The sequence below is a fragment of the Cinclus cinclus genome, chromosome 9 (genome assembly GCF_963662255.1).
Source record: "Cinclus cinclus chromosome 9, bCinCin1.1, whole genome shotgun sequence".
In the NCBI taxonomy this organism is placed as follows: Eukaryota; Metazoa; Chordata; class Aves; order Passeriformes; family Cinclidae; genus Cinclus; species Cinclus cinclus.
Genome location: NC_085054.1, coordinates 22,773,812 through 22,917,990, shown reverse-complemented (window position 1 = coordinate 22,917,990; position 144,179 = coordinate 22,773,812). Strand labels below are relative to the sequence as shown.

The window sequence follows — 144,179 nt, the reverse complement described above, 5'->3', positions numbered from 1 at the left end:
AAGAATAAGCATTTAAAAGAACTATTTGCTATATAACAATGTAACACACCAAGTACTATAGAAAAAGTATTTGCAGCAGAATTTTAATTTTGAAGATCTCTTAAAGTATAATAGCAAGGCTAGTACTGCCTATAAAAAGCCAGCAAGCTCCCTCCCCATCCCAATATTAGCACAGACTAACTTTATACTCAGCAACCCAAAGTTCCTATGCCCTGGTCAGCAGTGTAGAAAAGAATAATTTGTGCTGAGGAGATCCACAGTAGTTCCTGTAATTTGCACAGCCAGGGAGTGGCTATGTTAGTAGTCAGGGCATCCAATTCTGCTTCCCAGAGTTGGGAAAGCAAATTTCCATCCTCAATGGGGCACAGCAACCTTGCAAGGACTTCTCCTGCCTTGACTGCAACATAAAAACCTCAATCCTTTCTTCTTTGCACCTAAATGCATGGACTCCGTAGGTAATCCAGAACAACTCTTAAGTGACTTGCTAGCTCACAGTAACTCCACAAAAAAAGGGATATCTGGCCATCAGAGCAGTACATGTAATACATTCTCAATGAACCAAGGCTATATTAACTGGCACATGCCACTCCTGTGGCTCTACAGATTGAAGATACTGTTGGGAATTCTGTGCCCTGTTCACAGATGACTCAAACTCCTGAAAGCCTGTAAAACTGTTTAACAGTAACTTATACTGAAGAAAAAACCCCATAAAATTAAGGCAACATCTATTCAGCAAGTGAACTTCCATTAGAAGCTCTGTTTGTTAACATTTCAGTGCATGTCTCATACCTAACATACATGTATATTTGTATAACCTGGCAGTTATACATGATGATAAATGTGCAAGTGGTTATTACCAGACTAAAAACATTAATCTACCAATAAAACAAGACAACACAGGCCACATGTCTTCAGCTGAAGATCTTAAGGCATTCTGACTAATGGCCAACTAATATTCTAGCCCCAGCACTCAGATTCCTTCCTGCCATGGATAAACAGCACCACGTGCACACAACAAAGAAATATTAGAGATATACTGCATGTGCTGTAGGACAGCTTATCTAGGTCTTGCCTTTGAGACTGCCAGTACCTTACTATTCCTTTCTAAGGGTTTCTTTCTTCTTGCAGAGATGAATACTGTTACATTTTTTAGCTTGCCAAGTACTCTGGAGACCTGATATTAAGTATTTATTAGAGTTCTCACTTTTGCTTTCTCTAAAGAGGACCTAATGGACGGTTGGGGAGTATTTTAGAAGTGGGTCCATTCACTGAGACCCTCCTTACCCTACAGAATTGTAAAAGGAAAATGCTCTTGCCCATCAGCACATACACAAAGCCACACTCTGGCCTTATGCTCATTAAGAATTACAAAAAGGAGTTCAGCAAGAATCAGTATTACTGAGGTACAATCTGCAGTTCACTTGCCTTTAACTTTGAACATTATTGCCTGAGAATTAATTAAACAGTACAATTCCCTCCACTTTAATAGTTGTAGTTTCCATGGCATTCTGCCCGTATACAGCTTACTCGAGAATTTTAAGATTCATAATTTAACCTAAGCCATAGTTTTCATGTAAAGAGCACTCTACATTCAAACACGACTGTGCTGCCAGTTCCAAGTGACTGTCATTTACCAGTATCCAGTGAAAACACAAACACAGCAGCCAAAGCTTCTTGCTGCCTGAATCTAGCCCAGATTACCAGCTGACAGTACAGTACAAACAGTACTCCAGCAGGTGATACAACAGTTATGGGGGTCTATTTAGAAACACAGCAGCTCTACACTGAGCCATCTCTCCACTCCAAACAGCTCTAATTTATTAAGCCTGTCAGTCATTCACAGTCCCAGAAAACTTTGGATGCTTCACCAGTTCCTCTTCCACCAGCTCCACGTAACTGCTACATGGGCAGAACAGCAGCAGGAGGGGAGGAAGAGGAACTTGTATGGATGAACACTGCAGTTTTGGTAAGCTGCTGGAAATTTGAGTTTAGCTCAGATTTTGCCTGAAAAATAATTTATATACACTTCTGAAATGTACCTACAAACAAACATATACTTCCAGCTAAACAGGCACCAAATAAGATGCCCACTTACTCAGCCAACAATAATAAATTCATGACAGAAGGAAGAGTTGGCTTTCCTTGTACTTGGCACTCTGTACCTACCCCAACTGCAGACAGTGCAAGGTTTGCAAGTCAACCCCTTGGTAGATAAAGATCTGCTCTGATCTAGACCTAACATCTGCCACAGCCTCAATCTGTTTCTTTTGTTATTAAAAGATCTAAGAAAACTCAACACTTAATGACAAACCACCACCACCACTATTAACTGTTCTTCCTTAAAACAAACAAACAAGCAAACCCCAAGAACATCTAGAATATTATATTATTATTTCTCCACCTACTGCATCCACTATTGGACATTAAATTAAAAAGTCTGACATTTACACGTTGTTATCTCCAGTTCCATATCTGTTACAATATTCCTCAATAACAGCTGGTATTTTTACTGAAAAAAATCTGTTCTAAACAACACATTCCGTGTTCAGAGTCAACATGTCCAGGTTATTAGGTAAAACAAGATTTACCTCATCAGATGTAAAAATTTTTCATGTCTAATCAGACTTAACACACCATTTAAGACTAGACTAGCTAAAAGAATTTATGCTGCTTCAGAAACAGCTACATAATCCATATGGATAAACACACACATTTTCATTGTCAGACACACCATGCCAGAACTTCCACTGACTTCACCAAGAAAAATGTGTGCTCCTATACATTAGCCTTTCAAACTTCAGCACATAAGCACCAGCCACATTTGAGACATCTAAATGTCTTCTTCACACATCTGAAATGTGCTTGCTGATGGTACCTATTTATTTCTTTTAATTTTGACAGCAGAAGATAAAATCCAGTTGTCATTAGTTAAAGTAATCCAAAGCTGAAAACAAGTATCATTATTGCTTCTAAACCACTGATAAGAAGGTAGAATTCCTAAAAACAAATCCCAGTTCACAATCCTGCACTTAACATTTCTCAGTCAGGAACAGCCAAAATTATGGGCACGTTATTACCAAACATAAAATCATACTTACGTTTCGATTAAATTTTGTGAAGGAATGATGCATATAAAACCTGTGCATGTAAACAATTGCAGTATTTATCGTAAGCTGAGATCTGGAAGATTAAATTAAGGAAACACTACATATTAAGAAAACTGTCGACAAGAACTGGAAGTGACGCGCTTTCCACATCAATCACTGCTCTCAACACACTGTCTTCAGCCGAAAATGGATTAGGGACGTGACACTTCGGAACTTAGCCGATATTAACACATCCTCAACTGATATGAACATTCCCATCTGTTTCGCAGACCATGCGGAGATTCCTACGCCAGGCTCCCTACAGTCACCCACAGAATGAAAACTCCTCAATGGGCGACCTACACTGAAACACTCTCTCAAGTGCTTTTGTTTTGTTCCAGTACAACTATTTCAGTAAAGGATTCGAGGGTTTGGCCTTGCTCTGATCGATTTTTTTTTTTCCCTTTTAAAAACCACATTAAAGAACGGCTAAAGAGGAATCGCCCGTTTCGGGGAAAACAGCTGGGATTTACTTTAGAAATGCCCCAGCCCGCATCTAGGGCCCGGAACGCGGCGGAGAGGGCAGCCGGGACCCGAGTCCCTCAGCCGCCGACAAAGAGCGCGGCGCGGGGGCTTCGCCAGGCTCCTCCTCCCATTCTGTGCCTCCAGGCCACGGCTCCATCCCGCGGGAGCGCCGGCCGGGGCCGCGGAGCAGCGGGAAGCGCCCCGGGGAGCGCTCCCACACGAGGGAAAAGGTCTCCCGCCGCTCCTCCACACGCGGCCCCCGCCACCCTCATGCCCGTCCCGCCCGGCCCCGCTCGGATACACGTTGAGGCGCTGGCCCATGTCTTGGATGAGGTTGGCCGCCTGCTGCCGGTACGAGAGCTCCTTGTCGGCCTCCACACCGCAGCGCCGCGAGGGTGTGTTCTCCAGCTGCTCGCGGCTGAAGAACCAGCGCGACGCGGCCGAAGAGCCGCCGCCGCCCCGCGCCGCGGACCCCGCGGAGCCCGCGCCCGCCGCCGCCATGACACCTCCTCCTCCTCCTCCTCCGGCGCCGCCTCCCGCCGCCTCCATCGCGGTTCTCGCGAGAGCTCCCGGGCCCGCGCGCGCCCTCCGCCATAGAGTCTCGCGGCGGGGCGGCCGCGCGCAGTGCGGGGTCACGTGGTCTGCGGGTGATGAGGGGCGGCCATGGCGGCCGCGGGATGAGGGGCGGTGAGGAGAAGGGACTGTGGAGCCCGGGAGGGACCTCCGAGGTCATCCAGTGCGACCGTCAGGCCAGTACCGCCACTGTCGCCCCTATGAACCAATAAACCAAATCGCCCAGTGCCAGGGTTGAACACCTGGATCGCCTCCAGGGACGCTGACTGCACCACCACCTATCTCATTGCCTGACCACTCTATAACTGCGAATCTGTTTTATACGATTGCTCGAACATCTAACCTCGGTCTGGATATCTTTATGCTTAATAAAGTGAAAAACAAATTAGAAGTGTTAGAAGTAAGGATTCCTTTTTTTCATGTAAGCAAATCACAGAACAGCCTACTTGGAGAAGGACGTGGAAAGGAAGGGAAGGAAGGATTTTGCACAACTAGTTCCGAGCAAATTCCCGTCTGCTGGCAATAGCAGCATGGAGACCCTTGAGAAATGCACGATAAAGCCATGGTCCTTGTGCCATTGCAGATGAGTGGCTCCAGGATGGCAGCGGGGCTCCTGCAGCGTGCGGGGTGTCCTCCCTGGGACACTGCTTAGCCGTGGATTCTCAGCGCTGGTCGACTTCATGGATTCAGGGTGCAAAGGGTGCAAAAAGGTATTTCAGGTTCTGATCAGCATGGATGAAAATGAGAGCTCTGAGTGTTCTGCTCGTGTTCTGCTCTGTACCAGTCTGCAGTGGTTTTGTTCACCTGAAGTTACATCACAATGAGTTCTTTTACAACTTTGGTGTCAATTTTTTACCAGTAGTTGTAATCTTAGAACTAGACCCAACAGAATACTGATGAAATATACAGATGTATAATGCAGCACAGATACAAATTGCCTGATCTTCCCAAATGTACATAATCTTTAACATCCTGCATGTGGAGAGGAAATTTAACCTCAAAAACTTCACGTGTAATTAGCTGATCTCCATTTCATGTTTTTGTGTCTGTAACAATCAAGGTATGATGTTTTACCTCATTGTTTGAGTCACTGTGTAAAGCTTATGGAGTTTGGGTGTTCAACTTAGAGTCTTTATTCCTGCAGTAATTGCTGGAGGAGTATTAAGAATGTTCTCATCTGACTGCAATTAGAATTTTACATTAGCTTTGTTAATGAAATGAAAAGATGAAGATTATATATATATATATCCCTGTCTTAAAAATCGTAACATATCAAGAATAGGTAGAATATCATTAAATAATGACAGTGCATAATGAATATGATTTATGCAGGGTATGCACATTAATTAACTCCCATGCAGGTTACTGTAATCAGCCATTTAGTCACAGGTTAAGGTAATTAAATACTGTTCTTGCTATTGGAGAGGTTCCAGACCTTGGTCCCCAAAGATGTGACATTGCATTTTCATTAACTTAACTGGCTTCATTCATAAAAATTTGAAGAATTAATCCAATTAAAATGTATTGGAGGAATCACAATATATTTTCCTCTTAAGTCCATTTCAACATGTGTGAGAATTATGTACACTGAAGGGAAATATGAGAATGAAATTTTCTTTTGACTTTGAGAAAGTCAAAACAATGTGGTTGAAAAATCATACATGCTGAAAACTCAATGCTTGTGTGTGGGTATTTAAATAAAAACAGTCAACAGAAGTCTTATGAACCTAGGTCAATAAATAATGTTAAAGCTATTTCCCTCTTACATAAAAACTTGATTTTCTAAACCTCTAAACCTCTGAGCTGCTGACTTTTTTTTTTTCTGTGGGGTTGACACTGTAAAGAAGGACAGAGCTTTCTTTGTAATCCAACAGAAGTTGGGATCAGCAGGAGCTGCTGATGTTCAACACCCTTCAGGTTCAGTATGTGACAGCTATGTCCAGAGCTAAAAACAACTTAATTTTATTAAAGAATACTGTTTTGCAGGAAATGTTCCAAGACTGAACAGAAGAATGGTGACACCACAGCCAGCCAATGTTCCCATGAGAACAAAGACTGTAAGTGCTAATCTGCATTTTTCTGCCTGGTACGAAATTCTCTCGGGAGGAGGATGCCTGTGCACTCAGTGGATAATAATGAAAACCTGTTTCAATCAATAGTCTGTGAAGCAAACCATCTTTCCATTCCTGTAGCAGAGCTCAAGCTAGGCAGAGCATTAGCACTTCAACATTTAAAGTACCCAGCCTTTGAGGAAGCATTTTGTAAGGAATAGAATGTCAACCCATACTGTTGCCAAACACTTTATATATTTGCCAGTATTTATTGTGACAGTGACAGAGACATACCAAGTATTACCCACACAAACACATTATTTCTGCACCTACAACCATATTGTTCAGATTGTTTCTGATTAATAAGTTCCCAGTGGTGTAGGTGGCAGCTAAAATGTAAAGTCCCCACACAGACCTTTCCCATTCTGTCACAACATTGACAAAGCACAAGTGCACCTGCAGCACTGAGCTGAGTGTGGTGTGCTGCATTTTCCACCAGCGGATAAAAGCAAATGTTGGCTTTTATTTGGCATCAGTATTGTTTAAAATCTGTTTTAATGTTCTTTCAAATTCTGGTTTTTTTTCATTATAACAAAGATGGGAATGTAGTGGGTACACCACTTTCTCAGCTCTTTCTTTCCTGAGAATCAAGTACTAATAACATGGCATTGATTATATTTCATAGATTCTTATTACAACTGCAAAAGATGAAATCTCTTCTTTATTATGAAAGCAGGGATCTCAGATTTGTTTAAAAACAGCCTAAATTCTCAGTCAATATCTGTGCATACTCATTTCCAGTACCCTTGCTTTTGTTTTGGAAATAACAGGAGACTGTCAGATAATTGTCAATTTTATTTTTTATGTGTACAATTGCACATGCCAATAGAAATATAAGGATATTATTTCTGAAGTTTAGCCATTTTGGTACTTCATAATTATTCAAATTGTTTTCTGCTAAGACCCAAAAATTCCAGAGCATTTCCAGCCTTGAGTTTATCCTGTAAAAACAAAACACATATATATATATTTGTGCTTAGCTTATATTTAACTCAAATGTTTTTACTTGTGCTTTAAAAGGAACTGCTGCAAAGAGACTGAGGGGCCTCTTCCAGTCTTTGCAGAAATCCATGTACTACACTGATTTTTCAGTGTTTGCTCTCATGTTTCAAACAGAGACTTAAAATGGAAGGAAAACCCCTCAAATGTAAAAATCCTACCTTCAGTTTATGGTCAAAATCATCCATTGAATCAATCAATTTTCCAGGTTCCAGTTCCCCAAGTGGAAAAGGGTAATCTGTACCCAAAATAACTTTGTCCTGGTAATAAAAAAAAAAAATTGTACATTTTGTAGTAACATTAAACAGTAGAGTTTAATTAATAATAATAATAATATTAATGTGATACAACATTATAGTAACATTAATATTATATTTTAAACTGCAACATTTTAATTCTTTCATATTTTTAATTTCTTTTCAATTAACATTAAACAATAGAGCACATGCTTTCTGGAATGTATAATGAAATACAAGAAATTAGATCTATATATTGAACTGATTAATTATGAAAGTGAATATGAAGATCATAACTTCCACTAGGAAAAGAACAAAGCTTGAACACAATGACTCAAGGGTTTTTTTGATTAATTTTATTTGGGAAAAAAATGCAGGTATTATTATTAATCATTATTAATAATATTAATGACTTTTGTGGTGTCTAACTGAAGGTATGGTATTTTAAATCTGATGAGCAGAAAGCTGCAAATGCAAATCCCAGGCCTGTGGCATGAGTGTCTATGGCTTGGGTGAATAAAATACAGTTAGAACTTGTTAAAATGTTTGAATTCTTTACCAGAATTCAATACTGAAATAGGGTGAAGAAAGCATAATTCAGGTTTTTTTTTCTGAAATGGTTTGTTTTTCTTACTCGTCAAATGCTTCATTTAAACAAAAAAAAAAAAAAAAAACATTTTTAGAACACATTTTCTACTTAGACTGATTTTCTGTCCTGTGGTGCTGCTTTGAAAGGTAACAGCCCCTGCAAGTGGTCTGCATGAACTGCAATGGTTAATCTTGGTTAAGTGTTGCTGTAATTAAATGGCCAATAAAGGATACTAGAATTCTTCTTTCTGAGTTTTGACTTACTCATTCCATGCTCTGCACTGGTGTGTGAAGTACAAAATGTGTGTGAGACTTTTGGATACATTTCTTTAAGAATCTCAGGAAGTCCTCCACCAAACTCAGAAAAGATGCTTGGATTTGCAGTCCCGAATTTGAAATTTTTGGCTAAATGCACCCACACAAATTTAAAATTATCAGCGGGTGAGAAGAATGTGTAATAAGAAATACAAAACAATAAAAACTGTTTTCTCTATGCTGCTTAAAAAGGTGTAATAATGGCAATGGGGTACCACTGAAAATATGATACAGTATGAAATTACTACAAATACTTAAATTAAAAACAAATAATTTAACTGGTATTCAACTTCAGATAACAAAACTTAAATCTCATTTACAAAATTTTATATATTTAAGGAAGTCTGCAGCTTTTTAAAAATGTCACTGTCTTTGGCTGGGACTGGATATTAACTGTGAATTTGAAACACGCACCTGAAAATATGGGTAACACAATATGACTTGTTTCTGAAAGTAAATCAGTGAGAAGAAAATTCAATAAGAATCTGTGTGGTACATTCCTGTTATCAGAGATGAAAATAAATGAGCAGATCCTCAATAGGACCGCATTGTTCCAGGCTCATTTTCTCTCTGGAATGATATTTCCCCATTTTATCAGCCTTGGAGAGTGCATACTGCCAACTCTCTTGATTTTATCAAAAGTCTGTTTTCCTTTACGCTTCATCTTCTGAAGACAGGAGTATTTGAAAAACCAGAGTTTTCATTAAAAATGTATGTTTTCAAACGTCTCATGGATTTGAAGTTGAAATGATGGATTTTGGACACCTGTTGTAATGTTTGAACTCTGTTGCCGGAGTTCAGTACTGCAGTAGGGTGAAGAAAACACCATTGGGTTATTTTCTGAAATGGTTTGTTTTTTCTTACTTGTCAAATGCTTTTTTTTTAAAAAAAATTAATCTCCACTAGATGTCACCCAAAAGTCTCTGAAAGAACCTACACAAACCTTACCTAAAATCTAAACAGAAGAGACACATTCTATTGTTCTCTCCTATGTTCTGTCCTGTGCTCTAATTTATTATAGAATTAACATAAGATTAACATGGGAAAATTTATACCCTCTGTCTAATAAATCCAATTCTGAGCACAGACGAAACAAAATAGATTGGGATGTGTGCACTTTGAAGCAGCTAAATATATTCTTTTATTTATAATATTCAAATAAATACCAAGATGCTTTATTCAGATAAGAAAAACAAATGTCATGTATTTTATGATAAAAAACCCAACTAAAAGACCCACCAGGTTTATATGAAAAAGTGGATTTCTAAGTAAAAGAGAAGGAAACACAGAATTTGTCCATCTCTTTACTAGGGAAAGCCATGTTAGACAGAAGGGTTTGTAAATTCTTATTTACATCTTCTATATACTAAACAAGAAAGAAATCCCACATCCTCACTGGAATAATATATTTCTTTTCCTCTCTGTGTAGATATATTTTCCCTTTATTTTAAAGTATTTCACAGCTAATCATGGGATCTATTCATTAGTAGTAAAATTAAGAGCTGTAAATCAGTAAAAACAAATTAGAAGCAGCATTCTTGCTGTGCTCCCAGTGATCTTAGGCTGTTTATTTGTACCCTTTGAGCTTCAGCTTTGTACCCATCTATAAAATGGGGGTTGCAATACCTGTCTGCAGCAACCAGCATCAGAGAAGTGGAGCCTCTGCAGGTGGATAATGCTCCTAGCATAAGGGAAGTACTGTTATATTATTCCAAACTATATCAACAAAGTCAATTTTCCCTAGAAGACTTGAAGGTCGATTCCTTAATTAGCACATCTCTCCTATTAGAGAGGTACATGGGGCTAATGATTAACCTCAGTGGACCCTGCTACTCAGCACAACTTTTTTTCACAGTAATAAGGACCCAAATCTGAAAATGAATCTTAAAAAGCTCTAAGCATTACTTCATCCTCTTACATAAGGAAAAATGGTGTTTGCCTTGAATTTTGCCTTCTTTCCTACAACCATGATACACCTGAAAAAAGTCCCGAATGCTACAGTCAGTTCAGCTCCAACCTCTGGCCAGAGAATGCTTTGTCTTTGGATGATGACTCTGGAGGAGTCACCATGGGGAAGTTTTTGGAAAGATGCACTGAATCATTTAATCCCATGTCAACTCAGTTGTTCACTTTTTATAGTCAGCAAGGCTGGGGATTTTGTGTTTATTTGCATTCACCTCATGCTACCCCATCACTGGGGGAGGGGAGAACTGCAGCGATTCTACACTCTTACAGAATTCTTTCTCAGAAATGTGTATTTCTGCTCCCATCCCCAATTAACCTGCACCTCAGACTAAGAAGGGAGGAGATGAAATGGACACAGCTCATCACAGCTGTCAGTGGATTTTAACGTTGATCAGCTCAAGGCCAGCATGCCACACGGTGGTGCCAGGCAGTGGCTGTTCCCCAGGGACCCAAAGCCATGTCCAAGCACATCTTCCCTCACACTGATGCCCTTCCTGCACGGCTCTGAGCTGTTCTCTGGAGAGCTGGCCTATTTCAATCCTCCAGCTCACAAAGTTACAGTGTCAGCCTCAAGACTCCATCACATGGTTTTTAGCCCAGCATTTATTAATCTAATATGTGTTACTCTGCCAACACATGACTGCACAGAAAGCGCTGAGATATTTTGTGTTTCTTTAAGCATTTGATTCATGGAAGGGTGATATGTGAGAATGTCAACTTTCCTTAGAAAAAAGAGGGAACTTTTTAATCTTCATGGTTATAAAATAAAGTTTGAAACCATGATGTGAATGTTTTTGTTTTCGAGGACAAGATGCCTTAGGCTATTGAAAAGAGAAAGTTAGTTCTCCTGCATGTAAAAAACAGTTATGTTTTTGGTATCTGACTCATGACTTTTCAGCATTAGAATTGCACCTGATGTCACATTGTTTGAGCCCAAATTACTCAGATGAGAATTAAAGAAGACACCGACATCCTGTGTATCATGCTGGCCAAATTTATTGTGTTAAGACTCTTAATTTTAAAAGTTTGCTGACGAAATAAATCAGACACCAGAGAGGCTAATGTGGAGTGACTTTTAGGTTATCAAATTACAGTCCATAATGTCTCTCTCCTAAAAAAACTAAATTCCAGTTGCAAAAACTAATGACAATTAAGGACCAGAGTCTATGTGTAACTTCTTAGAATGGAAAGTAGAAAAATTAAAATGTGGTGCAAGGACAGCAGCTTTCCCATAACAGCAATAGTTTAGAGCAGCCTTGACACGCAAAGCTGACTCTGAAGCAGAGGTACCCTGAGACTTTGTGCTACACAAGCTCAGACAGAAAAAAAACTTCCATTCTTCAGCAATGGATTCAGCATTCTGTTGTACTTTCCCTCCTGCTTTGCTCTTGACTTCTACAGTTCGGCTTAACAGATTCAGATGACAGAAAGAATCTGTAGTCTCAGCCAGGCTGAGTCACACAGCTGTTAATTTACCAAGGTCTTTCTAACAATGGCAAAACAGTCTCCCAACATTTTAAAATGGGTAAAAAGAAACAAGCAAGTGACCTTTTCTCCTTGCACTGGCAATTTAAAATTCAAGAGCTAGACTCATCCTTGTGTACTAGAACTGCATGTAGAACAAAAATATATTTAAAATGAACATGGCCTGGATTTGGGGAGATTTCTCAGAAGAGGAGGTGACAGAGGCAAGTGTTGATTTGTTACTCCATAAGCCTTTGGTTGTTTTTCAAAATGGATGTGGACATCACACAGAGTAAAATTTTAAAATCTATTGTTAAAAAACACCTTAAAGCCATTTGCTTACTCTAAGCTACAGTTAGATTTAAAAGATAATGCATATCAAAAACTACTGGGCTGTGGACCACAATCTATTTCCTATTTAGAGGCTGGCAACAGAAATTAAAAGAAATCACTGTTGGGTGGGAGCCCTAGTATTTTATTAGCAAACCATCTGGTGCCTAAAACTAATCCCTGGCACAGAGATGGCAAATGCCACCTGAGTTAATACCCACTGATGTTATCAGAACTTTTCAGTACTAACAGCTTATTAGCACATCTTTTTTTTTTTTTTTTGAGTAAATTCACCTGGGTTTAATTTTACTTGTTTTTAATGGAAATAGGCTCCATAGCAGGTTCTTTGCACATTTTATGGGGCTTCCTTAAATTTATTTTTGGTTCAGGGTGGGTTTAACAAAAAAGATAATGCCTCCACTCCTTAGAGCTGCAGTGTTACTGTATTGTACAAACATCTACATTTCACAAAAGTTTCCATACTGTTGTTTCAAGCTGTAGTTGTGCTGTCATGTGGTTGAATTTTCCATGAACCTTCAAATGCAAAGTTTTCCTAAAAGGCACAAGTCCTGCAGGGGAGCTACAGGGAGAAGTCCAGTCACAAAGCTACAGCCTTCCTGTTCAGCATGAACTGAAAACCCACAAACTTTAAAGTGTGATACCTGAGCTCAGAGTACCACAACAAAGAAAGCAACAGTGCTGCATTGCTATTTTTTTCTGGTCTAGGCAAGTCACTTCTGTACCAGTTCTAGAGCAGATTTATTACAGCAGTAACCTGTTCAGAGTATTAGAGAGGAAATTGGGGAATCAACAGATTCTTTTTTTTGTAGAAAAAACCCAATCAGCTGAGAGGTGTTTGTGAACTTTGGTCATACAGGAGGCCCTGATGACAGCAACAGCCCCATACCATGTGAGCCTAGACATTGACATACAGGAAACAGGACTGCAGCTGCTGAGACAAGAAAATCCCTGTTAGAGCTTGCATTTCTGATTTGACATCTGGGAGGAATCTGCCTCTGGCTGCAGACACTCCTTGAGGTGCAGAGATCAAAGCAAAAAGACAGGTATCTTGTTGATTTGCATGATCCATTGGAATCTGGCATGAGGGATGCCATCTTCAGTCCCTTCCTGAGCATTTACTAAATGAGAAAGGATTATCTGAATGTTTTAGGATTTTTCTGTCCCGTGCAGTACCTCATTTAAATGGTTTGCTAAACTACAAAAATTTCTTTGCAAACAACTAAAATACTTCTGCAAACCCATAATAATTGTCTCTCTGAGATACTCACAAAAGCTTTCCTTATTACTGATTTTTTATCTGTCTATAACTTCCCAAGTGGAAATACAATTTGATTTCTTCAAGCATGCACTTGAATTTGAAAATCAAGCTGTTGGAAAACCAGCCTCCAAATTGAAGCAGTCTAAGCAGTCTTTGCTTGAAGTCCCATCCTGAACAAACTTAGAGAAGGATGGAACTAAGGTTGACAGTGCATGATTTCCTGGATTAAACCCACCATTTCAATAAATCCATATGGTAAAAGCATTATCAACATCCAGAAGCCCATCAATTTATTTCAACGGGTGACATTGTCTTCTTCCTGCTTTCTTCTCTTCTCCTTTTGCTATTTCCTGGAAAATTGACTGAAGAATGACTCACCCACTTCTGGAAGCACTAAAACTCACCTCTCCTACTACACTTGTTAGCAGCCTTAGTGCCCCACGGTCATGGACAAGAGAGTCTGTGTAAAATGAGCCAAGGTATTTTCTTGGATCCACCTTGTTATCCATGGCACACAAATCAGGGCGCACGTTGAATCCATGGGAGATTCGACCCACTGTGTATGGAAAAGCTCCACCTGCAAGAAAGAATTTGTAATAACTTTTAATCAGCTGAAAATATGTAAGAGGGAAAAAATCATATCACCAAAGATCCATAAATTTTCCTGTCAGCTCTTTAGGAAGAAAGTGCTCTGCACCAGTGTGTTTTTATATTCCTTTACCTTCATTAGCTTATTTTTCTATTTTTATCACTTCTTCACTACTGTGATGCCCAAAGTCCTCCTGCTGCTTCCTCAGCCCTTTGGTTAAACCACCTGCTGCCTCCCCTTCCTTTTTGTTTCCCTAAAAGGCTGTTGTGCCAGTTAAAGGCTATTGTATCAGCTCAAACCCTGCAGGCTAGAGAGTGTTCATAAAGCAGCTGATCTGTCAGACTGTCTGCTTTGGGGTGACAGTACTCAGGTGGTGGCAGCCTTGACGTGGTAACCCCATTAGCTGAGATACCAGAAAATGCAACTGTACCATGCTCAGCCAAAGAACAGGAGTTCCCCATGGTACACTACTCACCTCCATGTGCAAAGCAAACTTTCAGCTTGGGGAATTTTTCAAAAATTCCTCCCATAATCATGGAGCAAATGGCCATGGTTGTTTCTGTTGGCATGCCTATGAAGAAAAACATCTTAATTGTATAAGAGCTTTACTTTTTAAACTTCCTATTTGATTTTTAAATGTTATTTTAATTAGCCTTGAGTCAACTGAAAAAGTAATAGTTGCAGGGCAGCTGCCAAAGGTCATGCATTATTTCTACTGGGGGGACACAGAGTTGAACTCTAATTAACTGAAATGAAGGCACAGGCCTGGAAGTGAAGGTCTTTCTGAATTCTAAATCCAGCTTGTACCCCATGCCACTAGGACAGATGATAGACAGGTTGGGTATGTCCTGAAATGCCCAGTACAGGCCTGATTCCCATTACCCTTGCTCAAGGATAAGTCTGGAATATGCCAGGGTGTCTTCTCACCTGTGGGTTTCTTTTGTGTGGAAAGTGGAGCAGATACCTTGATGGATATTCCAACACAGAGCTGGGCTTTAGTTGTGACATGATGCCAGATCCTACAGTTTACAACTAACCTGTCTCTCTCTTTGCTCCTGGCTGAATTGGTTGCCCAGAGTTAGGAACAGAACAGGAATTTAGGTTCCTACAGCAAGCCTGTTTCTGATCATACCAAACATATTTAGAATATCATACCATTTTTAAACACCCAACTTCAGATATCCAGCTTGAAATTGGGAACTGAGTTCCCCTCATCTATGGGGGAAACAACACCTATACAGCTCAAAGAGTTATGTTTCATTAATATTTTACCATATGCTCAGATTAAAAGCCTTCTTAGGCTTATCAGGAAAATATTCTATTTACACTTTGTTCAGTATATGCAATAATTTTATTTTCTTCTTAAATCTGTGTTGTTGAGCCTGCTCTGATTAAGAGTAACTGCTATTGTTTTATGATAATGCACTGGTGACTGGGACAGCAAAATTTTCCAGGCAGAATGGGTATGTTGTGTATGTTTTTCAGAACTGGTGGCAGTGCAAAACCACGTAAAACAAACCAACACAGAACAAAATACATGAGGGTAGATTCAGGTCTAAATATTCCTGGGTAGCAGAAAAACCCTGCTCCTGTTATGATTTACCTATCAAACAGTATCAAACAGGGAAAAAACAGAAACTAGATAATATCCTGCATCTACTAAATGCTTTCAAAGTACATGTTGTTTCAGCTACAGTTGATGTAAAGTTATATTTATTTCTTCTCTGATCAGCCTGTTTCTAAGAAATAACCCAATAAATTCTAGGAAGTAATGTTTGGTTTTGCTCACTCCTTCATTTACCCCTGTTATTTTTGAGGAGCTCATTTCTGAGATGATTCACTTCTTCCTTGTTATCCACTCTTGGTATTTAGGGCCAAAGGGAATACTATATTCTGTTGCTGGTCTGAATAAGTTTAATTCTAAGTATTTTAAAGAAAAATTAAATGAGCTTAGAACAAATGACTGCTGAGTTTACACAACAGGCTTAATCATACTGCTGGATTTAAAAAAAAAGAAAGTTTGACAGAAAAGCAATGTAATTTTCTCTGTACTTGTACTTTACTTGGCAACAATCTCCTGGGCATAATCCAGTTCATAAATGTAGGTTAAGCAAAGTAAATATACACTTACCTATTAGCCAGGGAAACCAATATTTGGACATCCTCCCATCTATCTGCATGTCCCAGGGATGTACAAAGAGACAGCAATTTAATTTCTCAGCAGCCTGCAGCAAAAGGGAAAAGTCTAAATCTTGACTAATCATAGCAAAATGCATCTTAGATCCTAGCCATGCTTTTCAATGACCTGCAAAACTGTACTAAGCAGTAGCACTAGTAATGAAGTAGGAGAACACAGGTAAGAAATAAAAGCAATGGTTGGCTATATTTATTCCTCTGGGCCATATTCTGAAGCCCTCCCTCAGTTTCACAGGTCTTCCTGTGACTACAGGACTGGAAGCATAGATGATAACATCTCTTTAGTGAACCAAGTGTTTCTCAGAAAAATGGAGTACAAAAGTGCTTTTTGATTCATCCTGTAGTATAAAACTCAGTTCTTGCAAACATTGTTTTGATTTCAGTACTCGTATGAAAATGAATTTCCATAATGTTTTACAGAATCATTTGAAAATGGTTTTGCAGAGTTGTTCCAGCTGTATTCAGAAATTTTCATTGAGTTGCACTACATTTGTCCCCTTTGGCCCTCCACCTGGCTTAAAAAATATAAAAATATTCCTAATCCTTCCTAAGACTTCAAAATCTGGTTGTATTCTGATCAATAGTCCATCTCTACACAAGTATGGTAATTTTTCCAAAACTACTGACATCTTTGAAAAGGAAAACAGAAGACTAGTGTTGGATGCTGACTCTGACTGTGTAATTTAAGTGTGTGCTTAAATTTAAATACACAGTCATCAGAATCATTCATATGCTTAACCAGGATTTAACAGCTTAGTTTTGTCAGATGTATTTCTGGACATGCTCTTGTTGCCAAGGAGATTATCACACATTTGAAAAATTTGGGTTTATTTACCCATACATGCATAAATAAAAGCTGCAACTTTTGGATCGTGGAGAATAATTGCCATCTACATTTGTAAACTAAAAATAGCAACTCAATAACTGGCCTGATAGTTTGGCAAAGTTCATTATCCAATATGGCTTAATTTCATAATCTGTTTTATCCAGAGATGTTTCTAAAAATGAAAGGGGTTACTTCCTACATGTGTGAAACACAAACTGAAGGATGTACAGTATGAGAGAGAGATCTCAGAACAAGAGAGTAGTAGCACAGGATCTCAGTAGCAGAGAGACATGGAGTTACTGGAAAGAGTTCCAAGATGATGTAGAGAATGAGCATCTCTCCTGTGGAGAAATGCTGAGAGAACTGGGATTGTTTGGCCCCTAGAAGAGAACGTTCAGTGGAGATCAGGAAACATCAGGTTGCCCAGAGGGATTGTGGAGTTTGCATCCTTGGAGATACTTAAAAGCCATGGGCATGGTCCTGGGATCTGGCTGTAGGTGGATGTGTTTGAGCACGGGGTTGCTCCAGGTGGTTCCCAGAGGCCCCTCCCAACTTCAGCCATGCTGTGATTCCATAAATGTGGGCATCTCCAAGCAGATGCTGATATCTGACTGTGTATGGCTATAAAACCAAATAGTTCAGGGCCTGCACCAACAGAGTTTTTTGAATTAACTGAGCATTCTGCAAAATAACCTCTGTGAATCAATTCCAATCTGACAGCTTTAATAACTTCAGAAACAGATTCAGAACGGACATTGATTAAACCTCTAATTTAGACAAATGAGCACCCTCATCTGCATCTCAGGCTATTTAAGAAATGCTACCTATGAATTAATTTAATAATAATTTTATTCAGTTTGGAAATTTTGGTCCTGTTTACGTAGTTCTGTGTGATACTTTGGTGCTATAGGTATCTCTGATAATCTCAGGAAGATTTATCAATTATTTCAATAAGATTGGATACAGTAACTTGAACTCAATTGCAAACAGTGCAGAAATGCCTTATTTGATACTGCACTTATCCTCACAAATTAAGAAAGCAGATGCACAGTGATAACTCGTATAATGAAACAAAATTTGTTATTCCTTATTATAAAATATGCTTCAGAATATATTGTATTATTGCCATTATAGCCTATAAAGAATTACACTTTACAATTAAAGCTGAGTCTCTCTGATCACTAAGCAGATTAGAAGGCTCAAATGATGACTGAATGTGCTCCAAGATATTTTTAGACAGATTTCCATATCACAGTATTCCCACAAAGAAGGAAAACAGCAGCTACTCACAGCATAAATATCGTAGAGCTCTGGGGCGTTCAGGTCCCACTCATTGACATGAGATCCTATCTGCACTCCAGGAAACCCCAGCTCATTCACACAGCGATGCATTTCCTTCACAGCCAGCTCTGGAGCTTGCAGAGGTAACGTGCCCAGCCCAACAAACCTCTTGGGGTGCTTTTTTACCGTAGCAGCTAAGTCATTATTTAATATCTGGGCAAGATCTAAAGTGTCCTGAGGTTTGGCCTGGTAAGATATGAAGCAGAACAGTACATTGAAATATAGCTCTCAAATGTTACCACCTTTGGAAGTTATTGGATAAATGTCATTGCAAACAACTGATAGGGTTTGAACCCAAATATGCTTTACAGTTCTGAATAGCTGGAAACCAGAAGGGCTAAATTCTGCCTCACTTTAAAAACCTCTGGGTGCAGTTCTGCTTTTTCTCTTCAATATTTGATCAACTGCTGTTGCCTTTGCTGATCAGCATGAGTGTAATGAAGCCCAGCTCATGCATATAAGTACCTGGTCTTTTGTGTAAAGCAGTCCCCTGGTTTTGTTTATCCTGATGCAAAAATCTACGTATAATTTTTATACATAGCAATGAATATTTACTCTCCTATTACTGGAGCTGAAGAAAAAAAAAAAGAAATGCGAGATGCTGAAGCATGCAAATTCTACAGAGAAAGTTGAGTAGATGTCTAACATTTAGAAGGAGATAAAATCCATAATTCTAATAAGGAAGTGCAATATCCATGCAATCAATCTATTTTTCCCCCCAATACATATTTAATGGCAAATATTCCCTTAGATACCAGAATAAAATTTTGAGGAGATGTTACCAACAAGAAATTCTGAATATCAATGTTATTTCTTATATGTGGGCTTAACACAATGGTTCTTAATGCACAAATCCATTTACATATAAACATCTGGACCTGTGCACATGGCTAAATAGTCAGAATTAGAATGTATTTAGAGCAGCATTTTGCTGTGATTTATCTCCTCAGCCTTTTTTTATTTCTTTGAAGCATTCAAGATCACCACGTGGGGAACATAGGAACTTAAATTTGCTCCTGAATTTTAAGATTCAAAGCATTCTAGGTTAATGAGGCCCATGCCACACTTAAAAGAAAGTGGGACAAGGCCACAAAAACATCTGTTTTTCTTTCCTTAGAAAATAGTGACTGATGTCTAGATTCCATGGAATGTATACATATATGTCTGCCTGCTGACCATGGATTCATGTTGGATAGATTTTTTCTCTCTGTTTCCAGCTGCCCCCCATAAGGCCCCCAGAAGAAATTCAGCTTTTGTTTCATCTTTTCTCACTGTGTATGCTCCTGTGTGGAGCTTTGCCAGGACATCCTGCAGACATCTTGTCATACCTGCACTCCTTTTTTGCCTTTTCATTTGCACAGCAGAACACTTAAACGACTTCAATTTGTAGGAAAATGCTTTTGCATGTTAAAAATGTTGCTACATATGAATTACAAAACATGTTAGTTGGAACCTACCCAGTAGCTGAACATTACAGGGACTGTGGACAGGACTTGGACCGTGACTCCTGAGTAAGAAAAAGTAAATATTAATGCTTCCTGTTTTGTTTTTGATGAAATGTTTCAAATAAGAAAGTACTTTGGTTTGAAAGGCAGAATGTAAAAGCTTTAATGATAAGAAAGATTGATTTAACAGTGACATAGAGAATTTTTTTTCTTTAAATAAGAGTCATGGCAATAAACTTCATAGTATATCAGTTTATTAGGATTTGGATATTTTTGCTAAGTAGAAAGGAAAAACACTACCATATTCATACTAGATAATCTATGAAATTAGGTTTTTTGATTTTAGAAGTATTTAGTATGTACATGTACAAACAATTAAAATAGAAATTTAGTATTACTTATATGAATGAAACTGACATTAAACCAACAGAATACAATAACTCAAGTTTACTTTGGGGTTAATTTGTCATATATATTAAATAAATAAATGAATTAGCCAAAAGATAAGTAACATTATGTTAACAATGGTTGTTAAACAATGTTTTCCTAAGAGTTCCCAAAGTTATACTGTGTTAGGTTTCATTGGTCTTGTGTCTGGACTACTGAGGTTGTAAATATAAAAACATTTGCCTGCTTTCAGAAATAACTTTGATGTTAACAATAAAAAGAATTAAGTCCATGCTGTTTTCTTGTGCTCAAACACAAATCTGTATCATAACACTGTGTATGACAGGTTACAGGAATGAAAACAACAAACCTGGCAGAAAAACAATAACAGTAATTAGGAATGCACAAAATAGTTACATGCAAAATAGTTTTGTTTTGGCTTTTTTTTTTAGATCTGTTTGTAATATTTTTGCACATATCTTGACATGCTTTAAAAAAATTAACTTGGTTGTTAGTAGTAAAACTACTAGGACAAAAGAGGGAAGAGAATAAAACCAGGAGAACGAGCTCCTGGAGAACTCTAAGATAATGGCTTGCCAAAACATTTGAATGATTAAAGTAATTTATCCTCCTCTGCCGAAGTTTAAGTAGGAAACAAGAGGAGAAGATGACTCAGATTGCTACAAGATCTGATTAATATTATGTAGAGCAGCAATGGTTTAATGATAAGGATTAGGTCTGCAAAATTACATAAATACTGAATTATCCAAGTTGGATCATCCACCAATATGGACACCTGATTAGTCTGTTGAGAACATTCTCCATGTTTTCCACAATAACCATTGTATCTGCTTTCAACCCATTTTTACACTTCTGAGCAAATTTAACATAAACCTTAAAGGTGCATTTCCAAGCTGACTGTTGCTAGACATTATCTTTAGGAAGAATAATCAGCACAGAAAAGCCTCTACTTTTTTTACTTTCTTCAGAGGGTTTTACAAAGGAGAAAATAACAAGGAAAGGCAGTTAGGATGAACTGATATATTTTCTCAAACAAAATTGTGATGATTTGTGTCACAGAACTCTGTTGTTAATTACTTTTATAGCTCGTTTTATTGAGTTACATGGAGAGCTTGTTTTATTGAGTGGATCAAGACAGAAGTATGAACATCAATTAGACCTAGGACATATGATTAGGAGAAATAATTGAGTCTCTTTGGTCCACTGAAGACCATTTCTTATTACTGGCAAGATTTCTTGGGCATTGCACAAACAAAGCCTTTTAGCAACCAAGCTCTAAGTTACCTCTCCGAGTTAAAAATACCTTTCAGTGACTGATTCTAGTTTTGTTCAGCTGGGAGACTCCTTGCATCTTTGTCTCAAAATTATGCCATGTTTGCAGGTTAAATTTTTGAGTATAATCTATCAGCCTGTGTAAGAGAAAGCAGTCTTTGAACTAAGTAGCTACAGCTTTCTAAACCAAAAAGGAGTAACTGTGGTCCATAGTCTTTATCATTGGCTGAACAGTAAGGATGAAAGAATGAAAAACACCAAGGCCTTCCCCCCCCCCACCCCTCCCCACATAACTAATTGGCTGATACCTGTATGTCTGGAGTGCTGTAATGAAAAGGGACATTTTTAAGGGCACAATTCACCAGATGGTGCTGTAACATACAGGTTTAGATTTTTATTTCTTTAACCAAGTGAGCACTGTTTAGTTCATGAAGAAATATTGTGATGCTGCTTTCATGATACATTTTCTTTTCTGGAGAGCTGTTGCAAAAATTTGAAAAAAAAAAATCCTCCTGTGTTTTCCCTTTGTCTATAACAAATATAGGGGGCAGAACTGCTTTGTAGAAACTTGCCATTAGTGTTGAGGGAAATATCTGAAAGAGAAAGATGCCCAAAGGCTATTTATGATCCACTGTAGTTGAGTGATTTGGTAATCCCCAAAATCCCTGAACTGAATCAGAGAAACATTACAGTCTAGTCAAGGCATGATACTATGATTCTGTGACAAGGCAGCATATTTCAGAGTTTGCAAAGGCTTTCTGGAATTCCCATTAAATGTCTAATGGCTGGAGTTTCAAATACTGCTTTTCCAGGGTGGAAATGAAGTAGATGAAAATCGTCTAAATCGTGTTTACATAAATTGCTTACTACCTGGTGAATTCCCAAGCTAGCCTATGTTACGTGTTGCACTAAGACCTCCCTAAGAAGAATAACCCAGAGTATCTCCTAACACAGAAGAACAAATAATTTAGGTTGGAAAAGTTCTCTAAGATGATTGATTGCAACCACTAATCCAGTGGTGGCCAAGCCCACCACTGAACCACGTCCCCAGGCAGCTCATCTACACAGCCTTTAAATCCCTCCAGGGTTGGGGACTCCACCAGGGCTGTTCTAGGGCTTGACAACACTTTTAGTGAAGAAATTTTTCCTAATATCCAATCTAAACCTTCCCTGGTGCAATTTCAGGCCATTTCTTCTTGTTTATTACTCATTATCTTGGAGAAGAGACCAACTCCCCTCTGGCTACAACCTCTTTCATGTGCTTGTCAAGAGTGATAAGGCCTGAGAGGAGGAAACAAGAATCATAAAGGTGCTACTTGTATAATATCTGTTCTTTTAAGCAATTCAGGTGTTTGTTCCTTATGAAAAGGAATATATGAATATATTCAAGTTGTGTCTACTGGGAAACTGATGAAGGGACTCATCTCTGATGAAGGCCTCAATCTAATAAAAAATAATCTTTAATAACATAATATTTCTGTCACAGGAGTATTTTGGAATTACAGTGTTAATAAGAACTAGCAGAAAGAATTGACCAGCCTAGAAATTCCATCCCTCATCCTCAGTCTCCCATCTTATCAACCTTATTTAGTGGCTTGCATGTAACATGATGGAAAATAAATTTGCAAATTTGGCATCTGGTTAAGTTTCTAAATTAGGAAAACTCCCTTTTCAGACAAAGTAATTGTACCAGTTCTCTAGGCTTAGAGTCCTCCAACAGAAACACACAATGAAGGTGCAACATGTCTAAACAGAAAAATGGTATTAGAAAAGGAAACAGACATACAAGAAATCCTATGTGTAAAAAGAATATTTTTAATATTTGGAACAAAAATTAAAGGGCTTCCTCCTCCTTTATGTGAATCACGTTTTAACTGGTATATATGGTGGTGCCATTTCAAGTTCAGGGTCAGTCATCCTCTTTTTGACAATGAGTTCCTTAGTACCTTAAATCCCAACAAAATTATTAAATTCTAGCGGGGAATAAATTGATACTGAGAATGAGGAAAGTTATGGGCACAGGTTCCTTCCGAGTATAAAGCATATTAGTTTCCAATGACTTTCAACAGATTTAAACCAAGGAATTAGCATGCTAAACCTTCTTTTTTATATTGTTGTTGAGCACTTTCAGGTGGACCAACAGAGAAGTTGTTATTCTAAATGAAGCACAATGATTTGAATTCCTTCATGGAGGTACCTGACTGGTCCATCTCTTTAATCCGGACTTCTGGATCCCAGCAGTTCTCTTGGATAACTCTAAAAACCTTCCCATCCTTCATCATCTTTGCCTGTCCCTGTGAAATGACATTTTCATATATTATAAATGTGACAAAGTAGTACCTGCTGATTTATAGTCTCTTGAGTATATTGTGCTCCTTACAGAAATTCAGTGGCAAAGTTTTGATTTTTTTTTCTATACAGTAGGTATTTTTAAACAGACTGTTTTGAAAATTGACATTAATAGAACAGTCATTTAATTCTTCAGAATAATAATAATAAAAAAATCCCCTTCTTTTTGCTATGCATATCACTCTATATTTATTTGGAAAAGATACCAGGTACCTTAATCCAAGTTTATCCTCAAACCAAATTTTGACCTCAAAACAATGCTCTAATTAAATCTGTACTAAATTTTCCCTTTGGGTATGTATGTGTTATTTTAAAGGCAGTACCATCAGAGTGATTCCAGTAACTACAAAAATAATTGTGCAACACAGTTAATTTTGGTCCAGGGATTTCTTTTCATGAGTGAAACTGCTACAAAAGGAGACCTAATGTGTCATTTTCAGATTATGTTTTCTCCTTGGGAAGAAAAAAAAAAAACTGAAGAATTTGGGGGAAAAAAAAAATCTCAAACAAAACTTAAACACAATATAAACCCATGACCTGAATTAGTGTAAAACCTTCCTCATACACTACCAATTTCTAGACTTAGGAAGTTCAAAATGTTATCACAGTAATGAAATTTAATGTTCCTTTATCAGCATGGAAACTTTTAAAATCTCATATTTGGTTGATGTGTGAATTGCTCAAAGAGAGGCACAGTGTCACCACATTAAGCAAATTGTCTGTTACTATTGGAGGTACCCACCAGCTGCTACAGACACAACAGGATTTCTGTTGGCACAAATGGATGAGGTACAATTCACCACCACCTGCAAGCCCTGAGTATTTCTCGGTTGTTTTAACCCACTGCAGGGGTAAATGGAAAGTCAGAAGATGCTGTGCACATGGGGTGGGTAAATGCAGTCATGCAGCAGATGCACTGGGCAGAGAGCACACTCCATCTGCAGGTAAAAACTGAAACCCACACAAGAAAATACAGCAGCTATTCCTTCACCTTGGCAGTAAACAAGGACCTGAGGGCAAGGCAGTCTTCGGGCCCTTTGAGAAAAGGATTTATCTCTCTCTATCTCCAAAGGCCACTTTATTTTTCCTTACAGAATTGGTCTTAATTAGGATCCTGTCAATTTTTCTAAAGAAAAGAACCTGTTAAATCAGAATATTTACTGCTATTTACTACTCAGCCCGGGGGGTTTCTGTCCCCTTCTTCTGAGAACTCATACTGTTCTTAACCTTGAATTTATTATTAACTTCATATATCATTCACAAATATACTGTCCTAATGAATATTTTAAAGCCCTCCTCAACAAATCTAAGTGTGCTGCCTTGGCAACCTGTCAAGTTACTTGTTAGCTGTATCATGGGTTGTGAAAATTACTTGAAACATTACAACTGCAGGGTCCTGAACCCTGGTGAAATACTTCAGGTTCTTGTAAAACTGGTTTTCCAACCTGATGGAGAGGTTTGTTGTAGCCATGCACCCAAATACATTAAGAAAAGTTTAGTGCATTGATGCAGGTGGTCCAATAAACAAAAACATATTTGGGGTGTCAGAAAAAGGCAGAGTAAAACTGAGCACTTCATCACGTATGAATAGATCACATGGACTTTACTGTTCCATTCTAGTCTATATTTCTCTACTCTAGCCCATCCTAAAAATTATCTAATACTAAACGTTTTAATTAATGTCTGTGGAAATTAAGAGAGAGACATTTAAAAATTAAGTCCTGCAGGCTGATTTGGTTCAACAAACCACATTTAAAATTCTCCCATCACTAAACTACGCAGTCACATCCCAAACTGCACTTTCAAAATACGCACATAATTATTTTCTTCCAGTTTGACCCTGGTGCTTCAGAGAATTATATGGGAAGCCTTTGGGTTGTTTTGTTTTGTAGGTTTTTTTTTTTGTTTGTTTGTTTTTTTGTTTTTTTTTTCTTTGTTTGTTTTTGTTTTTTTTAATCTTAGGAGCTGACATCTCCAGTTCCACATGTCTGAACAGGATTTTATTTTGCCATGCACTTTTTGTCATGCAAAATTTCCAGATGGAAGTAGGCCAGATAGAATTCCTGGCAGAGCACGTAAGGCCATTATTGACTTGCCACAGAGTTCCTCTCCAAACTGTTTTTAGCACAGAATTTCAGCATCAGACCTGTAGCAAAATCCCCAGAAAGGTGTCCAGTCCTTGTCTCCTTCCTGCAGCTGCCACATATCCCAAAATCTGTGCCATCCATGCTTTGGCTCTGCAGGTTGCTTGTTCTTGTTTATTAAAATATCAGTTCCTTTTAGGTTTGCTTCTTATACAGATGAATGCATTTAACTCAACCCTAATCTATATGTAATCTGCTTTAGCCTGACCTATCTTGTTGAAAAGACTTTCTCAGAGCTATCCATTCCATGTGTTAAAATGAGATGATAAAGAAGAATGGATGCTGCTCCATACAAGAGAGTGTGAGTTTCATCTTTCAGGCAAAAGGTTCTGCTCAGGTATATTAGGACTTGGCCTGATACTTCTTCATAGGAAATAGACCTCTAGAGAAATCTGTATCAAAGACAGAGCCAGTCTTATTGCCACCTTGTTTCTTACTAGAACTACTCTGAGTTTCTGATGAGGACACAAGATCAGCTCTGAGCACCAAACAGCCCAAACCTTGCAGTGATGATCCAGCTGTACCCATCCACCATATCCATATCTCTGTGGAGGAAAGAAGAGAAAGCCAGTGCTAGTTAGCCCTCTGAAGTAGTAGTAAATAAATAATAATAATAATAATAATAGTAATAATAATAGTAATAATAGCAGTTCTTACAAAAATACCTCATTCAGGAGTAACACTTAGACATGCTCAGCTTTGTGCCAGAGTAGCCTCACTGACTTCAGCAGAAGTGCTGAAGTGGAGCTGGACTGGACTAATGGTGTCAGTATAGCTGGAATTTTAGTTTCCAGTTCAACAACATTTTTAAACAACTGCTTTAAAAATGTTTAAAGTTGCTTACTACATTGAGGTTCTAACTGAAATAATTTTGACACAGAAAATATTAAATTAAGCATCTGGCAGTGTGAAAATTGAGCTGACAACTTTCCAATCTGTGATCAGTTAATCATTAAGCACAAAGATGCATTGATTCCACTTTTCAGCTTCCATGATTCAGCAGCAGGAGTGAAGGTCAGCCTCTTGTCTATTAATATTTAAACAGGGAGGAGAAGCTAAAAAGGAGAAGCTTAGATGTTCATTGATTCTTCCAGAGAGTCAGAATTATTTATGCAAAAAATGTAAAACCTACATAAGGTGCTGATTTCCTTTTATTTTCATGAATTATCAGTTAGAAGGGAATGAACTCCTGAAATCTCTGAGTGAAAACAATGCTCAGAATTCCCATTTCTCCAAAAAAGAAACATTTAAAAGGAAACTAAGAGCATGCATTAGTTTCACTGAAGTGTAAATGATTTGGACACAGTCCTGAATTTCCTGTGATAGCAGATCAGTACTTAATGCCAAACCTCCTAACCTCAGCCAGAGAAGCAATCACTGAGGCTGTGTGCTATGTGTAATTATGCAACTATGTAGATTTTATTTAAATTTATACATTTTTAGGTTTATACGCATATAAAATACTGAAATTTTGGGAGAGTTTAATGAGTGACAACTAATGAGAACTTTAAATTAGACCCATGCTAATTGCAATTGTAAGCTGAGCAGAAAACAAATACCTGAAATGGATACTAAAGGAGCCCATAGGCAATAGAGAAACTCACTGGTCTGGTTTTGAACTTATTTTGAACTGATTTTATTCTTTCTTCCCCCCAGATATTAGTTGTAGGTATTGACAGTCCATATCTGCTTTTTCTGTGATTTTTTAATACTTGTAATATTTTCCTAGGCTGTTAGATCAGTATCTTGTCAATAGAATTTTCTAGTTTGAAAGTCCAGTATTTACAAAGCTGGAAACAAGAAAGAGAAGTCTAGCACTGACTAAATCTGTGCATGTTAAGATGCCTTATTGGTTTTCCTTGCATGAAATGGAGAGATCTGTGTTAAAGGCTTGAATTTCCAGAGGACTCCAGGGAATTCTGAGAGTTGTTTTCTACTCTGAGCCCATTAATAAACCATTGAATCGCTCAGAACAGAGGGAAAAATAAGCTAGCAGGTGGAAATTAAATTTTAAAAATCTGGTATTTGCCTCTTTATCTCTGTTTAAGGAAATGCAGTACTGGCCCACAGTGGTTAACATTAGTGAATTTAGTCTGGATGTACATCTCTGAACATCAAGGAATTCTTGGGGCCATTTCATTTCAGTGAATTTATTGCCCTTTTAAAGAACTTACAGACAAAAATATTAAGTTTTTTAAAAAAAACTGATATAACAGCAGAATGAAGGAATTCTACAGGTGTTTTTATGAAGTTATTGTGCAAAGACAACAAAATCTGAAACATGCGAAAGTAACATGTCTTTGTAGTCTGGATATTTAAACTCCTATTTAGAACAGACATAATTATTCTAAAAGTATCTGCACCCTCACCTACATTATCCGGTGTATGTGGTTTTCATAAGGAGCTGTTATTATTACAAATAGGAGGTTCAAACAGATATTTATCAAAACATTCCTAGCTAAACAAGGAAACAAACATTCCTTTCCAGTAGGTTTTGTGCATAATGATGTTATTTTTCACGACTAATGAAGAAATAATCCTATGTATGTTTTTAATGCCAGGTTTTTTCATTACTTTTTTCCTAATATGCTGTTTACATTTCCCAGCTGCTCTGTCTCTAATATTGACTGAAACTGGACTGCTTAAAATCACAGAAATGCAGAGATAATAGATATGAAACCCTCTGAGATTGATTATATTAAAACCTAAATGACATTTTTCATTCTAAAATACATTTCACAGGATCATGAAAAATATTGTGGACAAGAATAAATTTATGCCACTGAATAACAACAAGAACAACAACAAGAACAACAACAAGTTAACAGAAATTCACTTATAGCTTCAGTGTTCTGACAACTGAGATTTTCTATTTTACATACAATACTACTTTTTTCCAGTAATTAAAAAAAGAACCGATATTAGAAAATTTTCATCACCAATTAGCTGTTCTCAGAGTGACTCCACTCCCATTGAAGTCAATGATTTCATGCCTGTGGGTATAATGATGTGAATAAATTTGTCTTAGTTAACATTAATTTTGTCTAATATTTCATTATTTATTTCATTTAAAACAGAAGTGAATACCATTTAGGAATGGAGCAGAACAGCTGTATTTTTGTCAAGAAAGTGGAACTTATATTATCATCCAAAAAATTTTGTGTCTCAAAAAACTCAAGGAAAGCTTTAGGAATTACTTCAGGATAAATAAAAAGTGGGGAAGAGAGCCCAGTTTTACATCCCCTTCTGACTGGACTCTTGTTTTTCAAAGTAGTGCAATACAAATATTTTACAGTTGGAAAAAATCCCAAATTAGATGAAAATCTACAGATATTTACCACAGAAACCTTCACTCATTTTTCTTTCAAAAACCACACTGGTAGAAATGGTTGCTGATAACACAAGACACTGAATATCTGAACTCTTATTACCTTTTTTAGGTCAGGCCATTCCTTAGGTAGAATGTGGCTATGAATATCAATTTTCATTTTTGAAGAGGAGAAATGCTCCTTCAGTGCTAATGTTTTCTGTGTCAGTGCTGCTATCCCTCCTGTCCCTGGGTCACAGGTTATTCTCTTTGGCTGCTGTCCAGATCCACCTGCTGTCCTATCAGGAGAATGAGGTACAGTGGCCAACCAGGGAGCCTAATTCCAGAGGAGTGGCTCTCCAAAAGAACAACAGCTTTGAGCTCTTAATGCATAAACTGCAGCCGACCAAGGGCAAAGGGAAAATACTTGTTTATATTGGCACTATGAAGGGATTTATTTTTCACAGAATCTAAAATGTCGAAAATAATTCAATAAAATTGAGTTAGAATAAATGTATTAAGCATGCTGGCTTGAATTTCCTCCTTTTTCCCTCTTAGGTTGTGAAATAATTTGTAGAGGGCATATAATATACCCTTGGCAGAGTCACACATCCTCATCTATTCACATTTTTTCTCTTGCAGTTTCTTTAAAGTTATATTGAACCCTCTCCAAAATATTGAATTTTAGCCAAATCTATGCTCTGCATTATATATTCCCCCTCCTCATCATTGGTTCACTCAGGATATTTACACAAGCTGCTTCATAATGGTGCTTACAGCCTCTCAAGATGCCTCAGTTATACAGTAATACATAGATGTATTTCAAATATAACAGCTTTTGCATCCTAAGTTAAGCTTAATGTGTGCTATTTCAGATTTCCTGCGAAACTACATTTCATCTTTTGCCCTTTCCTCAATTTAGAATTACACTTTGCTTAAGATACCCTTGCTCTTTGTTTGTGCTGTATTTTTGTCTGTAATTTATTCCCCCTGTAGTTTTATTTCAGTATATGTTACTCACACAACGTCCTCTTGTGAGTGTTTGTTAACCATTCCCTAATTAGTGTTTATAGTGAAAAATGGTGTTTTTTTCCCCAAACCCAAATGCTGTTGTGAATCTTGCAACTTGAAATCAAGCATCTTGAAAAAATAAGTGGCCCCTTCTGCTTTATCTTTTTCCTTACTTCTCTATTTTATTTGGGCTTGGAAAAAAAACCCAGACCCTTGTATTTCCCTACTTGTTCACTCATTAAGCAAGTCTGCCTTGGATTTGGTCAGATAACTTTCTTAGGAGTCATTGTTCATGTCAACTTCTTGTGACAGGGTTGGTTGGTTGATCTTGTACTTCTCTGCAGCAAGAGGTCACTGAAGACTGAGTGTTCCAAAGAAATAGATAGCAGCACTTTTGGGAAAGTACTCCCTAAATAAAGCAAGACAGACAACAATTTACTTTAACAGATCAAAACTCTGGGATTGAAAAGGGCAATTTTTTCTGTCTCAAAACCAAAATCAATCTCTTCATGACCAGGCTGCCAGGTTAAGCAGCAAATTTGCTCTCCTGCTCCCAGATGTGACAGCCACACTGTGTGATGTGGCACTGCAGTGTCAGCCAGCTGACAGCAGTGTTCCTGCATGGACTACATCTGACAGGAGAAAGAAGTATTGATTCAGATCTGGGGGACGTGCATCATGAATGCACAGATGGGAGGCAAACACTTAAAGTGAGTCCTCCAGTGGAGAGATGTCTGGAAGACAATTCCCTACCTAAGCATGGAAAGCAGAGTGAAGTGAGGGAAGAGGGGCAGGGAGAGATTTGTGCACCTGAGTAGTCTAAGACACTAAGAGTCTTCAGTCACCAAAGCTGCAGGATTCCATGCAGAGCTCAGTTGCATTTCTTTAACACTGAGCTTAATTTTCCTCAGCTCTATAAAAAGCCGTAGTTGTTAGTTACTGCTCCCAAGACACAGCTTAGCTTGCAAACACTGTAGTACTCCCACACTGCATTTCATTTGACAAAACACATCATTTGGAAACCACACCAGATGAAGTCAAAATGTGTATCCATGTCACTTGATCAAAGGGCAGTGAGACATCTGCCTACATCCAGCATGATCCATCGGGTCAGCAGCAGAAAGATCTTCACTGCCTAGGAACAAAAAGCTCTTCAGAGGCACAGGCACCCAATGTACTCTAAACTGGAAAACATGACTAACAACTCCTTCAAGGACAATCTAGCTACAGACTATTCAGCCAAGGCTGCTTTCAGATACACACATACAAGCCTAGCAGATCTATAAGGTTTTATTTCACGGTAGGGACAAGCACTAAAGTGAAAATGGTGTTAATTATAGGGCATTAAGTACTCTTTTCTGAAGCTATTTAGCTGCTTTTCTGAAACAAGTGCAGAATCCGAGATTTGGAGTCTTCAGGACAGAAATTGGGTTCTGGCCTTTTCTTCTCAGGGTTAAAAGTGTTTCTTCGTATCAGTGGGAAAACCCTGACATCTTCAAAAAAGGCTGCATCAACAAACACTGGTAAGCTCTGCAGAAAGCTCTGCTTTCCATGCTGCAAGAAATGTTTCCACATCCATGCTTCCAAGGCAGCCCATTTTCAATTAGGCTGAACAAAGACACAAAGAAGCAAATTCAGGATGCTAATCTTAGAAAGGACTAATGCATTCGTGCCAGTTTTTACACCTTTCCTTGGAAGTGCACATTTGATTGTGCAAATGGGCTGTTTTACACATGTGCACAGCTACAGAAAAACAAGTGGCAAACTCTTTGTGCTCAGTAGCTAAGATGAAGTACTTAAAGAATACGTTCCTTTCCAAATGAAATAAATGTTGAGCAGCACACTTATATTGGTTGCTTAGCAACAGGTTATCCTTTGGCTGTGCTGGGGACTGCACGGGTCCTTTGAGACTGCCATTACAGACCTGCTTGGAAATGTCAGATTTGGAAAGGATGCAAAAGTCAGTAATTCTATTTTTTTTCCTGTGGTATCAAATAATTAAACCTCTCCTATTAAATTAGCGTGATCACAGAACTTAAACCTCTTCTGGGACTCTGAAGAAACACAGACTTCAGTGGGAGTGGTGTGGTCTGAGTTCTGCAGGGAACAGCAGCAATGTTTATGGTTTCCCTCCTAATGAGGAATAACATTATGCAGTTCCCATGCAGCACTTCCCATGTGTAGCTCCCAAGTGCTATTTTTCACAGGAAATCATTATTTCACCTAGCAGAGCTACACCAGGAGGACATATCCAGCTACAGCTACACCAGTAAAGTCCTTAACCAAGATGTTTCCCAGAGAGTGGGTGGTATTATGATTCCCTGTTCTCCAAGCAATAAACCAAACACTCCAGTGTGACTGCCTAAGCTCCTGGTGGTTCACACAGCCAGCTGGACTGCAATGCCAGGGTTTCCTTTATACACATTTACAGAATGCAACTGAAAAGGTGCACACAGCTCCAATCCACAGCCAGCTAAACCAGCTCAAGGTGGCAGCAGTGCAGGTGTACTCATCTTTAAATGCTGAAGAGCAGTAGATTTTTCACTTTGCTATTAAAAAGCCTTTGCAGAAACAAACAACTATAAGAGCCTCTGTTTAGACAGACATCAGAGCTGCTGCTGCTCTGTATCCTGAGCCCATTAACCTTGCATGGAAGTTGGGCTTTTTAGCTCAGGTGTACTGTACTGCTGCCGAAATCTCTGATGCTTCCAAGATCTCAGCTATTAACTCTGTACAGTGAAGCTTCACAGTTGCACAAGCTCAGGGTGATGGTCCCCAGGTGGGCTCTCTATTAGAGTGCCACAGCCTTTTTGTGTCACTAAAATGTGTAGTGTAAAGGTTGCTGATGCAACCTTGGTTGTCCGAGGTTGCTGATGCCTTTGGCAGCCCTGCACTGCTCTGTGACCATCATCCTACCAGAGTTCTGATGAATCACACAGTGGTGAAAGCAAACTTCCTCTGCCAAATTTGTGACCATTACTGTATTCTCTACTGCCTAACTGAAGCCATTAAAAAATTCCTTATTTCTAAAAAATATTACATTGTTGAAATTCAACTGCCATTCTAAAAGAATAAAAGAAAAATTAAGAGGCTAACCTTAAAATAACAATTATTTTCCTAATACACTACAATTGCAATTCTGCAATTTACACTTAGCATGCATTTATCTTGCATAGAAATCTTCTACTTCCAAACACTTCTAAACATGTTAATTAAATAGGTATTTTATAAAATGACAGTATGAGAAAAATAAAACTTTATTTTTCTCCCTCATGTGTAGATTCAAGCAAAAAAACCCAAACCAACTCTATTTAAGCATGTACAAGGCCAAGTGTCACTTCTGTGCAGTGGGAGCAACCAGACAGATACCAGCAGCATAAACGTGGAAAGAATAGATGGAATGAAGCTTACAGATACCAAAAAGTCATAATTTTGAAGTTAATACTGTATTGTAAAATTTGAAACTGTTTCAATTATTTAGAAGGCTGGTGCCTAAAACAAATAAATAGTAAGTCCTGCCGTATGTTGTCTCAACAACATTTTTTCCTGGGTGCTAGATAGTCAAATCCTCACTTTTCCCTCTTTGCAGAGGTCTCTCTGTGCCACTCTTTCGGCACATCTGAATTTTGGGGACAAGGACAGTCTCAGAGCTTTCACCGCTTCAGAGAAGAAGTGAGTGCCAAAGCAAAGACCTCTCCAGCTCTGCAGATGTTTGTGATGTAAATGTTTGGGGTTTTGTGCTGCAGCTGCATTTATTCATCCATCTGGAGTGGGGAGCTTGGCAGAGGAATTCCTCCACAGAACATTTCTGGAGCCTGCTTTCACTTGCTGAGTCCAGCTACAAACAGGCAGGTACTGCCTTTGTTTTTTATTCTGACATTAGGAATTGAATAACACCCTCTGAGGATGAGCCACCTTCTTCACAATTACTAAAATAGATCCATGACTTCCTGGCTGTGTTTAAATGTGCTTTACTAATTTGCTTGATTTTTTTCTTTATTTGCTAAAATAGATTAAGAAATTGGCACTTTCTTGGTCACAGCTACAGCCAGGACTCTACTGCAGATACACCAAAATATCTGTGTTAATTTCTGAGTGTGAAGATCAGAAAAAAAACCTGCTTCTAAATGAGATCTATTTTCCCCTTCAGGATATTGGCACTCATCTGCATCTAATGTTTCATGTAAACATTTTAACAATTGAAAAAAACTGCAGGTGTTTTAGAAGAACTCTATGGTAATTAATAATTTCAGACGCAACAGAAAGACCTCTTAAGTCACCAGGAAACCTAGTTGTTACAGAAGAGATCAATCAAGTGGAGATTCAAAAAGTAATTTTGAGCCCCTGGAAAGACAGACCCATTTAAATGAGGAATCACAGGCAAACCTTGCCTGGAGTTCAGTAATTAAACACCAGCGTGCTGGTTTTGGACGGGGTCTGATGGCCCATGCCAGCTTGGTGCCTCAAGAGCAAGATCTGCATTATCCATCAGAAATTTGTTAATAATGTTTGTGCAGCTCCCTGTGAATGCTGCAGGCTGCAGTTCGTAGAGCAGCAAGCAGTGACTGCAGAGGTCCCAGAGAGCTCTGATCTCCTGCTGATGCCGCGGGGTTTGCCCGTGGGGGCTGATGCAGGCTGCGCTCCCTCCCCGTGGCCGATGCTGCAGTGTCAGAGCAGCGCTGGGCTGAGCTGCTGCTGAGCCCGCTGGTGATCTGTAATCAATGTTTTACACATTCATATCATGCACTGGCTGGTGAATGGGTGTTTTCAATCCCTTTGTCTCTAGTAATTCAGCTTTTTTAGCAACTGGAAGGAAGCACATGCCTCCAAATATCCACTTTTCTAACACGCTTGCTTGCTTCTGCTGTATATTATTGAACAGCTGGGAGTATCAAAATCCCTTGGGGGCTTGGAGCACAATCATTAGGATCCCAGCGTAGAACACATGCTTCAAATACCAGGATTGGGATGTTGATTGTTACTAAGTGTTCACCAGTGATTAAATAATAAAGGCAATGTCTGTCACTAACCTTTCCATATGAAAATGTTAATTAGCAATAAGATTTCATAACATTTGTGAAACTCTCAAGTTTTGGATCCCAGTAATGAAATATGAAATTAACCCATAATAAAATAACTAATGTCTACTAATTTATAATTTTACTAACCAACTAAAAGGTACATTCAATCTCTTCATCTCAAGTGACAAGAGGAAACCAGTTGCTCTAATTCGGTGGATGCATACCCTAGTTCATATTTGCAGTTTTTAGGTACTTCAACAATTTGGTTGAAGGCAGCTCTCATGAGGTATTTTTTATAGCAGTGTTACAAAAGGGTTGAATCCCATCACCCATCATAGGCAAATACAAACCATAAACACTTTTATGTCAAGGAATCATACATTGCATTATCTACAGCCATGTCAGTGTCAGCATCAACATTGTCAGCACAGGACAATTAAAATCATAGTTTATCAAACATCAGGGCACAGCATGAGTAAAATAAAGTTGTAAACAGAAAACATGAACAGTTGAACAGCTGAGTTGATGGCAATCTTTTGGTAAGTTTCTCCAGGTGGCATTAATCTGTCCTCTTCACAAAAGCCAATTTAGAAACAAGCACAGATTCTACTTTTCTATTATGTGTTCCAACAGCATAAGGATTTAAATAATAATACTTTTAAATACTTCTTAATACTAAGTTAATATTTACTTGATTTCTTGTACTTGGACACTTTTCCAGTATTGTCCCAGGCCAACCGAACTGGTTCATCCAGCTCATGTTCTACCCCTCTCTTACAGTAAAATGTTGCAATATTGGATTAGCCCTTTCCAGCCTGGAGCCTCTTACACTCTACATAAAGAATAAAGAAAAAACACAGCTCAGAATACAGACTACAGGGAAGTGTACCCTGATCTGATCAGTTCTTTTGAAGATGTTGGACTTCTGCTCCACCTCAGATGGTGCTTCACTGGTCAGGACCTTAGGTTCTAGAAGCCTCACTCTTGAGCACCACATGAGTTTGTGAGGGGATTGCTAATAGTTCATCCGGGTGGAGGAAACAGCAGCATCTCTATATTTAAGCCTGAAGTGATAAATTATTCTGATTACCTATCCTGAATTAGCTACTAATTTTAAAAAAAGCTCATGTGAGGCTCTTTATTTAAAAACCATCTTCAGCACTGCAGCTTTACTTAGGACACTTCCTATCACTTCAGCTGAAGCCATGCAGCCAGAAAGGAAGCAATCTGCAGCATTAAAGTCACTCTTTAAATGTTAAATGCAGAAATGGTTGGACAAGTTTTATTCTAAAAAGCACATTGCACACATGATTAGATATTGTTGCCATGGCTGACTTCCTTTATTGCTTTTAGTAAATCCATATTTGATGCATTAAGGATGGATTGGTTTGCTGTTAGGTAGAAGTAGGTCAAGTGATTTTTAAGCCACAGTTCTAAGCATAGGCTAACAGCAAAAACAATAGATCATTGCCATTTTTAAAATATATAGCATGTGCAATTATAGTGAACCTAAAAATTAACTTGCACTTAATGCATAATGGCATCTAGTGGGAAAATCAACAAGTTTAGATGCAACAAGTCTGGATATCCCATACAATATCAACGTGATTGGTGTTGCAACCACTGGACAGCTTTAATACAGAAATAAGTTTAAAGCAAAACAACCTCCACAAAAACAAATCTTCACAGATGATAATTAATGTCCCTTCCAACTCAAATTGTTCTGTGACTCCATGAAAATTTAAATGCCTTCCAAATATGTTTTATCTTCAAAGTTAAGATAAGCAAAACAATCTCAATGAACTTCTATAAAAAATTATTATGGGATGTGAAACAGACCTTGGTAGCTTATTGATTTTATTTCCTGATTAAATTTCATTTAGAGACTGAATTTTTGGTAAACACAATTATACAAACTTCAGGCTGATAAAGGAGAAAATTTAAAGTTTACTGATACATCAGTCAAACAACCTGTAATTCTGGAGAGTTTCACAATTAATGATCATCATAAGTATGAGTTTACTTTTCTGTACCCATAAATAAAAAAGGAAACAAAGCGACCAAAATTCAGTAGGCTGATCATAAAAAGATAAGAGTAGAATAAGGGGCTTAGATAGACTATCAGATAAGTAATGTACTCCATTGAGAGCATGTCTAAAATCAACAGTAAAGCAACAATCCAAGAGGAGTAAATCATCAGTATTTTATCCTTCAGGAGGACATAGCACTTGTCCTTTATTGGTAAATTAACCTGCTCTTGGGCTGGAATTATCACTTTCTCTAAAAACCTCTGCACATTTTGTGTCAACCTGCTTCGATATTACTTTATTTATCATTTACAAGGTAAAACCTTACAGCAATATAACCCCTGATGTTTATATTGGTTAAACCAAAGAACTTTGGGCCTGAAGGACCCCGTGCAAATCCTAGGTCAGCTGTGGTTACCTGTGGCTTTTGTGGTACCTGAACTTGGAAATCCTCCAAGAGGCAAGATTCTACCACCTCTCTTCTGGGGCTGCACCAACATAATAGTGAAGAACATTTTCCTAATGTTCCATCTGAACCTCTCATGACGAAGTTTGTGAATGGCTCAGACCATTCATTTTCATTCTCCCTCTTCAGTTTTGAAAAGGGAAGCAAGCAATTCTACTATAGCAGTAAAAGAGATTTTACACAGCAGAATAATGGAGAAAAAAATTATCTTATGTGCAGGAACTGTGGCCCCCCCAAATCCTCAGCCTGCAAATAAGGCTCAAATAAGTAAGCCAAGAAAGAGCTATCCAGAGCAAAGTTAGAGAAGTGGAAGTTATGAAACACGAAGCAAAAACCCAGATCTATTTTATAACTATATAACAACTACACCCAAACACTAATAATCTCTTAAAGTATTGTCTGGTGCAAGAAGTGTGCTTCTGGGCTCCTTTTGTACACAAAACGTGCAGTGGTTCTGTAACAGTATTTTGAGGCTGTGACTGCCACAGTGAGGCCTTTATCTGCTTCACATGTCTGTGTTACAATATTGGTCCACTTGTTAAAAGTCCAGCTAATTAAAAAACATATCACCTTGACTCCATTAGCTGAATTTCAAACTTTATAGGAAGGAACATTTTTCTTGTGAAACACACAAAAAAATCCTGTCTGATCCAAATATGGCTTGTAGTTGACTCAACCTGAAAAGTCACTTTGTGATGCATCTCCTGCCAAAAAATTATGCATTGGTATCCTAAATGTGACAAAACGCAGACACGTGAAATGAAGACAGTTTGGTACAAAGGCAAGGCAAAGTCTGTGGACAGTATTTAATTAAAAAAAGAGTGAAGGAAGCAGGTACTTTTGGGCATGCAAATCCTGAAGTCAGGAAGACTGTACACCTAGCTACACTTTTTGAGCATATTATTTGGAAATTAAATAAACCAGTTGGTTTAATAAAACACATTATTTCTATTTACAGATAGTACCTCTGTTTCCCTCAATATATAACTACAATCAATTTGTATAGTCTGGTATCAGCTGTGCTAGTCAGTGAATAGAGAAAAAACATAATTAAACGATGTCAATTCTGTCAGTAAAATACAGCCTCTTAAAATACATATTTTCTAATAGAAGAGTGGGAAAATTAAGTGAAACTTTTGTGGCTATTAAGGAATCCCTGCACTCCAATACCAAAAGTATCAGTGGTCTTGATGATGGAGAGGGAGCTGTCTGCATGACTCTGTGACTGCTTGTCCCTTGATAACTTCTAGGCATTAGCAAAAGCTTTAGTCAGAATCTGAATGAGGCAGAAATTGACTTTTATCATAGTGTGATTAAATTATATGATTGACATGGTCATTTTTCTTTTTGGTTACAGGACAATTTTATTGCAGTAGAGGTTCAAAATTTCACGGACATTTTGAGCTTCAAACTTCAATTGAATTTAAATTTCAATTTTACTGGTTTTTTTAAGAAGGCATTTGTAGGTGAAGTGGATTTAACATTCTTCATTCTACAGAGAAGTTCTTCAATTTCCTAAAGATGCTCTTCTCCCTTGTAAAATTGGCAAATGCTAACAGCCATGCACAACTCCATCACTCTATCATATAACATAAATGTTTTAGTGGGGTTATTAACCAACTACCTTATCCATCTTCCATAAATCCAGATCTGACAGTGTTTGCTATGCATAGACAAATGTCAGTATTCACACTGTATTTCCCCATGCAAGACCAAATAGAGATCCATTGCTTTTCCTACTGCTGGATGCAGAGAAGGGCCTGGCTTTTGGATTCAAACTTCTGGGGTTGAATTCCACTAAAAAATGGCCCCTATTTCTTCTTACAAGAAGAATGACATGAATTATGTGATTCACTCTTTAGGGGGATGAGAAACAATCAATATATTGTGAGAATAAAGAATGCAGAAATCTATTATAGCTTCTCTGTATGTGCTTGACAATATTTCTGCCTCTTTCAAAATCTAGAGAATTATTAGTATCTAGATAAATTTATCTCTATTTATCTCTAGATAAATTAGTATCTAGAGAATATAATTATTTTACCTACAGCATCTCCCTTCATTAAAATGAAGTATTTGAACCCAATTTGTATGTTAGTACTCAGAAAACTAATTTTATTTCCTCCAGAAAAAAAAAATAGCAGTAACAAAATCAAAGAGGAAAAAACATTTAGTGGGTAACAAATTCCTCTAGGTATTAGAAATCTGATGTCCATCATGACCTAGCAGAGTTTGATTTAAAGTATCAAGCACCTGCTTGAGAAGGTGTAAAAAAGCCCCCAAAACTGGCACACAGAGAAATGTGTTTAGTTTCCTGGCTATGAAGAACATGCTTTACAAAATACTCATTTTGGCAGTGGTTATCAGGATTTTTTTTCAAATACTCTCTATAGTTATCCTTGCTAAATATTCATGTGGGAATGTGCAGAACCCTAGCAACAATTCATTTGGCATGAGAAAAGAATAAAATACTCCTTGATCAAATGCAGAAATATTATCATCTCATAGAGTTTATGACACAACTTAGAGCAAAAGTGAGCTGTGGAGGACGTACACAGAGCAGAGAAGAAGCCATCTAAGTATTATTGCTATAGAGGAATAGAAAGGTAATTCACTCACATATTCACACAGGGTCTTTTGATAAAGATAAAAATACAGCAAGAAAAAAATTGTGTTGCTGATGACACAAGAAATAACATATCAAACCGAATCAGAAATTACAGCTTAAAATATGAGGAAAGATGTGAATTGGGCACTATTCCCCATAAAAGCTACTGCATGTCTTTTCTGACATAGGCAAATACCATAAGGAAATGGGGTTTCCCATTACCTTCAAAGTAGGGATTACCACTGTTATATTTTTCTTTTTTTTTTTTTCCTAATGCACAGGGTAAAATTTATAAAGTATAAATATTTCATACATGTATGGGTGGAATCTGAGTATGAAGTAAATTTGTATCTAGGTGTTAATGCAGCCTTTTTAACAAAACCTGGGTCTGGCTTGGTGGGAAAAGGGCTTGGTAATCAGGTACCTCGGGGGGAACTTAGCAAGAAGAAAAGTGACTCTATATATGATAAAAAGAATGTTTTGTGATTTCTGTAGTTCACGCTTAATCAGATTAACTTAATGGAAAATTGTGTAATAAATTTTTAAGATAAATGCAGGGAAACTTGAAGTTATGCAAATATGTTGGAATTGTCTGATTGTTAAGATGATTTAGGATGGGAATTATCATCAAGTAATTATAAGCAATTGGATAAGTTTTTTACAAAATTATATTATTTTGCTTCCTAGGAATTTCCTAGCTTTCTTTTTTTTCTTTTCTTTGATGCAAAAATGAAATATCAGCTGCTTAATATCACATCGTCCATTAGGCTATGGTTAGTCTCATTGGAAATAAGATCTCTACATAGTGTGGAAAGCAGAAAAAAGTCAAAAAGAGGAATATTATGAGTTAAATAACAAGTTTCTGCCTCTTGAAAATGAATTTTCCCTTCCACTTCTCTTCAATACTTGTGAACATTAACAATGAAATAAAACCACTGTCAAATAAGCCAGTTTTATTGTTACACAAGACCTGGAAATGAGAGCTCTACAGTGGTGTAAAGAAACAGCATTGTGTAGGATAGACACACTTAGTTTTGCTTAACTGCAAAATATTTCTCTGAACAAAATTGTCAGATTATTTTTTATGGTTTCCCATATTTACACTGCAGTTTTATCTTGAATTAAGAACAACTCTTAAAATAGTTGGAAAATGCTCATTGTAAAGAATATTTTCCAAGATTTTCTGCTCATTTTCAGATTTTCATTTTGCATCCTGGTTTTATTTCTCCTTTGTTGCCATGATGGAATCTATCAATGCTTGTGGCTCATGCTGGCTGTGGCATTTTTTTGCAAATATGATCCTGCAACAACATTGTATAGGGAAAGGGTAGGTGCTTATGTGAGGTGTCACCAATTACTTACCAAGGTCACTGCATGCTGTATTCTCTGGGAATCATATTATGGGCACTCGTAATAGCCTGAAGGAAAAGGTACTGAATTATCATATTCTTTTTCAAAAATAACATTCTGATTACTTTTGAGAAGTTAATATTCAGTCTAAAAATGCCAAGAAGAGAGACTATTTTAACTTAAATTCTCAATTTAACTCAATTTAACCCAGTGCAAGAGGAAAACACTAAATCACCAACATACATTGGATAAGAATTTAAGCACACTCTGTGTTTTAAAAATTAATGTAGTGTTTTGTACCAACATCAACATTATTTTTTTGCTTTAAATTTGAAAATCAAGGTATTACTAGGCTGGGAGGTATTTAGACCAGGTTAAAAGAACCTGGTGTTCTCATCCTATTGATCACTGAAAATGCTGTGGGGCCACAGGTGAGCTACAGAACAATATCTGTGTCTGCCTCTGCCTGCATGCCACCAAATAAACAAGCAAACAAACAGACAAACAAACAAACAAAGAGTTTAAAGACATCCTACAGCATATAGCCTAACTTGTTTCTAGAAGAAAACTATTTGTTTGTAGGAGAAAAGAGAACTATAGCAGCCAATGTCTCACAGGATGGTTGAGGGACTATTAAAATAAATTATTAGATTTGTGAAAAAAATGTGAAGCACAGAATCTAGAGGTTTTCATCACTAAAGAGACATATTTAATCTAGCCATTGGAGAAGGACATGTTTAAATGATCTCAAGTACCTTATCACCTCATCCACAGACACACACAGATAGGGATCTGTAGTGCAAAACTGCTTATGGAAGGTTTTGGAGTATAAGGAGAACTCAGTTTCAGACTTTGGTCCCATAGGAGTGACACTGAAGATGAGCTGTTGTGATGACCTTTAAGGGACCGATGGCTACCTGTGCCTTCAGAACTCAATTGGTTCTTAGTTCTGTTTGACACGTGTCCCCTGCAGAACTGCTCCTGCTGTAGGGCCATGAAAGGCATATTGATCAAGTAAGAAGCTAACATTTTCTTTAGTTTTTTAGCCATGAAATGTCTGATAGAGCAAACTAATAAACCATCCTGGCTGGCATTTGCACATCCTGATACTGTAACACAATGCCACTGACAAACACTGGATTTTGTTGCCAAAAAGGGGAAGTTTTGTATTTCGTATATGTGTGAAATGCAACATGGCAAACAAAATGGTGTATGGCACTATCTTGCTCTTATGCCTTTAAGCAGAGTAAAAAATAATCACCAGGTCAGCTGAGCAGCTCTTTCCAAATCTGCAAGAGTGCTCTTAAATTAAGTGCTGCACTTAAGATGCTGGTCAATATGGAACATAGACAAGTTACTATCAATGAAACCAAGCAAAATTCCTTCTCAGAAGCCTTTGAGTGCATCACTGTGTTCTAATTCAAGTGAAAACATTCCAGTCAGAAGTGAAGAAATTTAAATCTGATTGATACTATTCATTGGAAGGAAGGAAGGAAGGAAGGAAGGAAGGAAGGAAGGAAGGAAGGAAGGAAGGAAGGAAGGAAGGAAGGAAGGTATAAGAACCACAACAAAAGCAGACCACAGACAATACAGATAAGAAAGAAGAAGTTCTTTGTGTTATTGCAGTTTGCTGTGATGCATTTCCATCTCATCTGAAATCTCCTTTTTCTGGAAGTCAAAATATTATGGAAATTACAGGCAGCTCCAGCTGGGAACAAAGTTCTGCAAGTGTGTATTAATCTTGCAGCAGCTACAGAAGATAGGATTGTGTCAGTCTAGTTAGATTGAATCCAGGGACGTGCCTTTTTTTTTTTTAATTGATTTTGGCTTTCCATTAGTCCCATCCAACAAAGGGAGGTTTGAGAGGCCAAGAAATAAAATAATGTATTAATATGGCTATTAGAGTGACTCTTTTTATCTTCATTGACTTTACCTATGGGTTTCATACACAAGAAGTCCAACAGGGCTGGAGAACAGGATCCATACCTTTAAAAATCTAGCTCTGCATCTTTATCCAATGGAATAGACTTTGTGTGAATGTCATGAGAAATAAGAGGCAATGCTGGAAAGCAGCTTCCAGCAACTATGATATAACAGTCTTTCTGCTTCTTAGCAGCCAGCTTGTATAGACAGTGGTGTGATCTGAAAGGCCCTTCATTGTGGATCTGCCTAATGTTTTGAATTTATATTTGCTAAATGGAGTGTCTGACCCTTCTCATGCAAGGCTGTGTTTGAAAGCACTGAAGAGAGTCATTTAAAAGAAACTATAATACTCTTTGCAGGCCTCATATTCTTCTCTATAGCCTGAACACTATAGCAATTATACAATTAGGGGCAGCTCCAGTCCCTGCCAGACACAGTTTTATGTAAGAACAGCAATTGAGGGCAACTGAAAAAAGCAGAAAGAAACACATTAAAGTTTAAAACTTATGCTTTGGTGTTCTTAGTTCCTATTTTTCTCTAATTCATTTGGAAACTTTGACCAAACCCTTTGACCTTGTTTTAAAGAAATGGAATTAGGAATCTCCAGGCACTTTCCTCTTGGTTTGATTTCTGGAAGTTATGAGTACCAAAATAGCTTGAGAGACAAAGAGAAAGGAAGCAGTGTTCAAGGAGAGTCACTGGTCACTTTCTCATTTAGGCAAGGAATAAGAAAGGTCTTACTGGAATGGATCAGATATGGATTTATCTCCATAAAAGAGGAGAGATCCTGCAATAACTGCATTAGGGAGCATTGTGTCTTTTGCAGCAATTTCAAGGGACTCTTCATGGTTTGTCCTGGCCGCACTCTGCACAGGATGGTGTCACCAGAGGTTTCTGTGTCCCTGCAAGGTCCTGTAGAGTGGTCTGTCCCCATTCCTTGTCTCTGACCAGGTTACAAAACTGGTTCTATCATTTAAGGATTCTCACTTTACAGATACATTTTAAGTGAAAGACACACCTCACAATCCATTTTTATATAGATTATATATTTATATAGATCTATTTTTATGGTAAGCAACTGAAGGTGCTTTTTCTTTTCTTCTTTTCATTCCCCTCTCACGTGCATACATCCATCTGCTCTAGCATCTTGCAAGTTCAAGGTAACCAGAGCTTAATAAAGAGCCCTTAATGAAAAAAAATCAGTTTTTTAAATGCAGTTACTCGTTTTCAACCCCTCCCAACTGAGCCCGAACCTCAAAATAACAGTTCCCTCAAAAGATCTCACTTGTGTTAACTTATGCACATGAGAACAAAACTCTTTTGACATTAACATCAAATAGGCATGTTGCAATTGGCCGTCCATTTCATGAGGAAAAAACAAGTAATTTTGCCATTGCTTGTATTCGTATTAATGCTGATCTGACTAGAAAAGCAAGATCTCTGGGATCACAAAACAAGGTAGGATAGCAAGGGATGAAGGTGAAATTTAGGTGAGAAGCATGAAGGCTTCAAAAATATTTCATAGAGTAGGTATGGTATGCTTTACACAAAGAAATCATAACTTTAGGTAAAAACACCAATCCCTCACATTACAACATCCATCTCCATTTCACAAGATTGCCAAAATTCCAATCAGTTTTATGTCACTTAGCATTTACTTACATTTTACTTATACTTTTAAAAATAATTAATGATTTAAAATTCAGAAGAAAATATTTTGAAGATTAGTATGCAGTTTTAAGAAGCATTTTTAAAAATTAAGACATTTTGGTAATATTGTTGCAATGATGATTTTTAGGCAGGTATTACTACAAAGCCTTTTGTAAGGCTGACATCAGCAAGATTCTGACAGTTCATAAAATCATGTCCCTATGCTGGCATAAATATTTCCTGCTGGCCTTTCTATAATCCCCAAATTCACTGATTTCTCAAACAAGAAAGGAAACCTGATCTTCCTTCAATCTAAATGGGGATTGTATCCTTGTGTATCACCAAAGGATGAGGGCTGCAATGGTTAGTTGTCTTTTGATATTTTCCTAGTTAAAATTTTCAAGCCAAAACATGATGCAGCTTCAAAACATATCTGCATGCTAGTAAGCATGCAACTGGGATACCGTGCTTGCACAAAGAATGCTTTGTTTCTTTGCACCTTTCCATCTAGTCATTAGAAACTAGCACAGACGAAACAAGCAGCCCTGGCACAGATTTATCTGTAAAATTCTACATTTTAAAAAAACATTTCTGTGCTCCTGAGATTTTAGTTTTATCCCTATGTTCTTCTGCAGCCCTAGGAAAGGCAGGTGAGCAATGTGAAGGGCAGCAAGTCCAACCCCATGCTTCAGCATGAGATTGCTGGATGTTCGAGGGCAGTTTTAAGGCAACTCCGAGGGTGACAGAACCTCAGTGCTGCGGGGTCTGAGATGTGCCTGCGTGAGGCGGCTCTGCTCGGATCCCGGAAAAGGGACGGCAGATGGAGAACGAGCAATCCCCAGCAAAGGGGAGCTGCGTCTTTACCTGTGTGAGGGGAGGCGAGGCGGACGAGGCCTCGCTGCATGCAGGGCCGGCACCCGCAGCCCTCGGGAGCGGCGGGAGGGCTCCGGCCTTGGACAGTCCCTGGACAGCTCTTCCCCTCTGGGCTCGGCTGCGGGAGGAGGAGGGGAGGAGAGGGAGGAGGAGGCAGAGCCCGCTGTGGCGAGGGGAGGCCGAGGAGGCTCCCGCTTCCTGAGGCGCTCCCGCCGGCGGGAGCTCGGCGGGGCGGGGAGGGGACGGGCAGCGCCGGGAGGCGGCACCGCGCTCCCACCTGCCCCTCTCCGCCGCGGGCAGTGATGAGGCGGCCGCGGGCAGCGGCCGGCACGGAGCACCCGGAGTTTGTTCGCTGCCCGTCTCCGTCTCCCTGATGCTCTGAGACGGAGTCTCCTCCTCTCCCCGGGCTCGCACCCGGGCTGGATGCTCCGCTCGCTCCTCGCTTCCCTGCCACAGCCGCCGGCCGCTTCCCGCCGCCCCGCAAGAAATGGAGCCGTCCGCTGCCCCCCTGGACACCACTCCGGACCCCGCCATCGTGCAGCCCCCAGGAGCCAACCCGCCGGGGGCCCCCCGGGAGCAGCAGCAGCAGGAGCAGCTGCGGATCGGGGAGAGCGGGCAGTTCAGCGAGGGGCTGGAGGATAGAGGTGAGCGCCCGTCCGTCCGTCCGTCCGACCCCCGCTTTCCTGCACGCTGCCCTCCGCTGTGGCGAGCCCCACCACCTTCCGTGCGTCCCGAGGCGCCTGACACCCATTCCGACGGCTCCTCCGACACCCTCTCCGCAGCATCCTTTCTCTCGCTCCCCTGGACCCGTACCCTCCCCAAGCCGCCGCAGCAGCCCTGCCCGCACCCTCCCCTTCAGCCCTAGCAGCCGCACATCGGCTCTTGCCCCCCGAACTTCCCGCTCCAGCCCCGCTCTCCCACCCCTCATCCCGCCGCTGGCAGCCGCTTAACATCTCCCCGCGCCGCCCTCGAAGCTCTGCCCCGTTTTAGCTCCCGTGCGAGCTCTCCGCGACAGCTTTGAAGTATTTTTATAAACTCTATTCGTGGCTGTTCCCGGCTCGCCCGAGAACTTGCCTGCCTGGCGGCGGAGCGGCTGCCGGCGGCACTTGGCTCCACAGGCAGCGCCCGGCAAGGGGCGCGGGGCTCCCGGAGGGCCGGACCGGGCCGGGCAGGGCCGGGGGTTCCCTGGGGACGCCGCTGAGGTGCCCAAGCCGGCGGGGTGACAGGAGCACAACCGGGCGTTCCTCGGGGTCCGCCCCAGCCAGGCTGGGGGTTGAAGTCGGGGCACTTGTCTCACGCCTTGTCTCCCTTCCCCCGCCGAACTGTGCACTTCCACACAACTCGGTTTTTTTGTTATTTACTTAAATACCTGAGCAGGGACGGAAAGCTGCCGGCTTCCAAACCTCGCTGCGGTTTAGTGCGAAGCACATCCATCTCGGACATCTGTTCAGGGCTCACTCACCTGCCGCCCACAAAGGCAGCTGCCATTTTAACCCTCCGTCCCTCCCCACTGCCCTGTCCTCCACAACGCCTCCGGGCTCCTCTTCCACACCATTGGTCTCCATCTTTTAATTTCATCTACTGGCTTCCCTTAGCCTCTCTGTTGCCTTTTCTTCCTTTTCAGTTTTGCTTTCATCATCCAGGAGTCCCTTTTGTGTTCTCAGTCATCATCCATAACCCCTTTGCATGTAACCCCCTCTGTCTCCCGTTCTTTGCCCAGCTTCCCGAAGCCTGTCTCTGCTCACAAATCGTAGACATAAAGTAGAGGCGTGAGGGGGAAGAGCATTCACCACCTTCCTGACAGGTTCCAGTCCTTCTGGGGCTGGGGACAGCCCTTGTTCAAGGGGTACCCTCACTGTCACTGCCAGTGGCTGAGGACAGACGTTGTGCCTGCCCAGGGGCAGTCTGAGGGTTTCAGCTCTCTTTTACATGAGTGAGGAATTTTGATTAAGGTTCAAACACTGAAGTTTGGTTACAGAAAATTTTAATTTGTGCCCAGTATGACAGAGCTAAAGGTGAAAGTTGTCCGTTTTGGCATTAAGGGTAATTCCATAAAGATAGTGTCTGTTGTACCTAACTTATCTCTTTCTATGAGGGAGATGAAGCTAAAGCTCCATATTTTTTTTCCTTGCCTACATGCTCCTTCTATGGCCCTTGCAGTACCTTTCTTTTAGTCTTTCCTGTAGTTACTGATTCCATCTATACCAGTATAATTCACAGTCATTGTAGAGGGAAATCTGGCATGCTTTTTGCAGGTTGTCCCTGTTGCAAATGTTAACAGTCTGTCCTTTTAGATTGTACTTTTTCCTACAATCCTGTCCAATGAATCATACCAGATCCAGTTATAGAGATGATGCTTCCATGTTTGCTAAAAATAAATACTAACCATAAATTTTGGAACAAGATATTTGCTCTTTAAGAGCCAGATCCAAAAATCAGTGATTATTTTGTGGATGGGATCCTTAAATTAACATCCTTAGGTGAACAGGTTTTTTTATTAGCCTTATCTCTTGCACAATTTCTAACTTGACATTTTAAAATGATCCCTTAGCCAAATAGAAAAGAACTTCTGGTAAGTCAGCATATGGTAAAGAATATCCTAGAATCACTTCACAAATATGCCAAGCTTGTGTTCTGCAACTGTTGGGCAGGTTTTTTTCTCCCTCTGATTTTTTTTATGGGAAGAAAATCTGTTAATATGTGAAGATACTGAAAGATAAATTAAAAATCCAGTGAATGTAACCAGTTCATCATCTTTTCTAAGCCTTAAGGACATCCACGTGTTAATAAATTATTGGCAATAAAATTACTCAGTATGCTAATTTCAGGGCGGAGGAATTTCATTTGTAGATGCTAGCTTTTTATTTTTGTAGCAGTGCAGTTCATACTGAAAGATTAACTTTCGTCCTCCTGTGGATGCTTAAAACTTGCTTTCTTATGGTCATTGAAAAAATATGGAGGTTTACCTTGCAAATTTTGTTCTTCTGTGTTAATTGGCTGTTGTGGCTTCTAAATAATTTTTATTCTATGGGCTTGGTATTTGTGTGAATGAGTTTGTGTTTTTCTGTGCTGCTCTCAGGACACTCATAAGAATTATATGATCTTTCCTCGGGGTGAAAATTTTAAATACAGAAAAGGTATTTGAATTATTTCAAGAAGGAAGGGATCACATCGCTGACAGCAGGAATATGCCAGCCATTTTGAGAGACAGAGAAACACACACACGCACATGGCAGAAGTGGTTGAGTTTTGTAAGGTCCGCAGTCTCTGTCATACTGGACACGTGCTTGACATGTGAATAGTAATCAGGAGTGCTGCACTAGCTCTGGGGCTTATTATTCATTCCTCAGTTTAATTAGGATATTATTTGATTTGTTAGTATCAGCTGTGTATGTTGGACTTCCCAGGCAATAGTGAGCTGTAGCCATGAATTAAAAGATGTCTTAAAAGGAAGAAACAGGTGAGGATATCTGTCATTCTCATCTGTGTTTATTTGAGGTTTGAAAGATTGAGAGCTAAAATTGGCTGAGAAAACATTTGCTTTATGTTCCAAACAGATTTGGGCCATAATTTAAAATTCTTGGTTTGGGGAGGGGACAGGGAGGGTGAACACATAAAATGTGAGAAGCTGTGTTTCCTCTGTGTTTGTATTAGTAGAAATCTTTCCTATGTTTCAAGATGTGCTGTTGAATTACCTCATACCAGACAGCAGTTAAACTGTACATTGTTATATATAGTAGCAGAAGATAGGCCAAAGAGTTGTGGGCAAAAAAAAAAAAAAAAAAATTCACACAAATAAAAGCAAGCATGTGAGAAATAGCTGTGCAACACTATCAGTAAAAGACTTAAAGCTTTTGGAGTTGTCATTTATCAGTTTTCATGTATTAGACAGACAAAGAATGCACTTAATAGGAAATAGACATAATTTCAGTGTAGGGCCTGGTCCATGCAGGTTTGTAGATTCTTTTCCATTCATGAAGGGGGGAGTGTGTAGCAAAAAGTGTGATAATATTTAAAATTTTCTAAAATTACTGTACAAACATGAAATTCTCAGAGTGGCTCTCTGAAATCCCATAAAGAAACTATGTGCTTTATTGTAACTGAGGTGTAAAAATAAAAAAAAAATTCCAAGACAGCATGTATCCCACCAATTATGCTAGGATTACTTACAACCAGTAATTTTAACAGACTCAAAGTGGCAGAATAAAATCTGATGGCTGAAATTTGACCACCCCTGGATGCCTGCCCCTCTGCTGACACATTGCTGCCCCCCAGGCAGAGATGTCTGATTCAGTTCTGAATTGATTCCAAAACCATTGCAGTTTTCAGCCAGTGTATTACAGTCAGTTGAAATTAAAATCTGTAAAGGTTAATAAACTTGGTTAAACATGGTGTGGCTTCAGGAGTACACTGAGAACCATGTCAGATGTCCCTGCCTTGAAAGTGGCAATAGCCATGAGAGAGAAAACTGGGGAAGGTGAGGATAGTAACAGCCTCAACTCTTATGTTTTAATCTGATGCTGTGTTTGACAGAGCTCCTGTTCTCCACTCTTTGTCTAAGACTTTAGGCTGAAAGTCGTGCTGTTAAACCAGTGTCTCAGTTCAGTGCATTCAGTGCAAGCAAATCTCCTTGAAAAGTGCTCATCATCTGAGAGGAGCCACCCACATCTGGAGTAACTCATTAAGAAATTCAAAGCCATCAGGTTTTCTCTCCACTTAAACAGATTTGAGCTGAAACTTGATGGTGAAAAAGAATGTATGTTTCAAATTAGATGAGTGTATTAAGCATAAAATAATCAGAATGGGATATACAGATTGGAAATACGTAAAATTCTGAATGCATTTTAGAAGTGACGTAAGACTCAGACTGAGAGAATAAAAACCAAAGAATGTTATTAATTTATCTTTAACCTGTATTCTCTGTAATTTAAGATCAGTGGACAAAAGATTTCCACAAACTGAAAGCATCAAAAAGGAGAAAAAGCAGTAACATTCCCTTGTGTTCAATAGCCTTCTGCACTGATTGCAGCAAGGACAGAATTGGCTCTTTGGTTAGTTCTAGATGGGAATGTGTTCTTAGCCCAAATGCAGGACAGGGTGCTTCAGGAGGCCTTTTCAGCTGTGATAGCTTTGATTCTGAGGCATGCCCACTTGTGCTTTGATGATCAATATGTGCAGTGCATCCCTGGGCATTGGGAGGTTATTCCACAGGGACTGGTGAGCAGGAGTCTTTCTCTTATGTTAATTAGCCCCAGGATCCTCAAGTTCTGAAACAAGTTTTGATCTGATGGAGTATAGAACTGAGCCATTTCTTGTGTAGAGGTACAGGTGGAAATAATGATTTGTGAATTTCCACGACTGGAATACAGTGCTCTTTTTAGGGGATTGATGTGTGGGTCTGTGTGGAGTCAAAACAGCTTGTGTGTGCTCTTCTTGCTTACTCACGTGTTTCTGGTGGCCTCATTCACTTAACCTTAATAATGTGAGCAGGGTTTGATTCTGTGCTGCTTCTGTGTGTAATATAGAATACAAATGTATGTTCTAGGGCTGAACTAACACAGCTGTGTTTTTAAAAGGAGCAATGCATTGTTCATACATTCTTTGCTTATTACTTATCAGGTTTACTAGAAAGCAGTACAAGGCTAAAACCTCATGAAGCTCAAAGCTACAGAAAGAAGGCATTGTGGGTTTCCTGGGTCTCCATTATTGTCACACTGGCTCTTGCAGTGGCTGCTTTCAGTGAGTATTGGGAATATTTTAAATCTTCACACCTCTTCCTTTTTGTTTTTCTTTTGGTGTCTCAGAATTTCTTTCTTTGTGGAAGCTTTCTCATGTTTTTTCTTTGCAACTGCTAAAGAGGTTTCTCTCTAGACTGCCTATGTCTGCATGGTGCTTATAAATTAGTAAAACTGTTGTTTTTTTTCTGCAGAGTATAGGGTTGTTGAAGGTCAGAGAAAGAAACAGGAGATGTTGATTCCTGCTAGCATTTATACATGTGGAACTGTTCATTTTGGAGAATAGTGTAAAAATCATTATGCAGTGGGTTGCCTTTTACCAAGGAGGTCAAATATGACAGGTCTTAATCTGCTTGGGATTTGTAGTGGGAATGCTATAATAAAGAATAGTGATATAATAAAGAATTGTAAGGCAGAAGCATATAATTTATCTGCATTACACTGATAGACAACCTAAGACAAAGCTAATCTGGAAGAGAAATTCTATTTTCTTTTTAGACCAGTACTTTTCTCTAGGTTTCATGACTATTCAATTTTCAAATTTCTAAAATTTTTCATTTTACATTTAAACAAAGAATTCGAGTGGGGAAAAAACCCAAACTAAACCCAAACCATTTTTTTATGGGAAAAAATGAAATCTATTTCTTTTATTTCAAAACAGGAAAAAATGCAATATTGTGTAAATACAAATTTCAGTTCAATGCAAACTTGCAAAATACAAGATCTATATCTTGAGCAATTAAGTAACACATTAAAGACAAAAAGAAAAAATGCAATGTGGAACAAAATCTTTGCAGTGGCACATTCTCTGTTTTAGAGAAGGAAAAGTCATAAGTGATTGAATTTATGCTTTAATACCAACAATAGGAAGGTTCTGTCTCAGAGACATCAAAGGAGTCTCAAAACATCATTATTAAGCTTGATAAAGACAGGCTTGTATTATTTTTTTCCTTTTTTTTTCTTTTTTTTCTTTTGGAATCACAGCAGCGTGTCTTTTGTTATTCTAATCTGCATTGTATGACCTGCTGCTGGAAGTTGGTGTCAGCTCCCGGGAGAGGTGATTAAAATCTGACCAAATGGTCTCTGAAAACTCAACATTTATTACTCAGAGCAATTTATATGGAAACACAGGTACAATAACTTGGTTCAGAAATAAGAAAAAAGAGGAGGAACACTTAAAAGCACAATCTGACACAGTGAAGAATTTGAACACTGACAAGAGAGTGAAACAAGTTTCCATTTTGTTCTGCTTCATGGTATTACAGTGGTCTTTGCTACTGAAGCAACATAAAGGTAAATACCATGTTACAGAATAACTTTTTTTGCCTATGATCACTACACTGTCAAGAAATACCAGGTTATGGCTTAATTTTATTTTTCATTTGTCAAGGTTGCAAAAATTAAGTGTAATATAGGTAACTAAAACTGTGTCTTTTAAAAGGATCCTTATAAACATTTTAAAAGATTACTTAGGCTTATTTTTTTTCTTTCTTTCCTTATTTTTGACACTCTGGTAGTATTTAGAGAAACAAACAACAGCAAAGATTGTAGCCCCTGTCTGGATATACTGTGGCTGCATGTTCAGCTGGAGGGGATAGGCACTGAACTGCTAAAATCAGTAGACTAATTATATGTTTTTGGAATGTATTTTTCCCCGTGGTTTGCTGAGGCAAAATTTATGAAGAATAAAAGAGGAATCAGCAAACAGATACATATTAAATCTGTATGGAATCTTTTAATAGGCAGTTGGCAGTTAGCTTATGTGCCACAAAAGCATTGCCAGGGCTTTTCATGTGTTTACTATTAAAAATTGCAATCTTTGAGGAAAATACAGTGGTTTCTAGGATCAATTTGCCGTCCCCATGCAATTTCAGAAGTCCTGCTCATTTTATTGTCTCACACTGGCTGGTCTCTTCCTCAGTTCTGTCCTTTTAGCAGGTTCCTCTAGCCAATCCATGGGTTGGGAGGGATGCCAGGTGGCCACGATTGCTGCCTGTTTGATATAAATGCCTACTTGTCACTTTAGGGTATCTGACATTGACAATTCTTTGCAAGCAAGTGCTATTTAAAGCACCCTCTTTCCATTTTACCTCCTGTCTGTAATGGTGAAGTGTTAGAAATACAGCCCTGATGTTCCATTTCAGTGAAAAAAGGGGCCTGTTGTGGTAATTGTCAGGCTACACTGACTAATCTTACTGCTCTTCCTGACTCCACTATCAATTCCTTATTTAATTTTCTGTTTAATCCCCTTTAGGCTTCAAAATATTTTCTTCCAAGTGTATCCCACATGATATAGTCAAGATACTAGGACAGGGAATTGATGTTACTTGATAACTGTAGGAAAAATGCCCAAGGGAGTGATGCCCATGTAGAAGAGAAGGGAAGAGGTTCAGGAGCCTCCTTTTTCAACCAGGTGTTTGCAAGTAGACTGCCTTTCCTTTTTATGGTCCACTTCCCGTCCTTCCTTTCAAGACTGCTCTAGTTGCCTTCAGCACTAAATTTTTCCAGCATTAGAGTAAGTTGGAATGTTTTTTCTTGACTGGTACTAGATGTTTTCTTGTGGTGGGATTATGATGCTGCCCTAGCTGAACTCTGATTTTGACTTGGTAATTTTGAAGGAGACTGAAAAATCTCATGTTGATCTGAATACATGAAAGTAGTTTCCTTGTAAGGTTATGTTTATAGCAAATGAGGCTTGAGATCATAGAATCACAGAATTTTAAGGTTGGAAAAGACCTCTAAGATCGAGTCCGACTATTAACCCAGCACTGCCACGTTTATGACTAAACAGCATCCCTAAGTGCCACATTTACACATTTTTTGAACACTTCCAGAGATGATGATTCTACCACTTCCCTGTGCAGACTTTTCCAGTGCCTGACCACCCTTTCAGAGAAAGCTGAAGTAGGCTAGGCTGGGTGTGAGCAGAATGACTGCTTAAGGGAAAATGAAGTTGTCACCTTCCATTCACTAATACTGACAAGTAGGACTTAGACCATGAAATCAGCTTTTCCACTTAGCTGAAAGAACAGATCTCTTACTGTCAAGCACTTAATAAACTTCATTTTACTGCAGAAATGCTGCACTTGTAAAAGACCATTTAGAAGTTCTAGCTGCTGTCTCTGATGCAGGTTCTGCACTCTGTGGTAACCACTGTGGTCTCATGGCTCTGAGAGCTGTTGCAGATGCTGCTCTCCAGCATGAAATTGCACAAGGCTTCAGTAAAATCTCCATAGACTTAAATGTGGGAGATCCTTGAGGTCACTGGAGCCTCATGTATCATCATCAGTGGCTGAAAATTTGGTGCTCTCAAAATATTCTGGCACTATTGTTTTGAGCAATACTTGCATGATTCAAATACTAGTCAATGCCTAGTCAATAAATTAATTTTGCTCTTCGTTTCAGTGTTGCCTGAAATACGCATACTTGTAGAATTTTCATCAAGAGTGGATTTACTTTGTTATAAGCATATAGCAATAAACAGAGTCTGAGCATGATAAAGGTTATTAAAATGTACATTAAATTATTCCTTAGCACCCCAAATTAAGTACCAGAATAATAATTCCAATATAATTATTTTTGGATTACAGTAACATAAGAGAAGAATGATAACAGAGAAAAGAATGATAACAGACTAAGAACTTTTTTTTTTTTGCAGTGTATGTCTGTGTAATATAAGGCTGCAGTCATTTCATAACAACGATTATTTCTTTCCATAGCTGCAGTATTATGTGTTCATACTGAGCCAAGTTTAAGAATCATAATAAAGAACAGGTGGAATAGAACTCTGGTGTTTTGAAACCCATTATTCTTAGTTTCTTGACATTTATGTTACTAAAGCATAATTTTGAAAAATATACAAATACAGCTTCTGCTGTTGCAGTTCAGTTTCTGCTCAGGCAGCTAATCTCTGATAATATTGTCAAAGCAGAAAACAAGCTCATTCTGTCTGGTATTTTTTTGTCCAGTGTAGACTTGTGATTCACAGAAAGCAGCATGCTCATTCATCTTCCTGATCTGATTATCCAAAATTGCTTCACAGTGAATGGAGGAGTCCTATCAATACATCAAAACAATGTATAGACCAAATTCTGCACTGAAGGCTTTCTTTGTAGTGGGAGACTGAGAGAAGATTTAGAATGTATGGGTTTGTTAAATGTGAGCTTTGTGAAGGGCTGCAGCCAGCCTGCCCCAGCCTGGCCAGGGCAGGTCTGCATCGGCCCCGGTCACTGGGGGAGTCACAGGGGCTGGCTGTTTGCAGAGTGCTGGGAAATAGCAGGCAGCTGGGTGCTCACACCTATCCCCAGGGCTGCTCTGGAGATCCCCCCTTTCAGCTCACCACAGGCACAGGTAAGGTTCAGCTGTACAGAAATAACAATGCAGCAAAAAGTCACATCCTGCTAAGTGTTTAGTCTGGTGTAGTAAGAGGTGCTGGTATTATGAGAAGGTGAATTCCATTTATCTGGATCAAATCTCAGGTGGAAACTCAGCAGGTAGAATTCTGTGAGTGGGAGTATTTTACAGGATTAGCTATTGACCCATGGATAAGATATTAAATGTAAATGCAGACACTGACATTCTGATTTTATATTAAAAATTATTTGTGTTTCAGAATGAACTGCTGAAAAATGATTTATCACAGTGAGCTTCCACATACTGAGAGGCATTTTGTATGAAATGTGTGGTGCAAATGCTTACAAGTTTCAGGGTAGGTTTTGCTTTCAGATTAATGCTTTATGCTAATTCAGATTCTAACAGCTATAAATGCCAACAAACTTAGAAATTGTGTATCCAGGCTCACTTTTGTCATTGGAATGACTGCATTGAGTCATAAAGTCTTATATGGGTTAGCTATAGAACAAGACTACTGGTTTTCCTCCATTTTGGTGCATGCAAATGAAGTCACATGGGACAAACCTTGAGCAATTGAAGCTGCTGTCATCTGGATGCTCACATGTGGATGTACTGATGTAATCTGTCACTCCTCAGACAACTGAGATGGGGAGTGACTATATTAATGTATTGATGAATATATCGTTTTCTCTGTGGCCCATTCCTATTCATGCTTGAAAAATTAAATATGTGTGGGCTTTCCCTGATGTTTGCACAATACTTAGTGTATCCTGGGCACACCTGTGAATCATAGTAACACCACTAATAAAAAATGTAGGGCAGGTCCATGGGTCTGAAGCTCTTTAGTTTGGATATTTAATTCTTTAAAGGTCACTAATTTCAGACAAATGATGGGCATTCAGCACTCAGGCTGGGGTTAGAGTGTCTCATCTGGGAACCTAAACAGAACTCTCCAGGATCACAGAAAATGTGAAAAGTCTCGGTCTTTGTTTTTTCTGTTCCAGGAATGCAGAATTCCATCTCTTACTCCTAAAGACCTGAGAAGAGGTTTTATGTAGATTTTTTTTTTCTTGAGTAGAGTACAGAAATTTACATTTCAAGTCACAATTCCATGCAAACACTTAAAAGCAAGTAAAGACTAAATACAGACTAAAGCTCCTCTGTGACAGTATGCAGATATTGCATATTTCTCAGGTTGTTTAATTACGTCAGTGAAAAAAAAAGACAGATGCCTCAGGGCTGAAACATTAATGAAATATGGAACTCAAATTCCCAAGGTACAGTTCTGATATTGGTAACTCTTGTGCTCCCCTGTCATCCTCGTTATAGCTGCACCACTACAGGTGAAAATAGAGTTTGGTCCTAACCATGTTACAGATAAAATCTAAAGGACAAAAAATCCATTGCTTGTGCAACACTGGCAGAAGACAGCCTTTTGTATAGGTCAGTGTGCACTTAATAATGACAAAATGCAATTTTCATTCACTGAAAATTAAATGAGAGACCAGTAAGGGCCTGTTTTTTTTTTCAGTCATACAAAGCTCTAAGTGACTTTCTTGGGAGGAGAAAATAACATATGGATGTCAAGTTCAAGACTGATAGCTGTTGAGCAGAAGTGTGGGTCTAAAATCTGCAGTGCTTCACACTTCATGAAATCTTTTCCTTAGCTGGCAAGGAAAATGATGGTGGAAATCTGTGAAATCCAGAACAGGCTAGATAGTGATATAGTGTATTTGAACAGCAAACAATTAAAAATTGTTGCTGTGGTGGAAGTTTGTTAAATCAGTTGAATTTGTGTTTAAATGCTAACCTTTAAAACTCATTGGTTGGTTGCATTTTTGCCTTAGAAAATTTCAATTCCTTGTCTTAAGTAGTTATTCTTTTCTCATGTGAGAAGATCATCCCAAAGAATTTTGAATTTAAAACAGGGTGCTGATGATGAGGAAAAGCCAGCACTGTAACACGACTTCATGAAGAGTGAGAAATGTGCAAGTACATTGTCTATCATAATCACAGTTCCTTCCTTTGTTGTTTTATTTTTCCTTCCCAAGGTGTTTTTTAAAAATTTATTTATTTATTTATTTATTTATTTATTTGGGTTTATTTTGTGTGGAAAAGATTGAAATGAGTCTATGCAACATTTAAACCAGTAAGAATGGTAAAGTCTTTCAAATGAATTGACATCTAGGTTATGTAATGTGGGTAATATATGTTATATTTCAATCACAGCAGGAGGTTTTACACACTTGAAATTTGGTCTTCAGTTTTGCCATCAGATCCCTGCTTGGATTCTGTGTTTGATGGTTCAGAGGTTCCAATGATGAGAATAAGGTTGTGTATCAAGGTGCAATATACAAATAAGTGTAATTATTGTTAAGTAATTGCATGGATGACATGGATCCTACTCCTATCCCTGAGAGAATTCTACTGTGCCATTACAGACAGGTGTAGGTAGAGGGATAATTTTTCTTATGGGAGAAGAATTTAACACTGAATGGAGACAGTTTTAGGCAGGCCACTTGGTGCTAACTGGGAGGTATGGGAACAATGTGCCCTTCAACCATCCCTAGCTTGTACTGAGTGGAAAATGTGTCTTGACTAAAAGCAGATGGAAGTAGTTAGGGGAAAAAAAAGTAATATTGAGTTTATTGCATGTGATTGGTGTTAACTGTTATCCATAAAAAACCTGCTGGAATTTTATATATAAAATTGAAAATAAATGATCCTCTAGCACAAGTGTCAGTTGTTGCTCTTGCTGTATTTTCTGCATCACACAGGTGGGTGTACATCTGCCCTTTGAAGGACCATCCCTGCAGTCTGAAAAGTCAAATGTATTTTCAATCAATTGCTGTAGTATCAGTTTCACAAAGTAGTGCCTCAGCTGTTGCAGGCTTGTGCAGAGGCATGAATATATTAACAGATTTCTTTATGAATGCCTCATATACCAATAGAATTTGGTTTTCATAGATAATTTAATATTTTCTCTGCTGTCCCAATTAAAAAATGCATTTCTTTGCTTATTGGCAAAAGTGAACTTCTAATTGTTTGTACCTGGAGCTGAAAATCAATATTAATGACAGAAAATGTATGTTTAATATTCATTGTGTAGTTTCACTTTATTGTTCGAATTTTGTGAATTTTTAAAGCACTACTGGATTCAAACTTCATGAGCAGCAGTGAAAGTAATGAAAATAAATCAGTGCACAGTTTCCTTACTAGGTTTTCTTCTGTCCAAAATTTTAAAATATTCATGTTTTTTAACTTAATATGCAACAAAATGTAAGAAACAAAATGTAAACTTGTACCTCAGTTAATTTTTTTTAATAACATTTGTAAATTTTGCTTTACTAGGGAGGTTGATAGTGCTTAATGTTTCCTTTCTGGCGCTTATTTTCTGTGATTTTTCAGTAACAGTGTTTGATTTCCTTACACTGAAAGTAGGAATTTGTTAGATTTTAATACTTTCTCAACACAGAATATTATTTGTAAATGGCTCATTTTATTAAAACTCCACTGTAGGAGGACTTAGTAAAATAATCTCATAAATGATATGTATTTGAGCTCCCAGCAGCTCCATACATTGAAGCTGGATGTGCAGCCATGGTAGTGCTCAGTGAGAATTGGGAGCATCTGGGAGCTGGGAGGGATACACAGAGTGGTAGCAGAGAAAATAACAGAATGAGGTTTTGTGAATGGGTGGCACCGCCCCTGCTGAGGTCAATAACCCAGTGTGAGCTGAAGGACACTTTGGTTTCTTTGGTTTCTGAAAATACCACCAGCAAGAGCATGAACCTCGGGTCCTGGGTACTCCTGCTGGTCCCATGCCATGACACTTTGTAAGAGGAAGCACACTAGTACTAGGATGTGTGAAAAACCCAGTTTGATAAATCTAAAGGTTGCAGAACTTTGATACATTGTACTAAACAGATGGTACAAACTGCTTGAATTAGTTTGGTTCAAATAAACATTATCATAATCTTTGGTAAAGACAGAAGCAAAAAGTCCAGAGACTGGAAAAGACAAGATAACTTTTAACGGGCGCTACCCTTCATTTGCAAAGCAATCCTCTTCAGAAAAACCATTAAGAGCTCCTGTGTATCTCTTCTGACTTTCATGTATGACTTCCATTACTTTTTCTCTCTGGATATTGCAGAAAAAGGGACAGAGAAGCTTATCTTCAGAATTCAAAGAAGATTAGTCAGTGCTTAGTCAAAGAAGAATGACCAGAAATAACCAGCTGGTATTTTGCTAGACTGCAGAGGAAGTGGGATAGTCTGACAGATACCATAAAAATAGGTAGACAAGAGGCATCTGCCTTCCAGGAACTGTTGCAGGATAAGTGGCTTTTGGCACTTGCACCACAAGCTCTCCTTTCTGGAGAGATCTCTGAGCCATTTTTGTGCCAGGTGTGATGCTGAGAATGAGTAACATCTATGAAGAACAGGATCTTTAGCTGAATCCTAAATGGAGTTTTCTCATCAGATATGAGGATAGTTTATCTTGTACTATTAAAGATTTTGCTTCAAGGAACTGTTGAGTTCAATATATATTTTCAATATATCTAAATGAAGAAAATACACATCTAAGTGCATTGTGCATGGATCACATTCTTTAGTGAAACATTTCAATGGCCAAAGAATGACAGTATTTCCCCAGGTTCTGAAAAGAAAAAAATTTAGAAGAAAGATTTATTATAGTTCAGTGGGAGATTTAATAGGATGGAAATGCAGCCTGCAGTGTCAGCTAGGATGCATAGCTGGGAAAGAAAGGTAGCTCCATGCATTCCCATTCTGGTAGGGAACGATAGATAGGTTAAGGTACACTTGAAATGTTGATGTTAAATTCACATTTAGTGTGAATTGAATTAAGTGCTGCTAACAGGTCAATGGAAAGCACAGGGCAGAGCCAAGGACCCAGCATCAGAGCTGGCCAACACCATGGAAGCCAGAGACAAAACTGATGGTGATTGCAGTGGTGGCACATCACTTCCTAAATACATGGCTCAGGGGCTGTGAGAAAACTGCTCAGCAGCTCGAGACAGCCTGTACAGCACTGGTTTATGGGGATCAATTTGCATGTGTGCTGGAGCGTGCTGCCAGGAATAAGGAAGACAGATGTAAGGCATCAGTCTCAGCTTGTTGTGTAAAACAGGGCTGTGTGTATGCCCAGAGGATTATTGTGTACCTCCCAAATTGATAGAAATCACTATTCTCTGACTTGCTGCTGAGACTAACATATATCAGGCTATAATGTCTAACTATGTGGAACTAATAGTACCCAAAAGATCCAATTCATCTGCTCATTTTTGTGGCACATTAAAAACTAACAGTAAACTGTGTCTCCTTCTCATTTAGCATGACTTGATATTCCTGTGTGTAATTGCCTGCAACAGGAAAAGGAGAAATTGTTTAACAATTCTCTCTAGCCATGAAAAAATAAGTAATCAAATTAAATTATTAAGATTTTTAGTTAAAGAGGTAGAAATCATAGTTATGTGCCCTTTACCATATGAGTTCTAATTGTGGGAAACTTGTAGTTACTGCCTGTGAATGTGTCAAAAAACCAAACCCACAAATGTCTGATACTGAGAAGTGGGCAGGAAAAGGATTCATTTTCTTGTATTTTGGGTCCTGCCACTTGAGCAAACCCTACTCAAAGTGAAATTTCCTGTTACTCTCCCACTAAGAGATACTCATGGGGTTATTGTGTGTACATTTGCCTGCTGAGAAACATCTGGTGAATGAAAACAAGACTGTGATTTAAGGGATAAGGTTGCAAATGATGTTTATTGGTTTATGGAATCTTTAGACTTGAAATCACCTGAATATACTTAAAGTAATTTATAGGGGAAGATCTTTAGCTGAAGGCCATAGATTTGTTGACTTCCATGGGTTTATTTCAATTTGGAATAAATAAGCATCAGTCCCTAAATTGCATGGCAAACCATAGGATGAACTTTTTTGATGAGGTGTTTTCAGACTCTGTTTAGCATTTCCTTGGTGTTTTGGTAGTAAGTTGTTTCTCACTTTTGTGAGGAAATATTTGCTTAAGGCAGTCTGTCTTGATTCGTACAAGCATTTTTAAACACTGGGGAAAAAGGTGAATTAACAGCAACTCAGATCCTGCTAGGTTCACAGAGGCTGGGCCAAGAATTTGCTCCAGGGACTGTTCTAATCCTGGGCATAACCCAAGATTTCTTTGTGGCTTTGGGAAAATGATTTTGCTGCCATAAGCTTGTTCTCCATCTGCACACATCAGGCTTTGATAAATAAAAAGATAACTGATTTTTCTGCCAAAAATTGGAGTGTTTTGCACATAGTAGCTGAGATGTTCATATGCAACCCAAGTCTTTCAGAGTGACAACATGCTCTGAAATTTGTATGTGCAGTTGTAGGAAGGCATTACTGGCTGCTCCATCTCAGCATTGGACCTACTGATTTATGGGATAATTTCCAGAGTTTGTTGTGGTTTAACTTAGGGAAGTTGTTTCAAATTCACAGAATTTCTAATGCTGTAATGTACTGAATGTATTTAGATGTGTTTGACTTGTTGCCTGTGCAGGGGTAACTTTATGGCTAAGTGATGTGTTTTGAGCTGGTGGGCTTTGAGGAATATGGTGCTACTCCTGATGTATTCTGGTGGTGCAGTTAATCCAGTTACTGATGAGCTGGAACTATTTGGAGACAATGTAGAGTAAGAGGACAGGGTTGGTCAGTGCCATAGAGTGGTGGCTCTTGGTGGAACAGCTTCACTTTGTGCAGGGCCTCTCAAGGTCCCTGTAGTAATTAGGGGCTTGACTTTTTTTTTTTTTTTTTTTTTTTTAATGCTTTCTCATTTTTCTTCCTTCTTTTGTAAGTGGTAGAGAAATGTAAATGTTATTAATATTGGTTTTCCAGTGCTGGCAAACTTACGTTTGTTCTCTTTCTAGAGTAACCATTTTCATTGGTCAGGTAGAGTTTGGAAAGAATTTTTACAACTTGAAGATGCTGTCAAGTGAGTACAATTGAGAAATAAAAAGAACAGGAGAATTCTAGGAAATAACCTGCCTTGAGTCCTAAGTGCATGAAGTTCTTGAGATCAAGGAGGAAATCTTTACAGAGCATGGCAGTTTAAAAAATTTGAATCTATCTTTGAGCAGCAAGTAAGATGGCTTTAACTTTTGACAGTTGTCTGGAACACATTAGTGAGGCCTTGACTCTCAAGGAAGAACCTATTTTGCCCTGTATCTCTTTGACCCGGTGTTCAGAGTAACTTTTCATGTTTGATGTTATTTTTTTGTAGGGTTATGCTAGGTTTGTTGCATGTACTTTTTTCTCTTTTTGGGAAAAACTGAGCCAGAGGTTTTTGTAACAAATCTCAGCAGTCCAGACTTCAAAGTAAGGTTTGAAAGCTGTATAAAAAGTACAAAAAGTGCAGTTGGATTCCCTGAGGTTACCAAATGTTTTCCTTTTTTTTAAAAATTTTGCCAAGAGTTGAACAGACATTTGAGGTTTGGCTGGCTCAGGTGTGGCAGTTTAAAACTAGGTAGGTTACATTATTCACAGAATAAGAGAATAAGACTGGTCACTGCATTTAGTACCCTGTAAGAATCTGCTGGTGATTTGTAACTGAGCTGTGAATATTTTTCAGGGCATGACACAGGGAAGTGAAATGGGTGTCTAAATGGATCAGAGCAGGTACAGCAGGTATGTCCCTGGAGATTACTGTGCTGTTGGAGGATGTGTCCCTACCCCTTGTAGCTGAAAAGCTATGCAAAAATCCATTTATGAAGGCTAAGGAAGTGTGCCAGCATGAGCACTGTCAAGCAGAATGGTGTCCCTGATGGTTTTCTTAGGTAGCTGGAAGTTTGCATTTCCCTGCTATAGAATGGAGAAGTCAGTCTTTCCATGTTGTCCTAGAACCATAATAAACAGCTTTCTGCATATGAAGTTTCCCTTTATATCTCCCCCTGGTGTGTTTAGAGTGCATTGTGAAATAAATGCTGTTCTGCAGTGACCGTGAGGCACACTGGAGTTTAGTGAGTTGGTGATTTGTTACCCTTGCTGGGTACTGTGCACATTTTCTGCATAGGCTTCCTGCTGCATTGCAGGTTTCTGCTTAGCAGTAAAATACCTTGCTAATTTTGCTTTTTCAAAAAAACAAGTCAAAATAACTTCTGTAGCAGAGGAGAAAAGGTTTGCTAAATATGGTATGACTTAGAATACGTAAAAAAGCACCCCAAATGCTGGGTTTAGGTTCTTTAAAAATCAGGGTAGATGGTGCTTATAACTGATTAAATAAATTTTTCATAACCAAATGCACATCACTTGTTTAAAGGGCATGTTCCTGTGATGCTGTGTTCTTTTCTGAGGCTGTTATACCTTTATTGCAGTGCCTGTCATGGAGAGGAACTTCAGGTAGATGGTTTGAGGAAGAACTACCAAAAGATTGTTGTCTTGCCTTATCTTTGCAGCTGCAGCAGCCTTGTATGGCATTTGAGGATGTGGATGGGAAGTGTGGAAGACATACAGAGAAGTTCTGAGGAACAGATGATTACGTGCTAACAGTGCATCTGTTGGGTCTACAGGTTAATCCTGGGAATGTTTCAGTGTCCTGTGTGTCACAGTCCTGTTGTCAAATCTTTGAAACAGACTATGTGTAAAGAGCTGCTTTCAGTCCCAGTGTCTTTGCCTATCACGTGCACTGGCAAAGCTCAGTGTTCCTAGAATGAGGAAAAGCCAAAGGGTTTTTTGATCATCATATGGGCCGATGACTTGGGTGCTTTTAGAGGTGGCAGTTGTTTCGATACATGCTTTGCCTTTGGCATTCTTGGTTTTTATGTGCTCTTGTATGGAGGTGAGCACAATCAGCCTTTCTTTCAATGGCAGTCTTAAAAACATAGTTGGGCCCGAGGATTCAGTGACTTTCATATAATTGAAGAAAGCAGACATACTCTCAGCTGGAAAGAAGGGATGGAATCCACTGATGTCAGTACTAAATACAAGTGAAAACAGACTCTTAAGTGGATCATCCAGGGTAAAACCCATCAAACCTGGCAGCAGAACACAAACGGGGAGGTGATGTTCTGCCATCCTGCCCTACATAGTAGAGGACACGTGGGAAAACAGATTGCACAACTGGGTTGCAAAGAAGCTGCAGGACTAACAAATTGGTTTGGAAATCTCACACAGATGTATAAATATAAGTGTGCAGATTCTGTGGTTTAAAGCAAGGGCAGAAACTATGGGTCTTGATAATACTGTGTAATAAGAAATTACTTTAGGGGGATGTAGTGTTTCTAAAAGCACGTTCTCAGTTCCAGACCAAGTGAAAGCTCTCGGTGGCTGCTGAGGGACAAGGGTTATAAAACCAGGCTTGCACTCTTGTGCACTACAGTCAGTTCCTTTGCTTCTTGGCACTGGAAGCAAGGGTGCTTATGGCAGAAAATGATACAATACTGGTTTTATTCAGGAGTGTCCTATACTGTCAGCGTTTGAAACACTCAGAAATCTTTGGAGAAAATATACTTTTGAAAGGAAAGAACTGAGTTTTCTGGAGCTTCTGGTAAAACATTTATCTCTGTTTTGGTTGTTTTAATTTCTCATACAAGTATGAGTAGGTTATTCAACAACAGTAGAGGTCACATGAGGAGATGACCTTTGCTTGTAAATGAATGTATTTAGCTGTCATTCAGGTGATACATTCTGAAGTTAGTTTAAGAAATAGTATTGCTACCTGTCCTTTATAGGCAGATTGACAGTTACAATGCAGTTTAGTTCCAAGAAGCAGTAGATTTGATCTTTGTTTTAAATGTGTCCCTCTCTGGAGTCCAATTAGGAAGGAATGGAAATGGTGTGCTTTTCCTTTCCTGGAGGCCTGGGCTTCACATTTGCTGGCAGAGAGAACTGCTAAAAATGTGTGTTACTACACACTACAAGGACACCTTTTAGACCTAAACATTTACAATCTGTTTTCTCAGCTCTAACTTTCCGTATGTGTATACAATGATTTCATTAGGTTAGGTAAGATGCAGGGAAGTTAATAAAATGTATCCCATTAATGATGCTGTGGAGCTCCCCTGCTCCAGGAATATATCTGCCTTGATTTCACTTCTGTAACTTCAATCAGAATTGATTTTTGCCTTTGTGTGCTTCTGTGTCTTGTCTTGTGATGCTGATGATTAAGATAAGGAATGTCAAGGCCCTGGGTCAGCAGAAGAGGTTGATAAAGGGGTTCTGTTTGGGAGATACTTGGTATTCATTATCTTCACTGCAATCAATAGAAATCCTTTGATGTAGAACAGCATCAATAGCTGAATTTGACATGCAAAAAAGTGCATGGCATTAGGAAAATCTGAATTCAGTTTCCAGTTCTGGGGCTGGTAGGGCACTTAACTTTTCTGTTACCACTTAGGTTTTGAGGGCTGCACTTGGTTTTAGTAATTCTGATTTAGGATGAAGCATTAGAAATTAAATAGAAATTAGAATTTTAGTTTACTGATGTAATTTGTTTTGTTTTCATTGAGATTATTCACATTGTGTTCCTGAGCCTTAATAAGATCCATGATCTTGAGCTTTGAGATTTTAATGATAGAATGTATTTTTCTAAGTGTTGATAGAGTAGAATATGGTATAGAATTCCTCCAGTTTTAGGCAAAAAAATGACTGTTCTAGATAGTTATAGAAAGCAAAGAAATACAGAAGAAGGATCTTGAAGGAGGTATGGAAGCAGTTTCATGTGGTTTTGTTGAATTTCCTCCTTTTAGTTTCATCTATTAAAAAAGCCCCAAACAGGATTGTTCAGAATTCCAATAGATAGGGAAAAAACCCCTGGCCTCAGAGGTGGTTTTGTAGGATTTTTCCTCTTTCTTCAATAGGTTCAGAATTTAGTTTGCTAACAGTATTAATGATTGCAAGGAATATTTGGCTTTCCCCATTAGAAATCATTCCCCTTACCTCAGATGACCATTCTGAAATGTTTTCTGCCTTTGATTGCTGTGATGTAGTCCCCATTGTGAATATAGTTTTCTGTACATGAAACATTTGTTGATCTTGCTGTGTTCATTTCCAGTGGTGGTCAGCTCCAAGTGGAAGACCAAAACCTAATCCTTCATGTCCCACTTTTTTCAGTGGCAGCAATACAGGGGTGTGGTAACCCTGATTTTCTTCTTACTCCATGCAAACTTTTGTCTATTTGACAGCTGGGAACAGGGAAGTTTGGGCATTGAGAGTTATTAATCTTCTCAAATTTTCATTCACCATCTTTGGCAAGGGCTGCCCTGCTCTGTGTTTGATTTCACAGCAGCTGTTGTCCTGAGTCACACGTAGTGTTTGCCTCTAGTGCCGTGCCCACTTCCACAGACACTGGTGAGGGATGCAGAACATCCTGTTACTTTGCTGTTTAGTGAAATGGTGATTAAATCTGAGCTGCTTTAGAAAATAACAAAGTGATTCATAATTCTGCATGGAGCACATGTTGAATTTGGAGATTAGTAAAAATAGTAGGGATGGCTGCTTCAAGCAACTATCGAGTTTCTGACTCAAAAATTAATTGACAATTTCTTTACTTTCTTCCCTTGTTTGTTTGGATCATAGAAAGAGAGAATTTAGCTTTAAGGGATAGGAAAGCAACAGAACCTGGAGGCATGAATTCTTTATGCACTTCCATACTTTTCCATCAAATGAAACCATTTTTCAAATAGAAAAGTTTCTTAGCTTTTATTTTTTTTTTAATTTCTTGTGTAGATAGATGATTGATTTATCAAACAGATAATAATATTAGGCAGTCTCCTCTCTGCTCACTGCAGTGGTAATGATGCAATATTTCAGATATTTCATGTTGCAGAACTGTCTTGCTGATATAGCTCATATGGTTAATTATGGTTAATATGCCTTTAGCAAGAGTTAGGTCAGCCTTGAATATAGTAGTCCTCAAAGCAATATGTTTGAATGGTTTTCAGTCCCTAGCATCTGAATGGCTTGTAATCCTAAAAAAATTAAATTAGGTTCTCCAGAAGTAATTGTTTTCTTGAGAAAGCAATTGTTTTGTCATTGAGGTTTAGGATTGAAAAGGAAAGGTTGGAGAGGGAGAAGCAGTCTTATTCTGGAAAAGCACATTACCCTAAATGCTGTTTGTTGAGTGAGAGAGATTGAGGGTCCTAAGAAAGACAGAAATTGTTTGCCTGCACTTCAACCCCTGCAGGAGTAAACCAGTAGCTCCTGCTCCTCTCCTCCAGATGGAGAGAACACAGATGCAGCCCAAATTCCAGTTTTCTGTTGAGGTGCTACTGACTTTTAAAGGAAGATGAATACAAACTCAGAGTCAGGTCTAGTGGACACGGTGGGTTACTGGGAAACAAATCAGCAGGTAACTTGTTCCCTTCTGATACTTCTCTTTAATTTTACCTTTATCTTCTGAAAAACAGCGACATTTTTTTTATTTTCTGAATAAAAAATTCTTTAGAATAAAAACTCCATTAGAATTACATTACATGCTTAGTGATATAAGATACTATTTTAGACGTGATACAGTTTTAAAGAAGTGCACATTCCCTTTCTCTTCCTCCCATTTTTCCCCCATGTACCTGTTGGTTTTGTGCTTATTTTTTTTCCCAAGTGCCCACTTGTTTTGAATCTCAAGTTATGCTTTGTTCAAGTGCTTAAACAGTACATTTCAGACCATTCTGATCACTGAAAATGACATTTTTTATTACCTTTTAATCATTCTTAGGTGAAAGTATGTGGTCTTGGTTATGTATGCAATGATTATTGACTTCAGGGGTAGGTACCTGTTCTTACTGGTTCTAATTTACTGTTACCTGTCTTTAAAGAAGATGAACACTGATATCCTTGCTGTGTGGTGTCAAGAGTATTTTAACCAGCTCCTCTTTGTTTCTGTGGTTTCCCTGGCTCTAACTCTGCTGTTTTGATCATGTCTCAGAAGTGTATATTCAGATCCCAAATCTATACTGTGTTGCAGTATTTTATGTTTCTGTTTCATTATTTATCACTAAATTCCTGTGAATTGGATCATGTTTACTATTCCATGCCACTGGGAAGGTTAAACTGAAGAAGAATAATTTGAATACTGATTTTAGAAGCCTAATTTTGACTCCTAGTATCTCAGATCACCTCTTTGAACATTCTCCCAGTGGATAGTTTTGCATTACATGATGTTTTCTTAAAATGTTTAAGAGGAGTTGTTATAGAAATATTGCAACTTTTTTCCGTATCTTCTTCATTTTAAGGGAGATTTGTCTGCAATATTTGCAGAATTATATTTATGCTTATTAATGCTTGTGGACTCATAGGCCAGGGCAGTGGCCTTCCATCATATTTGTTGTTTTGAAGATCTAACCCACTGCTGAGGATTAGCCACTTGGGATTTCAGATTTGTGTTTGTTGTGGTGTGCCCTGTGTTAACAGGCAGCTTTTGAAATTTATCAAGTTAGGGATTGAAGTAGATGAATTTGTGAAGTTTGAGTCAACTCTCTGTCAGCATTCAGAATTTAAGGAGGAAGCCCATGAGTGCTGATGGCTGGGTTGGTTAACAACTTCTTGTGAGGAGCTTTTTTGTAACAAATATCTTTGGAAAACACAATGTTGGTTGAAGCGCATTTCACTAGGAACCAAAGATGGAGAAATGGTTGTGTAGCTGAGAAGTGTATTAGTGAATTACTGACAAACATTTATGTATTTCTGGCTTCTGACCTGCAGCCTGACTTGGGCATCTGTTGGGTTTCCATGTGTAACAACACTGTAATTATCAGACAGAGAGCAGAGTGTGGTAACAGTCCTCATGGGTACTTCCAGTAATAAATATAATTGAGTTCACTGAATAGCAGTCCTAAATGTGCATTGATTTTTGAAAAGAGAAAGAAATTGAAAAATTATTTCCAATTAAATATTTATTTTATTAGTGCAGGAGTTCAGGAGGAATCTTATAAATTTACCACTATGCTTTGAAGCGAATTACTGGGGGAAATTGTGATTTAAAAAATTGCACCATGAGTTAAATTTATACCAACTCAAAACACCAAACTGTTTTAACAAGCTCTGTGCTGTATAAATGAATAGATTAAAGCTGTGTTTGTGTCAGAATATGAAGGTGCTACCACTGTGGAGTTCTACTCCAGCAGCTTTCACACGTCACATGGCAGCTGGGGAGGATGCATTGCTATTAAATCAGCAAGGCTATCAAAGAAAGGGCCTCTGAGGTGTCTGATCTGTTTCATCTGATAATTTAATGGTAATTATGCAGTCAGCCATTCTAGTGTAAAAGTTTGTTCAAGGCAATGTTGGAAATGAAGATCTTATGTAGAGATAGAGACTTTTTTGAGGTATATTGTATTTTTTAGTTCCTACAATTGTGTGTTTCAATTAAAATGTTCATGGATCTAGAATAAGAAAGACCTCAGAAGAAAATATCAACAAAAAGATGCTAGAAAATTTAATTTAGTAATTCCATCCTTTAAAGCATCTTGTTGCTTTTAGTGGGAAATGATTTTTTAACTAAATCAAAAGCCTACTGTGGAGATCCATACCAAGAGAAGTACATGAAACATCTTTCCTGCATAAATTTTGGAACTAGGAGATCTAATGTGCAAGCACTGAAAGCTCTCCTCACTGAAAAATACTTCATAACCTTTATACTAGGTGTATACTCTGTAAAATCTATATATCCAAGAACAGACCCTGTTTCCCCTCCTGGCATATGAGAATGTTTCTCCCTATAGTGAATTCTGTCTCCCAGATGCAGTATTTTTATTGAATAGTATTGTTAGCCCAAGTTTTCCATAATTTTTCCTAATACTGACTTTTTATCACCATCATCTATATATATGTATGTGCTCACTGCAGACCAATTAAATATTGGAATGGTAGTGCTGTGACCTTCACTATTGACTTCATAGCGTGAGCTTTTCTCGTTCTGATTTTGCAAGTTGAAAACATTTGGAGGAACTCGAAAATCTCACTTATATTTTTGGTAGCTAATATTTTACCTAAGGGGAACAGCTCTTTCCAACTTATGCAGTGATTATTTCTAATCCTGGAGTAGTGCCTTCTGATGTCTTAGCATTTGGAAGTACAAGTGATACTTGATATAAATTATTCAGTGTTCTTGAAATATCATTTATAACATAATACAGTATAGTCTTACTGGTGGCTGCCAGATATACTCGGCCTATGGGCTTATTTTGTGCAGACCTGGACTAAAAGGACTGAAGAGAGCAATGAAACAGCAAATGAGATAGGAAGAGGTACTTCCTTGGAGCAGTTCTTTGGTTTCCTGCTAATTTTATCCTTTGAACATTCACAATTCACTCTTAAAACAGTGGCCCCTGTCTGAGCTGGATGGCTGTGTCTGAGCTGAGCTGAGCACCTCACCTTGCAAAGGAGAAGGTTCAAAGCTTCACTGGGAGAAAGAAACTTTCTTAGTGGATCTGTTGAGCTGATCACATTCTTTATTTAGGTTTGCAATCAAATGCATTTCAGCTCTTTACATGTGTTTGCTTCTGAAGGTCTCACAGCACAGGCACAGAAGGAGGTGTTTGGCTCATTTTCTGTGTCTCCAAGGAGTCTTGCAGTGGTTTAATTTCAAGGGTCTGTGAAGACAACAGTGGTTCTCCAGACACGTCTTCAGCAATTCCCAGAAATTAATGACAGTATCTGAAGTTCTTGCCTTTTACAGAATAATGTTATGCTTTGAAGAAAGGAAACTCTGTAAGTTATTGATCAGTGTTTGTGCTGTTTCTGGAGTAGTTAGGAATTAAAACTTAAGCAATGGACTTAGATGTTTGATATAATCAATCTGGCATGAGGAACCTGAGTAAACATTTCAGCATTTGCTCTTCTAATGCATTTAAAACCTTAAAAATCTGATGGAGTTGCATAGACAGCCCTTAGACTTTTGGGATACAATTTAAGGATCACAACCATCAGAGATCTTTTGATAGCTGGGCTTGATATATTTTGCTGATGGGATAGTACTGAGTAGTGCACATATATTGAATTGCCCTATTATCATTAGTGGACTCTGCAGAGCAAGACAAAATCCACAAATACAAATCATAAATATGTCAATAGAATCATTTAAGTGAGGCTCATTTAACCTTGTTTAATAGAGAAGAATCACTTATAAAGTGTTATGGGATATTTCATTTATGGTTTGGTACTCTGTTTTTCTTGGAAGAGGCTGCTCTTTGGAAGCATAAACACATTTTCTGCCATAAAAATATGTTTAAAGCTAATAGTTGGACAGCATTCTTTGCTAACTCTCAAGTGACAGGTATAGCAGAGAGGGCTTGCTGGTGTCTACTTGAACAGAATGCAGCATGGTTAACTGGACTTAGGACACCACACAAACAGAAACCTCGAGGATTTCCTGTCCCTCACTTCCCTCACCACCCCTATCTCAATTTCAGCATCCTTTGTGGTAACCATGATTAGCCAAAATTCACTGTAGCACTTGGTAACACACCCCATCTAATAATGTCTCCTGAAAGCAGAGAGTAGAGATGTCTCTCCCTAGCAGAGGAGAAGATGGATTTCGTAGATCCACTGCCTTTCCTCCCTCCTGCTACACGTTTTCTTTTGGACCAGGGTGAGTCTCTGTGAACCATGTAGGTGTACACCTTATTTATTCAGAATTGTCAGGAGTATGACACAAAATGGCATTTTGCTGCCTGTGGCTTAGCAGAAGCTTCCTTTTAGCTTTTTATTTAGCTGTTTACCCTAATGTTATTTTAAGTGGTGTATTTTTAATATGGCACACCTGAAAAATCAATATCATTAAAATGCATTTTATGGAGAAACTACTGAGTGATTTATTCAAAAGATGCAGAGCATGGACAGGAGATAATTGTCCCTTGCTTATATAAAACTCATATTCTAAGCACTAAGTATAATGACAGAAAGAAATCTCTGAATTTTCAGTTTAGCTATTAATATTTCTTAATGAATGTAGGGGGTTTTATACCTTAGTTATGCAAAAACTGTTTTCAGATGGGAAGATTCTGAATTATTCATGTTCCAGTCATGCATCAACACATATGTGTCCCTTGAGAAAGCGGTGCTGTGTATTCTACTGTTTGTTGTTTTTGGGTTGGTTTTGTCAATATTTTGTGGGGAGACTGGCAATTAGTAAACCAGTGTAACAGAAAACTGCTCTCATAATGGCAGGCATGGAAAAGATAAGTAATTTGACCCACTGGAGAGGATTATGTTTAAAATGTATTTGGATTTTATTTTTTTCTACTTACTTTTTATCTCCCTGCTAATTTCATTCTTATTATCTTTTAAATAAAATCAGCAGTAATAGGATTACAGATCCATTGAAATCCATTTCCACAGACTGTGCATGATAGCTGTTGCTATGCAAAAGTGATATTGTCTCAAACTGAGAAGATTCCAAAGATTCTTGGTGGTACATTGTACTTAAAAAACACTTTTCCCAGTGATGATTCCTTCAAAGGTTAATCTTTTATTTATTAGACTATGGGCTCTCCTTCAAACATTGCAAAGTACTCTATAAATAGGGGCACAGAAATACAAATACCTTTAAATAATAGTTTGCATGCATAATGATTTCCAGCAATCCAATGATAACCTGGATTTCTGTGTGTATTTGGAGAGCACAGCTGCTCTGTCTGGAAATGCTGTCTGCCCTGGAGTTCTCCCTCTATTTTGTGGCCCACCAAGGAATTGTTATTTGGGGACATACAAAATTATTTAGGGTAATTAGTTAGGCAATAGTGACTTCTGGATTTCCTCCAGCAGTGACACTTCATTCAAATGCTGGTTTCAGGGACAAACTGCTCTGGTAGCATGGATTAAATCAAAGAGGGATCAAAGTGGTTCACTGATTTATTGATGGCAGGTAATTAGCTGGCAATCAGTAAATTGCACATTAAGGATCAACGCCAGTAGTGCAATGGATAAACGACAACATTAGACATTTGAAAAATGTCTATTTGCAACATCAAATTCCCAATATGCTGGTATACCTAACCCTAACCTCCCCAAGTTTGTATGTGCACCCCCATCCCTTCATTATAGAAAATAAAGTTTGGAGCCTTCCCTGGGCATGTGCTGGATGTGCTGCCACCCCTCCAGTGGTGACAGATGTGGGTGTTCTGTGTGTCCTCCAAGGCACATCCTCGGCACTCCCTGGGGTCTTTGGATGTGCTGGGTCCTACCCTTGGTGTTCCTGGTGTTGTCCAATGGCTTGGAGTGCTGCCTCCACATGGAGCCTGCTAAGGAGGCTGCCCTGCAGCTCCTGGGCAGGGCTGTAGTGCTGCTCCAGGTAGTGCCAGGCACGCCTTGGATTACTGATCTTCCCATGCTGTTTATTTCCTGCTGTTACAAATGGTTATGTTTCTTTGTTTCAAAAGTTTCTTCATTTTCCCCTCATTCTCTTTAGCACAGCCAGTTTTGGGCATACATTTTATTTCTGTCTTCTCACCGTTCCTGTAGGGATTTCTTGAATCCTGACATTTTCTTCTCATAGACAGGGAATGCTGAATGTTCACCCCCTTTCAAGTAGGAGTTTCAAAGACAGATGGATGTTTCTTATTCCCTCTGTTATGAATTCATAAAGGCAGGCCAAAACTTACAGAGCTGATTGGGCCCTGCAGGGATTGTTATGTTTTGCATTTTGCATCATTCTCTCTGAAGTCACAGAATCAGGCAGTAGCAAAGCTGGAAATGGGACCCCAGAGATCAGACTGCCAAATCCTGGCCTAAGTGCTAGAGATGTCTTTGCCTTCTTGCCCTGGAATTCCGAACTACTCCATCCTGCTCAAGTTTTTCTGAAGTTCAAAATAAATATTTAAGTTATGATGATAATTGTTATTTTATCTGTTTCTTATTGGCATTGAAGTCCCAAGCAGTTCTTTTTCCTTTCAGAAATAGCTTGGAGTTTAGCAGTTTAGTAGGTTTCATGTGGATATGTATATGATGAGGGACCTGCAAAAATCTGATTGTGGAAAGAGGTTTGTTCCTGGGATTTGATTCTTTGTGTTGAGGAGTAAGAATTACAGCCTTCAGCATTTCTGGAAACCTTGGAAGGTGTAAGTGTTGGCTTAGCTAAAGAGCTGAGTAATTCACTCAGAAAACAGTGAACAGTCTGCAGAGTGGTGTTTTTTTTTTTTTTCCCTCTGAGCTCTGCCAATGTATGTTATGGAAAAATGGCTAAATGAGGAAACTCATGAAAACATTTCCTCAATTCACACCTCCCACTCAACTGACAGTTCAAAAACTGAGTCAGAAGGGCTAAGAATTGCTCAAAAGTACTGTTGGAATTTGGCAAGGACTTTGGAGCTATGATTTTATCTCTAATTTGTAGTAAGATAGCTACTGCTGTCATCAGCTGCCATAAGTTTTGACCAGTAAAAGTCCTTCACTGAAGATTAATGGTTCCAATTCAATTATTTTTTTCTTGCCTCTTACTCAGATTTTTGATGTTGGGACTCCTGTGAGGGTCTGTTTTGGCAGAGGGCTGTTGTGTTGAATTCAGCTTCCTGTACTTGCTACATATTTTATTAGATTGTGTTTAACTGCACTGTCCACGGCTGCAGTTATCTAAAGAATTGAAATACTGGTGGATTGCCCACATAATGGTAAAACAAAGTGTTAGTGCTGTGAGTACCAGGAGGCAGTTTTACTTCAGCATTCAGGTGTTTCATAAGCTGATGTTTGCCTAACACATCATTCCCTAGAACAGGACAGCCTCTGTGGGGTTATGAGGCTCAGCTCCTGCTTGACCAACCTGATCTCCTTCTACAACAAAGCCCATGTAGTGGATGGAGGAAAGGCTGGGGATGCCTCTACCTGGCCTTTAGTAAAGACACCACTTCCCACAGAATTCTGCTGGAAAAACTGGCTGCCCATGGCTTGGACTGGTGCAGTTTGCTGGGTAAAAACCTGTCTGACATCCAGCCCCAGGGAGCAGTGGTGACTGGAGTTACATCCAGCTGGGGCTGTCACCAGCGCTGCTTCCCAGGGCCCAGCCCTGTTTAACATCTCCCCTGGTGATCTGGACAAGGGGATCGAGGGCACTCTCAGCAACTTCACAGACAACATCAAACTGGGCAGGAGTGTGGATCTGCAGGAGGGCAGGAAGGCTCTGCAGGGGCATCTGGACAGGCTGGATCAGAGGACTGAGGCCAGCTCTGTGAGGTTCATTTGGTGATCATGGGAATTAGGTGTAGTGGGGGAAGAAAGGGCACCTTATTCATACATACAGCTTTGGTTATTGTTCTTTCCGGCTTCTTCGTTGATAAATCCAAAGTTTGCTGGATTATATTCTTAGAATATCAGACTGGGTGGAAGGGGAGAGCTTGGGAAAAAAGGTAGTTTCAGAATAAGCAGCAATATTATATATGTTACTTATTTACATTTCTTTATTTGAATTTTTAAAATTTAGTTCCATTCTACACAAATGGAACTGCCTCAGTGCATGTGCTAGAGCTTGAATTGAAAATGCTTCATGGTTGAAATCTGAGTTTATTTTCAGCCCAGTTGTGTTAGCCATCTCCAGGATGATTTTAGACTGCAAGTTGTCAAATCCTGCAAAGGTCTGTGTGTGACTCTCCAATAGGAGTAGAAAAAAGTAAGTTTATAGGAACTTGGTGTGTGCAGAAGTATTTTCAGCAGCAAAACTGATACTACACTCTACCAAAGCAGGATGAGTTTTGTATCTGTGTAGAAATTTTACTCTGGTCTTTTGTGACTATTTTTTCCTTTAAAGTGTAAAACAGAATCTCATCTGTTTGGCCATACATTGTTGTTCTTTGTGTTTGGTTAGACAGAACTGGCATAATGTAAGTGTAGAATTTTAATTATAAACTCTCTATAACTTTGCTTTGATTTGAGCAATCTCTTACTCTGTACATACAGTTTTATGTCTTGTTTTTGGGAAAGGACTGACTACAAAAATACAGTGGCTTTAAACTCACTGGAAGATCCAGTATTTATGTGGAGATTTTAATGAGTCTTCAAAAAACCCTACCTTTAAGGTGTTTAATATACTTTAGAAAGTCATGTTTTGCAGCAGACTATAGTGGCATGATTGGTGTTACTAAGTGCATTTGTTTTGCTCACAAACAGATATAAATACAAATTATTTTTGTTGTTGTCATTAATATTTATGTTTCATGGCCTGCATATGTAATAGGAATTCTGCTGGGAAATGAAGTCTGTTCCAGGCTGCTTATTATACATATGAAGCCTTGTACCCGTTGTTTTATTCCAGTTATTTTAAAAATAGAAATCAAACAGATTTCTTTTTTCCCTAATATGCATATTGGATCTGATACAAGGACTTTTAGACTGCAGACAACTAAAGAACATAAGACTGGAATATTTTTTATTTCATTATTTTAAGTTCAAAACTTAAGTGCCTTACTACTTTATAAAAGCAATACTTTAAGGATATATAGGCAGCTCTGTGAGGTGAACATTTAATCCATTTCTAAAGTCCTCTAAGAAAACCATCAACTCTTGTTAAGCAGTTTATACATGTTTTTCTTTTATTTCTGTCAAACCAAAAAATCTAGTTATCTCAGCAGGAGTATGCTATGTACAGGGGCTACAGAAAAAAATATGCATTTTCTTGGGTTTACTCAATCTACAGTAACTCGAAACTTCAGCACATTACCCCAGAAATGTAACATAGGAGGTATTTATGAATCTACTATCATTATGAATTTATTCATTATTATTTGTGAAACTAAGGATTTTACCTTTCCTTTAAAGGAAATTCTCCAACTGCATAAAACAATGCTTGACTTTCTCTGAATATCTCTCTTGACTTGAGTGACCCAAGTTCAAATCCATTTAGTACTTGGAGGCTAATGAACTCGGATGATGTTTTTGTTAGGGTTTTAGTGGCTCTGGAATTGCTGGCTGGATGTTTCCACGCTGCTGAAACTTAAACCACACTTGGCTGTGTCTGCTGCTGTCCAACGTGCTGCAAATGCTTGACTCAGCAGCAAACAAGGCAGTGCTCTGCAGCTGCCAGCATTGATCCATCCTTTCTCTGGATAGCTGGCTGATGTATCATTTTGCTGGTCTCAGTTTCAACAAGTCATGTTGCCTGCACATTGCTGCTGAGATTTTGGGTGTGGGAGATCCTGGAACAGACCTGGCATTTCTATGCCTTAGAAAAAATGGAGGAGGGTATGGCAGCCACCAGCTGGAACAGCCAAGAACAGCAGCCAGAGCTCTGTGCCATGTTTTGGTTAGCTGGGAGTAGGTGAAGGAAGAAAATTCTGCAGCTGCTAGGATAAATCTGACAGCTCCTTCCTGTCTCATCATTTCTGTCTACAGATGTCGAATTTGTCAAGTTTTGGGAGAGATTCACTGGTTATAGATGCAATTCCTGGGTGGATGTGCAGAAACTCAAACCCCAGAACCAGGCATCTCTTATGTCAGCTGATAACATTAGTACCCAGCAACTGCAGTTTAACTGTGTGAGGGAAAGAAAGGAAGTGAAAGAAAGTCTGTAAGAATGAATAGTTACAAATGCAAGGCTGGAAAAAGAAGGATTGTTTATTACCATATATCCAGCACTAATGGAGGAGGTAGTTCAACATTTCTTGTTCAGCCCATTTGACCAGTAGATTGAGTCATTTTGATACCTTTATTTATGTGGTATTGTATAAAGCATGTAGGCAGCAAGAGTGTGTAGAAAACTCATGCCCTTCAAATCCTGGAAATACTGATGAAGTTGTAACCTTACCCAAATACATCAGAATCCTCAAATTTCAATTCATCTGCCACAGAGTTTTTGATCAGATGCAAAAGTTAGCATAAACTTCTTAGTGGCAGTAACCATGTTGTGTGAAAAGGGATTGTCAAAATACATATTATGTACCAGGACATGAGTTGTTGTGGCAGAATGAATCCTGTTAGCATATGAATATATCCTTAGTATATCCCATGTTAATACTTTAGGTCTGGCAGAAAGGGCTGCATGCTTCAAAAGCACCAACATGTAGCATCATAAGACTGCCACAAATAGCATTTCATTAGTAAGGAACTGGCAAATATGTCTTGCTTGAATTTCGTGTCAGGATGAAACATTGAAGATAGAACTGGCAGATTAATAAGTTCCTAGTAGGGAGGTTTATGAGGAAAAATTCCCAAGCAAGTGCTTCTGTTTAGGAAGAGACTGCATGGAAAACTGGCTTCATTTAAGAATTGGTCCTTGGTCATTACAAATGCAAAAATCCCTCCTGTGTCTGCCCTTAGCTCTGCTAGCAGAATGAAAAAGAAGGAAATTCTCACAGCTAATAAATGACACATAGCTATTAGACATCACACTTATTTTTTATGGATGTTTACAAATCTGTCAAGGAGTTGCTTCAACACACTTTTTAGTGAAATAATGTTATTTTAAAGTCCTGTCTGGTGCTGGATGAGTTTGAAGTCTGGTAGACCTTGGGTATTTGTTACCCAGAGCAGTTAACACAAGTAGGTTGTTACACCTGGAATGTCGTGGTCAAAGGATTCCGGAGCATCTGTGGGGCATTCCCATATTTCTCTCCATGTAACATTCCAGGTTTCTTAGAGAAGTCTCGGTATTTTCTTTCTTTCTTCTGTGTATTTTTTCATATGCTGAAAACCCACTGAGGATAATTAGCAAATAATCCTCTGAAAGATTATCTAATGGGAAATTGGAGTCATGCAGCTTGGCTCTAGAGATGAAAGGAACCTATGTGTCTGTGTGCACAATGGCCCTGAGTTTTTTCCTTCAAGGACTTCTGGGATGTAAAATGATAGGTTGGGAAGGCTCTAAACCTCCTCAGAATTAACCTATAATCTACTAAAATAATGAGAGAGACAGTTACATGTAAGAATTTGGGTAATCTTAGCCAATTTAAAGGAGATATTGGACATGGCTAAAATTGCCAATTTCTATGTGGTAGTTTAAAAAAACAGGATTTCCACTTGATACTTATTTATTGGTGACATTCATCAGGATCCTTTCTTTAATGCTTATTATGACTAAATTACTTTTTTTTTGCCATCATACTTAAGAGCAGCAAATTTTGCACCATCTCACGTGCCAAAAATTGCTAAGATCGTAAGCTTGATATTTTCTATTAAAAATAACTTAATCAGAAAAAAATATAACATTATTCTTCAAGATTGTATTAGTTTACTTAATAAAAATCTTTATTTCTGTGATAATAATCGATATGTTCATACAGATTAAGAGTCCTGGGAGAATAAACTGAAGTCTGCCTCCCCACCAGCAGCTCCAGCCCTGCACGTGCCTCCTTTTGTGACTCTCATGTTTGGGGTGGGTGCTGGTTTTCAAATGCAAATGAGATAATCCTCATTAGATGGCAACTGGGCGTTGCAATTGGGTTTTAGAGCAACCCCTTGGCCTTTTCCCCTCAACCCAAATCTCCTCGTGGCACAGGCAGAGGCCCCCACACTGTTCAAACAGCAGACAAGGGCTGAATCTGATGCAGAGGCACATCCTCTTTATTCCAGAAGGAGCAAGTGTTGATTGAACACATTTGCTGAACATCCCTTGAGCCCTGAAGCTCTGTTTACAGTACTAGCCTTTGCTCTGGAGGGAACTGATTAACTCTATTTAAATGCTACAGCAGCCACCAAAAGTGGGCCTGAAAGACAAATGAGAAGATGAAATATCTATTTTATCTGCATATCTATAAATAAAATGCAGGGAATGATTAAAGATGTGTCTGGATGTTCTTTTCTCTCTTTGTTTGCATATTTGTTCTTAAATTATTTTAATAAAACAGAAAGCTAGAATGATTTAATTTATTTTTAAGTTTGTCTCAAATACTTATATGAATGTAGAATTAAAAATAAATGAATCACTGTTACTGGTTTACAAGTACCTGCTTTGAAAGTCACTTAGAGACAGATAGGAATGTTATTATCCTAAAAGACTGTTCAATGCTTATGATTAACATCCTAAAGCAATTAAAAATTAAAACACCTAAATCTGTTAATTGTAAATCTCAACAAAATATTCACTTTAGAATATTAAGACATTTGAAAAAAAACAGAACAATTTCACATACCTTAAGTTTCTTAGTTGTAAATAAGTTATTGTGAAAGTCTTGCTTTCTGATACATCTGAATTTTTCAGCACTGAAAATTAGTGGAAACTGCCCTTGTCCATGCCGAAGATACAGAAATCCTTACTATGCTGCTTCTCATTAAAAATATTAACATTTTTCTGGTATGCACTGTTGAAATTCTTCAATGTTCAGTGAATAACAGTATGATTGATCTGTGTAATATTTCTTCCTCTAATAAAACTAAGAGGAATACTGCCCCCATTCCACAAACAACAGCAGCATGAGATATATTCAAGATTTATGTTCATTTATACAATATTTAAAGTAAAAGCACTTCCCAGCATGGGGAGATGTCAGTGTTGTCATGGCAACAGATGAAGATGTGGCAGGATGGATGAAGCAGGTCTCAGCCTTGCCCAAGCTGGAGCCAAACCTCACCTGTGGTTTTGAGCCTCTCATCCACGAGCTGAACTGTGCTGCTCTTGCTCTGCTCGGGCAGCAGATGCTCTGGGAGGTGGGAAAAGGAGTAGCTGGCCTTGGGGATGAGTTTGAAGAGTTTTTTATGTTTCTGGACAATTCCTTTTGTTTTCCCTTATGTGAAGCATTTTCTGCTGGTGATGGGTGCTGACAAGTGGGACTGTTCCTGTCTGTGATTGTTTAGGCCAGCTCTACTTCTTCCATTCTGTGTTTCCTTCCACAAATGTCACAAATGCCATATCTGCCAGCTCAGTTCAGTTTACCTTCCCTCCTCCCACTGCATGTGTAATCGTGCCTACACACACATGGAAAACACATGGAAGCTTTTGTTTAGCACCTTTCCTGGGCTAAGCTGTCCTTTTCTTTAGCTGAAAGATGTAAACAAGTGGCTAGTTAGCATTTGATTCTATATGAATTCTGCTTTGTACTTCCTTACAGCTTCTCAAATCCTTAGTAACACCTAGGGGCTGATGGAATGGTTTTGGCCAGTTGTTTATATTGTTTTTCCGTACTTGAGCAGCTTTGGGGATGGTGTTTGTTCTGCAGTAGTTTCAAAAGAAACCATAGGGAAAATAAGAATACATATTTTTGTCATTTTCATGCTCTGATAATGGAGCTATGTGTCACAAGAAACACATTGCACTAAAATCTATTACTAAATCATTATCTAGAGAGGACCTGCATCTTTAAAGTAACATCAAGGTATATCATTAATTGACCAAACTCTTTAGGAAATCACCTCATCTCTGCAGGACTTGCTATGCAGACACTCCTCTGTCTTTTAAAGTTTATAATAATCTGTACAAACCTGTAATGACATTACACAGGGTTTCCTTTGATGCTGTTTCTAGATATTTTTATTCAGACAATATTTATGTCTGGTTGTAAAATGAAAGCTGAGTTACAAATTGTTCTTCAAGCTACACAGGGTTTCTTTAAGAAAGAAAAGATATTTTCGTTACCCTTACTGTGACAAACTTTCACCTGGATTCTTAAGTAGTTCTTTTGAAGTTTAAGGATGAACTGGTACCTGATGTGTTTTATTTTGACAGTTATTTTGCCTATAGATGAGAACTTACAGAGTGAGTTTTATAAGGAATTGAAAATATTCTTGATATGGTTCTCTGTACAAATTTAAAGTGGTGCTGAGAGGAAACAGATGCTGTACATCCATTGCAGGTCAGCTGCCAGGGATTTAAAAAAAATTTAACACCAACCGATTTTTTTTCTTTTCTGAGAATTTGTCTGAACATCACACATTGGTAAAGGCCCAGCCCCTGACTATTGTCAGAGCCAAATTTGCAAAGAATCAAAATGACTGTAATTAATCTTTTCTTAAGGTGTAAAAATCTGAATCTGATTATTGCTGGGTGCCAATTCAGACTTCTGTCTATCTGCTAAACTAGTTGTATCAATAAACAGTAAAGATTGTTTTTTAGATAGGTGGAACCTGAATTATATAGGGAAACTAGATTGGCACAAACAGCCAATCTGAATGAATGCTAAATGTCTAATCTTACTGAGTATTTATAAATTTTTTTCCACTTGTTTGTGCACATGTTCTTCGAGCTGTCTCAATGAACTTTTCTTTCTGAGACTGCTCTCCATGGTACCTGCCATGAAAGTAATCATCTGGCCTGTGTTCAGTACTGCAGTTCCCAAGTGCCATCACCTTCTTTTACAATTTCTTTCAGAGTAGAATTGAAGAATTCATTGATTCCATTTACACCAGTATAAAGCTGCAGACTTTTAATCCTGAATTTGTTAAAGAACATCAAAGATATGGATCAAATAATCACTCTTTCTTGTTGTTCCATGATATGAAATAATGGCAGAAACAATAGAGAGAATAATGTTTCTTAATGTACAGGATGAACAAAAATAATCCACAATTTTATTTAAAGTTCTTGCCATCATATTTATTTAATAACTCCTGATAAGTACCTTTTACTCCTTTATTGTATTTGTTTTTGAGTAAATGCTTCATTTGCAGCAAAAGCAATAACTGGTCAAAAATCATTGCGCAGTTCTTAAGGAGATGGCTTATTTTAGACCCTACTTCATCAGTATCACACCCCAACAGGTCATTATCTTCTGAGATTCCGATATTGAAAATATTTCCAATTGAATTAGTGTTAATGCAAGTGTTCTGCAAATGCATAAGTCAGTGATTATCAGACGTCTGTGCTCAGATAACAGTGAGGTGCCAGCTGTGGGCTGGTGCTGTGTCACTGTGAGATGAGATCTGGGCCAGCCCAGCACAGGGGAGCCAGCCTTGGACAGTGTGGCTGCCAGTCAGAGTCATGGGGAGGAGGTATTTGAGCCACTAATGGGCAAGATTAATTTTATAAATAATTATAATTGTACAAGAACAGGTAAAAACAGGTATTTCCCTTCTAGGCTGGAAATTAGAAGAATATTAAAAGCCATGCCAGTGGGTGAGTTTGCTCATAATTCCCACAGTGAAGTTTGTAATCTGTTGATTTTGTTAAATCAAAGCACAGCTCTAACAGTGAAATCAGGTGGGAATCAGTCAGTGTTGGCTTTAACACGCAGCTGGCCAGGTAGGGATCTGACATTTTGTTCCTGTTATGGCTTATGACAAAAGCCAATTTCAAAGAAGTCTTTTATACAAAAGAGGAATACATTTACTATGCATTCCTGGAAAGATCATGCATGTGAAGGAAAAAAAGCTTAAAAAGTAAATAAATGGAATCTTTAGAGTATAATTTAGTGATTTTGATCTTTTCCTCCTCTGAATTTTCCTTGTTTTGATTTGGATCCATCAGAACATTTTCAGGATTTTGATTACATCAGTTTGGAATGTCTGTTGAAAGTGAACTGTCATTCCAAGAGGTCATTTGTGTACCAGAGTTTTGTTTAGCATAGCTGGAGAGCTAAAGATTGCTTTCTGTGTCATGAGAGCTTTTTGACACATGGGAAATCTCAAATCCATTTTGCAAACATTATTAGAACTACTTGTCTGCACTGTGTATGTTCAGAGTGATCACCTCCTTTCCTGTACAAGGATAAATTCTTGCTGCAGAAGAACTTTCAGAATTGTTCTTAAGCCCTTTCAAGACTTTATGTGTGAACTGTGACTAATCTCATGGCTTCCATCTGGAGCAGCTGTGTCATTCCTACTTCCTACCCCAGAGGAGCCTCAGCTCTAGCTCTGAAATAATTTTCTTTCTCTGTGGAGATTCCTTTCAATTTCCTTTACTTTATTTTTTGATAGAATGGAGTAGTGTGTGGCAACATATCTTTTAAGAGACAGTATGCACAAGGAATTAATCAGAATACTTAAGAAGGTGTTAAAAATTCTCATTTGAAGAAAGGATACTATCTTTCAGCATTTCAAACATATATTTGCAAAGTAGTGTTTTCACTTCTAAGTATTCTTATATCCAGCACTATCACTAATCAGGTTATCTCAATAATATCCATGGAAATTTTTTGACTTCTTTACTACACTCTATTCAAAATGGAAAATTTTAAATTTCATCTGAGTGTTACAAACACAGACAATTGTGTGAAGATAAGATAATCAAGTAGTATAAATAAGCATATCTGAGGAACTTGGTATAAATTTACACAGTTTGAGTCTCTGGACTTTTACCTCCTGTGTATGCAATCAAGTTACCATGAAATACACAGTGAGGTGAATTCAGAGTACTCTGGGACTCACTGCAGTTTTCTTTGCACAGGTAAAGACCAAAAGTAAGCTACTATTAACCTAATAATATAATCTATTTTTTTGATTGTTGCAATAGTATTTCCTGTGTCAATATGGGGGTAGAGGGAAAATATTTTTTAGACTCTTCTATAACAAGACTACAAAGATAACTAACTCGTGTTCTTGCATGCATTGACTACAAATCACTTACATTCATTTTGCTCTGCTGATTTTTTTATTCTTGATTTTTCTCTTAAAGTGGCTGAATGAACTTGCTGCAGTCTCTTTTGTGCTGCTGCAAAGCAGACTTAGCATTGTTTTATGGCCCTGACCACCAGGCAGCTGGTAGGATGAGTAAGAGCAGCCCAGGGAAAACAATGCAATAACTTGTAAACTTAAAAGGATGCAATAACTTGTAAGTTTAAAAGGATGTCTCACCTGTGGGGGAGGCTGGGAGGTCATCAAGAGCAGTGGCTGAGCTAACTTAGAGCTTCCATTGAATATGAAATACCTGCTTTGGCTTGGAAGGCTTTGCAGAAGGAACGTGTGTCCCTCCTCAGGCAGCAGGAGAGGGAAATCCCGAGTGGAATCAGGGCTGGAATCAGGGGGACAGCAGGGTTTGTGTCATACATCACTCAGGCTGGGGCTGCACTGCTGCATCAGGCCAAGGAGGTTCAAAGCCTCACCTTGCCAAGGAAGGAAAACACCAAGTCTGGCACTGTGGGGATGGTCAGCAAGACATCTCTGCTCAATCTGCAGTGCTGCAGTGGTGTTACAATCTCAGGCATCACAAAACCCACCACTTCTACTAAATTAATCTCAGGATCAAGGATCAGGATTGGTCACTATGAGTCCAGAACATTGGATTTTTTATAAATACTAGTCCAGCGTGCTGGTGTTAATAATTCTAGGTTTCTGCTTTTTAAAATCAGCAAGTATTCTTAACATGATTTAGAAATGAATAAAAAACCAAACCCAACCCAAACCCATCATTTCTGATATGTGGAGCCAGACAATGAGTAGATACTGGCTGATGTCTAAAAGGAGAGAATATGAATATCTAAGAATTATAAAAGTGTCTGTGTGTGTTTGGGTTTTTTGCTTTCAATAATCTGAAAAAAAGTTTAAAAAAATATCGTATTGCCAAAAAATTTTAAAACTTTTGTTGTCTGATGATTGTAGAAGACATTTTAACCCATTTAAAGTTACCTCCATTTTCAGAAGAGCAACTGCAGAAATCTTGAAACTAGATTTTCACAGACTATGCTTATCATTTCAGAAAAATTAAGTCAGGATATCTTAGATAATTCCATGGGTTGTTGGTGCTTAGTGTCTTCTACTGAAAATGCATTTGGACTCCAAATGAAGTGCATATCAATTCTTCTTTAAACATTCCCTTTGTACTGACACATAACATTTTAATCTTTGTTTTGAAGACCGCATAACAGGAAAGAAAAGCAATAAGATCAACAGGAGAAATTCTTTGTATGTTAAAAACATACATATATCCTGCTTGACATAACAGGTTTTATCCTGGGAATATGTTTGTAAGGCTTTTCAAGAGCTTTTCAAGAGCTGTTGTGCATGGAACAGAAAAAAATAATTTATGTAGTTTGAGTTTTATTGACATGATTACACGTTATAAATAGCAATGTACAACCTTGTAATATCCCTCTGTCTTATCATCACATTTTTTATGATATTATCTGCACTGTTTTCTGTCCAAATAAATTAAACTCATCTCATCAGAAAGGATTGCAAGTCCTCTGTTACTTTGATCAGAATTAGAAGAAGATGTGTCAAGCCAATTACTCTAGAATTGGGCAGATGCAGAGCAGTGTGGCATGTCAGTCACTCAGTGGGTTTTCTTTTGGTTTTACGACTCTGGGTCTGTCAGGGAAGCCCTTCCCAGTCTTTGAATGGCTGGATATGATTTCCTATTGCTGCCTGTTGTCAGGACCATGCCATTGGAAGAAAATGGCAACAGTTCTAAAATGTTGCAAGATGGTTTATTTAGAATTAAGGCATTTAAAAGCTACTAACAGAAGTTGCTTTAAAAAACTCAGAACAAAGGAAATTCGTCAGGAAGGCTCACATTTCATTTTAATTTTTGCTTAATGACTTAGGGCTCACAGCTGATGTGATATATTGGGTTTGCTCTTGAGCTGTAGGCTGAGCCTGAGTGCAGAGCTATTTTATGTGTGCTGTGTGTCTGTGGCATCCTTGCTGGCAGAGCATCCCCTGCTACAGCTCTGAAGGAGGATTGATGACAGGGCTCTTTGTTGCAGCCTTTAGCAATAGATTGTTGAGATTAACACATTGTCTGAGGAAGAGATTTGTCTGAAGGGCCTGCAATTCCTCCCTACAGTTACATTCAACTGAAAAGCAGCAGACAGTTGCTTCTCTCCCCAGGTTTGTTTATATTATATTTCAGCTTAAAAAGATAAAAGATAGCACAGAGGATTTTCTTTTTCTATTTTTCTTTCTGACTTTTGATTTAACAGAATTGTTTGTGTTCAGAACTTGACTGTTCAATTAAATTTGTGCAAGAAGGGTGAATTCCCATTGCCTAGTGGTTTTTATTAAAGAAGCATTAGTAATCCACTTCAAACTTGAAGATTTCCTGGCATTCCAGCAGCTGTACAAGAAGTAGAGCCCATCTACTATCTTCTAGTTGGTGAGCTGAAATCAATCCATTTTACTTGAGTTACCTGGACTGTTTCACATCTTTGTACAAATAACATCATTTTCCCTGTCAGAGATGGAAATGGTAGTTTAATGTTACTTTGATCATGACCCATGATAAAATATATGGAAATAAGTGATAAAATCTGCCATTTAGTCTAACTGAACAAAGTAACATTTTCACTCATCTCTTTATTTCAAGTTATCTGATCATAGAAATGAGTTTTTAGTGTAACAATCTAAGTGATAAACTAGCACAGATTATCGGACAATACAGTAAATGTAAATAAATACTGATAGGGCAGTACTGAGATTACATTATGAATAAACTTGCTTATTCAGAGTGACCATTGTATTGGTATTTTGTAGGTTTACTAGCAAAATTAATTATAATTGTGGTATTTCTCCCAATTTACTCTCAGTTCCATAATATCTGTTGCTTTATTGCAATATAATCCTTCCAGGTGTGAATTTTGGTGCTTTGTAAAGAAATTCTTGAACAAACTGACCAGTAAAGGGACAGCAAATGACTTTGCATTTTTTAAACTGCAGATTTAGAGTGTGGGAACACCTCTGTTGGAGTTTTACTAGTTTTTATGTTAAATGGCAGGAACTGAACTCTCACTTGTCAAAACTGAAGATTAAATAGAAGGATTTAACGGGCTATGGAATAGCTGTGAAGAACTATGTAGAAATGTTTTTAGCATGACATGCTGTGTCTTTAATTTCTGAGAACAGGTCCTCAGGCTCCTAGATACTAAAATGGGCTGGAGAAGTCTGGTCAGGTGTCCTTTCCCACAGCTAGTTGGGGTATCTAAATTTTTTTACATCAAAAAGCAAATTTAAAAAAAAAATAAATTGGAATTCTGTTTAGACATGTATGTAAAACCAGGTTTTAAAGTTTCTCCAGTAAGTCACAGCTGTCTGGGATGGTTCATTCCTAATCTCTCTTTATAAAAGGAAAATCTCTAAGATTGTGCTGTATTCTGGCAGCCTGCTTAATTGCACTTGGCAGCTTGTTTTGGCTCTGGAGCTGCTCTAATTAAATAGGGGTGCCCTGAAATGTGTCTTGTCTCTGAAATCAATAGGGATGATGAAAAGGGCTGTGAAGGCAACTAATTATCTTGCAGCAACCAATGCTTTTCCGTTTGGATCTTCCCCCGTTTTCATATATCTAAGTTCATTAAAATGCTCAGAGAACAAGCATTTTGTATGAGATGAAACATCATGAGTATGAATTTTTTCTGGTCTTGTGCTCACACACCTTAATCCATTCTTGGAATGTTCAGGAGAGCCATGCACAGAGAAATCAATATAAATCTCCAGTTTTGGTTTTGGTCAGGTGTGGATGAGCTCCAATCAGGATAGTAGCCTTAGGTCTCTAAATCCCAAATGTAAATGTGAAGAGAATTTATTATATTTCTATTTAACTTCTTCAAGAGCAGCATTGCAAGACAACCACCTATGAGTTAAGGGAGGAACCAAACTAGAATATCAAAGAAAATGACAAGCATTCTTTTACCATCATAAAAAAATGGAACATAGATAGGTGGCTAAACTAGAAAAGTATTTTTAAAAAAGTTTCAGCCTGCCTCTATGTTCTCAGATCCCTGAGTTTGAATGTAATTTTTAATAGCTCTTATAATTTTTTTTGGGTGTATTCATTATTTGGTGTCCAGCTGTCAGTTTTGTATGGACTCATTTTTCTCTGATCCAAATTCAGAACTTTTCATAGGGAGCTAAAATGAGAGATGCTTAAAATAGTCACCTTTGCATTCATGGCTCCCACTGCATTTGTGTTCTAGAGGTTTCAGCAGGACAAAAACAAGCTTTAAAACCTACCAGTGGGGGTGCACAAGTCACATCAGTTTCAGTAATTATAATTACATTATACTAATGAAAGTTAAGGGACAATGCAAAGTAATTTTCAAAATGAAAGTTATTTTCAGCACTTGATAGACTTTTGAAGCCATGCTGTATTTCTCTATAGAAGAAATCTGCTTTGATTTTCAGAAGCCTGTTCAAATACTTTCAGTATAAAAATAGTCCCTCACAACTGTTGAGTTGTGGGAATGCCATAAAGCTCCTACAGAAGGTTTCTAATTGGGGTACTGTTTTCCATGGGTAAAGTTTGCAGTTCTAAAAGTTAAGGCTTTGACAATGTGCAGTACAAAAGGCAGGTCATAGCACCACACAGTTTATTCAAATAGATAAGATATTGATGGTGCCTGCTGTCACTCTGCAGAATTACTCCATTCTTTCATATGGTAGAATGATTTTCCCTGTGTATGACATGCTGAACTGTGGAAGTACTTGCACCCTGTTGTAGAGATTAGAATCCTAGGAAAGAAAATGTCTCAGGGTTGGCAGTAAGGTGTGTGGGACTGTGCCAGCCACCTGGACCTACCTGCCTTTTCACACAGTTCCACTCTCTCTTCAGAGTCCTGTTCTTCTGGATTATTCAGCTTATTCTGGATCTCTGATCTTCAAATATCTCCTGTGGTCCTTGATCCAGTTCTGTTTCCTTTCTTCTGAAATAGGAAGACTTTTTTTTTTAATGTAATTGTTAAGTATAGTTACTTGTCTATAATAACCCATAACTTCCTCCACACACACACACTGAAAGGAAAAGTTTTAATACTCTCAATTTCTAAAATACCCCAACTTGTTCACAGTCAAGTTTGAAATAGTAACATGAAAATAGAGAGCAAAAATAAATAGAAAAATAGCCAGAATCTGTAGCTTTGGCACTTGGACATTTCTGATATATTTATTCTAGCCTAAATCTGGCAAACTTCAAATTGAGCATCTTTTTTGAAATGAAAGTAGACTTCTTTACAGGAATGGAGACAAATAACCCTGCCAGGGGTAGGGGATGCCGTCCGCACTGGTCATGCTCTTTTAAGTGAGCTGTGCTTCTAAATAAAAGTTATTAACAATATTTTTTTCTTACAGACACCAATACACAGCCAATAGCATGGCCAATGATATTCATACATTCATTGTTGGCTGTGCTGCAGTTGGCCTGTATCCTTGCATACAAATTCTATGTTAATACATCTGAGCTTTTGTACAATATCTGTCTTTAATTATCTTTCTGAAAGGATCTCTTCATCTTCCTAATGTGACCACATGACAAGAACTTACCAGAACCTGAGAATAATGGCAGTGTTTCATCTCTTTGATTAACAATTCAAAACCACCAATGACTGACAAAAATGTTTAATCTGTGTCCAAGCTGTCACAGGTTTGAGGATACATTAATAAAACATGAGTTTGTTGAATCCCTATGAAGCTTCCAGGAACCCTTTAGGTCAGATAATGTTCTTCACCTCAGTGTCCTGGTTTATTCTGTTAATTTTGTTTTAAATCAACTGTTCAGACTCTCAAGAACAATTTTTGTTGGTTATTAATTTTTTTGTATTTTATTTTTTCTTTTGTGCTGAGTAGGACCTCAATGCTTCTCTTGCCTCCAGTCAGTAAAACAAAAAATGGGAGAAATTTTATGTTTGGAGAGTTTCCCAGGTCATTAAATCTAGATAACCCTGCTCTGGGTACAAGAAGTTACAAATCTTGGCCAGAGGGCTTTAGAAACAGCTGTTGAGTGTGTCTGATATCACCCAACATTTGTGGTAATTTGTGGCTTTTTTTAGACAAGGTACCACTCCTTCCTCATCCCTGTTCAGGGTCAAAGTGCTTCCTTCAGTTTTGGAAGATCACTCCAGACTCAAAATTACAAAACTTGCAGATCGGAGACATAAGCTGCAAAAACCTTCCTGGTAAATGTGCAGTTACAAGCATTTGCAACATTCTAGGCCATTTCAGTTGTTATATTTGGAGTGGGGGCATCAATAATACATAGTTTCATTAAAAGACAATGTGCTTTAATGTCATTGCAGTGAGTTATTTTGGGCATTTCAAGTGACCTCATTTGAAATAAAACAGATGAAAGTATGCACCTGTACATTCAGTTACAGAGAGTTTGCGCCACAAATCTAGCTGGTTTTTTATAGATCTAAAAGTTTCATTATTTCTATTCTGAAATGCCAGCGTATGCATTTAGTATCCCAATAAAGCTCAACTGGAGCTGTAACATATGAGCCCTCTTTTAGTTCCAGCCCCCTGGAAAGCCAAAACTAAACAAAAAGACCAAGTCCTCCTTTGCTCAGTTTATTTTTTTTTTTTTCTTGAGATGATCTTGTTTGAAAACAGAAGGTTGGCACCTGAGAGAGGAAGCACAGGAGTGTGTGAAGCAGTGGGATGCCAGACAGGAGGGATCCTGCTGTTTCCTGTGCTTGCAGAGCACTTGTACATGCTGGAATATTGCTGGAATATTGCTCCTGTATGGGCTCTAAGCAGCCTTGGAAATTGCTGCTAACTCTGCCTGATGGTAGTTGCCTGATTTCTGTTTACAAACAGCTTTCCCTAAGGAAATGGTTCCTAGTGTTCATCTCTGGTGATGCTGGGAGAGTGCCATAGAAAATCGACAGCTCTAGTATAGTTGGCTGACCATTTATTAGTGCTCTACTCACTGAAGGGTGGCAGGGAAAGCTCGGTGTCGATAGAAGATATTTCAGCAGCTGTTAAAAGATATCCCAGACATTTCTTTTCCTGAAATAAGGAACAGATTTACTGTCAGTGTGTGTCTCTGTCATTCAGAGGATTTATATCACTGCTATGCTCAGTTTGCTGTGCTGTAGTTGGCTCACTGTGTTCTCCACAAGGGGAATGTTTTCATCATTTGAAAAGTTATACCTTGTTTTCTGTAGTAGGATTATTTCTCAGTTCAGGAGTGGGCAGTCCTGTGAGTTTGGCCAGTCTGGCCCCTTTGTGGGACACCCAAGGACTGAAATCTCCAAGGACTTTCCTGCAGTTCATTCTGCACAGCATTGCTGTGACACCTTTCAGGCAGGTGGAAAAATGAACCCTCTTAGGGATTTCTTTAAAATTGGTCGTAGATTCAAATGAGATGAAGATCCAGGTTTGATGTACATTAAATTTAGGCTTCACTTGGTAGATGCATAGCAGTGTAATGGTACTGAGCAGGAGTGAGGGCCTTTACCATGTTGATGCAGTATAAACTTAGAAAATGAGCCAAAGGTTTTGTATAGATAATGTTGGTACACTTTTGCAAATTACTTTGGGATAGAAATATGGATCTAGAAGGATGACACTGATGGATAGCTCTGGATTTACCCATGTAGATAAGGTATCTGGCCGACTTGTGTCTGAGATAACTGAATGTGTGCCAGCCACTTGTAGCTGCTGATTGCAAAAATTTAATGCATGTGCATAAAAATCCTTAAATTTTTCCTCTGCTAGAATTTTGGGGAAGGGAGAAGACACCTGAGGAAAGGTATGTGCTCCTGTTGATCTGGGTTAGTAGCTCTTTTAACAAGTATTAACATTATCAGACATGTCTGTTCTTTGCCTTCAGTTGTTGTGAGGGCTTTTTATAAAATAACTGCTTGTTTTTCTCAGTTTGGAATGGATTTATTTTGAAATATTTGTTGTAACATTAGTTTTAGATGTTTTACCAACACTAGGCAATGAAAACAGACTGTATTTCAGTATAATTTCTGATTCAGCAGAACCTCCAGTTCCTCTTGCTTGTGACTATACAACCTGCAAGATCTGCATGGTAATATATAGACATAAACCCACCACTTTCAGCAGTGTTCAAATTGCCTGACTGATTTCTGCCAAGTCCAGGTCATGTGTTTTTGAAGCCTTGGTATTTTATGTGCTGACATCCAAGCTTGTCTTTCAGAAAGACTAATTTCAAAGCAGACATGATGGAGTGATTGTTCCATCTAGAGGAGCTGCCTAAAAAGAATTTTTCCCATCCTAAGTAGGTAAGAGGAGGTTTTTATGACAGGTGGAGGAGCAGTTTTTATGTACCATCTCTCAATTGTAGTCAAACTCATCCCAAAATTTTTGTTTGAAAGGCCTGGAGTCAGAGTTAATTTTCTCTCCTATTTCTTGTCTCCTAGGTTTGTACAAAAAGGTGCCAGGGAGCTCTCCCAACACAGGGGAGGAAACGAGAGTCCCAGGGTAACTGCAGGGTCTCACCCTAGAACAAATCTGAGCTGGATTAAACCTGATAAAGGCTGGTGGCAGATTAGATGTCCGGAAAGTTAAATTGGAGCTATTTTGTGGATTTAAGGTCCTAGTTACATGATTCCTTTCTGAGGCACATGAAAGGAGTAAGAGCCATATTTTGGTGAGGGTAGAAGCTGTGGGAAATAGGTTATTGTTTTTAAAATTGGAAATCACTTTGAAAGGGGTGAAGGAATTCCAGCAAAACCTCACCTACAGGCTGGCAGACTTCACAAATTGATATTGCTGTGCAGGTGGAGACAGCAGAAGATTTGTTGCTTACTGTGCTGGCTCTATTTTTAGTTTCTGACTACTTGCAAGTTCTGTTTAAAAATGGCAGGAAAATGCATTAGGATTATCTGTTTTATTGTGGAGGTAATAAAACATTGTCCAGTTTAGCCAGTAAAACAGCTAAAAGCAGGCTCCCACTGTCATGGCAGTGTAGCTGCTAAATGTGGCCTCACAGTGGTTTTAAACTGCCTGCTCTGTTCTTTCCTCATTGTTTCCTACATTCTTCTGACTCAGTATGGAGATTAGGAATCTCTGGGTTTTTTTTTTTTGTTTTTTTTTTTTTTAATTCCCATCTGGGAGTAGCTGAAAATACACTTTGGGAAGGTGAGGGATCAGCAAAAGTTCTGTGGACCATCCCTGCAGTGCCCTACATTGCTCCTGGAGCCCAGCAGTGATACTGGAGACATCAATTATTCCTTTTCTCAGGTCTCTCAAGTGCTTGGCTGCTAAGAAATCCTTCCCCAAGAGTCCTTTGAGCTTCAGTGTCTGGAGTGGGAACCAGTTGTTTTTAGTGGATGTGGTTAGTCTGTTGCAGCCTGTATTGGTTAATTCCCTGTAATCCAATATTAGAGCTGCTTTTACTGCCACAGAGCCTGGACTCATGGACAAACATCCTGTTTAAGCTGGGATGACTTACTGGGAAGCTTTATGACTGTACTTGCCAGCCAGAAATATTAATGTACTTAAGTCGGGGCTGAAAATGCTTTAACGTTGTTATGACTGTGAAAAAAAGAGAAATGCATTGTTTATTCCATTAGAAAAACAAAATGTAAATAAATAATATAGAAATATATCTTTACAGTGCTTAAAATATCTTTATTACCTTTATTATGGCTTTCTACAACTGAAAGTTAGTGTTGTAGGATGCCAGTCCTAGTCATATTCACTAATTAGCAAAAAGGTTTGAGCAGAGTTGTGACACTGTTAGTTAATATTTGTTTTTCATTGCTGTTTTAGATAGCTCAGGACAAACAGATTGTGTGTTACTGCTGTGATAGAATACATAAAATAAAAATAGTTCTCATGCTGAATTCCCTGTGCTTTAAATATACCAAATTTGTTCCCTCTACCATCCTTAAGGTGTGGTTATCTGTATGCAGTTCATCACCAAGGAAATTGCATATTCATTTTTAAAGGAACCATAAAATTAGTTTGTTTAAAATCTGGGTCTGTTTGGGAAAGGAACGGGCAATTTAGTAAAAACTGAAGAGTTAATTCCACTAGAAGGATAAGCTAGAAATAGAAGTAGGAGTAAAAGTGTTGCTTTGAACTGTATCATATGGAAGCAGCAATGACAGGAACATTGCAAGTTTGTATGTACCTGTGAATCCCCATATTTTTTTTTTATTTTTGCAACTGCTGCAGATTTTGAAACTATGTGCCTCTAAGGAGGCAGACAATGAAAATTTGATAGGCAATCTATTATTATGCAGTGAAGTGTTGAAATTTGCAGATCACTGGCAAGTATGACCAAGAAATATAGTTTCTTTTTTTATCTAGGGAATGAAGAGTGGGAAATCATGGTTTTAAAATGAGAGGGAGATGTAAATCTGCACTGTTTCAATACTCTTCAACTTTGAGAAAATTGGAGTCTGGAGAGGAACCTTGATGACTTTTCTTAGTGTTTTAGCCAAAAGCAGTGATAAAAGTCCAAGTATTTGTGACATCTGGCATGCTTGTGGCCACACCTAGGTCTTAGATCCATAACAAAGGGGTTTTTTTTCCCAAAAAAATTTAATTTCTGTTTATCAAGGTAGGTGCCACAGAACTTCAGCTTGCTGTTACTGAAAAGAACAGTCAAATCATAGTCTCTGTTCTGCCAAGCTGCTCTAATGAACACTGAGAATGAGATACTGCATTTGTCAGCCTAAGATTGACAAAGCCATAGATGAGTCTGTTGTTTTGGTTTATTTAAGTGTTTTTCCTACAAAAATGTTAAGTTAGTTGATATCTGCTCATATAAGAGTACTCAAATCAATCCTTTCAGGCTTTATTTCAAGCCCTCTTAATACTGGAGCTGGAGTTCTGTGAGTTTACTCAGGGAGCAGAGGTTCAGATGGTCCTTCACAAAGCACAGCAAGAAGGGTGGAGCTGCTCAGTAATGCCTGAGAGCTTGGCTGGGATTGCTGAGAGTCTGAGAGCTGCGTTTGATGAAGTCCCATCTCCAGGAGACTTCTCTTCCACTGGTCCCTTCTTCTTCCCTGGTATTCCTCTGGGCTGTTGAAGTATTTGTTCTGGCACAGGCCTTCCTAGAATTGGAAACTGAGGTGATGGAAGTAGGATGTGAGGAATAAAATATAAAAAAGTGGGTTTTTTTCTAGGTATTAACCCATTTTCAGTATTGATTATTTTTTAGAATGTACTATGTGGTCCAAACCAGGGCTGGTCAAAACTATTCCTACTGATATTTTTCCATTGGAAGCCACAGAAATGATGGGATCTGAAGCATTTTTGGGGCTGTGTGAGGTACTCTTGGGCTTTTTGCTGAAAAGATGGCACTCAAGAAATCTCAATGGGCATGTGCCATTTTCTGTCACCCTGCTCAGGTGGCCTGAAACTCCTGGCAGCAGCAAAGACCACTTTGAGATGTGTTAAGTTTTCTGAGAGTTTGATATTGTGATTTCAAAATGGTTTTGCTCAAACATGCATTTAAAACACATCTTGTTTCAGACTTTCTGAATGCTGCTCGATCTTCCCCATAAGAGTTTCTGAAGAAATCTCTGGAGTTTTCTAACCATTTCCTGTGGCACAAGGTCTTTTTGTAGACATTTTTAAAGTGTTGGGTCAGGTTGTTCTAGTGAGAATTGAGTGAAAGTAAATCCATGTGTTCAAACTGGTTTTGCAGATTTTGAACAACAGAAAAAAAAATGCAAAGAAAGTTTAAAGTTATTCTAAATAATATTTTCTTTCCTTTAGCTGTCTCCGTAATGAGGTACAGTGCATCATCCTTTGGATTTGCTGTAAGTAGAGATTCAATATTATCTACTTCTTTTTCTTTTCCAAATGCTTTTTCTGAACATGGAATACTGCATGTTTTTCTTATGGTAAATTCATGGAAAGGTGTGCAAAGTCAATAATGGATTAGAAAAAATAGTGCTAAAGTCAGGCATTGGAAAGGCAAAGATACTGTAATTGCACTTGTTCAGTTTCTGCTCATTAAGTCATATCCTGGAGTTATTACCCATGCTTATACCTTATTGTTGGCAGATGTTATCCACCAGATACAAAATCTCTTAATTAAAAATCAGTTTTGCTGTTGAACTTAAGCCAGATTCTGAAGTTCCCTTCTGAACTTTTCCCATTCAAGCTGATGGTAAGACTGCTATGGACTTTAGCAGAATGACAGCTTTCCCCTCCTTGCCTTGACTTTCTGGATTAGTATCAGAGCAAAAAATTCCTAATGACAAGCAATGACTCATATCAAATAATTTATCTTTAGCTTTCAGTTTTGAAGGTCAGATTGACTCTGTAGGAAGTTTGACATGAAAGTTCTTACAGTGAAACAAGTCTATACATCTGCATTCGTTTGGAATACAAACATGGCAATTTTGTTGATGATCCACAAATAATACATTCATAAAGAATGAAATCTGGGTGGGATTTTGGAAAAAAAGTTAATATTTTCTTGGTGGGAAGCAAAAGCTATTGCAGGAAGTTAGTGACTGCAGGAAAAAGGAATGTTTGACAGGCATTTTTCTGCACTTATTTCTTTACAGACTTTGTTAGAATCATGTTAGTATTTTATCTCTTGGGGTGTTACAGTGGCAGACTGTGGTGTTTATTTTGTTCTTAACTTCTTCACAGGTGATAGATTAAAAATTAAAATTTTTGAAATCCCTTGATTGACTTTATGAGCTCTGAAGTGTATCACTGTGCAATAACACACGGCGAAAATGTGAAGATCAATTCAATACACGTAAATCCTGCTTTCATTAAAGTGATTTATTTGAAGCTGCTTTGTGCCTGTGCAGCAGGATGGTAAATGCATTGCTCTTAGTGCAGGGCACATTTAATGGCCCACAAAACAATTGCCTCTGTCTGTGTTTCAGTTTGATGCCACCCTGGATGTTTTGTCGTCAGCGATAGTTCTGTGGCGTTACAGCAACGCAGCCGCTGTGCACTCTGCACACAGGGAGTACATGTGAGTACACCCAGTTCCTTCTGCCTCTGCGAGGGGCTCTGTTGTCAAGATGGGAGGCTGCAGATTCCAGAGCTTTGACAAAAAAATTTTGTCATGTCAGCAAGTATTCTTTCCTTCTGCCAGCTCACTGCTTGCTCTCAAGCACGCAGCCTTAGGCAAAGCTCCTGTGATTGTGATTTTCAGTTTCTTTTCAGCCAACATAGCAATGGTTAGGCCTTTGCAATTTGTTTTCTCTTGCAGCACCCGTATCAAAGGAATAGTATTTGCAATCTGTATTAGATTTCTAAATCTATAATTCTGCATCTTACTGAATTATTCTTACTAGAGTATGGTTTTTTGAAATTGATGCTTGTATTATATTTGTACTTCCCTTAACAAGTTTGAATATGAATCACTTTAACTTTTTAAGAGTATAGTAATTATGCATGTCATCTTTATGCTTACTTTTCAAACAGTTTTTTAATATTTAATGCTTGTTTTATATATCCTATGGAGGAAAAATATGCAGTGCAGTATTGATCACAGTGGGAATTGTGTTCTGCATCATTGTGCAGCATTTCTCTGGGTGATTCATATGGCAGCTGAGGAGATCAGGTGAAGATTGACTCAAGAATTTTTTCCAACTAATGCAAAAAGAAGATTTAAAATTCCTACTCAAATTTTGGCATCTAAGTGGATAATTGCAGTACATTTGACTGTTTTTGTTTTTTCTCTGTACTACCATTGTTGGTAGCATCCCATCTGGCTGGAAAATAGTTCCACTGTCCCCTGGAATGGACTGCAATTTTACAATAAAGTGGGATAAGATTTGTCCTGAAACACCTCCTATGATTTCCCTTTAATTAAGGGCAGCTTGATGAAACTGAAGATTACCTAAGTGGTAGGATCAAAAGAAAATCCCACAGAAAACCAACAATCAAAAGCCACACTGGAGGGTCTCAATCACATCTTCACAATCTTTTTCTAAAAACTAAGTAAAAGCAAGCAGTATTCTTACATGCATTAACTCAGGCTCATTCAACAGCTTGCCAGGGCTGTGAGTTCCTTTCTGGCAGGGCTCCATGCAGAATAGTTTGAAATAAAAGGCCATAAAAGACTGATTGTGGCATTGATTCATAAATATAAATTCAGAAAAATGTGATTAAAATTAGTCTTCTTGCACAGATTTGGAGATTTTAACAGACATTTTCGTCGTATCTTGCTTTTGTGGGTGTCCACAGAGATTCCTGTCAATGTTTAATTAACATATTTTTGAAATCTCCTTCTGCTGAGCTTTTTCAAGTGAACCTTGTTAAGTGTTTAAAAGACAAAATAAATCCCAATACAAAAGAAGACTCAACATATCCCTATGGGCTAAGACAGCAAAGTGAACAGGCAAAATAGTAAATATATTTTCCTGGTTTTTATGCTCATTCTCAATTTGCTTTCATAGAATCCCTCTGCTTTAGATAAGGCTGAATTAAGTCAGTGAACGACTTGCCATGCCCACTGGTTGGAGACAGCTAGGGTTACACGATGAGTTCAGTATCAAGTGAAAGAATGTTCCCATCTGCTGGGAATATGAATCACTGGATAGCCAGCCTGGTTATCCCTCTGTTTCCAGAGCTGATAGGAGAACCACCCCAGTACTGACAGCAAAGAGGTGGTGAGATGGTTGTGGTGCTTAAGGCAACTCTTACTGTGTCAGATTTTTGAGGGAGGCACATGTCTAATTTCCTGTTGTGTTTAATCAATCTCCAGCTTGAAACACTGCATGTGATTATTTTTCCTCCTCGATGCTGGGAAAATGTTGCAATGACGCCTGCTGGCTGCTTGCTCAGCTAATGAATAATCTTTGTATCATATTAGTCTCTAACTCCACCTGGTCTGTCACAATCCCTGTTTGCTGTGGGCCTCCTCCCTCAGACTCCTGGACCCTGTGGTGCAAGTTTGTGTGGGTGCTTAGGTTGTGCTGTGTGAGAAAGTGAGAAATACCACCAAAAAAGTCAGAAAAACAAAATAACAAACTAAATGTTACATGTTCCTGTTTTTGTGTGCCTGGCCATATTCTGCCTTAGTGCAGGGGTCTATTTATCAGTAAAAGGTGTGCCAGAGTAGCTTCAGTTCAGTTCTTTATTTATAGGTCTGGTTTTTATTGATTTAGATATTGTATTTGTATGTGTATCCTAACACACCTGAAAATACCCTTAGCTCCTTGGCAAAAGGCAAGTGGAATTGCCAATTAATTGTGCTTTACAAATTTATAAAACTTCCTCTTTCATAAACTTGACAGCACAAGATTAATCCAAAATCTGTTAAAATCAGTGCAAAGCCTCTCATGCAAAAGGCAGTGTTAGGTTCAGTCCTAGCTCTTGGACGTCATTGAGAGAGAGCATAAAGATAGACTGAAAAACACACCCCCAGGAAAAGGCACAGAGAATACAGCCTGACTCATGATGTGCTGTGAATTAAATACTGAGAATAAAATGTTAAGATGTAAAAGAAATGTGTGGTCTTACTTCAGCTGTGGCCATATGGCAGTTGGAGCTGCAGCATTTGATGGGCTGGCACTCCTAAGACTACAGAAGTGCTGCTGTGCCAAGTTCTGCTAAGAGGAACCAATGCATTTCCATTTGACTTCAGGGGAATTGGAGTGCTGAAACCATCATGCAAATGTTTCCTGCTGAGTTTAACTCCTTTTAATGCATTTCATTTTTATTAGATCATTTGATTTCTCTTGTTTTCTGGGGTGAGATGAGAACGTGCTTTCTCAGTATTTTTGGTTCATCCCTTCCCTCCAGGGTGTCAACCACAACACACAGCTCAGAAGAGGCTGGACCCCTGGCAGTGGCATCAGTCCTGTAACCATTTGTTGATTGTCCAGGTTCAGCCACCTCAAATCTCTTTGCTTTGACTGGGAGGATTGATGAGAAAACTCCTTTTGCTCCAGAGTCCTTTAGTGACAATTCTAGGGTTCTGTCACCCTTCCTGCTGCTGCTCAGACTGCTTTTATTTCATTTCATGAAAGGCTAAAACATTCACCAAGATCAGGGATTAAACCACTGTAAGATTCAGAGCCACTGCTTGACTCTGCCTTGCTGGCTCATTAATGAAAGAGTATGTGGAAGCGGGATGAATGATGCTTTTTAGAAGAGTCCTTGAAAGAATTGTGGTCTTGAGGCAATGCAAGAGTTGGGAAGGACTGCAGATATCTGGGAAGAAAGTCAGAGTACATGCATAGTTCATGAGTCCTTGATCTGCTCAGTGTGATCTGCTAGATTGTAAATTAACATGCAGGAAATGTAAAGGTGCTAAGCAAGTCATCAAAAAGCAATGATCAAGGACTTAAAGAAATGAGTGCTGAAATAACTGGAAAAAAAAATTGAAATCTCCATTAAAGATGAAAATTTACAACTGAAATTGACTGAGGTGTTTAGGATGTGCAAAGAAATGTGAATGGTCCCCCTGGCTGCTCTCCATAACCAGTTTACAAATGCCTTGAATATTCTGCCCTTTAGTAAACCTTTAACAGCTTGGTAGCTTATTGGCTTGCTGAAGCAAATATGAATCTGTTGAAGGAAGAACTTTACTGACACTTGTTTGGCAACAGTGGTTTTTCATCTGCTTAAACAAACTCAGTAAATAAGCTGTAGAAGAAATTTCTTAATAGAAGACAGGAATAATGTCTCATGAGATGTTGAACTGCCTGTACAGCCAAGGGCAGCATTTCACTTCTGTTTAAATTCAGGAATGAAGGACTTGGAGTGCAGGAATTGTGTCTGAGGGGAAAGTGAGAAATACCACCAAAAAAGTCAGAAGAACAAAATAACAAACTACATGTTCACAGCCTTGTGGGAAACCTTTAAAAACCAGAGCTTTTTCACTACAGTTAGTTGGAAAGATCTTGCTTTTCTGCAATGCAGTACAGGACCCAGTATCTGCCTATCCCTGTGGAGTCCATTGATTCTGGGATTTTTGGCTACTGGGTTTTCTATTGCAAAACCCCACTCTGTACAGCAAATTTAAAACTGTGATTCTTGACAGTTGCAGGTGGTGTTTGCTATATATTATTTTTGTTGATGATCTCAAGTTAAATTCTGTGTTTCCCAGGAATCAGTCTGTCAACATCTTTCTTAACCCAGTGCCAGATGAACATTCTGGATTATGGCAAGAGCACAAAACACACGTTTCTTACATTTCTTTCACTGTTTTGGGGTTGTGGTTTTGTTGTTTGTTTCCTTGGATTTTTTGATATGTATTTCAGACTCAAACTATGCATTCCTTAATTAACTAATAAGAAAATTAAATTATATCATGGACTAATTATTTTAAACACACTTGTGGTGCTCTATATTGACATGACATAATACCATACCATAATTCTGGTAATGAATCCAGATATGCGTGGGTTGTTTTTTTTTTTAATATTGGTGGAGCTGTTGTCTGAAACTTGAGCAATACTAAATATTAATACTAAAATTACAGGAATTAAAATCTACAGTGTGGTAGACATGGGTGCAGATATCTGTCATAGCTCCACCTGCTTCTGAGAAAGCTTTTTGCCACAAGAGAACAGTCATTTTGCAATTAGACATTACCTAAATGCTTTGCTCTGTGCCTGCAACTTAACTTTCATCTCCACACCTCATCTGTGGCTGTGGATTTGATACCTTCAGGATGCTGAGCCCATTTGCCACATGAGGAAGTCCTGTTCTGGGGATTTGCTCCCTACTAGGTTCCTAAATTATGGGGAGGAAGAACTGTTGTTCTCACCTCTTTTGACATTCAGAAGAACACAATAGTAAGAGTTTAATCCAAGAATTTCTAGTTTATCTTCAGCTAAAAGCAACCTCTAAGAAAGATATTTGACTGCTCCTCATCAGAAATGACATGAGGAATCACATGAGGAAATGTGATGAGACCCTAAGACTGAGAGAGCCTCACCTCCCGAAGTAATTGTAACCCTTTTTTCCCTCTTGCTCATGCTCAGGTGACACCACCTGGGAATATTTACCCTGGGATCTGGTGATGGGGAGCCTTGCAAAAGTTATCCTGAATATATGTGCATTACAATTAGCATATGGGGATTGTGATGTATCCTACTTTTGCACTCAAATCTTGAAAGAATTAGAAGCCACCTTTTATGACTGTCACACTGCAGTTAGGTCTGGCTCTTCTCTCTTCTTCTGATTTTAAAAGAAAGCATATTGATCTGGATGGTTTCAGTGCATATTCTCTCTTGGTTCACAGAATTAAATAAAGCCACCCACATGTTCAGTATTTCTATTGTATTTAAATTTTCATGTGTGGATTGCCTCTGCTGTACTGGTTAACCCAGCTAAATGAGCACTGTCTATTTAGGCGGTGTTGAATGAAAATAATCCTCTGGGTTCAGACCCAACATACCAGTCACATTGAAAAAAAATGTGGATAATTTTATCTATACCATACATACGAAAGAGACTTGAAGCACAGATGGCAAAATCCACACCTACCCACAGTTCAGGGCAAACCTCTGTGGCTGGAGGCAAAGCTCTTTTGTGATGAGTGAATGGAATACCTAAGTGATCTGGAAAAATGTCAAATGCATGGAGCTGCAAACAGCAAACAGCTCAGAACCTACCTATGCAGCTCATGTGTGGTTCTCAGCTTCCAGCAGTTTTGCCTCACACCACATTTTCATGTGTCTCCCACAGAATGAGGCACAGGGAAGAGTTTTCAAAGGGAGTGCTCACCTGGGCTTGGATATCTGCTTTATAGGAGAAGTATAGTTTCTTTTTAACCACACTGAAAATTTCTAAATTTCTAAGATTTCTAAACCATTCTTTCTTCTGAAATATTTGGCCAAAATTCTACATCCAGGTACAGTGGTAGATATAAGTTTCAGAGGTACTTCGTTAGGCTAACTTAATAAACATCATAATTTCTCCATAAATTCATTATCCCATATTCAGACAAAAGTAAATCAATCACAATCTTTGCTCTTACTCAGACACAAATGCATGTATGCCTATGGTTGTGTGTGCACACCCAAAAAAAAATCATTGCACATACAAGTTATATTAAATATGAAATAGGAAATGTATATATTTACATATTCTGAAAATCTGTTTCAAAAACTGTGGCATCTGTAGGCTTGGCAATGATTTTACTGGAGCTAGATCCAAAACCTATGGAAGCCTTTGCTTTTACTTGACTGGTAGCTGATTGAGCAGCATTTGTGTATGTTGCTTAGTATTTACACATAGGCCTATGTATGTAAAATCAGGGATATGATGTTTCCTGTACTGGAATTTGATGATCACCATAAAAATGAATATTATAGAAGTTCTCAAAGGGCTTTAATTTCCAGGTTCAGGGGAATGGCAGAGTCTCTGATCATCTGCTGGAAGTGGAGGAGCAGTGCTGGATCCAGGAGGGTGGTTGTAAGGCAGGTGTACTCCGAGGCAGCTGCAGAGTCTGTGCAGACCTAGGAGCTACAGAATAGGTCATGACAGTTTTCAAACTCCTCCCAGCTGTAGAAACATCTGTTTACCTTTTCTGGCAGATATTTCATACCTGGATTATCAAATTATTTATGGAACTGTTGCTCTAGTTCAGCTGCATGATGTTAAAGTATGTAAATAACCAGTTCTGCAGCAACTAGTTAAAATCTTAAGGGATAATAAAAGTTTTAGAAGGCCTGTAACACTTTCAATATGAAATGGTTCTCTAGCAGAGCTGATCTGAGTCTCAGACAGAAACAGCATTTCCCCTCCATGTCTTTTAAGAAGTTAGACCACCTGATATCATGGCACACTTTTCTAACACAGTAATTGAAAAATTGATTTTCAGTGGTGATTTGGACTATTAATTGTGTTCTCTTTATTGTGTAACCTAGTTTAGGCTTATGTTTTTTTATGATGAGAGAAAAAGGAGTAGCTGTAATGATGCTGATCTGGATCCTGGCAGTTGGGGGTGGATTATGGAACATGTGTGATGAACAGCAAGCCCACTTCATTCCTTTTAAAGTCCATCTTAAATTGACTCCATTCCCTCCTCACCCAATACCAGGTAGGTGTAAATACTCTGAACAGCTATGATTCTGTACAGTTTGGTGTCCAAAACCTCTTCAGGAGCTACACCTGGTAACAGATTAGCTACACCAGTAGTTAATATAACTAACCAGTAGTTAATATAACTAACTGGACACAAGGAAGATTTAGATTTGCAATAGATTTGCAACAAATAAGCAGGAATCTCACAACTGAGGCTGATATTGCATCCTTTGCCTGTGTGTTACCATAACATGTCACAGTGATTAGTTCTTTTTAGAGTTAGTCTTTAATGAGTTTAAGAGACAGATGTTATAGTTGTCAGAGTTCTGGACGTTACCCTCATGAAAAATGTGACTACAGTGGTCTCAGCAATGTTGCAGAGCAGCAGAAAATGTTAGTGAACAGCTGCATTGTAATTTGGAGGCCTCTATTTAAAGTACAGAGCAGCAGAGCTGTGGCACAGTGTGCTGTACACAGGACAGGCCCTTCCTGCTGCAGATGCACAGTCCCCAAAGCAGAGCTGCTGCTGTCACCTGGTCCTGCTGTGGCTGGGCTGTGTGCAGAGGTGATGTTGATGTTGCTGTGCTGTCAGACATCCCCAGCACAGCTGCTTATGGGTTCCCTCTGCTTCTTTACACACCCTTCTCTCATGGCAGGAGTGGTCCTTGCTCAATTCTTCCTATTCCTCACTTGTGTGACAGCAGATTTTCTCTACCGTGCTTCTCATCATCTCCATCGGGCAGATCCCACTGGTTTGCCACCAGAAAATCATTTTTTGGTGACCAGATTTGAACCTTTTCCTCCCAAATTCTTATCCTCCCAAATTCCAACATTCAGTTTTGACTGCACTTGAGAAATCCTGGGCTGGATGTAGCTGGCATTTTACACTTGGCTACTGTAAGTAGGCTGTGAGAGCTGCCATAGTACCAGTGTTAAATGAAAGTAGGCCTAGCTGTGTTTCAGCTTCTCCTCTAGAAGAAATGTGGTGCAGGTTTTTGCAAGCTCCAAGTTATTAATGAAGAAGCAGTCACAGAATGTAATTTGTGTTTGGTGTTGTGAAGGAAGAATGAAAACGAGTACCAGCAAGGCAAGGAGATAGTAAAGGGTTCCTCTCATGTGGTTAGACATAGAAGACAATTGAGAAAAAAGTACAGATGTAGAATTAGAAAGTGAATGAATACTTCATGCTCAAAAATATTTTCCTAACTTCTAACAGCAGAAGCCTCCTGGACAATTGCCTTCCATGTTACACCATGTGACTCCCCCTGAATGATTCCATATGTGTTATTCACTCTGTCAGCCACTAATACTAAAATCCCTTCTAATCACAGGGAAACAGGATTTAGCACTTTAACAGTTTTTATTAAAATAATTACTTTTATAATTTTTTTTCTTACTTTCACTCAAGAGGTTTTATTGGTGGGTTTACTCAGAGATTAAATTCTGTATCCATCGTAAAACTGATTTTTCTCAGCTTTGCTGAAGAAGCTCACATTTCTCCTGGGCTTAGAGCTCATATTGCTCTTATTGGCCTGCAGCTCATTTTAATGCGAAGTTACAGTTCCTTGCAAAGTAATATTTTTCACCACTTTAGTGGTGAAAGAAGCCTGCAGAGATTTTAACATTTCCTTTTCTGTGGGCTATTAGGGGTCATTAGTACTGAAAGGTCTTGACAAAGCCTGCAGAGTTAAAGATTTTGTGAATAAAAATTAATAGGATCACAGGATAATGCAGGTTGGAAGGGGCATTAGGAGGTCTCTGGCACAGGGTCTTGCTCAGAGCAGAGTGAGATGTGAGGTCAGAGCGGGTCACTTAAAACTTCATCCAGTCAGGTCTCCAGAACTTCCAAGGGTAGAGGCTCCACAGCCTCTCTGGGAAATTGTCCCACTATTAATTCAATCAAGGAAATGCAGAATTAAAATGGGGTAAACCCAGCTCTTTTAGGATAACCTAAATATATGTTGAAATTAGAAGTACTGTCTTTTATTGACAGAATTGTACAGAATTTAGAAAATTGCTAGAGAATTGGATGAGGAACTGAAGCTTGTTTAGATGGCAGCTTTGCAAATGTGAGAATAAAGTTTCTGTCTCAAGAATATGAATACAAATCCAAGTGGTTTATACAGTGATTTTTTTTCCAGTTCTTTTTGTCATGTTTACCCCTGTGGCTCAGCTGAAATGATCAAAATGTTTTCCTTGAATAAGGCAAGTAATCTTGTTACCAGAAAGCAGGTTTTTACAGTGAGAACAATCAATACTGGATCAACCTCCCCAGGGATGTGGCAGAGTCCTCATTGTGGGAAGTCTTCAAGATGCAGTTGGACAGGGTGCTAGAGAATCTCATCTAGGCTCCCCTTTCCCATGAAAGGCTGGACCAGATGACATTTGGAGGTTCCTTCTATCCTGAGCTTTTCTGTTGTTCTGTGAGCCTCTTTACTTTGGTAAAACCAAAAACAACAACAAAAACAAAACAAAATAAACAAAAAACCAAAAAAAATCCACAAAAAAAAAACCCCAAAAACGCCCCAAACTCAAACAACCCATATCATCCAAAAAGGTCAATTAATCTGGCATACTGCCATGAATGCAACAGGTGGGAGAATAGTGCATTATTTGACAAGAAAGTTAGGTTTTTAATATTGCATTTTAATTGTATCAGAAGTTAACAAAATTGGGAAGTAATTAGACTGCTACTGACAGACTTGTTTTATTCCACATGGTGTCATCACGTTTCAGGCAATATTTTAATGAACTTGAAGCATGGTGGTAAAATAATTTCCAGCTGTAACAGAAAATCTACCAAGTGCATGAGACCCTTTCCCCTCCCCACTGCCCTGAAACAACTGCCTGTGATCTGCTTGGAGAAAGTTAACACATTTTTGCAGATTGTATTTGTATGCATCACTAATCTTTTTTTGAATCCTTAATTCTATTGTACTACCTATGCTGCATGAGGGCAGATTAACTTGAGAGGACTCATTACCAAGGGCTTCATTGCAAACCCTTGCTGGTACTGTGTTGCTGTAAAGATTTGCCAGAAAGAGAGTGAGATGATAATTAAGAAGGGAAAATTCTTGCATTGGCTATTTCATAGCAGTCAGTTGATATGAGAAAAACTCCATTTCCAGTCACCCTCCTGCAGTTTCTCCCAGATCACTTTTGAGGTAGCTTATAGCAGAGCTCATTATTCAGCATATATTTGTAATTTCATTAGTATTATCAATTTATTTTTATAAAATGTTACCAAACAAGTAGCTGAGGCTCTAAACCTGCAGTCTTACATCAATCTGACTGCTGCTTGCCTGGAGGAGCAGCCTCTTTATCTGAAAGGGGTCAACTCATGGAAAGGGTGTTTAGTGTGGCAAGACATGATATAAAGGTAAAATTGCTTCATTATGTAGAAGATTAATCACCATATAAATCTGAGTGAGATTAATCTCTATGTTGGTGGCATTACAGAATTTTAGTCTTACCACTACCTGTAGGGAATTATAACAAAGAATTGCAAACCATAAAATAGAATTAAGGCTAAATCCATGAATTTGGAGGGTGTTCTGCTGCATCTGCTAAATGCAAACGAATTGGATCATTGGACTTACTCTCCTTTGGAAATTAATTTTATGATAAAATGAGGGGGAAAAGTGCTCACCTACTAAATAGAGTCTTGAAAATTGACAGTTTGTGGAATGGAAGTCCCTGAATCTCAGTACTTTTCATAGCTACTTGCTTAAAAGCTATTGACTTATGCAAAGCAACAAAATTTTGATTCAGGAAAAGAATATCAGGTGCTTACAGTGATTGATTTCCTTTTCTGGTTTCCTTATGAGTTGTGAAAGTTTGTCATCAAAATGAACAATTGTGTCTATCAGAGCTCCACACAGGGAATATGTGATGGAAGAGGTGAGGTGGCAGCTGTGTGTGCTGTAATGCAGTTACACTGATCTGCTTCTGATGGGTGTGAGTGCAAATATCCAGGGCTGCTGAAATACAAAATGGGTATTTATAGGGGTGTAAAAATATAAACGGGTTGTATGTGGGTTGTAATACTGCTTTCAAGAAAATGTCTTTTGAAAATTGTCAAGATGTAGAACTCCAAGAATCCAAGCTTTAGTTTTTAGGATTTATACAGGTGTCTGAATTCCACTAGAAGTGAACTGGCAGTGACCAAAACTCCAAAATTAAATAAAGTCTTCAATGGTTTTGAGAGTCTAAATAATTTCATTCTCAATGCCTGTACAGTACAACCAATTTAACAGTGTTTCATCTGTGATAAAATAATACTGCAAATTTGACAAAACTGATGAAGTAATTTCTAATACAATGAATTACATTTCATATGGTCTTCTGGATTTTCACAAACAAATACTGCATCAAAAACACATCAAGAAGTGTCTTGGACAGATCATGATCAGCTACCAACACGTACAGCAAATGAAAGACTTGGTGGTTTCACTGTTAAATCTGTAATGTTAAATTCTCTTGTAGTTTTAATTACTCTTGCTTTCCAAATGCCATTGATGTAAGAAAAAGCCCCAAAAAACAACTTTGGAAGTTTGAGTTGTAGTTCACTTAAAAGTTGGTTGTTGCCTGAATATGAGAGAGATGCCCTCACCTTGTCCTTTCTGCATTAGTCTATTATTGTTCAAACTATACTGTACTCTGAAAGATTTCAGAAAGCTTATTTTTTTCTGAAAACCAAATAAAGCTTTTCCACTATGTTTTAAAATGTTTTGACTAAATTTTCTCTTCCTCCTTCTTTTTAGAAGCAGTGTATCACATGGGACTGGAGGAGATTCCAGATTCATGCATTGTTCATTAGAGATTTTCTGTTGCCTGCCAAATGTGTATCAATCAATTCTTCTGCTTTATGGACAAATTATAACTTATAATGATTTAGTAGATGCTTAGTGGGAACCTCTGACACTAACTCAGGTAGAAATGTCTGTAAAATAAGGACATGATCTTCAGTAGGTGCTGGAGATGAGTCAAAGGTTAGGACAAAGCTATCAGGGCTGTCGTTAAATTCTTTGTGTTATCAGTTAACCCTCACTTCTGTATCACTCCTCTTTCACTAGTTTTTAGGGGTACTTCTGAGTTGATTCAAGCCTGTTTAGAAATGGCAGTTTGCTAATCTAATTTAATTGAAAGTCATTAATGGAACTGCATTTGCCAAGCACCTTGGCACTAACACCCTTCGTGTGCAGTTGGAAACACTTCAGTTACGCAGCAGTGATTGTTAGCAGATGGAAGTGAGCTGGCTTGCATTAAAATTTTTGTGGTCTAGTACAGTGAAAGTAGAGCATGCTTGCAATAACCAATTGAAACCTGTTTGTTATGTACTACGGTTTCTCAGATTAATTTTTGGAGGTTTGTTATTTTTACATTTGTAGTTGAATTTTGTATGATTTTCAATCTAGTTAGAAGTTGTTTCTTTCTAGCAAATGAGATTAAAAGAAGACACTGTGCAATGCTGTGTTTTAGTGATTTTGCAGATAAATAAATATACTCAAGGAGACAAAAAACATGTATCCTTTTGTTTAAAGTATTGTACTCATGAATTTTGCATTGCTGTGTATTCCAAAAAGCTAGCATATAAAGGAGAAGTTAGGCTTGCTAAATATGACTACTGAATGCTGATTCAAACCTCAGATTGCATTTCTGTCTGCTATTAATACCCTTGTCACTGTTGTTACCATCTTCCTTTTCTTCTATCTACTTTAGCTGTTTCTGGGTAAGTAGGTGGATGGGAATTCTTTTGCCGCAGTAAAACTGAGCTGGAGATTAAGAGGAACAGATCAAGATTGCTGAAGTTGTTGTGTATCTGCTGGCAAATATACAAAATATTTGCTGTTAGACTTGGGTGGTTGGCAGGTTCACGGAGATAACCCCAAACTCTGACTGATGTGGGAGCAAAATCCAGCCAGTGGTCAGGGCATTCTCCTTAGGGAATGGTTGCCAGTCTTTCTCAGAAGTGTGAAGGGAATAAAAGATGTGCTGGGGAAAAGGGATTTGACAGGCATCCAATGGTGTGTATTGCCACAGGAAGTGTGACCAACAGTTTCCAGCTCACACATTTGGGGCTGTGTTGGCTTAAACCTGTTGGGGTGATAGAAAAGCTTGTCTTTCAGAATGGCTTTCAGATTAAATGGCAGCATCCTTGCAGGAAGTTCACGTATCTTGTGTCAAGCTGTCACTGGCTCAGCAAGTGGCCTTAGGCAAGGCAGCCAGCTTTTGTGGGCCAGTTCCTGAGTTATGTCATGCCTGACTGGGGAGGAAAGGGGAGGGAACTGCTGTTCCAGGTTCTGTTGTGCTACTGACCACATTTACCAAATATCTCTGCTGGCTTGGTAAAGTGAATGAAGTTCCCTTCGTTACTTCTAATGGGAGATCCTAGCAAAACAAACAAGCACAGAGAAACAGTCCTTCTCCAGAGGACTCTGTGATAAATCACCAGGAGCAGAAGTGGCTGGTCTTTCTCTCTGAAACATCAGAGGAAGAAACAACATCTGATATGCCCTGTTTTCTCATACATAATCCAGGTTTTAAGAAAGTGAGAGGAGCTGGATGTTTCATTCTTTCTATAATTTAAGCCTCTATCTTTGGCACCTTAAGACATTTTTTTATTATTAATATTCTGTCACCTTCTGTTACCCTGGAAGGTTTGGCAACTTCAAATATTTTCTCAACATTTCTTTGTATTTTTCTTTTTTTTTTATTTCCCCAGGGCTTGTGTTATCTTGGGTGTCATATTCCTCCTGTCATCTATATGTATTGTGATCAAAGCCATCCACGATCTTGCGAAGAGGGTGCTTCCAGAAGTGGTAAGGTGATTCCTGTTCTTTTAAATGCTCTCTTTACTCCCTGCCCTGCCCAGTGTCTCCTTTCAACAGCCCCACTGAACTCTGTGAAGCTCTAGCAGGTGCATGTCCTGCCTGGTTTCACATACTGACCCTGGTCTACCAGCAGCATTTCTTTACTTATGTGATGGAGTTTAGTCTACTTTTGAATTTTAATTATGGGTTTTTATAGGTTTGACACCAAATCTCTCTCAGTGTAATCACTTAAAGCTTCTACCTAGGACTGTGGGAGTTCACTTGCAGAGAGGAGGCATCTCTGGGCTTAATGAATGTACTAGAATTTTATGAGAATAATGTTTCCACAGTTTACTACTCCAATGGCTTCAGCATTTTATTTTCAGTGTGGAAAAAAATTATTTTTTGGATTATATTTTAATGTCTTCCAGCTCTTGCTTCCAACTCCAGAGCCATGTAGCTGTAGCAGGGATGAAACAGGTGAGGGAAGCATGCTGGGTGAAAGAGCTGGCTTTTAGGCTGCCTCACATGGAGCATCACAAAGAGCTATTCTCCTGCTCTCTGCTTTTTTTTGGCTGTGAAAGCAGCCCCTACCTGGCCTGCAGAGCAGCTCTCCCCAGTGGCCTTTCTTTCAGCTCTGCCCTGCCCTGTCCTGCTTGCTTCCTTTCAGTACTGGCTATTTAAACTTCTACTCATCTTAACAAGCTGCTCACTGGGAAAACTATTTGGCAGTGGTTCCACTCCCACAAGACTCTTCCTAATGTACTCAGATAAAATGAGGCTCCAGCTCAGTTGTTGTGTGCACAACCTGACTCAGAGCTTTGTCTTCAGCCTTTGTGAAGTTTGGTCTGGTTGTGTGTTCAGCCTTTCACATTGAGGATTCACCCTGCCAAGTGCCATTCTCAGCACAGCACCAGACAGAAACCAAAACTCCTTCCTTTCAGACAGGAGGAGATGGAGGCAGAGCTGAAAAATAAAAAAGCCAAAATGGAATTCCATCTGTTAGTGCAGATGACCTATTGGGTCCTTTGCTGTCATGGAAACTTGCAAGGAGCTGGGCAATTCCAGAAGCTTCTTTTCAGTAGTTTATGGAAATCTGGGTGAAGATGAGTAGCACAGCCCATGAGTTAGCTCGTTACTAAATCCCAGCTGGGTGCATTGTTTGACTGCAGGTGATTCATGTTCTCTTTGCATTTTGCTTGCCCTCTTTTCCAGTCTTCATAATTTACTGCCTCCTCAGCTTTGCCAGCATTACAGCACATGGAATTCACCAGCCTGGTTCTGTCAAAATGATCTGGGTTAGCTTAAACACTTTCACTTAAACCCGACCAAAACAATTTGACAGAACTGGGTTGGGGAGCAAGCATGGAGCAGGTGCCAGTGAGGCTGAAGAGGAGGCAGGTAAGGGTGAGGGGAGACCCTGCTGTGATGGTCAGCTAAGGGACAACTTCTAAACTTGTCTGTACCAAAACAGTGCAAACTGGCTACAGTTTGACTTCTGTTTAGTGAGAAAATAAAATGTATAGTCCTGACTCAGTGAAGGAGAAGATAAAAGGGGGGATACAACCATAATTAAAACACTCAATTTTGTGAACATCAGATTAACTTGGACATCTCAGTCTAATCCATTGTGGGCAAATGCTCTAAATAATTCTATCAGTTGGAACAAAAATTTACAAGTTGTTTCATCTATATATCACTCTTTCATCTATACGAGTTCTATCTACAGGAGAGGGCTGTATTTCTGACATAAGGAGAAATGTCTCATATTTTGATTGTGAACATTTTTTATGATTTGCAGGCATATTGTACTTCCTCATTTTTAATGTTTCTAAGTGAAAAAATACGGAAAAAAATATGGAATCAGAGCTACAGAAAGGCATCCCTGAATAGAAGAACCCATTAAATTTTTAGTGTCATATAAGAATGATTTTTACAGACTTGTCACAGGCTGCCTTGGATTCAGTTTCATGTGCTAAATCTGTGTCAAATAGGAAGAATTTAGAGTGGATACTGCTTACATTTGACACAGTATCAGGGTACTGATGGATAATCTTCCTGTGACTGTTCTCACTCATTTAGGCACTCAAGAACTACTAACAGTTTGAAGGATGTGTGTGGGAAAGCACAGCCTGTGGATGACTGGTGGCAGGGTAAAAGCCACATGCACACAGGATTTTCATACCTGGCTGGAATATAGGCTGGATCATGGGATGAAAAGAGATGCACTTCTGTTCAATGTCTCTTAAACGACATGGCAAGGATTTTAATTTCAAAGCCTTTCAGTACATGTCCCTGATGTAACTGATGTAACATGTCCCTGGGAATCGGATTCAGCAAGGGTTGTGTGACAGATGAAATATCTCTGTACAAACTCAGAATAGCAGTGAAAAATGGGAAGGCTCAGAGGACAGCACCACTGCTGCAAGTCATGGCCAGTGAGGTATAATGCCTAAGGGTCACCAATGTTAAAAGTAACTGGGGGAAGAGGATGTTGTTGAACAGAAACCTTTCCAGTTGCCCTAGCTGTGCCTGACTGTGAGGATGATTTTCAGGTTGCTTGTTGCTCCCTTAGCAGCTCCAAGCAGAAATAATCATTCTTCTCAGTTGTTTGGGTCTTTGTTGATTGATTGTGTGCCCAGCAAAGCTGCACCTACCCAGGCCATATCATCAGCATCTAAGTAGAGGGGAATTCTGTTCAAATTACATCAGTAGGAATCAGAAGTTTCTGCCTCTGCTCCTTTATCCATGGTCTTCTACTTCTTGGGCCACTGATGAACTAATTGCTAATGATACTAGTTTCAATAGTGTCTTACCATGTAATTTGACTTTAGTGTAGGGATATATGTCTGGAAAAATAACAGAACAATGTTTTCCGTTAATAGTATTTTGCATAGCACTGAAGTAACCAGTTTTGCATCAAAATAGTGACATGAAATATTTTCTGGTGGTGATATCTGTGTTACGGGGATTTGATATTAATTTGTTGTTCTGAGACCAGGGAATTATCCTCGTGGTGTGAGCAAGAACAGAACATTAAGACCAAGGAAAGGTAGTGTGACTGCACTGGTGTCCCAAACTGGTTTAAAACTGAGGTGAAGAGCTCAGCACTAGATTAAGAGGATCTGTGCCTCAACAAAAGTTTCACATGTGAGTCAGAGTCGCATGATTTTTTTGTACAGTTTACATCCTTATTGCTCTTTATTGCAGCAAAGGTCATTGAAGATGTGGGTAATTCTTAAAGCATCTTGTGAAATTTTAGCTGTGTGACTTCAATCCTAAGGGAGATAATGTGGCATGAACCCAACTGGAAAATGTTGCTTGGTGTTCAGATGCCAAACATAAAGTTGGCACTGTCAGCCCTGCAAATGGAGTTGGTTTGGAATACACTGCTCTATGTGGGACATTAAAGATTAACTTAATGATAATAATACTGCAAGGCAACATGACTGACTGCATTGTTCTCAGCTAGAAAGTCTCTTTCTATGTCTTAATTTCTGGTAAACTTCAGGAACTTTGTAATAATTTCTCTGAGTTCATTTTCAATTGCAGAAGTTTTGGAGAAAATAGGATGATATGGACAAGTTTAACTTTAGAAATTAGGCAGACTGGGTAATTTGCTTGCTAATTGTAAAGAACTATGAGTAAAATCCTAAAACCAGAGTCAGTAACTTTTGAAAAATTCTGGAACAATTATAGTCATTGTATTTTTTGTTGCATATGAGATACACTGGTTATGTCTCTGTGAGTTCTTATTATGCACGTAGCAAGAAAAAATATTTGAAAGGTTTTATTAATTCTTTGATGTATAGATTCTGTTGTCCTTAAAGTGAATCTTAATTGCTTTCATGAAAATATTAGCAATAAGAGAAAATTTTAAAATCACATGATTAAGAAATGATTCAAAGTACTTTTCCAAAGGTTTTGAACAGACACACTTCTACTTACACTTATGGACACTTAGAAACAGGAGTCCTCTGTATTGTTGTCATTTTGTATGATGATTTCAGGTGCAGGTCTGGCAATCCTCAGCAGGATTCAGAGAACCAGGAAGAGAATGACAGATTTACTGCACATTAATGGCATTTCCACCTTGACTTCCCCATTTTGCAAGGGGCTTAAATGTCACAGAATCTTGTTAGACTGCAGAGGGGTGCTGCTCAATTTACAGGGCAGGAGCTCATGGTTAGCTCAGTCAGACATTTTCCAGTCACCCATTTGAATTCTCTTTTATTCCATGCTGAATGTAATTTTGTTGAAACCCTGTGAATGACAGTACTCCTGATCTGCACTGGCAGAGGAGGGAGGACAGTTAGAGCTCCTGACTTTATGTATTTCTTGATATTGCTTCCCCCTTCCTTTTCTGCTTCTTGTTTGTTTTACCTCTTGCTGTGTCTCAGGTAAAATTAAACAGTAGGTAGTACTGTGTCACAACACAAGGTTTCACCACAGGCAGTCATTTTGTAATTCTTTTGAATGCCTCACAACCTTAGGAAACACAGAAGTAGTGTATTGCTCCTTTTGGCTCCCTAGCTTGATATGTAGTTAACTTTGGTATAGCCTATAAGGCAGGATATGAATGACTAGGTAGATTAATCAGTTTAAAATTGCTTGGATGAGTTTAATGATAAGTGTTTGTTTGGAATTTTAGCTCTGGTAGTGTGTGTGTTTCCTAAATGCAACAGCAACCATGGCCCTACTTGTCCAAAAGGCTCAAATTTGGTCTTCAGTGACTTTCTTCATGCCTTTCTTTTAAATTTGATCTCCATCTTTAGATGAGGAAGCCTGGAGAGCCCACAGAATTCAAAGGATAAGGGTCACCAGGGATTTATGCAATATGTTCATTTTTGCAAATTACTGTTTAGCACTGAAATGATATTTTTGGAGAACTTTAACTGTACATTTCATTTCCTGCAGTTAGCAACACATCCAGAAATTGTCATTATTAGGTAAACTTAGGATTTTGCCTTTGCACAGGACTTTAAATTATAATTAAAAAGAAGCCTGCCCTGAAAAATGATATTCCGTGTCAGGAGAGCTGCTAATTATGAACTTACTATATAATTCTGTATTTGTATTAATTATACATCTCTTAACTGTTGGAAAAAGTTCATTTTCATATTAATCCTCACTGTTCAAAACACAATCCCTTATGCCAATGTTTTTGGTATTTGTGATGTAGAGCAGTATTCTTCAACAATGATCTATGGAAGAGTGTATGTTTTGAAATGAATTATTTAATGAAGTCATGAATTTCAGGGTTGATGATAAGGTAGATGTAGGAGAAATATTGCAGCTGAAGGGATCTGTTTGTCCAAGAGGGCTGGAAAATGCCAATATTGAATATACGCAGTGAGAAGTGGAACGGATCTTTTTTTCTCCCACATTTTTGGAAGATTTTTACATTATTTTGTGAACATTAAAAAATGTATGATGGGGCTCTGATTCTTGGAGAGAGGAGTAAATGAAGAGAATAGAGTTTTCATGTCACTTCCAGAGGGGATTTGCCTGACACACCAGTCACTTTATTGAGCTATGACCTCCACTCTCACTTGCCTAAAAATATTTTTAATTAAAGCTTCCTCATTTTGAGAATTTAGAGATGTGTTGACATTTTCCTCTTGCATGGAATACGTTGGTTTGGAAGGAAATCTTTCTGTTTCTCTCCTACTCTTTTACCTCTAGAATGCTTTGGTTTTTGGGTAAGATTCCTGTACAGGAGCTTTTTAGAGCCCACACTCTGTCCCCAGCCCTTCCCAGGATTTTTCAGTGACACTATTAGACTCAAAAAATATGGAAAGATTGCAAAACCCAAAAAGAACATGTTTTATATAGAAGAGAGGGATGTGCCATTGTGGGAGCCTTGCAGCTGCAAATTCCAGTTCTTTCTGTGTTCTTGTCCTATTTTTCTTTTTTTTTTATATACCTGGGAATTTTTTTATTTAGCTGGGAATATTTATTCTGTATGGGCCTGCTTCAACATGACATGCTGCCGTTATTACTTCAGTTTCATATTATGGAATTTCCCTATGGAAATATTTTTCGCCAACCAAATCTTTGTCTTTTTGTTCCCCCTCTCTCTTTTTCTTTTTTTCCTTTGTTCCAGCACTTGCTGAAAGTGTTAGATGAAGTAGGCCAGCTGCTCTTCCTGGAGTGCTTGGAATTAAAATTTCAGATAATTTTAGCTCCTGTTCAATACACCTGAATTAAGAAGCTAATCAGTAATTGACAGTTGGAAGAGAAAGTCTTCATTTTTATTTACTCTTCAGGTTAATTTTAAACAACTATTTCTCAGATCATGTAATTTAAGATGTTTTTTTTTTTTTCTCTTCCCCCAACAATGATGAGTGTTGGACCTAAAATCTAGTAATTTCTTGTTGGCTCAGAAATAATTTACTGAGGTTCCCTTTCCCCCAGATATGAGATTCAGAATATTTCCCTCATTGTTACTTTCAGCATTTGTTCTGCAACCTGTGTTAGCCATAATAAGACAATTCCCAGTAGGGGAAGGAATTACCATTCCTTTATTGATGTTTCAGAGAGCAATATCCACAGCCAGTGCTGTCCCTGAGGACTTGGTACACATGCATTTTACTACAAATAAGAAGGAATAATGATTTTGCATACTGTTGATGACATCATGCTTGGATTTCTGTGTAAATTTTCATGATTTTTGACATTTTATTAATATATTGAGAAAGGAATCAAAAAATCCTTGAGTGTAGGTTTTGAGCATTGTTTTGTGCTTGCTTTGCTGCTGTTACTGCTTGCCAGCTCTGTGATAAAAAACCCTTCATCATTTGCCCCTTTACCTTCATCATGTCAATTACTAGATATTCTTGGGTAGTACAAATATAATTTGTATGTGAATGATGTGCTTTATTTTGACTGTTGCCACAAAAAATTTGCAGGCCTTTTCTTGGTTCTTAAAGAAGGCTCAAAAAACCCAACCCAACCACACTGAGAAAGACTGTTTCAATTTCACCTGGGGTTGTAAATCAATATCCATTTACTATTCAGTTACTGCTTGCATTTCCCTGGGTAATAGTATAACACATGTAATGTCAATGCAGTTTGGCATTTGTCCTCATTAGTATGGCAAAGGACACGTTTTTGCAAGAGTAAGCAAGCATCATGCCATATTTGTGACATTTCCTGCAGAACAAAGAAGGAAAGATATAATCAGTTTGTGTATGAAGGACGTGCAGCCCATCTCATGTGGTGCCCCAATGCTTTTGTAAATTAAATCTCTTGAAAAATTAGGCCATATGTTATTCTATTGTATATTATTGATTACAGCTGAAAAAGGAAGGTAGGGGTGGCACAGTGTAGCTTTGTGAGTTCTAACTGATTTATTGGTTTAATAGTTTAAAATAAGTACACCATAAACATATGTTCAACAATGTCAGCAGTTAAATTATAGGCCAGTAGCAACATAACAAATAACACTGATGGTTATATACACATATGTCCTTATGCATGTTTACCCATACATTTCTAAACCTCATATATAATTTATTGCTTGCCATTTCAAATCAAAGCATCATATACATTAATTATACATCAGAATACTGCTTTATAATTGTTTTTTCTATGTATGGTTTGGAGTTTGGCCTAAAACACATGTGCTTCTTGCAGGTTGTTGAGAATGTTGTGGATATTTGAATTGAAGATAGGGCAAATGTATCAGCTACTACACATCATTCTTTGCTCAGGTGGAAAGCCTCATTTCCAGATTTTACCATACGGGGATGAGAAAGGAAAGCTGGTGGCTGCTCCCTGCTTGGTGGCTGATGTGGAATGAATTGCTGGTCTTGGCTGCCTTCTTATCAGAAAAATCAGTCTCGCTCTTCTGAGGTGGACAAATACAATTTTGATTTATGTTTCATAACTTTGGTGTAAAACAGTGTGGATGAATTCTGGGAGAAAGGGAAGCATGCTGATCTAATAGTAAAGCAGACCCTTTGCAGGAGCTCTGAGGTCATCCAAGAGAGTTCTCTGCTGCCCCCAGTCCCTTGGTTCCCAGCCCCTGTGCCTTGCCATGACATTCAGCACTGCCTGTCTTTGTTATCTGTTTCTTGAAAAAGCATTCTGTGCTGTGGAATTGCTTTGTCCACCAAAGACAAGTTTAAACATTCATAAGATTTTTTTTGGTATCAATAATGGATCTTTGTATCTCTGTGTGAAGAGACTGTCTCCTGCTTGAGTCAGAGACTGGGCTGTTGGTTTGTTTTCTGACAGTAAAGTGCAATTAAAGCTGATCCCTTTTGAAGTTTGCTAGTGAGAGAGACCCTCTGACTTCCCAGGAGCTCCCTTTAGACTGATTACATAAACTATTTATTTCTTGGGAGAAAGTGTGATAGAGATTTGGACTTATTTTTTTAAGTGTTTGTATTAGAAACATCTCTGTTGCTCTCTATATTTTAACATAATTGTTCAGGGGAAGAAGAAGGAGTAATTTTTGACTGAGTAACATGCTCTGCAGAGAGGCTTTTAGTGATCCCAGTGTGCCCAGATGACTTGGCAGCTGCTGGAGGAGCAGGAGGCTGTGGGAAGCATGTGCAGGTAGGGATGGGGGAGCAGGGCAGGAGCAGAACCCATCAGGTGCTGGGGAGGATGGTCACCAATCACCTGGACTGAAGAAGGGTCATTGCTGGCATCCAGGAAACAGATGGTGAGTTGCAGAGACGGGCAAAATTAATATTTAACAACACAAGCTCAGTTCAGTTTGGGCCAGCCATGACTTCGCTCCTGCCAACACCATCTGTAGCATTCCAGAAACACATCCCTACCTCCTCAGCCAAGAGGAGCCAGGCTCAGCAGAGGAGAGGCAAAACCCTGTGAGACACCAAGTTCTCTGGAAAGGGAAAAAATGGCATGAAAAGGGCAGTACCAGTCATTCCCAGCTCCTGGAGGAGTGTGGAGGAACTTTTGGCTGGTTCAGAGAGGAAGCCAAGGGGATGGCAGAGGAGTGCAAGGAAGCCTGCAGCTGCTGGGGTGGGAGAAGCAGCTTGTCCTGGAATTGCAGGAGAACGAGTGACCAAGGAAGGATGGAGCTTCCTCCCATACCAGTGAATATCTTTTGACTCCAAACTGTACAATGCAGGTGAAATGAGAACATTTTTACGTCTCAGAAGTAGAAGGACTGTAACTAAAGGAGAGTGGGCCTAGAGAAGATGGTAGAAATAATATTTGAAATCAGGGCCAAGTTTTAGGGTCAGAATTAACAATATGCATTCTAGGGAAAAAATAGGAACACAAATCAGCTGGGACTTAGGCTGGGAATAGGGTTAAAATATTTCTACTTAATAAGCCAAGCACCAAAGAATCTGGTGTGATATTCTTTTATTTTTTCTACTTTCTACAGTAGATTCAGGAAGAGATCAAAGTTGCAACACAAAAAACAACAAACTTTTTCTTAAACCATAAGATTACTGCTCCTTTTAGTGAAATCCTTGAAAGCAGGGACAGAACTGTTGGGACAATTTTGCAACCCCCTCTTCTCAACTGCACAGCTGGGAGCAATGTATTTGGATAAAATGGAGGAAAGCTGCCTGCTGACTTCTATTATTCTTTTCTTAGGAATGGTAAAAGAGGAAAAGATTTTATTCCTAGGAAAGCTTTCTTCTGGGAAAGAAATCATAAAACCACAGTAAAAAAACCTGTCCTAAAATAAATCTTAAGTAGGGACGTTGTAGCTGTTAAAGTGCTGTGTGATGAGAAGGCAACCCAGGATGGGCACTTTGCTTTATGTACAGCACTGGTCTATACGTGAAACCACCGAATCAGATATAGGTGTGCTTTAATTATGGTCTCATGTACAATGTGGTAGCAGTGAGGGAATGTGATGAAAAGAAATGGAAAAGGAAGGTGCTTTATTTACCACACTGGGAAGCCTTTATCATATGGAAATGATCAGAATTTAAATTTTTATCATCTGCCATAATTTGCTGCTGCTTTAATGAAAATGACACCTAGGACATCTAGCCTGGCTAGATGTGCTCTGTGCTCCTAATGACTGTCAGATGGGAAGGCAAGGGCTACGGAGAGGGCAGGGCTGCGGCAAGATCCGGAGGGACATGGTGCCAGATGGCCTGGCTTATTTTATTAATTTAGATCTCCATTATGGTTTTTCTTTTCTTCGTCTCTCCAAAGGCTGAGTTGGTTTAATGGGAATCATTTCACAGCCTTGGGGGTGATGTGTTTAACCCTCTACAGCCCAGGGCACTGCAGCAGAGTGTGTTTGGCACTCGCATGTCCCAGGGCTGGACACCCCTGCTCCAGCCCAGCACTTGGCCCACGGCAGCCTTCCTTTGGCTGGATTCATTGAATCCTGCTGTCCTAAACCTTCTTGGCAGAAAAATAGTGCCAAGGCAAAGTTTTGAGATCTCTCCTCTCCTCTCCTCTCCTCTCCTCTCCTCTCCTCTCCTCTCCTCTCCTCTCCTCTCCTCTCCTCTCCTCTCCTCTCCTCTCCTCTCCTCTCCTCTCCTCTCCTCTCCTCTCCTCTCCTCTCCTCTCCTCTCCTCTCCTCTCCTCTCCTCTCCTCTCCTCTCCTCTCCTCTCCTCTCCTCTCCTCTCCTCTCCTCCCCTCCCCTCCCCTCCCCTCCCCTCCCCTCCCATCCCATCCTTACCTGCTCAGGAAGCAGCCAGGCTGTCCATGCTGCTGGGCATCCTCACTTTGGGCTGATCTGTCGCACCCACAAAAGCTTCTTGGAAGCAGCAAATAGCCTCACTCTTCTCCTTCCAGCTCTGGAATGCCTGGACACCCAGAGAGCACAGAGAAGTACTGAAAACAGAGAGTTTCAAAGATTTTTTTCCCCTTGAGTTTGTCCCTCCCAGCCGCGCTCGGTTCGTGCGGGATCTGCCGCCTCCCGGTGGCTCCTGCCCAGAGCTGCACACAGCAGGAGCCGCTGGTTTTGGGTATTGGTCAGAGATAAAACCGGGAATATCGCCTTCCGAAAATCTGCCTGGCACAGCCTAAGCCTCTGCATTCAGAGCAGGGCTCTTTAATTTCTTCCCTTTCTTGCGTCCACAGTGATAACGAAGGAGCTTCGATTTGTCGGGTTTTCTGCTTCACCAGTGGTTATCAGATTAGTATTGGCAACAAAATGAGCTTGTCCTGTGTGACTTGGTGGGGGAAAAAAAAAAAAGGTAAAACTGCAAATTTAGGAACAATTTCTAGATCCTGAATATGTATCTTCTATAAAAAGCCTGTCCAGCAATTCATGACTTCATTCAGAAATCTGTATGACATTCAGGTAATTCTTGGTTTCCAGTAGCATATCTAGACTCATTTTGATCATGAGTGTACAGCAGAACAAATTGCAAGATGTATTTCCACATACTGTGATTGTAGTGATGTGCAGCACAAACCCTGAATTCACCCCAAAAGTTTGTGGAATGCCATGACAAGGTAAAAAAAAAAAAAAAAAAAAGTTCTAAATAAATTGAGTGAAGCCTGGTGTGATAGCACAGGGAATGAGGCATAGCATTTTCAGAATTCTGAATCAATAACTGGAATTTTGAACATCTCTCAAATAATTTTCAAAACATCTTGTATTGTGATCCCTATACTTTTTCCAGACTATGTCAACTTGTAATGGTTTTCCAGTGGATTCCCAAGGATTTCTCAGGTGTAGGAAAAGTGCATTTTGTCATCCCAAAGCTGACAATGACAAAACTGTCAATAGCAAAGTGATTTATGCTGTCACCTCTGCTGTGTTCAGCTCTGTCCTGGTGACAAATCCTGTGCTTCCCTGAGGGGAAAGGCAAACTTAAGAGGTAGGGATGCCTGAGAGGAATCAGAGAGTCTTGGGAGGGTTTGTGAGGTGCTGGGGAAATGAGGGATCTCATATAGTCATTGAGCAATGAGTCCTTGTGCCAAGTGAGACACAAGAGAAATGTTGGTGGAGCACAGCAACCAATTTTACTTCAGATTATTCTGAAGCCTTATACTTGTGCTGTATATTAAATATTAGCTAAAAGATGATGATGTGATGAGATGAGATTAACTAATCAGAACTTGTTAGGCTATCAAAATGAAGTCTTTGGGCACTGAAAATACACATTTTTGAGAAAGATGCATAAAAATTAGAGGCATAGTTTTGACAAAGATCTCAAATTTTGAGTGGTTTTGGCAGAGCTTGTCCATACTTTTGAAGCTTTGTTGTTACTTCAGACCTTCTGAGAGTTCCCAACTTTCCTTGTTAGACTGAGAATAACCAAATATTGCCACTATTTCCTTAGTCCTTCCCTAGCACTCAGAAATTGCCTGGATTGTTTTCAAGTTGTTCTGTTAAAATAACTTTTCAAATGCTTTTTATCTTACCTTTACCCAGTACTTGAGTTCTGTGTTCCCATTGATTCTATTTTACTCTCTTTCCCTCAGTGCATTTTGTCTTAATATTGTTAATATTGTACCAGGTCTAGAGAGAAGGAGCTCATGATTGAGAGTGAGTAGACTTTCAAAATTATATGACATACAAAATTTTATAAAAATATTGAATTATTTATTTAGGGATACGAGTACAGTATACCAGTAATCTAAGTCCCAATCTTCCTAAGCAGCTTTCAAAACCATTTTATGATTTCTTTGGGTTTCAAATTGCTGCTAAAGCAATAACAGTGGATGGAATTGATGATGAATCATCATGACAATATTTGGTACCAAAGGAGACTTTTGCTGGAGTGTTTTAATAAGGAACAGGGTCCCAGTGGCACTGGCCCACTTAAACCTGCAGATACAAATTAAAAAAGAATTCTTGCTATTTCCTTTATTTGTACTGCTGTTGCAACATCTTAAATTCAAGCTTCTATCAAGAGTAATAAATGAATTTAACTCAAAGCTCTGTGGTTAGGTGGCAGGCAGGCTGAGAGCCTTGGGTTTTTCTGCAGCCCCTGGGCTGATGTACCTCAGAGGGAAGAAGGCACAAGGACTCCCTTGAGGCATCTTATTGCAGCATGCCAGCACCCAGGAGAGTCCTTCCAGCCCAACCAAACACAAATCAGTCAGCAGGAAGGGGTGGGAGGCTCCTGATGAGTGTCAAAGAGTAATAACTAACTCTTCTTTGCCCTGCACTGACACACAGCTCTCTCCCATGTTTCATGTACAAATTAAGCAATGGGAATGTTTCTGTGAAATGGAAGTCTATGAAAAAATTTTTTTTCTATGAAAGAGCTAAACCTTTGCACATCAGCATTGGATATGGATATAGCTTGGACCAGACTTTTGGAAAAGGAAATGAAACAAAATCAAAGCGAGCCCAGAATCAGAAGCAACATTAAATGGTTATTTCTTACACTAAGAATCAATATTGGTCTGGTAAGTGGGATTCTACTTTCAAGCTTTCCTCCTGCCTGTGGGGACTTCATTACTGCTGGCATTAGGCATTGGATGACCTGGCAGTCTGCATCCAGCCCCACAGGTAAATATAACCTCCTGACTCTGAGGAGGTGGGGTCAATTCACAATTTGTTGATTGGAAGTGTCATTAATTATGGCTGCAAAAGTAATTGCAGGTGACAATAAAAGCAAAATAAGCACCATCTGTTGTGGAAGTTGTAAGGTAGGAAACCTTGATCTCAGGTTGTGTTTCTCAGCACAAATAATTGCACAGTAATTAGTACTATTTGTCATTTAATAGGTGGGACAGGACCAGAAGACATATTAATGTCTGGCTTTTTTTTTTTTTTTTTTTTTTTTTTTTTTTTTTTTTTTTTTTTTTTTTTTTCCCAGGATGATTTTCTGTACAGTGTCTCTGTTCTAAGTGGAATCCTTTGCACCGTCTTGGCAGTAATCAAATTTATGCTGGGAAAGGTCCTTACAAGCAGAGCACTGATAACTGATGGTGAGTGTGACATTAATCCTGCTGCTTTTATAGACTTTTCCAGGGACCCTGCATGATGACAGCTATGACAGAGCATTGAAATAAGCCAGCCACTGAGAAATGGGAAAAAAACCCCAAACCCTAGAACAGTCTGTTGTACCAGTGGCCTCTAGCACAGAGAGCTCAGCTGAAATGGGAATGTCTGGTGGAAGCCAAACAGTGAATGTGTGCATAGTAAACAATAACAGAGAGTTAGAGGTAGAGCAGAGAGAATGGGTTAGAGGTGTATTAGTCAGAGGTCAGGCTGCAGCAGGGAGATATGACACCAATTTAGAGAGCTTTCATTAAGTCACCCCCCTCCTCACTGCCTCTGCCTGGTAAAATCCTGAAAGTTCAAATGAAGCAAAGTCTGCTGCAGAAATGCCATCTGCCTTGAGCAGGGATCATCACCAGCATCCACAGGTACCCCCTTTGGTGACATTTGTCACCACAGTGCTTTCCCTGCCACTCAGCAGAGCTGCTGGAGCAGGGCAGGTGTGAAACAAAACCCTTCCCTGCCCCAGCCTCCTCTGGCCCTGCCGGGGTCTGGCACAGCGTGGATCTCCTGCACTGCATCTTTGGATGCATCACTGCCCCTACTGCATCAGCCAAGCTGTGCAGCACCTGCCTGTTTGTGGGCTTAAAGGTAGGTTTAAAACCATGCTTTAAAAGCAGGTCTGGATATTCCTCTTACTAACAAAGCTCAAGCTTCTGAATCCTCAGAAATCCCAGGGATCTGCCCAGGTGAGGCCACAGTGATGGCAGAAGTTTCACAGCCCCCTACAAATCCTCCCAGCTTTTATCTGCCAGGGCAGTTTGAAACACTCAGTAAACAGACACTGTAGGTGTTCATGATTCATGGGTCATGGTACCTAAATTATTTTGCTCTTTGCTAAAGATTTCACTTAAAGGCAATTCAATTTCCAGCTTACTCTAGAGATATATCAAATTTGCTTTTATTTTAAGCAAATTAAACATATTTATATTTTTTCTTGATGTGTGATAACACATCAAGAATATCTCTATCATTTTGATAGTATTGTGAATCATAACACTATAATTTCATAATACTGTAATTTTGATTGTATTATGAATATCTCTATCATCCTGCTTATAAATTCTTAATGAGTATTTATATTTTAAATGTGAAGGAATCAAAAAAGGCATCAGAATAGCAGTGAGTGGGTTACAACTAAGCTACTCCTCCCTGTGTTTGGGATTGTCTCCCAACAGACCTGCAGCTCAGAGGTCTTATTCTTTCCAATGGGCTCTGCCACTCTAGACATTTTAAAACAAAAATATCTCCAATGTGCAAAAAGGATTCTGGAAAGGATGCTGGGAACTGCAGCCCAGTGAGTCTGGCTTCCTGCACTGCCAGGGTGGAAGTGGGACACACTGACCATTTCAGAACTCTGCCTAGGCAGGCAAATGATGAACCCTCCCTTTAAAAAAATGTAGCTTAGTTTTCAAACAGAGTGGTTTATTCAGCCAAAATATTAACTGAAAATTCCTAAATAACTCCAGCTCTGAATTGTTCTCCTGTATGACAGAGAAATTTCTTTCCCCATAATTACATCCTCATGCTAATGACACTGCTTCTGAGAAAGCACTGCTCATTCTTTGATTAAAAAAATTAGGGAAAAAAGTATACGATTACCTCAGCCTGGTTTTTATCTTTCTTCTCCCCTTCAGAACTACTTTAGAAAATTTAGAAAATGTAGGAGGCTGATCTTTACATGCATGGTTAAATATCTGCTTTCACAAGATATATTTACATATGTACTTGATTTATTAACGATCAGGAAGAGACAATGTGATTCAGCAGCTGAGACAGATTTAGCAGCCCCTTGCATATCTTTTTTTAGTGTTTTCTCTTTCCTGCTAATTTACCTCCTGTGATCCCTGGCTCCAGACCAACAAACTGTTTTGAGTAAAAGAAGCATGAATTTTTCTTCCCAAAAAATAGGTTTATTTTCAGAACAGCAAATTCTCGTTTATGCATGTCAACCTCTACTAACAATTGTTTTTTAGAATAATTTTGTTTTAGAGAAGGGCTATACAGCAATATGTCTAGAGCCTAGATGTATGAATCCTAATGAGGCAAAATGTAATTTGTACAGTTTGTTTATAGCAAAAGCATTTGGCCTTTTGGATAATAAAAATAGCCATTTCCTGCCTTGAATTTTGTGACATCTTAGAGGACAACTCTGGGACAGTCAGTGATGTCAGCCAACTTCCCTGTAGGTTTTAGGTACCTGTTTCCTACCCAGATTTAGCCACCTGTTTTTTCCTATGCTGGCCTTACGCTTAGAACAGTGTCTGGATTAATACCTGCAGCCATTACATGATTTCCTGCCACATCAGCAAAGAAAAGTTTGGCTAAATGAGAGTCAGGAAGGGAAAACAATTTCCTTTGTAAGTAGCTTTTAAATAATCTGGAACCATCAGCCAATAATGGCATGAAAATGTTTTATTCTTTTGCATATTGTGCTGATGGATTCCAAATTATACTGGAGCACAGGAAGTAACACTGGTTTAAATTTCTAATTATTACTTTATAGACACAATATACACAATTTCAGCATGTGCTAGCAGTATAAATGAACAAAGACTGGCTGTGAGAGGTGTGGATCAAAGGAGACACTCAGGAACAAGTGTCAGGTGTATCACTGTTGGCAGTCGTGGGGAATTGCAAAAACTTGGCTAAGTTCTGCAAATAGTAGCTGGCTAGAGCTGACTTAGCAAGCAATATAGAATATTTCAAGTTTGATATTTCATTTATTATCTAGGTTAAATAGTGTACAGATCTACCAAGTTAATGCATTCTCAGTGACTTTTTTGTGTAAAACAACAGGGCTATCTTTTGGGTTACTATGGAAAAAATCAGAAACAGGGAATTTGGAGTTAAAAAAACCACAAGGAATGGCTTAGAAAACCCCAAGTCAATAATCACTCAAATAGGAGTGGAATGAAAAGGAGCTTTATGTTTCTCAAAAGCCGTTCTAGAATTTTGAAGGGACAGTCTTGGAGAAAAAGAGAAAGGGTTAAAAAAAGGAATCTTTTTTAAAGGGTGTTCATTAAAATTGTAAATAGTAGATAAGAAGCTGCTGTGGTATAACTAAAGCATAAATGGAAAATATGGCTAGGATTATCCTGTATGTCTTCAGCAATGTCTGCAGCTCTAAGCAGTAGTGCCAAGCATGTAAATAAATAAATATATGGAATGGGATAAAAACTCTGAGAGATGTCTTTGACAGGTTACTGTACAAAACCATTTTCCCTTCCATGAGCTCCTGCCATTCATCCTTTAATTATTTTTCCCCCCCTTCTAGGTTTCAACTCTCTTGTAGGTGGAATAATGGGATTTTCCATCCTTCTTAGTGCAGAAGTGTTTAAACACAATTCTTCTGTCTGGTACCTGGATGGCAGTATAGGAGTGTTAATTGGACTTACAATATCTGCCTATGGAATCAAGTGAGTATCTCCTGGGAGCAGGAAGGGCCCTGTGTCCAGCAGATGGGCTGGCCCTGAGAGCTAGGAGGTCGTAGCCTTTAAGAGTTTAGGTAATTCCAGTGAAATCAGTCACTGGAATTTTTTAGACTAGCAGCCAAATCTGGAGCAGAGTGTGTGGAAAGGATGTGGTCCCCCTCCTCCCCCCACCAGCTGGAAAGCAACCAGGACTTAAAAAGAAGCCAGAATAATTTTAGATTTTTGTATACCTGAAGTACAGTATTTGAAAAACAACCACAAATGATGGATAAAATAAGTCCTTGCATTTACGGCACATTTCTGAGCACTGCTTTGCCAAAGGAAGTCTGAATTAAAGGAGAGGTGCCCAAATTTAAAGAGGGATCTTGCTACTGATTTCTGTCCCAGCCCTACCTTTGGCAACTTCTGAACTGAAGGTTCTTACTCATGTTTCAAATGCTGTTTCTCTTGAGTTTTAAGATGCTTTCTTGATTCACACCAGAAACAGAATAAAAAATCAAATGAAGCTCTGCCATGCACTTCATTGCTGCCACAATTTCACTTGACTGCATGGAATCTAACCTGAATTCTGCACTTTATCTCTAATGGCTTATCTGCCACAAGAGAAAGTGGGAGATGGAGCATCATAGTTGGAATTGTGCCTGTTGAGAAGCAGCCCTTGGCCAGGCTGCAGTCAGCCCTCAGCTGGAAACTGTGGGTTTGTTTTGTTTTTTTTTTTCCAACTTAGAAAATTCAATTAACATTTTAATGGGGAGTACCACTCTTTAAATAGGTCAATATAATCACAATTTCCACTGTAAAACTAACTGTTCTGGAAAACTGTAAAGGCTGTTATGCCACCTGAGCTCTTTTTTATTCATGACTACTAATGTATTCAGTTCTGGGGCTGTCCCGTGCCTGTGCATGATGCTTTGTGCTCTCCCTGCAGGCTGCTCATCGATATGGTGCCCAGGGTGAGGCAAACGCGCCACTACGAGATGTTCGAGTGAAGGTGCTGCCCTCTCCCTGCAAGGACTGTAAAACCACAGCATCCTTGGCAAGTGGTGCCCATGGTATTTTCCTCAATATGCAGTTTGCTTCCCCGTGGTCTGTTTCTGTTGAAGTTTGTTTGAATGGGAAATCTCTCTGTAAATCTGGCATATTGTGCACACTGCTTGCGATTCAAACAGCAGCATTATGGTTTGTTTTTTTTCCTTATTTATTTCCAGTATGCTATTGATTCCTGTGACAATAGAGAACACGCAGTTCTCAGTTTGAACCCAGCTGCCATCTTGTATATTCCAGAGTGAAAGTGTTCTCAATGGTGTGGTAAGCCTGTGGGTAAAGAAGTGCCAGTTTCACATTTGAGTTTTGGATTTTTTTTCCTCTGGCCTGTATTTTCCCAAACACATGCTATAACAGGAGTGCAGTCCTTGCTAACCTCTTCAACTAAGAGTATCTTACATAGAGTCTGGACACCAAGAGCTGTGCTGCTTAAAACACCTAAGTAGCTCCTTCACCCTCATTGAAATAGACACCCAGAAAGAGCAGGTACAGCCCTTTCTGTGATCAGAGAGATACTGCATTTCAACCCCACACTAACTGAAACAATACCTCTTCAATTTAAAGTCTATTTTTTCTTAATGAGACACTGTTCATAGCTTTGCATGGACCCAACAAGCAGACACAGTATTACTGTACAGACCAAAGCCAAAACAGTCATGCAGGGAAGAGGAGCTGCTCAAGGAATGGGATTTTCATCTCCTATTTTACCATATGCAGCTGTACCAGCGTGTGTGACGTTGTGGTTGCTCTGTAGTCTGACAACGGCACAGCAGTGGCTCAATCTCCTGGTGAGATACAGATCTATTTATTAGATTTAGATTGTCCTGTAAAGTGTTGCTCACTTTCCACCACACATCTTATATATTACTTAATAGCTGGTTAAATGATCAAAGATTCTTGATGTATAATCAATAAAACTGGTATCTATTTTATACAGTATCTGTAAGTAACATTTGACAACTATTTCCAGAATGTATCATAGAACAAAGTCTTCCTGTATAGCAGCCTATTAAACTGGATTCTCTGGCTATAGCCATTTTCTCTTTATTTTATGTATTCCAGGTCGGTTTGCACAACAGAGAATCAGTATTGTTGCTTGCACTTATCACAGGTGAATAAAAGATAGGACAGACCACTGTAGAGTTTGAAATGAGACCATGGTAAGTAGGTGAGTAGCTAGAAATACCCATTTCTAGTACATAACAATAGACTACAGATATGAGACTAGAGGTACAATTTGACTGATCAGTGAGGGATGTACAGTGGAGACACTGTTTTTTTTCACAGGCATGCTGTTAAAACTGTATTTCCCATTATCTGTGACTTGCCTAGACCCTCAAGGATCTCTAGTAAAAGCCAACTCTCACTGATATGTGTTGGAAGAGACCCCCCCCCCCCCCCCAGTGGTTTCCCTGACCTGGCAGTACCCATATGAGAGTGACAGTACTGGAAAAAGAGAACATGTCTTGATACAGGATTCCTTATGGCAAATTGAAATTTGCTCTGCTGCTATTGTTTGTTTTCACATCTTTTGGATCAATTAAGTTTGTATAAGTATTTGTATGCAAAGTGGTGCTCTCAGTGCTGATGCTGCTTGTGCCTTGCTGTCACAGGATGATGTCACTCAGCTGTAAGGTGACAAAGGAGCTACTTCAGAGGAGCATTCAGCAAGGACTCCAGAAGGACTGGAAAGCATAGGAGCACTCACTGTACTCAGAACAGGTGGATTTTTAAAAATCAAATGACACCCCAAGACCCTGTCTTCTCACACAAGACCTTAATGCCTTACACTTTTGCTTTTCCCATTATATTTATTCTCTCACACCAGTTTCATGAAGGGAGCTGTGGAACTGGTATTTCCTCATTGATTAACAGTGTTTGTCAGGCATCCTCAGCTTCAGAATCACAGAGCCAGGGCCTGAACCAGCAATATTGGACATTTCATGGGTTTATCAGTTTTCTGGATACTGTTTACCCTTTTCCACCTCCCTGAGGGCTTTATTCCCACTCCAGTCCCGTTGCTAGTTTTGAGGATGATACTTGAACTACCAGAAGTGCTACTCCCCAGGGCCATGCAGTCCAGCAGCTTGTTTGTAGCCCACTGCTGCAGAAAACTGAGGAGAAGGGGTGTGATGGTGGCTGAACTCCTGGTAAAAGCTTTGCCACACCAAAGTCCTAAACCACTGAAAATATGCAGGACACTCAACCCAACACCCACCTCAAACATTAAATAGTTCTGTTAAAATGCTGAGTGTAAACAGGAGCACAGATGTGTTCATGCACACAGGAAGGTTAAACACTCAGTTAATGAAGTTTCACACTTCCTTCTGGAATTCTGGAATGCTCTGAGGATTTTTTTATGTACAGACATCTGAAAAGGAAATGTGGTTAAACAAGTTAATCATACTCTTATCAGTTAGTTTAAACCAAGTGCAGAGAGTTTCCAGTTACCACAGATGCTTCAAAGAATTGCAAGCATCAGCAGGTAAACAAGAAAAAAAACAGAAGTACTTGTGCTACTTGAAAAAGTCCAGGAAAAAATGATTTTCAGAAATGGTGATAAAGCCAGCAGGCAGCGAGGAGACTGCATGGTATGTGACAGTAGCAGGGAAAATAACTGCTCATCCATCTCCTGTGACACTTGCTCAAGCCAGCCACCCTCAGAGGGAACAGTTTCTGTATGAGTTTTCTTTATTAAATGTCAGTGCCAGTTAATTTTTTCAAACTATGAGATGGCAAGTTGACTTCCAGCTAGGCTAAGTGAAGGTGGGCTATTCAAAAGCTGCAACAGCTCGAAAGCACTCACCTGAAACTTGGCACTGGCCAACATAATAACCTGCCTGGTGATCACAGTAGCACTCAGCAGTGCCAAGGGCTCTTTGTTGTGCACAGAACACGAGGAAGGAGCCTCAGTGCTCGCACAAGGAACAGGACTGGCCAGAATGAGGCTGAAAACTGACACTTATTAAAGCCTGGCCAGGCTCAAAATTGCAAGTTAACCCCTGAAAGTGACTGTGACACTGAGCAGATGCTTTGAATCTGGCCATATTGTTGAGCAGAGAAGGGAGCTATCAAAAACACTGTCAGGATTACATGAGCTGCAATCTTGAATCCCCAGCCATGACCCACATGCACCAGGTAGGCATGAGAAATTATAATGTTTGCTTTTAGCTAAAAGCCAGATTTGTTTTGAGTGTTGATTGCCATAAAAAAAAAACCAAACACTAGACTAACATCTGCTGCTGATTTATTCCATTTTACCTCTTGCTGTAGTAGGCAGACCATAAATAAGCATCATCCAACCGTGGTGGAAAAAGAGCCTCAGAAGAAGCTCCCTGATGGTGTTCCAGAAATGGACCAGAAGCAAAGATCCCAGACAAGAATCTCCTCAGATGTGGGCAAATTCAGCTGTAGGTACACCTGCAGCTGGGAATGTACCACAGAGGTGCTCACCACTGACAATACCACTTGCATTTCTGCAATCCCAGCTGCCTGGGAAAAAGCTAAAGCATTTCTGGCATCCTTTTTTGTGGGCCAGCTCATGGAGATGGGACAAGGATTAATAGAATAGTTTGGAGTGGAGGGGATCTTTAAAGGTTATCTAGCCCAAGGTCATACAGTCCATCTATTAAGCCTTAATAATATGCAAACCAGGAATGTTTGTTCCCAACCTGACAACACATTTTTCCTAGGCAGTCAAATAAAGAGCTAAGGAAGCTCCTTGAACAGAGATTGTCCCTGGAACTCACAGTCTTGTGTAGATGCTTCACACAGGGGCTGCACATAGTTTTGCTGTGCTGGCAGTGATTTCTCACCTCTCTGCCTGTGCTGGGTGTGCTGCCACTAAGAGGAGCTGTGACAGAGCCCATCCCTGCACCTCTGGCTGTGTTTATCCAGGACTAGGAACAGCACAGGAGTAGCACAAAAAAACACATTCCTGTGGCCTGGCATATGAGGCCAGGTTATGCAATGTGAGAACATAATTAATTCAAGTAACAGACCAGCCAGAGATATTCTCCTGTTCCTCCCAGGACTTGGAGCTGCTGTTTTCCTTTCAGCCACAGGATCAGTATTGGAGGTAGCACTGAACAGTTCCTGCTTTTTCCCTGTTCAGTGGGATTAGCTGCCCCCAAGCCTCCAGCCTACTCACCAGGAGCTGCAGAAGGGAAGCTCAGAGTTCAGGTCCTGCAGGGACTGACACCAGCACCAACATTCAGCTGCAGGCAGGCTCAAAGCACATTTTCTTCCAAGATAGTTTGGCAAGTTAACGGGGAAACATTCCATTTTGTCAGCTCCCACTGCCGGCACCAAACTCAGCACCCTTCTGAACTCACCTCTTGCTGACACAGGTTGCAGGGATTATTGTCACCCCTCACCTCCCCACAGAGCAAGGGGTGGAGGCAGCTCCTCTCAAACAGCCAAGTGACAATGCCAACCTCCTTGTGCTGGGCAGACCCATGGGGCAGCACTCAAGCCTGCAGCACAGCTTGGGCTGATCACATCAATTCCACCCTCCTATGGAGCTGGGAGGGTATGAAAGCCAAGAGGGGTCTCTAGGGATTTGGTAGCTTCCCTTCCAAGATCCCTTGTATTTAGAATGGAAGTACCAGCTGTTACCTGCTGAGCCACCAAAGGCTTTCACCTGGGTGCATTTTCTTTGGAGATGTTACTGTCTCAGCATTTTTGTTCAGCACCAGTTTGCTTTGATATGTCTCCTCACAAGGTGCAGGAAGCAGATGTCTTCAGCCAGGCAGGAGCAAGGACCCCCGAGCCAAGGCTCCCAAGCAAAGCAGGACACACGGTGAGCCTGAACAGCTGGAGTCTGGTCTGTGCAAACTGTTCCCAGGTTTCTTTGCTACAAAGATTTACTACCTAGATTTTAGCTAAATGCAATCTTCATAATGAATATATAAAATAACATGTCATGACAAGCATAGACACAAATACAGAGGAGTGCGAGGCAGCAAAGTGGGTGCTCCAGCTCTTGCACACGGAGGGGAAGTGTTTTGAGTGGCACGAAGTCCCAGCAAAACGTTTCCATCTGTGGCCTCTCTACCAGCTGGAGTTTGACTAAACTCAGTCTAAGCATGTGAGACTTCAAGTATTCAGTGTTTAGGCTCCCCCAAATGAGATTTCCAATACAACTGCATAGTGTATTCTTTATTCCAAGTTCCAATTTTCATAGATTTTTTTTTCCATTATGTGACTGTAACACAGCCCACATCTAACTCTAGCTGCCTACCATTTTACAGATGTCTCTTCAGCTTTCTAGATGTCAAATCTGAACAACAATTAAGGGAATGAAACAGGAAGGAAAACGTTTCCAAAAATAAGCAGAACAAGAGCCTGAATGAGCAATGTCCTCCACTAATTCATTTTCATGATAGGAAACATTTAGAAATTGTGGTATGTTGAATAGCAACACAGAACCAACAACATTTTCACCCGATTTAGTCCAAGGGGAAGTAAGCCAAGGACCATAAAAAGGGGCAACTGGTGAGGGATATTCACATACTTTTCCTCACTGAAACAGCCATAAAAGGCTCTTGCAGCAGCACTGCACAGTGGAAAAACCACCCTCTGTGGCCACAATGCACAGAACTCCCCAGTGAAGAGACTGACCAAGTGGATATCCAAACCCCCTCACAAACCCTTTCCCAGCCTGAAGGCATCTGTTTGACATCTTTATTTATGCTCTGGCTTACCAGGTTGTGTGTCATTAACTGGGAGAGGGACAATTCAAGGCATGTCAAGCTGATATTTCCTGACTTCTGTACTCTTTTGATTCTACAGTACTCAGTTACGTGACCACATTAAAAACAAAAAACCAAAGCCTCGAGAAAGAACAAACTTGGAAAAAGGTAATACTGGGAACAAATGAGCTGTTACTTCTCACCAGTGGGTTTTTGTTTTTTTTTAAATTTATTTTAATACATAGCAACTGTGCTACAGCTGGACATTTTTAAACAGATAAAGAACTGTTGTTTTTTTTTTAACTATTATTTTTTCCACTGCACACTGCTCCTGCATTAATTGCTCACTATTACTCTTGGATGCCTCTACCAAAACCTCTCCACCTTCCCAGCAGCTGACAACAGAGAGCCCTTCCCTCAGTCTTGGCTGGGCTAACAAAACCTGAGGTGGGCAGAAAAGGCCTGTCAGCAGAATGGTGTCACTGAAATACCTGACAGCTCCCCTGGAGAAGTTTCACTCTGGACATTTGTATTTACTCAGAGCTGCCAAGGTGATTTCAGGTGGCACCTCTAGAGTGCACTGAAGGCACACCCCAGTCCCACGTGGGCCAAAGCCCCACACCTGAGCCCTTGCTCCACATGCAAGTGTTTCAAAAGCTCCCCAGTGCTTTGCATGTTAAATGGGATCCTGCAGGAGAATGCTCTCTAAAGCTGCTTTTTTTACCACAGTGTAGCTCCATCTTTCAGCTCATAGTGTATAGTGCCAGGAAGTCTTGCAGGCCTGAGAGCCACTGTGCAATTCCAGTCTCACTTTCCCTTGCTCCCAGATTTACAGTGTGCTGTAAATTCAGTGTGTGGTGTAATTGAGCAGGTTGTAAATTTACAGGAAAGCAGGAATTCCTGACTGCTGCTGTGACTAAACTGCCTCCTGAAAGGAGGCTTGATGTAACCTATTATCCAACCCAGATTTAAAACAAAACAAAGCAAACAGTTCATTACTCACCTGATGTTCTTCTGACTAAGGTGTGGGACTTACCTATGCAGAGGTGGGGCAGCAACAGAAATACCCAGCTTCAGAGTTGGAAGAAGCCACATGGACACCACACAAATGCAGTTTGGGATAAAAGGCAGTTCATGGCACTCCCATTTAAGCACAAGGCAATCATAAATCCAAATCACACAAGAAAAAAGTTTATTGAAAAATAAATTCTCCCTAGTTTTTTTTCTACAACAGTGAAAACAGAGCATTTTTCTATACCATTAAAGTACAGACATTTACTGTTCTAAAAAAAAAAAAAATAAAAAAAAATCCCATCCCATTGTACCCCAGGAACTTGGCAGTATCTGAACCACTGTGTTTTCTTCTGTTTGAACCCAACTGCTTGAACGTAATATAGTGGAACACAACCACTGAAATAAAACAAAGGATAACCTATTAGGGGAGAATTCAAACCAAACACCTCACAGTACCAGCCTGACCCTGAACTTCTTGTGTGCATTTAAAACCCCTCATTGACTCCACATTATTGTTTGCAAAAAGCAATATTTTACTTTCAGTGAATTCAGTAGGGTGTTTTTCCAATTTACACTGCTACAGGGCTTATTCAGACTCTGACCTTCTTCACCCCTGAAGAGGGACACTCCTCCAGGGAATAATGCAGACCAGAAGCCAAAGAGCTGCCTCAAACAGCACTCTGGAGAATCTCCCTGCAGTGACCAGTTCGGCAAGCTCAGGGGGATCAACGTCTCCAAGCCCAAATTAGCTTTGTAAATACTCCCTGATATTTTTCTTTTAGCTCTCTTAGAATCTTCAGGGTAACTTTTCTTACAAAATTTACTCTCTTTTTTCCTTTGGTAAAAACTGCCATTTCCTCCTCTCCTGCATGCTTTGCAAAAACCAAATTAAACCCATGACTCCTTAAAAATATTTTTCACTGTCACTGTACTGCAACAGACCTGTTAAGGAACATAAATTAGTTCTGGGTATTACACTATTAAAATTAACTGCCCTAAGACAGCAATTTAACTTGATTTATTGTGTGCCTATTTGATACTTCAAACTACTCTGCAGCTGCTGGAGCCCGAGCCAGGTCGTGTTGCATGCACTGGGTGCCTGGATGGCTCCAGGAAATGCCAGGCGTTATTTACATGCTCTCCTTTTATGGCCAAGGATTTGGTGGCTCCTGCAGGACCCAGGGCTGGCATTTGCAGTGACAATACAGATGTGTTTTCCTGCACCAGAAGCAGCCACGTGCTTTTGTGGCCATGGGGACAGCAGGGTCCTCAATGCTTCAGTTCTGTGAGCCCTTACATGAGGTGACAAATTCTGGTCCCATGCACAGCGCATTTAAGTAAATGGCACCTGCCCAGCAGAGAGAAGGGTTTCAATCACTTGAACACAACTAATTTTTTGAAGCAGTTTATGTGTGTTGAGGGTGAAGTTGTTACTCATTTTATCCAAACTTTGAGGACCTGGTTTTATTTACTCATTTAATAAACAGGTGGCTCAGTGCTCTCGAGAGAGGTCTGCTGAATTAAAACACACTTTTGTGTGTTCTAATTACATGAACATGCAAAGGATGACACCTGTGAAAATGAATAGGTCCCAACGTGCAAAGCACATCAGCAATGGTTGCACTTTGTTGCTTTTCCTGGAAGAAAGAGCAATGAATGATGCCTCACACCTGAGGCACTCTGGGGTCCAGCCTCTGGCATTTTCAACACATTCCTACAGTAAACATTTTACACTTGACACATGGAGTTGCTGTTTACACATTCCATTTAAATATATTTGGAAATTGCAAACTAATTTAAAACCTTACAGAACTGCTTGAAAATGTGTAGATGAGATTTAAGTTACGGCCCATAAAATGGTGTGTTTTGATGTTACATTTATAGCAATATTATTAAAGCAGATCTCAATAAAATCCTCTATGTCCCTGGCCATTTCAGCTCCAATGAAAATACACCTGTCAGTGCATTATTCTCCTTGAGTTTACAGCAATCCCTACAACTATGGGGGCCAAAGGAGAACTACAGATGGAAAGAGATCACAAGTGAGAAGTTGAAGGCATAACAGCTGCAGGACAAACACCACAAGGAAGCAGCCATACCAAATGTTAGCACCCCTGGAAAAAAGACTGGGAAATCAGAAACTGCTAACTCCTGGTCTCTCTAAAAATAAACAATCAAAAATGCCATCCCTCAGACTCCCAGCTGCTGACTGAGCAGCAATTTAACCACGTTTTCAACTGATACTTAAACAACTAATCCGTAACATCAACTTAGATCTGATCTGTGTTGTGACAGCAAGAAAAACTGCTGATATGTGTACAATATGCCCTGCAAGTGTTTGGTAGTTATCATTTAAGATACAGTGCTTTACACTTATTAAAAAGGGAGGGCTGTTTTTTTAATTTAAAGAAACATTAATGGAGGAGTTGTGCTATCACTGAAGCCAGTGGGAGTCACAAAGTTAATTTGGCTTGGATGAGATTGTATCCAGCCTGATTCATCCCATTTAATTTATTTTGCTAGCAAAATCTGGTCCTGAAAGGAACTCTGAGCAAAAGACATACCTGAGAAAGCAACTTGGGTTTTGATTACGTGAACAGTGGCGCAGACTCATAAATCACCTTTGCAATTCAGAAGGGCCACGCACTCTGAGAGGGGAGGGTATGTCTTTTGTATTGAGGACAAATCAAGGATGCTGCAAATGATTTTAAAGGACAGTGGTACAGCATGACAGCCTGACTTGAAGCTGAGGAATTTTTCCAATGATTCTGAATTCTTGATAATCAGCAAGGTGCAAAAGCTGACACAAAGTAGCTGGGAGCAGAGTGGAGTTGGGAAGGTGCAGAGAGGCTCTGGCTACAACCCCATCCCAACTGAAATCTGATCAGCAGCTGCTTTGCAAAATCCTATTGCAGAGAAGTAGTAGCATAAAAAAGAAAATCCATCTACAATAAACTGACTGGTCCCTCCCCACCCAGAACTGCCAGTTCAGGTGTGATAATCAGCCTGTATTCTCTGCAGCACCAGGAACTACCCCCTGTACATCCATGCAGACATCTTTAGCTGGAAAACCAACACCTCACAAAGCTCAGTGTGGATCTTCAACTCTCCTGCTCATCTCATCAGCTACGGCTGTTCCTGGAGTTTTTCTGTTACCATTGTCTCCCTGGGGAATGTTAATGGCTTTCCTTTGCTCCCTGGTCATTGAACACACATCCCGTCCCAGCAGGAGCTCTCATGCCAAATCACAGATACTCAAGTAAATTGCATTCTGCTTGCAGAAGCAAAGTTTTGCAGGAATTATTAAAAGTTATAGTATCTCTTATCTTATTAAGCCTTATATAGTTTTAGAACAGATTTCTTCACTACTTAAAAACATTCAAAATTCACACTACTAAGTTGTAGAGTCATCAGCATAATTTACCTGGAATTAGTGTTCCATTATACTTGTTCAGACAGTGTCCATATTCCAAACACACATCCAAACCCCAAAGAAAGTAAAAAAGGCACATAAACATTAAATATTTGTAGAAACATAATCTGATATAAACAAGCAAACACACTGCTGCAACTATAAATTACAAAAAGAAACATAGAAACTAAGCAAAAAATGCAAAAAGCAACTCCATTTATACATGTGCAAATCAACTTGCATATATGAAATAAATGAGGTTTTTATTGGCATTTTTAAACAGTGTGTATTTACCAACTTTACCTTTCAAAGGCAAGCCTTTTATGTTAATTTTAATAAATATGTAAATGCTTCTCTCAAGTTTTCTAATCCCGTAGGAACAAGATTTTTGAAAAAAACTAGGTCACATACAAAAATACAAAATTTTAAAACAAAGAATGTCTTGATGTGAGAGATATGTTTAAAAGCTTGTAAAATGGTTTTGTATTCAACTTTTGACATTTTTTCCCCATCAATCGCAGATCAATATATTCAAATGCAGTCATGCAACAACCTGACTTCTGAGCAAAGGAAGCTGCAAGCTCTGCTGTCAGACTGAGAACAGCAGCACGGTCCCCTCTCTGATGTCCTTGCTTGAGTGCAAGAATTGGACTACACCTCTATTCTTCAATCAGGAAAGAAAACAGTTATGGTACTCTGACAGAAAGCCACCCACCAGCCTGAAATGTGGATAGCTATTACAGGTTTTAGTAAATCAAACTTTCACCAGTCCCACATGGATTTGCCTGAGTGTTTATCTGCAGAAGGGTTCACTAATTTCTCACTGCACGAGGGAACGTGGCTGGTGTGTGGAGCTCAGTGAGCAATGCTTGCAGAGTCTATGCACTTACAGTTCCCATGATAGTCTCCTTTTACAGGAATATAGACTGAAGCTGTAGGTCTTGATTTGTTATTCTTCAAGATTAACGAGTCTTCTCTATAGGTTTCAGTGGAAATAAGATCAGAGACCACTGACTCTGAAGCCAATTTGGATGTTCTGTCCCTGGCTGAAACGCAAGCAGCTTCGGTGCCGCTGTTTCATTTTTGCCAGAACGCAGTAATTCCGTTCAGCAGACTAGAAACAGTGCTACAGCATGAAAAAACAGAGCTTATAATAAACTCTCCCTGCTGTGGTAAAGGCAAACTTAGCACTGAGCAAAGCACTAGACCAGAAAATCTTATAATAACAAATACCAAACCCCTCCCATTTTTAAAGGTTTAGAATGCAGTATACATTGCCATGTGGGCCTCACAGCAGGGGGAACCAAGCAAACATGTATTTACAGCAAAGAATTACACTACAGCAAAACCCACATGTTTTGCATCCTTTAAGTGCACAAACCTTTGTTTCCAATGTAATTCTGTGATATCCCAGTCCGGAATCAATTCCTGCCTGAGAAACATCAGGCTGAACTGGTGAAGACAAGTCCTGCTGTTGCCTTTACTTTCAGCACCAGCTGGAAGTTCATACATTGTGATAGGCAGGATTTTCTAGTTGCACAAATATGCACAGGTCTGCAGGGGATATTTTATATAAATACAGAATGAGTTGTTGTGCCTGCTCAGACCCATTTCCAATTGTCCTCCCCCAGCTTTTCCAGGGCAGTGAAACTACAGTAAACTCCATTTGTGCTGACTGAAGCACATGCTGAGCTATGGCAACAGAAGGGATTTTCATACTGTTTTGCATTTGTTTTCTTTTAATACAAAATTTGTGCCTCCCATTAGAGAACCCAGCTGTTCTGCTTCTGGAAAATTAATCTAAAATACAGCAGATTTTCACATCATCAAACCCAGATCCTGGTGACCCTGCTGTTCAACAGCTCCCACAGACCCTTTTTGGATACTCAACAACCTCCTGTGTTATGCAGAAAGATGTTATGGAGTATTGTAAGTAACACTGTCAGGAGTGCTGATGCAGGAAACCAAAAGCTTGAAAACGATCATTCACTGCTTTTAAATTTGAAGTTAAATTGTAGACTGTTCTGGAGGATTTATCCACAGTGCAATAGCATCTCCCTTGCATGGTCTTTGGTAGGTCACCACGTCCATCCCTATTCTCACACAGATAATGAACACTGCTTACAAGAAAAATCTGAACCAAGCAGATATGTCCAAGAAAGGAAAATGTAAAGCATATATGCCTTTCATTACTACCTGGTAATCTCTATGGAAAAAAAAATCTGTACTGATTTGAGTTTTTTTTTTTTTTTTTGAGAGCACGTCCAAATTACAAAACCTACAGACTGTGACTGCACATTTGCTTCTCCCTAATCTTAACATGTAACCTCCTGACTACATATGGTGCTGTTAAACATGTCACCTTCTGCTGAAAATAACAAAAATTACCTCTGTAAAAAGAAGGCAGTTTAGAGGAGCTGACTTGCTTCTCTCACAAAAAAAAAGCGAAACACCCAACCAACTTTGATTTAAATTCTGAACTTTTAAATTGTTTTCTTTTAAATTTGCAATTGGTGCGCCTGATAAAAAGAGAGGAAGAAACAAGCAGCCCCCTAAAATCAGAAAAACAATCAAAGAACCCCAGAGGACTGATTAATTCGTTTCTTTATCTCCTCTTACTTGTTCTCCAGAAAAATAATTTCTCTTTAAAAACCTAGCTAGTTGCAAAGACATTTTTACATTTCTACCATACAGTAATTATAGTTAGCTTGATTTAACCTTTCTATGTCATTCAGCAACACTTTAACTAGTGGAAGCCATAGCAAACTGAGGCTCTAATGATAATATTGCTCCAATGATGCTGAATACTTTTTGCTTCACACAGTATTTCTAGTAGACAGACTACAACAGAAGCATGGGCAAATTTTGAGGATTACTCTCTAAGTGAGATGAGTCCATTCCAAAAATGGTTGTGTGTTTTTGTAGCTTTTCCACACTGAAGAATGCCACAACCTCAGTGAGCTGTGCAGTCACCAAGATGTGTCACACACTTGCAACTGCCTATTTGCTCATTTGTGAGACTTTGCTCAGGCTGCTCTGGTGCAGCAGCTGTGATGCAG

General features: G+C 39.0%; 3 protein-coding genes across 5 annotated transcripts in view; 1 reads left to right on the top strand and 2 right to left on the bottom strand.

Moving 5' to 3' along the window:
- The window catches only part of CCNT2 (cyclin T2), a 23,650-nt gene extending 19,490 nt beyond the window's left edge, over positions 1-4,160 (bottom strand). Inside the window, exons 1-2 of one of the 2 annotated variants that reach the window (XM_062498127.1) lie at positions 3,913-4,160; positions 3,099-3,180 (exon numbers count right to left, since the gene is read on the bottom strand). In XM_062498127.1, the coding sequence (XP_062354111.1) occupies positions 3,099-3,180; positions 3,913-4,160 (330 nt within the window). The remainder of the gene's footprint in view (positions 1-3,098; positions 3,181-3,912) is intronic. The other variant, XM_062498128.1, reaches the window with a different exon arrangement.
- A 3,013-nt stretch (positions 4,161-7,173) lies between these two features.
- On the bottom strand, positions 7,174-29,529 carry ACMSD (aminocarboxymuconate semialdehyde decarboxylase). 2 transcript variants are annotated; one of them, XM_062498314.1, is made up of 10 exons: positions 29,473-29,529; positions 26,542-26,586; positions 23,746-23,842; positions 19,881-19,930; positions 18,373-18,609; positions 16,192-16,285; positions 14,536-14,631; positions 13,876-14,048; positions 7,456-7,554; positions 7,174-7,236 (listed from the first exon to the last, which is right to left on the bottom strand). In XM_062498314.1, the coding sequence occupies exons 1-10, from the start codon at positions 29,527-29,529 to the stop codon at positions 7,174-7,176; spliced, it is 1,011 nt and encodes a 336-aa protein (XP_062354298.1). The 2 variants fall into 2 exon arrangements, with proteins under 2 accessions (XP_062354298.1, XP_062354300.1); XM_062498316.1 differs by lacking the exons at positions 19,881-19,930; positions 26,542-26,586; positions 29,473-29,529 and having other exon boundaries at positions 23,746-23,820.
- A 17,235-nt stretch (positions 29,530-46,764) lies between these two features.
- Positions 46,765-130,946, top strand: TMEM163 (transmembrane protein 163). Its single transcript, XM_062498317.1, has 8 exons — positions 46,765-46,921; positions 51,897-52,016; positions 97,552-97,595; positions 98,685-98,776; positions 112,517-112,613; positions 126,339-126,450; positions 129,801-129,942; positions 130,886-130,946. Exons 1-8 carry the CDS (start codon positions 46,765-46,767, stop codon positions 130,944-130,946), a joined length of 825 nt encoding a protein of 274 aa, XP_062354301.1.
- The last annotated feature ends 13,233 nt before the right edge of the window (positions 130,947-144,179 follow it).

Coding starts and splice junctions, on each gene's coding strand:
- ACMSD (XM_062498314.1), bottom strand. CDS start 29,529: ATGAAAATTGATATTCATAGCCACATTCTACCTAAGGAATGGCCTGAC. Junction 26,587..29,472: donor AATGGCCTGACCTAAAAAAG/GTAATAAGAGTT, acceptor TTTCCTCCACAG/AGATATGGATATGGTGGATG. Junction 14,049..14,535: donor AGTTTGCTTTGCACATGGAG/GTGAGTAGTGTA, acceptor TCTTTCTTGCAG/GTGGAGCTTTTCCATACACA.
- TMEM163 (XM_062498317.1), top strand. CDS start 46,765: ATGGAGCCGTCCGCTGCCCCCCTGGACACCACTCCGGACCCCGCCATC. Junction 46,922..51,896: donor CGAGGGGCTGGAGGATAGAG/GTGAGCGCCCGT, acceptor ATTACTTATCAG/GTTTACTAGAAAGCAGTACA. Junction 52,017..97,551: donor TCTTGCAGTGGCTGCTTTCA/GTGAGTATTGGG, acceptor TCTTTCCTTTAG/CTGTCTCCGTAATGAGGTAC.